This window comes from Poecilia mexicana, unplaced genomic scaffold (genome assembly GCF_051168715.1).
Source record: "Poecilia mexicana isolate PSO_F unplaced genomic scaffold, ASM5116871v1 scaffold_11, whole genome shotgun sequence".
In the NCBI taxonomy this organism is placed as follows: Eukaryota; Metazoa; Chordata; class Actinopteri; order Cyprinodontiformes; family Poeciliidae; genus Poecilia; species Poecilia mexicana.
Genome location: NW_028263380.1, coordinates 24525423 through 24667878, shown reverse-complemented (window position 1 = coordinate 24667878; position 142456 = coordinate 24525423). Strand labels below are relative to the sequence as shown.

The 142456-nt window shown below is 38.2% G+C and overlaps 5 protein-coding genes across 11 annotated transcripts; 3 read left to right on the top strand and 2 right to left on the bottom strand.

Moving 5' to 3' along the window:
- The first annotated feature begins 15909 nt into the window (after window positions 1-15909).
- Window positions 15910-30342, top strand: LOC148156566 (BOLA class I histocompatibility antigen, alpha chain BL3-7-like). 3 transcript variants are annotated; one of them, XM_088010477.1, is made up of 7 exons: window positions 15910-16139; window positions 20152-20409; window positions 22365-22646; window positions 22876-23178; window positions 24251-24364; window positions 27289-27368; window positions 28419-30342. In XM_088010477.1, exons 1-7 carry the CDS (start codon window positions 16067-16069, stop codon window positions 28428-28430), a joined length of 1122 nt encoding a protein of 373 aa, XP_087866603.1. In that variant the 5' UTR covers window positions 15910-16066; the 3' UTR covers window positions 28431-30342. The 3 variants fall into 3 exon arrangements, with proteins under 3 accessions (XP_087866603.1, XP_087866604.1, XP_087866605.1); XM_088010479.1 differs by lacking the exon at window positions 20152-20409 and having other exon boundaries at window positions 15914-16139; XM_088010478.1 differs by lacking the exons at window positions 24251-24364; window positions 27289-27368; window positions 28419-30342 and having other exon boundaries at window positions 15911-16139; window positions 22876-23186.
- Window positions 30343-47099: 16757 nt separating this feature from the next.
- On the top strand, window positions 47100-58643 carry brd2a (bromodomain containing 2a). Of its 2 annotated transcripts, none has more exons than XM_015014063.2 (12): window positions 47100-48991; window positions 51200-51503; window positions 51642-51779; window positions 52551-52701; window positions 52788-52981; window positions 53659-54171; window positions 54247-54375; window positions 55308-55502; window positions 55911-56170; window positions 56251-56570; window positions 56849-56977; window positions 57106-58643. In XM_015014063.2, the coding sequence occupies exons 1-12, from the start codon at window positions 48960-48962 to the stop codon at window positions 57231-57233; spliced, it is 2493 nt and encodes an 830-aa protein (XP_014869549.2). In that variant the 5' UTR covers window positions 47100-48959; the 3' UTR covers window positions 57234-58643. The 2 variants fall into 2 exon arrangements, with proteins under 2 accessions (XP_014869549.2, XP_014869548.2); XM_015014062.2 differs by having other exon boundaries at window positions 51170-51503.
- A 1155-nt stretch (window positions 58644-59798) lies between these two features.
- hsd17b8 (hydroxysteroid (17-beta) dehydrogenase 8) lies at window positions 59799-63467 on the top strand. Its single transcript, XM_015014057.2, has 9 exons — window positions 59799-59947; window positions 60893-61095; window positions 61750-61866; window positions 62132-62227; window positions 62349-62434; window positions 62504-62588; window positions 62922-62964; window positions 63126-63200; window positions 63290-63467. The coding sequence occupies exons 1-9, from the start codon at window positions 59902-59904 to the stop codon at window positions 63307-63309; spliced, it is 771 nt and encodes a 256-aa protein (XP_014869543.2). The 5' UTR covers window positions 59799-59901; the 3' UTR covers window positions 63310-63467.
- A 1039-nt stretch (window positions 63468-64506) lies between these two features.
- col11a2 (collagen, type XI, alpha 2) lies at window positions 64507-107405 on the bottom strand. The gene is made up of 65 exons (XM_015014065.2): window positions 106904-107405; window positions 95983-96144; window positions 94422-94632; window positions 93881-94043; window positions 93602-93724; window positions 89037-89984; window positions 87897-88016; window positions 86291-86506; window positions 85484-85537; window positions 85012-85053; window positions 84816-84878; window positions 84647-84721; window positions 84206-84292; window positions 83727-83783; window positions 83536-83589; window positions 83407-83460; window positions 83206-83259; window positions 83020-83073; window positions 82817-82870; window positions 82665-82709; window positions 82424-82477; window positions 82036-82080; window positions 81819-81872; window positions 80603-80647; window positions 80131-80184; window positions 80001-80045; window positions 79776-79829; window positions 79551-79595; window positions 79368-79421; window positions 79128-79235; window positions 77641-77694; window positions 77507-77560; window positions 77282-77326; window positions 76851-76904; window positions 76571-76615; window positions 76369-76422; window positions 76227-76280; window positions 75786-75839; window positions 75486-75683; window positions 74457-74510; window positions 74147-74254; window positions 73909-74016; window positions 73662-73715; window positions 73493-73546; window positions 73269-73376; window positions 73057-73110; window positions 72899-72952; window positions 72542-72595; window positions 72414-72467; window positions 71609-71716; window positions 71461-71514; window positions 71253-71306; window positions 71105-71158; window positions 70874-70927; window positions 70223-70330; window positions 70073-70126; window positions 69473-69634; window positions 69331-69384; window positions 69197-69232; window positions 69060-69113; window positions 68676-68961; window positions 68359-68468; window positions 68004-68072; window positions 67676-67912; window positions 64507-66731 (listed from the first exon to the last, which is right to left on the bottom strand). The coding sequence occupies exons 1-65, from the start codon at window positions 107223-107225 to the stop codon at window positions 66585-66587; spliced, it is 6471 nt and encodes a 2156-aa protein (XP_014869551.2). The 5' UTR covers window positions 107226-107405; the 3' UTR covers window positions 64507-66584.
- A 14055-nt stretch (window positions 107406-121460) lies between these two features.
- On the bottom strand, window positions 121461-140583 carry rxrba (retinoid x receptor, beta a). Of its 4 annotated transcripts, XM_015014058.2 has the most exons (13): window positions 140269-140583; window positions 139343-139491; window positions 137772-138004; window positions 137067-137220; window positions 136776-136955; window positions 134749-134769; window positions 132679-132839; window positions 132389-132518; window positions 131048-131180; window positions 129108-129143; window positions 127366-127457; window positions 127125-127230; window positions 121461-127005 (listed from the first exon to the last, which is right to left on the bottom strand). In XM_015014058.2, exons 1-13 carry the CDS (start codon window positions 140292-140294, stop codon window positions 126858-126860), a joined length of 1569 nt encoding a protein of 522 aa, XP_014869544.2. In that variant the 5' UTR covers window positions 140295-140583; the 3' UTR covers window positions 121461-126857. The 4 variants fall into 4 exon arrangements, with proteins under 4 accessions (XP_014869544.2, XP_014869546.2, XP_014869545.2 ...); XM_015014060.2 differs by lacking the exon at window positions 129108-129143 and having other exon boundaries at window positions 140269-140582; XM_015014059.2 differs by lacking the exon at window positions 134749-134769 and having other exon boundaries at window positions 140269-140578.
- Window positions 140584-142456: the final 1873 nt, after the last annotated feature.

Here is a 142456-nt window from a genome sequence, read left to right as displayed (position 1 = left end):
TATGTTCTTCATTAAACTCAGTCATCTCCATTTGTGATTGTTACTATATAAAGTTTGAACTATGTCAGTTTTTAAGAGTTTATGTTTACACAAGTATCTGTTACTTTTGATGAAGAAAGTTGCAGTAAAAAAAACCTGTATGTTCTATTCTGTGTACAGTTACTATATAAAATTCAGGATTTATTTTTTAAATGTAATATCCTTGATTTGAACAAAATGATATTGACCCCAAATTTTTCTTGGTTTAAGTTACTTTTATAAGTGGTTTCAGCCACAATGCAAGGACTGATTTCGATTGTGAGGATAAAAGTCTGTTTTTACATTAATATAAATTAATAAAATGTCCCAAGTCATCTAAAGAAACGTAATTGCTCTGACTTTAAAACACAGACGTTTCGATGAGCAGGTTCCTCTCAGGCTCAGTGACTCATTGTTTTTCTTGGCTGCTTCCCATCAGCAGCTTCTGCCACCTGCAGGTAAAAACGAGCAGAAAGGTAACCTGAACTAACGCTGCCTAACGCCGCCTGACGCCGCCTGACGCCGCCTGACAGCCGCCATCTCATGATGATGGTTTCAAATTTCAGTCACCGAATGGCCGACACTGAACGTACAGTAGTAGAGAGTCAACCTGTTTTAATTATACAATTTTACATTACAGGACCATAAAATGATTTTTACCAACTCTGCAGATACATATGTATAAAAATACATCAAATATCAAAAAAGTAAAGTGTTTGCAAAAGATTACACACATCCAGGTTGTTTCTACAAGATATTAGAGAACATTAGTTACCAAGAACTGGTGATCAGTTTAGAGACGTTAATGAAAGCAGGAGTTATGTGTTAGCACAATGCCAGTGTGAAGAGTCACACTTTATGTGAATAACAAAGGTGTTGCAATGGCCCAGTCAAAGTCCAGACATCAGTTGGAACAGTACAGGAAACTAAATAAAACCAAAATTCCTCCACAGTCAAACTAAAAACAATTACAAGTTATTTCTAGTTGAAATAGATTTAAATCCACAGAAATTTGGCCTTATTCAGTTAAATGAATAAAGACAGTTTGAAGCCTGTTGTATTTGGATTTAAATAATTTTGGAACCTGGTAAGAAACAACAACCAAAAAATATTATAATAAGGAAAACAACTGAAATCCACAAAGTACCATAACTGTATATTTCTTGTATTTTTAAGCTACTTGAATGCATTCAAACAACATGTGAAACTGAAAGTGTGAGGGTTTGATTTTTCTGTGTTTATTTTGGTTTCTGTGTCAATTGAGTCTCCGTGTTGTTCTGTCTACCCCTTGATTGCACCTGTTCCTTGTTTCCCTGATCGTCTCCATGTGTATTAAATCCACCTGTGTGCCTCGTTTCCTTGTCTTTGCTGCCGTCTTACGTCTTTTCTGCTGTCTAGCTGTCATTGTTTCATACCAGTGCTACCAGTTTTGCGTTCCTGGCCTTCAGCCTATCTGTGCTGCCTGGACTTTTGGATTATTTGTGTGCTACTGCAAATCATGATAGAAATTAGTTTGGTTGGCGAGCATCAGAATGCAGTTTTTATGAGTTGGGCTTTTTTGAGCCCAACGCATAACGGAGAGGGAGAGGCCGAGGCCATCATGACAGTTTTTATTTGGTTTAATCTGTGAAGTTTTATGGAAATCTCCTTTAATATTTGTTTTATAAATAACAATGCCCACAGTGATTATGCCAAAGCCTTTCCTCTTTTTATTGAAGATAAATCTCAGATTTGCTAACATTTGATCCTGTGACAAAAACATTGATATGAAATCGATCAGGACTTCCTTTAAACACAATGTTTCATCTCTTTGCTGTTTCTGATCAGCAGCTTGTGCCTCCTGTGGGTTAAAGCAAACACAAAGTTACCTAACAGCCGCCATTTTAGGATGGGATTTTACATATGAAACAAACACAAAATGGCCGATAATAAAGACATAAAATCAACAACATCTTCAAATAAACAATAATATAACTGGTTTGGTTTCCAGTCTTTATAAGAATTCAGGTTCTTGTTTTGTGGTCATCTTTAAAAATCTATGATGGTTCTTGTGTGTCTATTTTAAGTTGCCTTGCAGCATTTTGTTGCAGAACATGAAAGCAAAACTAATTTAATGTGCATCAGAATGTTGTAATTGTGGGTTGGGCTTTATAGGCCGATCCGACCTGGAAAGTCCCTGATATGCTTTTGTTTTATTGATGAATGAGGTTTGGAGAGTTTCCTGTTGGCATGTGGCATAAACACCGACGCCTGCAGTGGTTATGATGATCACCAACTCCCTCTATCGACAGATACCAGGCTCACCTTACAAAACATCTGACGCCATTTTGACTGAACAACCACAAAATGGAGACTAAAGTCACGTTTCTCAAAGTTTATAGATTTGGTCCTTTTGATTTTGCTGAGAAAATATTTTATTTATTCTGACAAACTTTACTTTAATTTTTATCTCTCTTAAATTGAAACATGACTAAACAAATCTGAACTTATAAATGTTAAACTACTCCTACATCATGCAAGGTTGAGGTTGGAGTCTGGTGCTTAACTTTGGTGATTAATGAACAATCTGGACAGATAATCAGATCATAACAGACTGGGAACATTCACTCACACCTAAATGCAACTTAGCTTTAAAATTAACCAGTTTATTTATGGGAAATGTTTGTTGTTGGATTCTGGGAGGAACATTTTTCTTACTTTATTTCATTATCTAACCAGTAATGAAATGGTTAATTTTTCCTCTGATGTAAAAATTTTGTTTTTATTTTTAATGCATATTTATTCCTCTGCATAAATCATTAAATCTTGCGATCCGACTGAATAAAGAACCTGTTACAAGTTAAAACATGGCATTTTGGAGGTATCAGGTCTGTTTCAGGCATTGACTCATCTTGGCTGCTTCCCATCAGAAACCCGGCGGTGAAAAGGCGGGAGGGAGCAGCGCTAACAGCCGCCATCTTATAGAGAGATAAAAGTTTCAAACACAAAATGGACGACACTGAACAGCCTGACAATAATAATGGCATCATAAAGACAATGTGTAACTGATTATTACTCTGTTTTTATAAATGTTTGGTAATAAGACTAATGTGCCTTTTCCATATTCACTGTGTAGCGTCTTTTTAAGCACCAGTTCCTCTGACTGTGTTCATGTTGTGGAGCTTTTCACCAAACCAGTTCTCCACCATACCAGAATGCCACAGCCAGGCTGGGAAGTCCCGACTCGTTTCTTTCACTTTCTGTCTTTATTGTTGTGTAATCATCACTGACTGCCAAACCGAGCCGAACCGCAGGCTCAGGTCAGGTCTTGTGACTGAACCCGCAATGTGTCAGACTTTGACTTTTAGGTGATTTCTTTTTTTTTTTTTATTAGTAAAGTTTGTTACGGGAAAATTCTGGATCTTTGTCACTTAGGAACAACAATGTGTCAGATATTGTGGTAAAATATGCCGATCTGAGCTGTAATGAAGCAGCTCAGGTCAGACAGGACCACTACCAGCCGTTTCTGCACTGCTTCTGTGACGCACTTCATATTTATAAACTTCAAATGATAATTTCTATGCAAAAGGTAGATAAATCTGTTGACTAAAAGGTAAAATGAGCTATTATGGAGAAGCGTGCAGTGACTGTCTGGAATCAGCAATTAACCAGATATTTATTTGATTTACATATGTATTCACTTTAGAACCAGCCATTAGCTTGAGCTCTGATGGGAAATCATAAGTACAACCAAATTTATCCATTACTGATAAATACACTAAATACTTTTAGTAATATAACTGAATAATATGAATGTGTCCATCACTAAATAGGTGCTTACATCTAATGTCAACAACTTTCTGCAACAATAATTTGAATATTGCTAATTTAAATAGCAATATCCTTTTTTGATTTACATTACAGTCATGGCGAAAAGTTTTGAGAATGACAAATATATTTTCACATGATCTGCTGCCCTCTGGTTTTCATGTGTGTATGTCAGATGTTTTTATAACATACAGAAATACAATTGCAATCATATCATGAGTAACAAAAGCTTTTATTGCAGCTAGAATGAGTTAATGCAGCAAGTCAATATTTGCAGTGTTGACCCCTCTTCTTCAGGACCTCTGCAATTCCCCCTGGCATGCTCTCAATCAACTTCTGGACCAAATCCTGACTGATAGCAGTCCATTCTTGCACAATCGATGCTTGCATTTTGTCAGAATTCCTAGCTTTTTGTTTGTCCACCCGTCTCTTGATGATTGACCACAAGTTTTCAATGGGATTAAGATCTGGGGAGTTTCCAAGCCATGGACCCAAAATCTCTATGTTTTGTTCCCTGAGCCAGTTAGTTATCACCTTTGCTTTATACCAAGGTGCTCCATCATGCTGGAAAAGGCATTGTTCATCACCAAACTGCTCTTGGACGGTTGGGAGAAGTTGCTCTAGGAGGACATTCTGGTACCATTCTTTATGTTTTTAGGCAAGACTGTGAGAGAGTCGACTCCCTTGGCTGAGAAGCAATCCCACACATGAATGGTTTCAGGATGCTTTACAGTTGGCATGAGACAAGACTGGTGGTAGCGCTCACCTCGTCTTCTCCGAACAAGCTGTTTTCCAGATGTCCCCAAAGGGGATCCATCAGAGAAAATTACTTTACCCCAGTCCTCAGCAGTCCACTCCCCAGAGCCGTGCAGAGACCACTAAAAGGGCAGGTGCTCAAAGAAATAAAAAAGGGCACATCTAACAGCATTGTAGGACAGAATATTAAAGCCACACAGTTTTCGGAGTTTAATAAACAATGATAAATAACAAAATTGTGAGACATACAATCAAAGCTAAGGAAAATCTCTATATAGAGCATACAACTATCCATATGTAAGATATTTTATTAGTAATTTCTTTCTGCAGGTCTATTTTGTTATAAGAAAGTATTGCCATATTCAAACCCGCAATTTAGCAAGATATGTAAATCAGAGCTGGTGGTTTAGCTCTGATTTACATATTTTGTCTTTACAGAATTACAATATTAAAAATATAAACAAGGGCACAATGCAAACTTTTAGTGGACTGTAATCTATAAAAAGAGCTGCCTGTTTGCTGCACTTGCAGTGGAGATGAAGATGGTCCATTCAGGAAAGCAGAGCTGCATCAAACTTTAATGTGGAACTGCAGAAAAACGAAAAAAACAAAAGCAAATATTGAATTGTTAATGCATGTCACCATGAGAAAAGCCTACTGAGTTTAGCTTAAAAATCACAACAAAAGATTTCTGATGTGTGCAAATAAAAGTTTGTTTGGCAATTAACTTTTTAAGTTCATGAGACAAAAAATTATTTAATTTAGAAAAAAGTTATTTAAACAAAACATTTTGTTTTTAAAAAAGAAATCATTACAATTCCAAAAGTTTTGATTATAATTTTATTTTACTTTACTTAGGTTGATTTTTTTTTCATTGAATTGGCAAAAAAATAAATAAATAACTTCATACTCTGTGAACCAGACCCTAAACTTAAAGTCTGGATTGAGTTTTGCCCCTTCATTAATGACTTATTACATACATTATAACTATCATGGTAATTCAGGATGAGTTATTTTTAATTCTAAATGAATATCCTTGTTGGTCTTTTATTTAAGTGCTATTCTCCTTCAAGATACATTTACCTAACGCCAGAATGAATGCAATGTACATTATGCAGCAAAGGAAATTAGAAGACATATGTCTATTATGGAGATGATCGGTTTTGGACGGGCGATGTGCCCCTATGGCATAAACAATACTGAAGAATGACTAATATCATTAACGATACAGGGAAGAAGCTTTTCAGTTATCTAGCTTTGCTAGCAAAGTCGTTAGCTAGCAGCTAGCTAATAGCACAACAGCAACCTAATGTCTGTATGATAGAAATACTGAACCGATAGATAAGAACAGTTTTTCCTCACCTGGCTGTCTCCTGCCGCTCAGTAGTTCTTCAGACAAAGAAAGACGCAGAGGCCTGTCAGTGTCTGTTGTATTTCATTACCTCTCTGCTTAAACCGCGACTCTGTGCTGAAGCAGAAACGATACTTCAACGTTTTCCGTCATCTGACAAGTAGCAGGTCTACTCCACTTTATTCACCAAAAACGGTTTTTTTAATTCACCAAAAACATTTTTTTAAATTCACCAAAAACTGTTCTGTAATCTGGAACGTTCGCTACTTGAGCTTTAGTTTGCGCCTTATCTCAGAGAGGGAACTGCGTCATGCGTCACGGGCAAAAGGTCAAAGGTAACAAGGTGACCGGAGGGCTTATTAAGTTGTTCAAAATAATAATAATAATAATAATAATAATAATAATAATAATAATAATTTTAGTACATGTTATGGGTCAGAAGAGGGCTTAGAAAATAATACCAAAAAAAATAAAAAAAAATAAAATTAAAAAAATTTGACCAAAAGGGCACTTGGGGGCTAGGAGCAAAAGGGGCAGGTGCTCAAGCACCTCCAGCACCCCCCCCCCCTGCACGTGCCTGCCACTCCCTGTACCTTTTGCAGAATATCAGTCTGTCCCTGATGTTTTTCCTGGAGAGAAGTGGCTTCTTTGCTGCCCTCTTTGAGGGCAGCAAAGAAGCTGCCCTCAAGGGCCTTGCTCCAAGAGTATCTGCCTCACAGTGAATGCAGATGCACTCACACTTGCCTGCTGCTATTCCTGAGCAAGCTCTGCACTGCTGGTAGCCCGATCCCGCAGATATCATTACCGCAGTGAAGTTAGTTTCAAGTTGGATATTCGATATTCGAGCTCCGAGAAGTAAGCGGCGAGGGAAGAAGCTTTTTTGTTATCTGGCTTTGCTAGATCACGGGCAAAAGGTCAAAGGTAACAAGGTGACCGGAGGGCTTATTATGTTGTACAAAAAAAAAATAATTTTAGTACATGTTATTACGGGTCAGAAGAGGGCTTAGAAAATAATACCAATACCGTCCCTTTTTAAAGAGACGGTTCTGGCGCTTGCTGGTCTTTCTTGGGTGCCCTGGAGCACCCAAGGCAACAATGGAACCTCTCTCCTTGAAGTTCTTGATGACGCGATAGATTGTTGACTGAGGTGCAATCTTTCTAGCTGCGATACTCTTCCATGTCAGGCCATTTTTGTGCAGTGCAATGATGACTGCACGTGTTTCTTTAGAGATAACCATGGTTCACAGAAGAGAAACAATGATGCCAAGCACCAGCCTCTTTTTAAAGTGTCCAGTAGTGTTATTCTTACTTAATCATGACAGATTGATCTCCAGCCCTGTCCTCATCAACACCCACACCTGTGTTAATGAAGCAATCACTGAAATGATGCTAGCTGGTCCTTTTAAAGCAGGGCTGCAATGAAGTTGAAATGTGTTTTTGGGAATAAAGTTCATTTTCTAGGCAAATATTGACTTTGCAATTAATTGCCGTTAAGTTGATCACTCTTTATAACATTCTGGAGTATATGCAAATTGCCATTATAAAAACTGAAGCAGTAGACTTTGTAAAAATTAACATTTGAATCATTCTCAAAACTTATGGCCATGACTGTACTTTTAAACATTATCACAACCCATGCTTGAACTATAACCTCTGCTTCTACTAATGAGACATGAAAACATAAAATCAGTTTCTTCTTAGATAAGACAGACTAGTGACGCAGGCAAGATTCTCACCTTTTATCCATTACAGGATTCATAGTTTTCATTGCTAAATTAATTTCAAGCTTGTTGCACTCGTTGACCTTTTGAGAGGTCATCCTCAGGTGGTAGCTATTTTCTCAAACTTTATTGTCATTAAACTTCCCCTATTTCTTTCTGCAACATCAGCATCTATATGTAAATAATATGAAATGTAAAAGTTTTTTCACATAACGTGTGAACTTTGCTTTACTGATTAACTCGTACTTCTCCTTACTACAATCATTTAGTGTTTCCCTGAAATACTCTATAAACTTTGAACTTTCCCTTATATGAACTTGCTTCAATTTTACTTGTATAATTAGAAACAAACAAACATGATGTATGAGTGTTTAGGTGTGCATGGCTGCTTATTCTGTGTGTTTTTGTGTTGACCTGTCCAGCGTGGATCCACCTCTGACCAATAGAGACAGGCACCAGTCCCTCTGTGAGCCATTCAAGGGTAAGCAGTTAGACAGTGGATGGATGATTCGTGATTTGTTGCTTTTTGAGATATTTTGGTCTTCTTCATGTTGTCTGAGAGCTTCTATTTAGGTTTTAGTAATAGGCCTGATAGTAAAACTGGATTCAGGTATTCAAACTAAAATGGTCAAGCATAGTTAATTGAGTGGTTGAGGATTACCTCTTCATATAGGGTGTCGAGAAAAGTTGAGATCATCCCACTTCCCCATGCTGGAGATTTTAGTTTAATAGTGACAATAAATAAAGTTATCTTTGAAATTAATTATACAGGTGACATCAAGACCCAACAGCAGAGTCAGACTGTAATAAAATTAATCTGGTTGTGTGTGCTGTTATTGTGTCCTGCATACTTTGCTTTAATTCTTCTTTTTTCTATATGATCATAAAAAATCATAGTCAGGCAGAAAGAGTTTTGTGAAAAAGGAAGTAAGCTTCCAGCAGGTTTCCTGAAGAAAGAGGAAGCTTCCAGACTTCAAAAATATAAGAATAGTTTAGACTATTCATTGTTTCAAAGGATTAAAGGTTTAGAGAATAAAATCTAAACATGTTGAGTAATTTGATAAGACCCAAAGTAAAATACTTATATTAATATTGGGTTATTTATAAGAATAAGAATACTTACACTTAAATTTACACTTGTGGAAATACTTACAAGTAAAACAAGTAACTGTAATTTTGGTATTAAATAATTAGAATAACAGAGTATTCTTGGTTTCTTTTCAGAACATCATCTGTAAAAACTAATTAAGATTATAATGAGAGTAACTAACTGAGTAGCTGAATAACTAACAGAGTGGGTTTAGGTATTATGGTTATCATAATATTATATATGAATGTTGAATCAAAAAGAGAAACAGGTTTTAAATCTGATTTTGACATTTGAACTTGAGATGGTGTAAAAGGTGTAACTGTAATTAAAGATCACCAATGTTGTGTCGGAGGTAGATGGTAGGTGAAAAGTTAGGGAAAAGCAGAACAGATAACAAGAGCCTGAGAGGAATGGGTGATCTTGTATTTTTGATTTCTCTTGATTGAAAGAATGATTCATTATAAGAGTAGTGTTAATCTGAAATAAAGGTAGTTAAATGTAGAAAGTCTTAATTATATATGCCGATTTATGTGATATGTGATCTGATTTCATCTAACATATATTTCATGTATTCCAGATTTTGGTTGACACATGTTATGGGTCTAAATACAGTGTCTATATTTCAGTGGAATGATTTTTAGTAATCAAATGTTAATTTTTGGGTATTGGAAATATAAATCAGATTAAAGTAAAAGAGGCTTTTTGGGTGAGACATGCTGACTGTTGAGAAGCAGAGTAAAAATATTAAAAAGAAGTATAAACCGATGTTCGCAGAGGAGCGGACGAAGACAGGAGAAGTGAAAGTGGGTAAATGTTAGGTGTTTTCCAAAGGCTAAGAGGTCACGTAGGAACCACCCATGTGGACGGTTGAGTTGTCACATATACCATTCACATACACACACGTAAACAAAAGATATATAAACTCTAAAAAGGGGAAGCAAAAGGTTCTTTGTTCCTGGTGTCGGAGTAGAGCTAACATGATGCAGAAGGATCAACAGCAGAGGACAACGCCCTGGAATCCACGGACAGGCTAAAGGCTCCTCACCACCTGTAAAAGAACAAGATCCGTGTACCCACCATTCCGGGATTCCTGATTTGACCGCTGCCCTGCTCTCTGCCCCAAAGACCCCAACTCTGCTGCAATGAACTTGGTGAATGGACAAAGGTCACCGATTGACTGGGATCTAAGAGTCTAAAGGATATAAAAGACTGGATCTGCTTTGTTCCATATTAAGGGGATTTTTGTCTCAACAAGACAGAATCCTGACCAAGAACGTCGAAATTTCTGTTGCCAAGGGACATTACATCTACTGGGTATGAGTCCAACTGTCTCCTAAAGCCTCTTAGAAAATCTAGTGATAGGATAAGAAAGGGATAGATAATGGGGTTGTAATCTGACATTTAAAAATTGTTGATCGTAATCGGTAAATTGTTTGAAATAAGTTGCTGTCGCTTAACTCAGCTAAAGCTACTAATAAAAATATATAAAATTTTGTTGACGATTGTGGACATTGAAATTAATTCTGAGTCCGGAATTACTAATATTTCTTCTGATCATTGTAAAGTCTATGTGCACGGTTCTAGGAAAATGGTGGCTCCATAGGTTTCTTTGGCAATGAGTAAATAATCACCCTGGGGTTCGAGCCGAGCCACTAAAAACTATCTAATCTGCAACAAGTGCTCGTTATTACAAGGGAGAGAGCTGCCGTTAATAAAAGTGATTGTTGGAACTTAGTAACCGTGAGAGCTACTGGGTTAATTGTTCGAATAATTGAAAAGGGTGATAACTTTTGGATTGAAGGCAGTCAGAGATTAGACAAGTCCTCCCGCCACCAGCTTAAACAGAATGTTTTCTAGACTGTCCGTGGAATAAAAGCCCTAGGAACTAGAAACTTTCTGGACCCTTTAACTGGAGAGCTGGTCAATAGTCTGTCTGTGAGATTTGAGAGGGTTTAGGTGGGGCTGGCTATTGCAAAATAACAAACAAGGGCCAGCTTGGTTTAGGGTATTTTTCTCCATTCATAAGTAAAGGGAGCTCTAGGACTGTATTTATTAATATTGTATAAATACTGTACTCTACAGGTGTGGTAAAATGGCAGAATAAAGCTGTAGCTTCATCTAAACCTCTGGTTTAGATAGTATTTTCAGTTCTTTATAAACTGAAAATACTATCAGTTTATAAACCTTACAAACCACACAGTAAGATTTGTGTTACCATCTTACTGTATTTTTTTTATCTTTAATGTAGTTATCATCCTCACTATTTGAAGGAATGCTGCTCTACAAATATATTTGCCTTCAAAGTATCATTTCTGCTTCTACATCCTGAAAAGCAGCTCATTTTTAGATTTGAATATTTCAGCAAAAGGTTTTAAAACAAAAAGTAATTCTCTTGTTTTTATCCTGACTGAAAACAGGACAGCTTATGAGACTGAAGCAGATCAATATTTGCTACAAACAGTTTCACTGCCAGATTACCACACTGCTTTATAAATAGAGGTCAAACTAAAAATGGCTGTTTAATAAAAAGTCAGGCGTGAAAAAATGAGGTTGGTGAAACAGCAGAAAACAAACACACAGATGAAAAGCAAACACAGCATAAGAAAGACTAGCAGCAAACCAAGCGGTTGTGTTTGGCATCTTCACAGTGATTCCAGTTAACCACGAGATTTTCTGTAAAGACTCATACGGAGCCCTCTGGGGGACATGCTTGTCCTTCTAAGTAAGTGTCCAATAAAATATCTAAAAATACAATTTAAATGATGCGATCGTTACTTATTAGAAAGTGACGCTGCAAACTCTGGCGTTGTTAGTTTTCACACCTCCTGTTTTTAGCTGTAGATTGTTGATTCACTTTTCTCCTCTTTTTTTGGTAAGTTTCTTAAAATTAACTCCCTTGTGACCAACTACCTTCGAAAGACGTAAATAATGTTTATCTTTCTGTCTAATAGAACGGCTGGAACAACCGTACAGGATACAGACTTTACATATTTTGATGCTGGATCAATAGAAATAAATGGGCTAAATTTACTTCTTGCCCTCCATATGCATTGGGTGACGTCAGTGCTAATCAAACAGCTGCAGCTGATCCAGAAGCTGCTGCTCGCGTTCTCACTAAAACCAGGAAGATAGAGCACATGACACCAGTTTTAAAGTCCCTGCACTGGCTCCCTGTAGCTCAGAGAATAGACTTTAAAATACTGTTGTTAGTTTATAAATCACTGAATGGTTTAGCACCACAATACATTAAAGATCTGTTATTGCTGTACCAACCGTCTAGACCCCTCAGATCTTCTGGTTCTGGTTCTGCTCTGCATCCAGAACCAGAACCAAACGAGGAGAAGCAGCATTCAGTTTCTATGCACCACAGATTTGGAACAAACTTCCAGAAAACTGTAAAACAGCTGAAACACTGGGTGCCTTTAAATCTCAACTTAAAACCCACCTGTTTAGAGTTGCTTATGGCTAAATTAGAATTAGAGTGTGGGTTTTTGATGTCTTTGATGTTTTTATGTTTTTAATGTTTTTAATTTCTTTTTATTTCTTTTCTCACTGTCTATGTTTTTAATGATGTATAGCCCCCCTAGAAAACGTCACAGTTAATCGACATTTAACTAAAGTCCTACCGGGAAAGGTTAGAGTCCTTGTCAAATGGCGGTTTGACTAAAGGCCGAAGGATTGGAGTCCCAGTTGACAGTGTTTCAACTAAAGTCTGAAAAACCTAGAGGTTGGAGTCCTTGTCAAATTGTGTTTTTGACTAAATTCCCAGAGGGTTAGAGTCCCAGTTAAATGGCGTTTAACTGAAGTCTTAAAAGGGGTGCGGGTTTTAATGTTTTTATCCTTTTTAATCTGTGTTTTCTTTTTTTAAAAATCTATCTTTCTCACTCTTCATTCAATGTTACATGCTGTTTTTACTTTAATTATGTAAAGCACTTTGAAATGCCTTGCTGCTGAAATGTGCTATGCAAATAAAATTTGATAGTTTGATTGATAAATCACCTGAAACCCAGCAATTTGTAATATATTTTTTAAATTTACAATTAAAATATACTTTCATACAAATACATGCAAATTGAATTTTTAAAATGATCATCCAAAGTATAACTTTAGTAATATATTTAATTAGAATTTAAAGTATATTCTAGAAAAAATATACTTTTAGAAAGTGGACCACTTATATGGAGAGCCATATTTAAAATATACATAAGTATACTAATGTATACTATTTTTTATTTTTACAAGGGATTACTCCATGTTAGATAAGGTTTGCTAACTATCTAGGCAACATGTCAAGCCAGTGAATTAGCAATCGGAAAACCACAGGATGCTGCGAGTAATTCTGACCCGACTGATATATTCTGCTGAAGAGATTGACTCACTGGATGAACATGGCCTTCCAGCCTCCACTTCAGAAATATTAGAAATCCTGAACCAAAAACAGGAGTCAGGAGCTGTTCAGAAAAATATTGTATACTTGTAAAATTTAATTAGCCTTTCTCTTCAAATTATTCTTCCCTTCTATCAGGAGCAATGCTATGTAAATACTGACATTTAAATTACTTTTTTAGCTATAGCTTTTTAGCTAATTTTAGCTTTTTCATAGATTTTTTTCACTCTGTAATGATTATGTTACTGTAGGTCAGAGGTCCCCAAACTGTGGGGCGCCCCCCCAACCGTGCCATTGCAGGAGGGGGCGTGGGAAGCTGTCTGGGTGAAAAAAAAACAAAACAAAAAAAAAAACACATGAACGCTGTATGCGCTCGGTTTTTACCTTAGAATGGCCAACTCTGTTATTCCTCTGTCTGAAACTGTTGAGCGAGGGTGAGGGGGGGCGGGGGGGAGGGGTTGTGCCGTGTTTGTCTTTTGATTTTTACCCAGGAAGCATTTCGGCTAAACCGTGAGTGAAACCACCATTGGGACTGACTAGTATACCATTGGGGAATGCAATTTTAACATTAAATACACCTTTCTCAACAGGCGAGGGTGCATTTTCTCTGTTTATAATCAGACATTTAAACGACTTGAAACCATTCCTTCCTCCTTAAAAAGGAATGGTTTAAGCAGAAATAGCTTGGAAACCACTGAGGGGGTACAGGAGAAAAAGTTTGGAAACCACTGCTGTAGGTCAACATGCTAGCCTAGATGCTATTATTAGTATTTTAGCTAGCTTTAACCTTATATCTAATTGTACCTTATAAACCACTGTGACCCTACAGCTTAGTTATGAAAGCACTGTTCTGTACCAATTTTGATGCTCTTTGGGTGGGATTTTTGCATTGTTCAAAAGTTTTTACTCCTCAACAGTTTTTCTGTAGGATTATACATGATTATGCTGTTGTGCTGCTTCTGTCTAAGTCCTCTGCAGTTGAATTCAAATCATTCTGCAATTTTCACCAAAAATACTCAGCATACAGCATTCACACAGCATTTTTGCAAGAAATACCAATTTTTCTAGTTATTATTCTTCTTCTAAACACCACTGACCAGGATTACTAAAATGTGTCTGAGGTCATCATGGGATATTAGAAGCAGATTTTAGTTTCATTTTCACTAACAACCCCAGCAGGCAAATTTCACCTGGATTTAAGTGATGCCTATGGTCAGGCTAATTTTTCATTGGTTCAGACTCATGTTGAGGCCTTCTTTTAGATTGTAGATGAACTAGATACAGTGGTTCTTAACCTTTTTTGAGGTACTGAACCCCCAGTTTCATATGTGCATTCACCAAACCTTTCTGTAGTGGGTTATGATCCACCCCCACCCCCCATTACTAATATAATTAGCGTATTATATTAGTAATACACTAATATAATGGGGTATTACCACCATTATATTAGTGGTAATACAACTAATATAATGTCATTATATTAGTTGTATTACCACCCCCACGCCACTAGAGGCAGTACCAACCCCAAAAAGATGCGACTAAGGAGCAGATTTAGACTATAGAATTTGGTAAAAACTGAGTTTTGCTGAAGTAATTAAACACACAAGTTCAAATCCATGCTGAGAGTGGATCTCCTTCAATCAGTGCTCCTCCGCAGCTCTGATTGGCTAAGGAATGTAACGTGATCCTCTACAGCAAGTGACGGTGTTACGTCAATCCGCGTTTCCCCATCAGATACGGTTCCCCCTATGTTAAAATCTCCCATCAGATAGCGTTCCCCCACTGTAAAACAGGGGGAACGGTATCTGATGGGAGAGTTATGTCCATCAGATAGCGTTCCCCCACTGTAAAACAGGGGGAACGCTATCTGATGGGAGATTTATGTCCATCAGATAGCGTTCCCCAACTGTAAAACAGGGGGAACGCTATCTGATGGGAGAGTTATGTCCATCAGATAGCGTTCCCCCACTGTAAAACAGGGGGAACGCTATCTGATGGGAGATTTATGTCCATCAGATAGCGTTCCCCCACTGTAAAACAGGGGGAACGGTATCTGATGGGTGATTTTAACATAGGGGGAACGGTATCTGATGGGTGAAATATGTCCATCAGATAGCGTTCCCCCACTGTAAAACAGGGGGAACGGTATCTGATGGGTGATTTTAACATAGGGGGAACGGTATCTGATGGGTGAAATATGTCCATCAGATAGCGTTCCCCCACTTTAAAACAGGGGAAACGGTATCTGATGGGTAATATTAAGCATTAAATTGCATTGCCCTGTTTTTAATTCACATAGCACTAGGCTATCTATCATTATAATTATAATATATATATATATATATATATATATATATATATATAACATATATTATGTATTTCAATTATATGTATAAAATATATATTATTTATTATAACATATATTATGTATTATAATTATATGTATAAAATATATATTATTTATTATAATTATAATATGTACAAAATATATATTTATTATATTTATTATAATTATTAGTATTATTACTATTAGTTTCCCGCAAAAACGTGAAGAAAGTGTGACAACTTTGCCGAAACATGTTGTTTGAGCTTTCACGGTGTCCGTAGTTCCTCAGACAGGCGCGCCGAACAAGCTCGTGCTTGCTACGCGCATGCTTTCTCAGTGCTCATCACGAGCACGCGCCTATTTTGCCGCGTGGGCGGGGCGGAGCGGCAAGAAGACGAAGGGGGAACCGTATCTGATGGGGAAACGCGGATTGACGTAACAACGGCAAAGCAGCGCGTCATTACACAAGTCTGTCTTTATCTCCACGGCAGAGGCTCCGCCGAACCCCTGAGACCGACTCATCGAACCCCAGGGGTTCGATCGAACCCAGGTTAAGAACCACTGGACTAGGACTTGAAGCTCCTTCTGTTAATTTGGATTACAAAACTGGATGACTGTACTAAAGGATAAAATGCCAAACTTTGTCTTTTTGCTTCTCTTGGGAATCCACAGCACTGCAGCTGGTAACTTAATATATTTTTATTTTTACTTTGTTTGATTTGAATACTGTGTCCGAATTCAGGGTCTGCATCCTTCGAAGGACCGTGACAGCGTGAAGCAGAGAGCGGAGAAGAAAAAAGAAAAACCCAACGGAGCCGAAGTTTGTTTTTCAGTCATGTATTACTGATTTCTATATTATTCTTCACCTTTTATAGTAAAGGATGTTCCACAGTAATAAAGGAAATCTCTTAGTTTGATTCTAAAATGTTCAAATGTGTAATGCACTTTCCTACAAGGAATACAGATGATTCATTTACAAATATAATACTCTCCACATCGCAGATAGGACATTACCGTTATTATGTTTGAAGGCTTAACTTTAATTAATCAATCAAACCGATGTGCTCTGCTTTGAAATACTTTATAAACCAAACATTTTTCAACCAGACCTGTCTGATTAATAACGGTGTTTAACTATCTCTCATTGGGGAAAGCTAGCGGGAGTTTTTATAACAGTGTGCCAGGAGTTAGGCGTTTTCTCTCAGTATATATGCCCAGAAACACATGCCTGCCCAAAAATGCATCCCCTGTCGCGGGAGCGCGCATCGCTCTAAGCTCTCGCATATTGACGAGAAAACGGACTGAAATAGGACCGAAGAGGAAATTTTAAAGATATTTGTAACATTATCACGTTTCTTAGCCACGTAATCCCTAAAACGGTGGGTTTTATTTTGCAAATTACTTGAAATAAATACGGTTTTTACACCTTTATTGACACATATGAGTCAAACTTTTTTCAGTCCATTGTAAACGTTCTCTGCAAATGGTTTGAAATTCTCTGCTTAGACTTTTGATACCATAATAGCTTAAAAGCATTACAAAACAGAGGCCCACTATGTAGAACATTTTATATCATGCTTAACTTTGTAGTCTGTTAATGTAGGAGGGAATGCATTTTAATTTATGAGCCTGAAAATATTTGCATCCGTCTTGTTGATATGAAACTTACAGCTTTAGCTCAGAGAACAAATGTCTTTACATAGAAAAGGTGAAATCCTTTCAGCTCTTTATTTCCCCCAATTAGCACAGAGATGCATATTTTGGCAATATGGATTTTGAGCCTGCCAAAATATGCATGCGCTCTCCCTCTCTATTCTCCTCAAATATTGTCTTACTGATTTAAAACTTAGACCAGCAGTTCATGGAACTATTCTGGTTATGTAGAAAAAGTTATTTTTCTACATAACCAGAATGTAGAAAAATAACATTTTTTCTATTCTGCGCTATCTTATTTCTCCAAGATAGCGCAGGGATGCACTGATATTGGGTTTTGTCAACATAAAGCTTAGTCTTAATCATCAATATTTGTTTGGTAGCTCATTTTTTGAGAAGGCGACATCATGTTCCTGACATGTAAGGAGGAAAAAATAACTAACTCTAGGACCATAAGCAACTGTGTGTGTGTGAGAGAGAGTGAGTGTGTTTGTATTTATAGGTGTGTGTGTATATATATATATATATATATATATATATATATATATATATATATATATATATATATATATATATATATATATATATATATAGCTCAAGCTCCCAGGCCTCTGGTAGAGGATGAAAGAGGGCTACTGGAATATATTTTTATATTTATATATTTGTGTGGGTTTGTTTGTATATATATAGTAGGATATACACACTTTATACATATTATCAATGTTTTTCCTTTCGTATTACAACAACTTTTAAACTTACTTAGCAATTTATAAGATTTTGTTAGTTCTAGGCTAAGTTCTAGCCTAGAACTTAACCGTAACCCTAACCCAACAGTCTGTTCTTCATTAATTATGATATTGACTCTTTCCTGGTCGGTTGCTTCCAGTAGGATCGGAGAATCGTTGACGACGTGCGACGGCCAGTGCATTTTCCTTTGACCTTCCGTTTAACCACTGAGTCGTTGGACCAGATGGGGAAGGTCATCGAGATAGCTTGAATCCTAACCCTAATCCATATTGCATATGCATCCCTTTGCTAATTTGAAGTATTAAAGAGTTAAGAGTGAAATAACTTTTTCTACAAAACCAGAATAGTTCCATGAACTGCTGGTCTAAGTTTTAAATCAGTAAGACAATATTTGAGGAGAATAGAGAGGGAGAGCGCATGCATATTTTGGCAGGCTCAAAATCCATATTGCCAAAATATGCATCTCTGTGCTAATTGGGGGAAATAAAGAGCTGAAAGGATTTCACCTTTTCTATGTAAAGACATTTGTTCTCTGAGCTAAAGCTGTAAGTTTCATATCAACAAGACGGATGCAAATATTTTCAGGCTCATAAATTAAAATGCATTCCCTCCTACATTAACAGACTACAAAGTTAAGCATGATATAAAATGTTCTACATACTGGGCCTCTGTTTTGTAATGCTTTTAAGCTATTATGGTATCAAAAGTCTAAGCAGAGAATTTCAAACCATTTGCAGAGAACGTTTACAATGGACTGAAAAAAGTTTGACTCATATGTGTCAATAAAGGTGTAAAAACCGTATTTATTTCAAGTAATTTGCAAAATAAAACCCACCGTTTTAGGGATTACATGGCTAAGAAACGTGATAATGTTACAAATATCTTTAAAATTTCCTCTTCGGTCCTATTTCAGTCCGTTTTCTCGTCAATATGCGAGAGCTTAGAGCGATGCGCGCTCCCGCGACAGGGGATGCATTTTTGGGCAGGCATGTGTTTCTGGGCATAACACCGCCCCTTTCTGTTTGCTGTAGCGAGTTGTACTTGTCAAAGGTGGGGAAAAGATGGACGCATTTGAAGGACGGATTTGAAGGAGTCTTTGAATTCGGATGCTATTCAGCCTACAAATCTGTCCTTCGAAGTATGCAGACCCTGAATTCGGTCACAGCTTATAAATTCATATTGAGAGAATGTTCAAATGTAAACATCTGACTGGCTTACTGAATAACCTGACAACCAACAAATTAGTTCAGTTTAAAACATTAACATTTTTCAACTTTCAAGCAGTTAATAAAAGAAAAATCTAATTTTCAGGAACTATTGTCTTTCTGTTATTTACTGTTTAATATGTACATATCTTTAGAAAGACTCAACTCAAACACTGTTAAAGTTAGAAAAGTCTGAAATATGGTAATGTGACGTGAAGAACAGTGGACCCTAGAAATATGCAAAATTTCCATAACTATAGATTATTTAATGTATTGTTTTACTAATGAATTCTGGGTATCATTGCACAATATTTTTTTATTTTTTATGTCAGCAATGACCAAGAATTTTCTCTTAAGTTCATTATGAACTAATTAACAAGAATCAACAAAAATCTATATTGAATGTGTCATATTGAATATGAAATTAATTTGTTTAGAAAATCTTTAGCCCAAAAGCCAAACTTCAGTTTATTACAGTTTGAGTTGCTTCCATTAAAAAGGAAAGGTTATACTGACAACATTTTTGATAGTTAGAAACTGTCAAAAACGATCAAATATAGAAACAGTCTCTTGCAGATTTTTGGTTTCACCCCAAAGTAAAATATATTATTTACTGTTTTTTCTGAACTTGTGTGGTTCAGAAAAAAAACAGAAGTATAGTTCTAAAAACAACCTATAATTGACTTTTGTGTAAAGGTGAAACTGTTTGAATTTGAATTCTTTTTCAAAAACAGAGACCAATGATGATGTTCAGATATTATAAAATATTAGTTGAAAACATGTCACATATCTTTTTATATGAATGAAGACAATTGCAAATATATATTTTTTTTAATTTGAAAAGTTTGCAAAATATAAACTACAATTTAAGAGAAGAACAATTGTGTAATAAATATTTGACTCACAATGTTTGATGTTTAGTGAATACACCCCTCAAAAATCCACATAATGATGAAAAGTTTCTGAAAGGTCTTCTATTGAATACGTCAGTTGTTATTGCTAATGTAGTTGCTGCTGTTTGGTTCGTTTAACTTGCAGAGATGTTAAGTTATTTTGGTTTTTTGTCTCAAAACACATTCTTTTTTCTCAGTGTCCCATTCTCTTAAGTATATTTTCACTGCGTCTTCTCGAGTCCCAAACTTCCCAGAGTTTGTCGCTGTTGGGTTTGTTGATGATGTTCAGATGATGGTCTATGACAGCAACACTGAGAAAGCAGTGCCAACACAGGACTGGAGTGAGAAGATAGGCCAGTGGTACTGGGACAGAGACACTGAAATAGGTCTGGCAGAACAGCATCGCCGTATCACTGACATTGAAATCTATAAGCAGCGCTTCAACCAAACTGGAGGTTTGTGTTAATTTCAATATTTATTGATCATTTTCGTTTTTGTTTATAGGAAGTAGGTCATGCTAAACACAAACACAAAGAACCTGATATGTACAGACTTTACTGAGCAGAGTATTTGTTAATATACATACTGTAGATCTACTGTTCAAAATAAATTAAGATTGATGCGACATTTCTTTTACTAACCAAATGAGTCACTTATTATCTTACCAAAGATATATTATTAAACATTGATAATTAACAAATCATAAATAAAATTCATTCTTAATTAACCACTGGAGATAGGCACCAGACCCCTTCACAACACTGCATGTTTAGTATTGAATAATGGTTGGATGGATGGAAATAAAATTAATTATTAAGACCCAAACTCAGAAATGCGGTTTAAACAACAGTTATATCACAATAGCTACCAGTGATGTTGAACATTGTATGAATTAAAAAAAGGGGCTTTATTTTATTAGTGCTAAAGAAAATATTTAAACCAACATTATCGAGTTTTAAAATAGTACAGATTTCCCTGTTGGGGGAAAAAAAACAGTTTGTGTTCTCAGGAACATCTCTAGGATTGATAGATAGTGGGGTTTTATGTACCAAGGCCGACGGAAGCTGTTGCTGTTGAATGTTGCATTTTCAGACAAAATGGCTCATCATTTGTTCAATATCAGTTGTAGAAAATGCATAACAACCTGATATCTGATTCAGTTTCCATTCTCTTCCTTTTCCTGGTAGATTCCTTAAACCTCTTCTCTCCTAAGTTGTTTAAATGTATATAGTCAAAACAACTTTTAGAGTACCATATTTTCCGCACTAAGGCGCACCGGATTATAAGGCGCACTGTCGGCTTTTGAGGAAATTGAAGGTTTTTAGGTGCGCCTTATAGTGTGGAAAATACAGTAGATGTAGTTTTATTTCATAACCTTTAAGGTGTGTCCATAAAGAAAATTGCTACTAAATAAAGTTGTGGTTAAAAGAAAGCATGTCTTTTTTCAAATAGCTTTTAGCAATAGAAAATAAACCTATTTCCTCTGTTGGAGGTTCTGACAAGAAAGAAATGTTCAGAAACTGATGCTGCAGTGAGACCATGTGCAGCAGAGAAATATAAGAGAAGGTTTGATGTTTCCTTCATTTAATTTAAATCGATAAAAGCAATAAACATACACACATACAAATACATACAGTAAAAAAATCTCAAAAGTAAAATAATTTTGAAACTTTTGGATTGTTTAAATCTTTATTGAATAAAAACATGGAGATGGTTTATGCTGAAGGCCTCACAACATTCTCAGCAACATGAATGAGAAACAGGGAATGCACTCTGAATAAGGAAGATCTGGGTCCAACCAGAACCAGAACCAATCAGATCAGTGGTTTTATCCTCTGTGGTTCCTCCAGGTAGATGATCTGGTTCCTCTCTGGTTCCTCCAGGCTTCATGTCTCTCCTCAGTCCATAGACTGAAGCTCTGCTGGACTCACACTGATCCAGACTGGGAGAGGAACTGGACCAGCTGGTTCAGTTACTAGTTTTTCTTCTCAGTTTGTGTTCTGGTTTCCTTCAGTGAAATGCCTTGAATAAAAATGTCCCCTGAACCTGTGGTCTATAATATCACATCACAACATTGTCATCAGGCTTGTCAACTTGCTGTCTGATGTCCCGTGGTCGATCTGTATAGCTAAATAAATTAGATTAAGCTGTTAAAAGACCACAATGGCTATGTACCTCTGAGTCATGTTTAGTTGTGCTTTATTTAATCAGAGCAGATAAACTCTGCAGTTTAATATACATTCTGTGGATCTACTGTCATCACAGCTGTATTTGATGACAGCTGCAAGGGATTATACTTAGAATTTCTGTTTCTAATATATCTGCAGTGACTGTTGTGTGGCAATTAATGAATTTGCTGTCAGAGTAATACATAATCTCAATTAAATTTTATGCCATCTCTGTCTTTCAGATGTTCACATTGTCCAGAGAATGTACGGCTGTGAGTGGGATGATGAGAGTCAGCAGGTTACTGGCGGCTTTGAACAGTACGGCTATGATGGGGAAGACTTGATAATATTGAACATGGAGGCAAGCACATATATTGCTGCAAAACAACAGGCTGTAATGACTAAAAACAAGTGGAACAATGACAGAGGAAGGAAGGAGCACATAAAGAACTATTTCAACCAATTGTGTCCAGGGTTCCTGAGACAGTTTGTTGGCCATGGAAGGAGCTTTCTGATGAGAACAGGTATAGTCAGATAACCTGGTTTTATTTGAATAAACTGATTATTTAAATTTTCTGTTTTACTAGGATTATCTAAAGCAAATTTTATAACTCTCACCTTGATAGCAATTTCTTCACTACATTTTGACTCCATGACTCAAGGCTGAGGATAATCTCCAGTTCTGATACATTTCTGTCTACTTTTCATATTATAAATTGTTTATATTTGACCTTTATGTGTCTCCATCTCTAGATCTTCCATTAGTTTACTTTCTCCAGAAGTCGTCCTCCTCTCAAATCAGCTGCCTTGCTACAGGTTTCTACCCCAACAGAGCAGAAATATTCTGGAGGAAAGATGGAGAGGAGATTCATGATGGTGTGGAGAAAGGAGAGATCGTCCCTAACAATGATGGGACCTTCCAGATGAGTGTTGACATTGATCTGTCATCTGTTGCACTTGAAGACTGGCCCAAGTACGAATGTGTGTTTCAGCTCTCTGGTGTCAGTGAAGACCTCGCCATTAGACTGGAGAAAACGGGAATCTTGACCAATGAATGCAAGTAATCATATAAAGTACTATGTTTATTTTAGGTGGGGTTTTAGATTTGCATTCAATTCTAGGGCTTAGGAAGCTAAAACAAATGTTTTGCTGCTAATACAATCTGCTCCAGCTTCTGTTTTGTTCTTTCTAAAACTTTGATTTATTAATGTTAAGGTTTCATGTTTTCTACATTTAAAGATATGCATTGTTGAATTAGCCATGCGTAGACCAGTGTTTCTCAATTCTGATTGTCAGGGACCACTGTACTGTATGTTTTAAACATTTACCTTCTCACACACACCTGATAAACGCGTGGATGAGTTTCTCTAGATCTCACTGAGACATTAGTCCTCTGATCCTGAAGATGTTCTTCAGGTGATAGAAGGCCAACTTTGTGACTGTCTTTATGTGGCTCTGAATGTTCAGGTCAGAGTCCATCACTACTCCCAGATTTTGGGCCTGACTGCTAGTCTTTAGATGTAATAACTGAAGCTGTGTGTTGATTCTAAATCATTCCTCTTTAGGTCCAAATTTAAAAAATTCTAAAATTCTGTTTAGCTGGAGAAAGTTGTAGAATGGCCTAGTCAAAGTCCAGATCTAAACTCAATCAAGAATCTGTGGCAAGATCTGAAAACTTCTGTTCACAAATGCCCTCCATCTAATCTGACTGAGCTTGTGCTGTTTTGCAAAGAAGAATGAGCAAAATTTTCAGTCACTAGATGTGCAAAGATGGTAGAGACAAACCCTAAAAGACTTGCAGCTGTAAATACAGCAAAAGGAGGTCCCACAAATTATTGACTCATTGGGACTGAATACTTTTAGACACCACACTCAGTATTTTACTTTTTAATGTTTTGTATCATGTATAATTTTCTTTCAAATTAAATTCCAATTAAATACATGTATGTGGTTGTAATGTGACAAATATGGAAAGGTTCATGGGGCATGAATATTTTTACAAGCCACTGTATGCAGGGCATTGGTCCCCGAGGAGTGGAATTGAGACACACTGGCTTTGACAAACTGGGATAAAATACATGAATAAACCTGGCACTCTATATGAGTATGACTTTGGTTTTCTCAACAGCAAATACCAACAATGCAAACATCCTCTTGGCTGCTTTGGCTGTTCTTGGTGTCTTTGGTTTCATTGGTCTCATTGGTGGGATTATTGCATTCATTCTTTACAAGAAGAATAAAGGTGAGAGATGGATATTTTATCTTCTTTTTGAATGTATTTTCATTGTTGATCTTTACTCAATGATATAGACCTGATTAAATATTAAAACTGCTATGGACAATGACACATTGATGTAGCCTTGTTTGTAGGCCTACAATTTTCACCTAGGTTTAAACCAGGAACAACTTCCTGATCATGCTTGGTTTAGTAAGGCAGGAAAAAAGAAAAAAATAATTCAGCATTTTTTTTTTTTTGCCAAGTTTAGATTTTGAATCATACAAAATTGGTAAATAATGGAAATATACAAGAGACCTGAAACTGGGCTCAAAACATTCACATTTGATTTAATATGAATGAATGTGGTCCTTTTTCCAGTTTTGATAAGGTAATTAAGTAGGGGTGTATAAAAGGAATCAGTATTCAGTGTTTGAGAACCAAACATGAAAAAACAGTGGTAAATATGAAATATTATTTGCATTTGTCCTTACTAGATGAAAGACAAATACATTTTAATCTAAAGCATCCTTAAACATTTGAGTTGTGCAGGGTACTGTTTGCTGGAATGCCTAGAAATGAAGTGATTTGCTTTAATTAAAGAAAAAAAATCAGTTAATTGTAATATTAAGAGTTAGATAGAACTTCATTCTTATACAGCAGCAGCTCCTCTGTGACTGAGTTTGTTTGTGGTACTGATTATTCAGTTCTCATGGAATATCTTTGAGGCAGATGAGAAACTGATAATTTCTAATTGTAAAAATTCTCCTCATTTGACCCATGATGGCAATGAAACCAGATTTTTGTCTTTTTATATGGCAGTGTTGTCTAAAGCAAATCCTAGGAGATTGATTTCACCTGGTCCTCACCACTAACAGAGGAGTGGCAGAAAAGTGCAACAGAGTGGTGTGACAGAGGGGAGTGACTACCTGGTCTATGAGGGCCAGAATTTTTGCTGACTGGCAGGTGTTCACATACTTATTTACAGTAGTAACACAGAAATAAATTATAAAAAATAATACATTGTAATTTCTGGATTTTATTTTTTAGATTATCTCTCTCACAGTGGACATGTACTTAACCCTTGTGCGTGTGAGGACTAAGGCAAATGATACAAGTGATACGGGTGTGGGGTCAGTTGGATCCCATTTGTAAACACAAGGGTTAAGATGACAATGTCAGACCCCTCCATGATTTCTAAGTGGGAGAACTTGCAAAGTCGCCGGGTATTCAAATACTTATTTTCCTCACTTTACATGTTGAGTCAATGTTAGATGGATCTCAATTTGGAACTATAACCGATAAACTATTGGTTATGGTTCCAATATAGATTCAGGTCAACATATACTTACCGGGCAGTACATCTTGCTAGTACTAGGTTGGACCCCCTTTTGCCTTCAGGACTACCTTAATCCTTCATGGCATAGATCCAACAAGGTACTGGAAACATTCCTCAGAGAGTCTGGTACATATTGACATGATACCATCACCCAGTTGTTGCAGATTTGTCAGCTGCACATCCATGATGTGAATCTCCCATTTCACCACACCCCAAAGGTGCTCTATTGGATTGAGACCTGGGGACTGTGGAGGCCATTTGAGTACAGTGAACTCATTGTCGTGTTCAGGAAATCAGTCTGAGATGATTTGCGCTTTATGACATGGCACGTTATCCTGCTGAAAGTAGCCATCGGAAGATGGGTACACTGTGGTCATAAAGATATGGACATGGTCAGCAACAATACTCAGGTAGGCTGTGGCATTGATACGGTGCTCAATTGGTACTAATGGGCCCTAAGTGTGCCAGGAAAACATCCCCCACACCATTTCACCACCATCACCAGCCTGAACCGTTGATACCAGGCAGGATGGATCCATGCTTTCATGTTGTCATGCCAAATTTTGATCCTATTATCTGAATGTCGCACCAGAAATTTAGACTAATCAGACCAGGCAACATTTTTCCAATCTTCTATTGTCCAATTTTCGTGAGCTTATGCGAACTCTAGCCTCATTTTCTTGTTTTTAGCTGACAGGAGTGACACCCAGTATGGACTTCTGCTGCTGTAGCTCATCCGCTTCAAGGTTTGATATGTTGTGCGTTCAGAGTTGCTCTTCTGAATACCTCGGTTGTAATGAGTGGTTATTTGAGTTACTGTTGCTGTTCTATCAGCTTGAACCAGTTTGGCCATTCTCCTTTGATCTCTGGCATCACTGGACATTTTCACTTTTTCAGACCATTCTCTGTAAACCCTAGAGAAAATCCCAGTAGGTCAGCAGTTTTTGAAATACTGAGACTAGCCTGTCTGGCACCAACAACCATGCTAAGTTCACTTCAAAATTACTTTAAATCACTTTTCTTCCCTGTTCTGATACTCTATTTTGAACTGCCTCAGATCCTCTTAACTATGTCTACATGCCTAAATCCATTGAGTTGCTAATTCAACATTTACGTTAATGAGCAGTTGGACAGGTGTACCTAATAAAGTGGATGGTGAGTGTATATTGCTTAAATTAGAACATGATGAACCCTTACCCAATAATAAAATGCTCTCATCCAGAGCTCAAAGAAGCAGAGGGGAGAGTAGGAGAAGAGTGTGACAAATGGCATACATTGATTAGATGTTGGCATTTTAATCATTACAATTCGACCACACATTGATTCAATGACAGCTTTTCAACAATAGTTAATTAAGTAGAATTGGATGATTGTTTGATGGTTGATGCACCATCAGTCATGAACCTTAACCAAAAATCAACCCTTTTGACAATAGTTTAACATTGAATATTTTGCTATCAGGGAAGACATTCACAATCTACTCTGTTTTTATCACTAGCTCTATACGTTCTGAAAGTACTTCTGTTTTATGATGTTGGAGACTGTTTCAGAATCCCTTCTGTACATTTTACACCAGTTTGTAGAACATGTATTCACATTTTTAATGTTACAGCTGTGGTGAACGGTCAGCCTCAAGAGGAAATGAAATGTCTTCAGAACCCTGAAATAGCACAAACAGATCACCACCAAGAAGTGAGTTGATGAATGTTTAAGAAACCTGTTTTTAATCTGTGTATAACATTTGACTGCAGAAGATGGAAGTTTGTTTGAAAAATGAAAAAACAGTTTGATTATTTTAAATAGGACATTTATTTTCATGTTAAATGTTTTTAAAAGTGATCATTTCATAAATTCTACTCTAAAATCTGTACTTTTGGAAGATTGTTATTCAGTTTACTTTTTGTATTTTATGGGTCTTATGAAATAGCTCTATATTTAAAAAAAAGAAAAACTAAGAGATTGATCCGTAATTTGCATTTCCAAAAGAAAATCATGGAGAAGTCAAATAGAAAATTAGCCTGCAGTGAATAAAGGGAGCATCTAGATCCAACACTCTTATTTGGTTAAATACCTGGAAAAAGAACCCAACTAAAAGTCCATTGGTTGAAAAAATTGTGAGGATTCCAAAACTGCTCTAAGAATCTAATCTTAACATGGTGTATCAAACTATGTTGCTAATGTCAACATAAAGTTTTCAGAAGAAAAACATCAAAAAGAGAAGACGTCGGTGTGTCAACACAGAAAACTCAAATCAATTTTCTTACAACAGAAAATGCTAAAGAAAAGAAAAAATGAACAGAAACAGAAGTAAGTTTAAATTTTAGACAGTTCTGTTTTTTAATTGATCTTTGAAACATTGAGAATTTTTCTTAGACAAGTTGATGTGGATACAGCACAAACGGATGCAGTGACTGAGCATTGAATTTAGAACAGGAGGCAAACAGGTTAGTCACTGGACAAATTGTTCTAGTTTTTTCACAAGACCTGAAGGTGTTACTGCTTAGTGTCTCACAACAATCTGATGATGTGTTGGAGGAAGATCTTTCCTTATATGGCAGCATCTAGAGACCAGGGTGGTGAAGATCAGGAACAAGTGATCACAGCTCAGCAGCAGCTGTGGTCACAAGTAATGATTTTGTCACAACTATTAGATTTTGTAGGACATAATTTAGTTTGTTGAATTAAATGTATGAATTTTCATCTCTAATTTTTTTAACTATGTCTATCTTTTTGTCTCTGTAGGTTCATCAATAATGTATGAAGGGAAGCTAAAATAGAACAAACATGATTTTTTAATCTTCATCAGAACTCTTGCTGCAGTGTTTTGGATCAACTGAAGACTTTTATTTACATTTTGTAAATTTTCTGATAGTAAATAATTATAGTACTCTAGCCTTGAAGTAACAAATCCATGAATTAGTTTTCAGCATCACTCCTGGATACAATATTTATAATTTTGGCAGTGTTCTGGAGGTGAAAGAAAGAAATTGTAGATTTAAAATCAGTACTTCGTTACTGTACTTAAGTGCAATTTTCGTGTATCAGTATTTTACTTAAGTAGATTTAATAATGGATACTTTCTACTTTTACTTCACTACATTTTACAGTAAGTATCTGTACTTTCTACTTCACTACATTTCTACAAAACTGTCGCGTTACTCGTTACATCCAAGTCTCGTTGCTCTTTTTTCCGTTAAAATGTGAAGTTCAGGGACTTAAGGTGGCGCCGTAAAATCCGAACAATAACGTGACTTAAGTGTCTGCTGTCACCCATCGCCTCCCCCTTTACTCGCACACAGAGCTCCAGACATGCGCAGTGATTTCCTCTGAGCGGGAGATGATGTCTGTCTGATCGTCAGCAATATAATAGCGCCGCATAAAGATATGGCGACATGTAAAATAAGCAGCGCTTCGCTTTCACTGACGGTGGGGATTTAATCCAACTTTTAGCGTCACTTGGAAGGAAAGCTTAAAGAAAGGTAAGATCTGTGGACGTGATGCTAGCAAAGCTAGCTGTACAGAGACACATGTTGCATTAGCGATGAAAAAAAGTTGTCAATTATTGTGTGGAGGTGTTGACTGAGGTGTCGCATATATGGGACAACGCTGTGACCAAAGTCTGCATTGATATGACATTCAGGAACGATCCGATTCTTCTGGACGGATCTTTACTGATTAAATTTATTTCAGCTCTAAGTATTTAATATCTAGGTGTTTTATGGGACTGTGGATCTTTCAGATCAATTTGAGAAGCAATTTTGATAGGAAAAACTTAATTTTTTTGTGTCACGTAGCTGGTCTTGGGTAGGTGGTCTTGACTTGGTCTTGGGTAGGTGGTATTGACTACAACTCTGCTACGGCTGCTTGGTTCAATGTCCTCCCCTGTCCACCCTTTCTTTTGGATTTCTTTCAAAATAAAAGCCACTAGTGGGAAAAAAAGGTGAAGTTCATGCTATGTTAGGACAGGAGACAAGATGTTTCCATCCCTGAAATTATGATGCATAGAATCACATATCTAAATCTAAAATATGTTACAGTGTAAACATAATAAAAACATGCTTTATCTGTGGCATTGTTCATTAAATGGCACATTTCTAATGTATTAAAATTAAATATGATCGGTTCACTTAATGATATTAGCGGTTAAGTAATGCATTCAGCAAGTACTTTTACTTTTAATACTTAAGTATTTTCAAAAGCCAGTACTTTTTAACTTTTACTTAAGTACAAATGTTAATGTGGTAGTTTTACTTTTACTTGAGTACATTTTTATCTGTGTATTTGTACTTTTACTTAAGTAAATTTTTTGAGTACTTTCTCAAACCACTGTTTAAAATGGATATAACATGGTTTTAAATCCTTCCTTTTAACATGTAAATCATTCAGTTAAGCCATTTTTGTATGGAGGACCAAAACTAACATAATTAAAAATAAAAGCAAAAATATATATTGTCTTTTCTTCACATGTGCTTTTTCAACAAGAAATGTATATTTTGTTTTTCCTTTACATTTACACGTGTTATATGTTAGATTGAAATTACTTTTTGAAATTAACCTTTAAGCAGGTATTATGTTTCATTGATGATTCTAATGTTAAATGCTATGTTTTCAATAGCTGTAACCAAGAAGAAATTGTAATTAATACAAATAAAATATTTAAAACATTCGTCTGTGTAATTAATCTAAAAGGTTTATTTATGAGCTGAGTTACTGAAATATATATTATTTCATTTCATTTTATTTATTTATTTATTTTGAACATGACAGAAGTATGAAATCACACACATAAACAAGGAATGCAAAAGACACATTTTTGTACCACAATAATCTTATGCTTGAAAAGGAGTAGGGAGAAGTAAGCAACTTATAAACTTCTACCCTATAAACTCGCACCATATTTTCAGATAGACCCTCACTATTAAATCAAATAAAAAAATAAACAGGTTAATTAATTTTCCATTTTATCTGGGTTTACATTTGTCTAAATATATACATCTATACCCACACACTCATATGCATTAGCCTCAATTTATATATGCACATTTGTGCTAACTCTCATACATATTTCAATATCTTGTGAAAATGACCTCATTATCTTTCCTTTTAAATTATATTACATTCTGACTTTGTTTTAATTCATCACGGACCGGTACATGACGGACCGGTACAGTGCCCGCTTCACTGCAGAAGTTGGGCCAGCCACTTGTCAATCTCCCACTCCCTTCCTTCCTCATTCGTGAACAAGATCACCAGATACTTAAACTCCTCCACTTGGGGTATGACACACACCACCGACCCAGAGAAGGCACTCTACCGTTTTCCGGCTCATGGCCTTGGATTTGGAGGCACTGATCCTCATCCCGACCTCCCCACACTCGGCTGCAAACCGCTCCAGCAAAAGCTGTAGACTATGCCAACAGGACCACATCATCCGCAAAAAGCAGAGATGCGATCCTAAGGCCACCAAAACAGATGCCCTCAACACCTCGGCTGTGTCTAGAAATTCTGTCCATGAAAGTAATGAACAGAATCGGTGACAAAGGGCAGCCCTGGTGGAGTCCAACTCTCACCAGAAACGAGCCTGACTTACTGCCGGCAATGCAAACCAGACTCTGACACCGGTCATAGAGGGACCTATCAGTCCGTATCAAAGGACCTGGTACACCATACTCCCAGAGAACCCTCCACAGGATTCCCTGAAGAACACAGTTTAATGCCTCCTCAAAGTCTACAAAACACATGTAGACTGGCTGGGCGAACTCCCATGCACCCTCCAAGACTCTGCTGAGGGTGTAGAGCTGGTCCAGTGTTCCACAACCAGGACAAAAACCACACTGCTCTTCCTGAATCCAAGGTTTGACTATCTTATGGAACCTCCTCTCCAGGACCCCTGAATAGACCTTACCAGGGAGGTGTGACCCCCTCTGTAATTGGAGCACACCCTCAGGTCCCCCTTTTTGAACAGGAGACCACCAACCCAGTCTGCCAATCCAGGTGGACTTCCCCCGATGTCCATGCAATATTGCAGACTTGTGTCAGCCAACACAACCCTACAACATCCAGAGCCTTAAGGAACTCCAGACAAATCTCATCCATCCCCAGGACATTGCCACCAATGAGCTCTTTAACCATCTCAGCAACATCATCCCCAGAGATTGGGGAGCCCGACCTAGAGTCTCCAGTCTCCACTTCCTCAATGGAAGGCATGTTGGTGAGATTGAGGAGGTCTTTGAAGTATTCTGCCCACCAGCCCACAATGGAACCGTCACTGAGTATGATATTTACATCTTGTGCAGTCGCCATCTATAATGGCCACATACCAAAACAAACTTTTTCTGGTGTTTTCATTGTGTTACTGAACGCAGCGAAGTTGTTTTCAAGTTGGAAAACTTGAAAACAACACCAACAAAGTTATTCACACAGAGCGTGACAGGCTCACAGACCCTCCAATGATGTTACCACCTGAACTTCAATCTAATGCCGCCTGCAACAAGTTTTTAAGTTTTGGGTGTGCTGTGGTGGCGCAGTGGTTAAGCACGGCCCACATATGGAGGTCTTGGTCCTTTACGTGGCCGTCGCCGGTTTGATTCCTGGTCAGGTGACCTTTGCCGCATGTCTTCCCCTTCTTTCAATACCCACTTTCCTGTCAATTAACTATCAAATAAAGGCCACTAGAGCCAATAAAACCTTTAAAAAAAGTTCTCCAGTTTCTTTTCAGAGAAAATTAAAAAAATCAGAGGATCTGCACATCCACTCCAAAGCCAGTACCAATGCTGTGCCCAAACAAAACAAATGCAGGAACAATAACCCAATTTCAACTACTTCATTATAAAACCCTAGAAGAAATTATAAGTCAATTAAGGTCCAGTTCCTGCTGTTTGGATGTCCTACCAACACATTTCTTTAAGAAAGTCCTGCCTATCATTGCTAATGATTTGATCCAAATAGTAAACTCATCACTCTCTTCAGGTGTTTTCCCCCAGACTTTGAAAACAGCAGTTATCAAACCACTGATAAAAAAAGAACAATCTAGACAAATCACTACTGCAGAATTACAGGCCGACCTCCAACCTCCCATTCATCAGCAAAATTATTGAAAAAACTGTTTTTAAGCAATTAAATAACTTCCTAACAATAACGAATCGGTTTGACTCCTTCCAGTCTGGTTTCCGGTCTCACCACAGCACGGAGACGATGACATCCATATAAATACAGACTGTGGGAGAACCACAGTGCTGGTTCTGTTGGATCTCAGTGCAGCTTTCAACACTGTTGACCATGACATTTTACTGAATCGACTGGAGAGTTGGGTCGGACTCTCCGGTCCAGTGCTCAACTGGTTTGAATCTTACATAAAGAACAGAGATTTCTTTGTTTCAATCGGAAACTTCTCATTAGGGGGGTCAAAGGTCATATGTGGGGTACCCCAAGGCTCAATCCTAGGACCCCTTCTTTTCAATATTTATATGCTCCCACTGGCTCAGGTTATAACAGGAAATAAGATTAGCTACCATAACTACGCGGATGATACACAGCTCTACATCACAATGTCACCAGGTGACCTTTGACCCCATCCAATCACTGAATAGATGCTTAGAACAGCATCCAATCACTGAATAGATGCTTAGACCAGATCAATGTGTGGATGTGCCAAAACTTTCTCCAGCTGAACAGAAACAAAACTGAAGTTATTATCTTTGGACCTAAAGAGGAGCGAACTAGAGTCAATGCACAGCTTCAGTTATTACAACTAAAAACCAGCAATCAGCCCGAAACCTGGGAGTAGTGATGGACTCTGACCTGAACCTTCAGAGCCACATTAAGACAGTCACAAAGTCGGCCTTCTATCACCTGAAGAACATCTCCAGGATTAGAGGTCTAATGTCTCAGCACGATCTAGAGAAACTCATCCATGCGTTTATCTTTAGCCGCACTGATTACTGCAACAGCGTCTTCACAGGTCTGACTAATAAATAAATCTAACAGCTGCATCTGATCCAGAATGCTGCTGCTCGCGTTCTCACTAAAACCAGGAAGATGGAGCACATAACACCAGTTTTAAAGTCCCTACACTGGCTCCCTGTAGCTCAGAGAATAGACTTTAAAATACTGTTGTTAGTTTATAAATCACTAAACGGTTTAGCACCACAATACCTTAAAGATCTGTTATCGCTGTACCAACCGTCTAGACCCCTCAGATCTTCTGGTTCTGGTCTGCTCTGCATCCCCAGAACCAGAACCAAACGAGAAAAAGCAGCATTCAGTTTCTATGCACCACAGATTTGGAACAAACTTCCAGAAAACTGTAAAACAGCTGAACCCACCTGTTTAGAGTTGCTTATGGCTAAATTAGGGTTAGCGAGCATGACAACAAAATGTCTTTGATATCTTCGATGTTTTTTTAATGTTTTTATCTTTACTTTTCATCTATTTATGTAAAAGTGGCGAATGATTGAGGGTCATTGCGCGCACAGAAAAACCCTGTAAATTGTAGACTAACAGGTAAAAATAGTGCCCAAAAATCCATGTAGGACAGCGAAGTCCTAGCGCAAAAATTCACGTGATAGGTGGACGGAGCCTGGTGCTACAAGGTTGGAGACCTTGTCCTGTTAGGCGACGGGGCCTGGATAATACCCTGTTAAACAGACGGAAGAGTCCGGCGACGACAGGCGCTTTCATTTTGTAACAAAAGTAATTTCTTTATCTTTTTTAATCTTTTTCTTTTTTTTCAAAGTCTCTTTCTCTTTCTTACTGTTTATTCAATGTCACATGCTGTTTTTTTATTTTGTTTTTTAATTATGTAAAGCACCTTGAAATGCTTGCTGAAGCTGAAATGTGCTATACAAATAAAATTTGATTGATTGATTGAAGTCACGTGTCTTAAAGTTTATAGATTTGGTCCTTTGTGATTTTGCTGAGAAAATGTTTTATTTATTCTGACAAACTTACTTTAATTTTTATCTCTCTTAAATTGAAACATGACTAAACAAATCTGAACTTATAAATGTTAAACTACTCCTACATCATGCAAGGTTGAGGTTGGAGTCTGGTGCTTCAGTGATTAATGAACAATCTGGATAGATAAACAGATCATAATATGTTGGGAACATTCATTCACTCCTAGATGCAATTTAGCTTTAATAATGTATCAATTTATTTATGGAAAATGTTTGTTTTTGGATTCTGGCAGGAACATTTTTCTTACTTTAAATTTATTTATTTCATTATCTAACCAGTATTGAAATGGTAAAAATTTTCCTATGAGGTAAAAATTTAGTTTTTATTTTCAATGCATATTTACTCCTCTGCATAAATCATTAAATCTTGCGATCCGACTGAATAAAGAACCTGTTACAAGTTAAAACATGGCATTTTGGAGGTATCAGGTCTATTTCAGGCATTGACTCATCTTGGCTGCTTCCCATCAGAAACCCAGCGGTGAAAAGGCGGGAGGGAGCAGCGCCAACAGCCGCCATCTTATAGAGAGATAAAAGTTTCAAACACAAAATGGACGACACTGAAAAAGGCCATGTGTGACTGATTTTTACTGAGTTTTTATAAAAGGTTGATAATAAGACTAAAGTGCATTTTCTATATTCATTGTTTAGCGTCTTTTTAAGCACCAGTTCCTCTGACTGTGTGTTCACGTTGTGGAGCTTTTCACCAAACCAGTTCTCCACCATACCGGTGCGCCACAGCCAGGCTGGGAAGTCCCGACTCGTTTCTTTCACTTTCTGTCTTTATTGTTGTGTAATCATCGCTGACTGCCAAACCAAGCCGAACCGCAGGCTCAGGTCAGGTCTTGTGACTGAACCCACGATGTGTCAGACTTTGACTTTTAGGTGATTTCTTCTTTTTTTTTTTTTTTTTATCAGTAAAGTTTGTCGGGAAAATTCTGGATCTCAGCCACTTAAGAACAAAAATGTGTCAGACATTTCTGGTAAAATATGCCGATCTGAGCTGTAATGAAGCACCTCATGTCAGATAGGACCCCTACCCGGCCATCTTTCTACACTGTGACGCACTTCATATTTAAAAACTTCAAATTACCTCTTCATATAGGGCCAGTTTAGTTTGGGGTTTCTAGGAACGTATTTATTAATATTTTATAAATGCTGTACTCTACAGGCATGGTAAAATGGCAGAGTAAAGCTGCAGCTTTAGATTGTATTTTCAGTTCTTTTTAACTTCTCCAGCTGAACAGAGGAATCGCTGTCCTGCTGAGTAATCTTTGAAAAGAAGAAGCCTAAAAGTCACTGGATAAAATGGCTTCTGTGTAACATGACACTTGCTTCTTTGTGCCTGTTTAAATCGAAAGTAATAAAGGAACCGATGCAGCACCAAACACAACAGAAACGACACCAATGTAGCACGATTTCTGCACCTCAGCTGCTTTTATTTGACTAATGACTGAAATATGAGGTTTGCTCAACTAAAGGGACGTGTGGAAAAAAGGCCTAATTAAGTTTAAATAGATAATCTTTATTATTTCTGGTAAACCACATGATAACACTTTGATTGGGGAATATTAACCCTGTTTATCCGTATTTTATATAACTTTATTGAGAGGTAAACTCCCACAGTATATTTGTGAATCCCCTAAAGTCCCCTGGGAAGTTTGAGAACAATCAGGTTTACAGCAGCAGAAGTCAATAAAATTACAGTTGGTCAAAGGTTTCCTTATTTGGTACAATTAAAAAAAGCATCCAATCAAATGCCAGAGTCATGCCCAACTATGGGACGTCTCTGTCAGAGAACAAAGGTCGTCAGATAAAGAACAACACTGGCAAAACAGAAAGCAAACCTCTACCATCCACCCTCCTCTGTGTTTAGGTGGAGTTGTAGCGCCAGCGCTGGCTGGATTTTTATTTTTTCTACCAAGATCATGTGATTTCTTGGAAACAGAAACTTAGGCGGCTGGTGAATTCTAGGGGATTCTCTAAGGACTCAGAGCAGGTTGAAAATGTGGCTCTTGACTGACATCTAGTGACACAGAAACAGATTTGGATCTCCTTTAGAAGTGGGTCTGGTGTGTAAAATGTTTTCAGTCCTTTGAAGATCACAGGGTTTGTGTTGGAAACCAAAATCACTCAAGTTCACAGAACTGAGAGTAACAGATGAAGCCTCAAGGCCACATGCAGATAAACCAGAACCACTGAAACTGAAGGGAGGAATCAAAAACATCCGGGCTGAATTCAACACAGTTTATGTCATAGTTACATTTTAATGTTACCATCTTACTGTATTTTTATCTTTAATGTAGTTATCATCCTCACTGTTTGAAAGAATGCTGCTCTACAAATATCTTCGCCTTCAAAGTATAATTTCTTCCTCCGCATTCTGAAAAGCAGCTCATTTTTAGATTTGAATATTTCAGCAAAAGGTTTTAAAACAGAAAGTAATTCTCTTGTTTTTATCCTGACTGAAAACAGGAAAGCTTATGAGACTAAAGCAGATCATAATTTGGTACAAACAGAGTCTAACTGCCAGATTACCACACTGCTTTATAAATAGACGGCTTCACAGAGGTCAGAGGGTTAGACTAAAAATGGCTGTTTAATGAAAAACAGGCGTGAAAGAATGAGGTCGGTGAAACAGCAGAAAACAAACACAGCAAACAGAAAGTCAACAGCAAACCAAGCGGCTGTGTTTGGCATCTTCATGGTGAATCCGGTTAACCACGTGATTTCCTGTAAATACTCAACACTGCAAATCAGCAGCTGAATGCAGCTTTTTTCTCTCTCAGCAAAAGATTTAAATGACAGATCTCGAGTGCCCCCAAGTGGAATAAAATAAAAACTAAAATGAGGTGATGATGCAATGTGACATGATCTTGTTTCTCTTGCAGATTTTAGCCATTAATTTCTAAAAACTCTTTAATATGTTGATCAAACTGACCTCTGGGTTGATTAGTGTTGTTTACTTAACATCTTACTGCTGTTTGGGCTTCTGGCAGCTTTAACTAAAAATAAAACCCACATACAGAGCAATGAGGAGGTCTATGACTTTAAAGAAGGAGCAGCTTAATTTGACTTTGAGAATCTGAATGTGGAGTTTTTGTGTTTTGAAAGTTAAATTTGTTAAATAGTCTGTTGATACAAATAGTGAGTGAGAACTGAGACACCTGAACTGAGCTTCTTAATGGGGAAGGAAGAAGATTTAAGAGACTTTGAATAGGACATGGTTGTTGGGTTCACAAACAAGCTTCTCTCAGATTTACAGAGAACGTTCTGGAAAGAGAAAATATCCAGTGAATGACATTTGTATAAAAAAATGCATTGTATATGTCAGAGTAGATTCGGAAGACCTGAGAGAAATAATAGAAAAACAACAATATCTCAAAACCCACTCAATCAAAATATGCAGAATATCATCTCTGAATGCACAGAGCTGATATTCTTAACGCCTGCAGCAGCAGAACATGACAGCTGGTGCCACAACCTGTTGGCTCAGAACAACAAACAACATGAAAACATGGATCCATCCTGTTTTCCCTCATCGGTTTAGGCAGGTGGTTCGAGTTATATGGTATTTTTTGGTGTATTTTTGCCCCTGTTGTCAGATGAGCGTTATTTAAGTGTCCAGGTCACAGTGAACTGATCTTCTAACAGTCGGTGCCAACAGGCCAACACAACATGTAAGAAAGTTCAGATCGGCTCAGACTGGATTTCTGGACATGACAGTGAGTTCAGTGAGATCCATCCCCTCCTCAGTCTCACATCTAAATGGAACAGCAGATTTGCATTAAACAAATCAGCAGCACAGTGATGCTATCATGAGGGAGCAGCAGTGTGGAGCTGTCCTGATCTTGGGTTATTTGAGGTTTTGCTTTTGTTTCTGTGTTTTCATGTTTGATAATTTCCCTGTTACTGTGTTTCTGATGCATGTCTTTTCTAAGTTCAGTGTTTCCCGTTGGTTTTGTTTATTTCCTCCTCAACTCTCTTCTTGATCATTTTTATCTCCTTTCCTAAGCAGTTTTCAAAAGGACTGATCAAACAGAGAAAGACTGAAACAAATTAAATATGTGACTACTTTATTTCAGAAAACAATGTAGATGAGATAAAAATAGAATAAAGAAAAATGTTTTTCACCTAGATGTTGATCCCATGTGGCTCCTGGATTTTGGAAAAGTGCCTCAGATGTTTCCTCCCTCTCAAAACCAAGACAATTATTACTGAAAGGACGGTGAAATTTGCCTTTCGTTAATCACCAAATTAATAAAAGTCAGGATTTTTTTCTTTTTAAGTATATTGTTGCTTTTGTAAATATTGAAATATTCCTGTGAAATTGTTCGTGCCTTTCTCTCCATTATATCCAGTGGAGCTCAAGGTGATAAGATGCAGAGGCACTTAGTTTTCTGATTGTGTATCAGTGTGAATGAATGTGTGTTATCATGATGACACACTGTGTTAGACCCTTTTAGCTTCATCTTACTGAAATGGAACATGAAGTTTGGATAGAGACAAGTATTTTATGAAGATTGTCAGAATTAGAAGAATAAATGATACATCGCTTTATTTTATGGAAATAATTCTTAGGCATTTATGTTATTTTGTATGTGACAGAACAGCTGCCATTTCCCACCCATGGTGGTTGATGATTGATGAAGTTTGACCTCATGGACCTTTTTCATCTACTTGTGAACTGATCCAGGCAGAATCACAGGCTGAATGGTGGACTGGTGGTTCTTGTCTCACAGCCAGAAGGTCCAAACCGGGTTTCCAGCTGCAGGTTACTTTCAGGCCCTGGTTCTTTTGGATCTATAAGCAGAATTTACAGAGTAGAAATTAAATAATTAATACTCAGTTCCATTAAGCACTTTAGAGTTTAAGAAAATATAGGAACAGATGACCAGCAATAATCGTGTACAGTTCTGGGGAAAAATTTCCTCACTTTTCTTTATATAACTGTTCAATTTCAGTCATATTACAGAGATTTCCAGTACAAATGGCTTGGTCATGTCACAACATCTCAGTCAGATTTAATGCTGAACTTTGACTAGGCCACCCCAAAACCTTTATGTCATTAGCCAGTCAGAGTTGCTGCTCCATAACCCAAATAAGCTCAAATTTAATGTTAAACACTGACAGCCATGCAGATTTATAGGTTTTACCTGTAAATCCTTCAGGATTATTTAAAAATATTAAAAACTCAGCGTCCACCTAGCAGCTGAAGCTCACCTTCCTAAATCCTGAGCATGATCATGCAAAAAGACCAGATCCCAACAGTACTGAAATCACTAGGTTGGGTCTCTTTTTGCAAAATTTAATATTTTAAAGTCTTGCTCATGATTATACAGTTACATTTCAGCTATAGAACCAGTTTCCCAAAGACCAGAACTAAAAAAAATGCATTTGGTTTTTATGCTGTTAAGCTATTCAGTCAACTACCTTGTTATGTGCTTTGGGCACATTAGTAATTATTTTTGTCTATTTTTCCTTGATAGTTTTTTATAGACTTTAGTTGAATGACCTTTTGTTAATATATTTTGGAGTTTGAATAATTTCTTATTTTTGGTAATTAATTTGATTACGTTAATTTGTGGCGCTGTTGGTCCGCCTATAAATAGACTAAATAGGCTGTTGTTTCGACATGTTAGAGATCCGCCCTTCCGCTCGCTCCACCGCCACCGCGGGGACGCGTCTTGACGCGGTGCGCGCACGTCCAGTCGCTGTAGGCCGCAGCTGACGTCTCCAGGCTGCCATCCGGTATTTTTGTTAGTCTTTGTTTGTTCGTTTTTTCGTTGTGATTTTGGCCTGGTGGGACCGGTTGTCCTGGTTTTGATGTTTGTTTTACATTAGGTTCTTTTTTGCTTTAGTCCGGTACTAGTAGGGGCTTCGACGGCTCTGTACATGGTTGAACCCCTGCTGTACCGTTTTGTTCTGTTTGATCGGCTCACCAGATCCAACTTTCTGTAAATACTTTGGGGGTTTTGTTTTTTTCTCTCTTTTTGGGACACGGAAAAACTGAGGGCAGTTAACTCTCTTTTTCTTCACAGAAAATCAAAAGCAGCTGAACCAAAAACCAAAGTTCAAGATAGTTTAAGAATAAAATATATATATTTTGGACCCTCATTCTTGTCTCATGTCCTCCAAACATGTTGTGCACTTGGTGGACGTAACATACCTACAAATCTGAGATGCAGCATCTCCTTGTTCCTTTAAATCAAGATGACACAGGGTTGGTGGAAGAAAAGAATCCTGACATGCAGCACAGATGCAGGTTGCAGGATTCAAAGTTACTTTTATAAATTATTAAAAACCTCCAACAGAACAAAAAGCAAAAAGAGAAACATTAATATGATAAATACAACTTAAAACCATGACTTTAGTTACACTAAAAATAAGTTTCAGGTGGGTTATTTTCAAACATTGTAACAGGAAAGGAAATAAACTAAATAGCAAAAGGAAAACTATCAAAATAAAGCAGGAAATTACGTTTTACTGAAGTTTTACAGTAAACCCAGACATAATGCAAACATGGTTTACAGCACTTAAATTTAGCCGTTTATATTTACTTAAATATTTTAGAAGCTTTTCAGTTTGCTTTAAATCTATTTCTCAATGTTTTGTTCTGCAGTACTATAAAAATAAACTTGCCTTTTCTCTGACTCAGCGGCCATTTGACGATCATCGCTGCTTCACAGACGACAAAACGAGGAAAATAAGCAAACACGTTTTCCAGTCTGACCCGCTGGCTTTGGTTTTTTAGAGAAAACTATCGTATAATTTTAAGAGTTAAAAAAGTACGGGAATTCAACCTTAAGCTTCATGCTTTCTGTGTTCATAAAGTTGTTCAGTAATGCAGGTTTGGAAATAAACATCCTTTGATTCCAACTTCTGCAACTCTTTGTATTTGTTTTGCAACAACTAACCTGACTCGCCATAGATTGGTTTTAATATCTTTGATAACGCGAAAAGTAAAAATAGTTTCCCTCAAACCATCTGTAACCATTTATTACTTTGAACAACAGGTGGCAGATTTTCAATGCAGGGTCACTTTGGCACGTTCTTCTGTAGTTTATGTCAGACGCCACAAGATGGCAGTGTGACATAACTCTTAACAGTAAAACGCATTGACCCAATGCGGTCAGTAGATGGCAGCATGGATTACATGATTTAGCTTCGTGCCACTCAACACGGTTTACCTTGTATTGTCAGTAAACAAAATAAAACCTAACTTTTCTTGCAGGAACTTTCTTCATCACAAATTAGGGGTAGAGATAAAAATTGTCTAAGAAGTAGTCTAGCAAACAATTTAATTCTAAAATAAATTTTTCTCCCTTATGAAGCAGAGCTTAACGCTGACTTTTTATACTAATCAGAGCAGGTGGTTCTTTCAGATTCAGTCAAGCCAACAACATATTAGATTCACATTCTGTTATTTAAATCTTTTGTTTGATTAGTGCCAATGCAGACAAATATTTCAGTTAAATTTAAACTCCAAAGCCTTCATCTGTGCTGTATTTCTGAAAACCCAAACTAGAGACTTATTTAATTAAAAGGTGATCATAAAATCTAAAAGTTATATTGATTTTAGACTTGAGGTCATAAAGTGCAGTCATAGATGTTTTTTATGTGAAACTGAAGAAAATGTACATAAGAGTCACTGATTGATACGAAAAGTGAAAGTGAATTAAATGTAACAGAAAGTAAATGAACTTTATGTTTCATTTTGCAGACTTTGCTGACTGACTGAAGTATTTTACACTTGAATCTACATTAATCCCTTTTTAACTCACATATAATTAACTGGTAAGTTTTCCTTCATAAATGTTCCAGGTTTTGTCAGATTATTATAACCTCAAACATCAATGTGTTTCATCTTCAGCTTATTTGTTATTCAGGTGTTAAATGAAAATGTCATTTTGATTTTAAATATTTTTAAACATTAAAATCAGAAAATCTAGCAACACATTTGTATTCATAGAGATGACTTTGGCTGAAATTGAAGCTGCAAGTTTTTCAGGGACTGTTTCTACAGCTTTGCTCATCTATAGAGAAACTGACGTTTTTCCTCATTATTCTTCATGAAACACTCGAGTTCAATCAGATTAGACGGAGATCGTCTAAACAACATTTTTCAAATCTTGCCAGGAATTTTAAATTAGATTTAGTTATGGACTTTTACTAGGCCGCCATAACACAAAAATATACTTTGATTATAATTAAAGTTTTAATAAAGGTAAAATGACAAATGCATAATTTATTACTTTTTAAAAATTTTTAATGAATAATCACACTCAAGTTTTACTACAGCATGTTACCGAAAGTACCAGTAAATTTTTTTTATAACTTTTTTGTCCTACATTTGAAAACTCTGTGCTGTTTGTCTTCATCATTTTCACAAATTTCAACATCTCATCAAAGAAATTGTATTCACCAGTTTTTTTTATTTTTTTTGTTTTGTTTTTTGCAAAAGCGGTACATTTTTCATTATTTCAAAACCTAAAACTAGAAGTAAAATAGTGGTTCTTTAAAATTACATTTCCTATTGTAGAAATTCATCAAAAATGATGTTATCATTTTACAAAATACCATGTGGCTTTAGCAGCTTTAAATTAGTTTATTTTAGCTGGACTGAGGGCAAAAATGACTCTTTGGATTGTGAAGGCTGTGGACCCCGGATCTAAACCTTCATTAGAGGCTCTGGCTGAAAGTTTGGGGCCGACGACCTGCTGGAAGGTGAAACTCCTCCTCATTTTGAAGCCTGTTATAGGTTTTATTGCAGTGCTGTTCTGCAATTTGCTCCATCAATCTTTTCTACAAGTCTGACCAGCCTCCCCATCCTCGCTAAGGAGATGCATCCCCGCAGCATAATGCTGCCACCACCATGTTTCACTGAGGATGTGATTAAACTGTTGGTTTTCTGTCTCATGTTGTGTTTTACATGTTGTTCCAAAGTTAAAATTTTGTTCTCGTCTGACCAGATCCTTCTAGAACATGTTTACTGTGGCTCCTACATGGGTTGAATATTATTATCTGGTCATCTTTAAATCTCTTGTGGATTTCTTCAAAAACTGCTTATTGCTATTCCATGAAGGCCAGAATTGTGAAGTGTACAACTAATATTTATTTGAACTGCAGGTTTTAATCTTGAGCTGTGGATCTCTGCAGCACTTAAAAAGTTAACATGTTTTTAAGGCATGCCAAACTGTTGCAATTTATTTTTAATATTACAAAAACTGAAAAAGAAAATTAATGTATCATTTTCTGCCACTTTTCAATATGTGCTACTTCATGTTAGATTATAAAAATAAAATCTCAATAAATTTATTAGAATTTTACATTTGTAATGTGAACATCTCAAGGAGTATTAATATTTTTTCAAACACATCTTAAATGCTAATCCTGAAAGGTAAGGTGGAAAAACTAAATTCAAACTTATGTCTTGCAGGAACTATTAAACCATCTAGTTTTCTGAAAGTCTTGCATCAGAGGGTTAATAGGCAGAGTGGGCGAGGAGGAGGGTAAAACAGACTTTCACAAAGTATTGTGTGACTCTTATCTGACAACAGTTTAAGTTAATTCATTATGTTTGAGTCATCCTGATTATGTTTAGAACTGAAATAGTAAATGACACCATCACTACAGCCTTCAGAGACATATGCTGCAAAACAGATTTACTTTTATAGGATTAGAAAGCATGTTAATCTTAATCCCATTTCTCGTCAGTGATCATCTTCTTGATTCTATCTGTGCCAGCACTCAGCTTTTACTGGTCAGCTTTGTGAAGCTCACAGATGGCGTCTAAATCCAAAATCACTCCTGTTTTTAATTAACCTAATATATATATTTTAACTCTGGTCACTTTAAACCTATTTAACTTGGCCTCAGTAACCTTCAGAGAGAGAAAGTCTGTTCTTATTCAGATGGAAATTAAACAAGTCTCAGTTTCAGTTGCTTCTTTTCAGAGTTTAATGAAGCGTCCATTTTCAGCTCGTTGAGCATTTCTGTATAATCAGGCTGCAGTAGTGTTTGAGTGAATGTTACCTACATGTGCAGCAGAAGTGTTATCTGCAAGTTTTGGAGACTTTTTTCATTTTGCTTTTTATTCAGCCTGGTTAATTGGTGTCGTTTAAAAGAATATACCCAGTTGTTCCTTAAAAAAGGCATAATGTCACATATTTTGAATTATTGCAAACATCACACATAAATCACTGCAGCAATTACAAGCAAGTCTGATTTTTTGGAGGTTTGTTTGCAAAATGAAAGACTAAAAGCTAAAAGCAATAAATATCATATCTAGGCAGCAATAGGTTTAAATTGTGTAACATATGGATTCAAGAGACAGTTTTCAGTTTTCAGACAGAATGATCCCAAAGAAACAACAGAACAAAGTGATGAATGGGAGATCTCAGATGCACAGTGTCCTTCTGTGTCCACACACTGCTGCCTGCATCAGCTATCAAAGGAACTGTTGTTGCTAAGGAAGACTTTCACAACATTAATGAAGGAAAGTGAAAGCACTGGAGCAGAGTTACACAAACACAACCACACCAATTCACTGAGAAAATGTTGGTTTTGCTGCAGTCAGTATAAACTAAGCAGCATTAGAAAGCCTATGATGGTGGATTCCTTACTGACTCAGTTTACTGTGGATGTGTAAACACATGACTCAGGACTGAGGTGTTGTGAAGGAGGGAACTTCCTTGTCAACCATTTCTGGACTGATTGGTCACCATGTGATCGGGTGATGATGAATCTGGACACTGAGGAAAAACACAGAGAGGGAGACAGAGCTGGGGGTGTAAGAAGGAGGTGGAGAGAGAAAGAGAAAAAAGAGAGAGCGAGAGAGAGCAAGAGAGAGAGAGAGAGAGAGAGAGAGAGAGAGAGAGAGAGAGAGAGAGAGAGAGAGAGAGAGCGGTACTGATGAGTCAGAAGAGGCAGATTCTGATGTAATCCTGCAGCTCCTCCCTTCATCAGTTCCTCTGCCTGCAGGGCTGCTTCTCAGTGTCCAACAAACTGCCAGTTTACTGTTGTACACGTTCTCAATAAAATACAGGAACTTTGTTGCAAACATTTATATTCAGCTGAACCAAACGCTTAGAGAATATTGCATTTATAATACTAATTTTTAATAATTAAAAAAAATCTTAATTGTCAGAATAACAAAATAAAAGTTACAAGTATAGAAAGTGATTTGTAAGTGCTTGGCATGTGAGATAAAACTTTTAATTAAGAATGTACAAAGTATAAAAAAGCTCTTTCAGAGAGTATTAACTTGTGAAATTTGATATACACATGCAATCCTTCCTAGAAAAACTGAAACATTTGAGATAATCAAAGTTTTACTTTCACTAATCTGTTCATGTTACATGTATATTCACTGTTATTTTCTCAGGAACAACTCACATCACTTTTAGTATTAATGCATAAAGTGCTTTCACTTTTAGGTATCCTCTGTTTCATTTTCAGAATGAGCTGTCTGGAAATAATAGAAAAACAGGCCTGAAGCCAACTCACTGTACTTTAGACAACCAACAAGGAGAAAACCAAAAAGGTTTTGTTTTGGTGAGACGGAATATAAAGAAAATTTATTTCTCCCAAAGAATTAATGAAGTTCATTGTTACACAAAGGCTTGAATTTAGATGTGACATCGAGTCAAAATCTAGAATAGTTTTAAATTCTTCTTACCCCTGGGCTGAGTAGTTTATTGCAGTATTTTATTTTTCTGCCTGGAATAATTTTTATTTTTTAGCTATATTGGAGATTACTAGATCTCCAATATAGGAATATTGAAGATATAGCAATATCTCCAATTTTGCTATAATGGAAATGTCCAACCATACTCCCAGATTAAATTACTTATTCCAAACTGGTACTTATTTTTATTTGATTTGTTATTGTTTTTGAAGCTGTCTTAAAAATGTCTTTGTCATTTGCCATTGTAAACAATTTTACAAATGAATAAAAATAATCTGAATGTAAATCTCCTAGGTCTATTAATTATTATTAATAAACAGATTATTTAAGATTAGTTTTTATTTCAGAAAAAAAAGGAATTCTCCATGCATTTCTGGAAAAAACAACTTCAGCAAAAAGATAACATCATTAAATTAGATGTAATTTTTTATGGACTATGTAATGACCTATAGGAGTCTAAATTGGAATATACTCAGATACATGTTGTTGTGTATTTTAATGTTACACAGACTCAGCTGCCCTGAAGGTGAATCCTAACTAAATTTAATTCATTTTTCCCTTGCAGTGTTCCTCTTCTGGGCAAACGCATGCGCAGAAGAGGAGTGGTTCATGTTGCAAAATTGACTATGTTTGACAGCAGTATTTCTCTGGGATTGTTTTTTCTGACATTTTTACACGATCTAAAAATAAATTTGAAAATTGGAAGGATGGAATATTATATTTGGAGAGAACGAAACCTAAAAATACGGAAATCACAAATAATTGTCCGTGTCACATGATCAAACCTGACTAATCAGAGCGAGCCAAGTCCAACGGAAAAGTACGTTCATTGTTTGGATGTTTTGCCAATTTTACCTTTTATATCTGATAAAGATACGATCAAAACGCCGCGGGAAATGGATGTAGCCTTGAAGCTCTGGGAGAACAGACGGAGTGTGGATACGTTTTATCGTGGTTTTGATGAAACGCCACGTGTTCAGGTTTGATGAAGTGTGCAGATCCGAATCGTTTCATCACATGACTCCCCTCCCCCACCCAGCCCGGGGAACGGGGGAAGAAGGCGGACATGTTTGAGGGGAAATGTGCTGGTTAAAAAGTATCCAAGTGGAAGACAAAGAAGATTATTGGAAGAAAGGTTTCGCTCTTTTTTGGGGATTTATCAGTCCACATCTGTTTTTGCTTTTATCCGGAGACTTTAAATAGACTTTTTGAATTTTTTTTCGTATATATAACTGTCACTTCAGGGAGTACTTAGTTTTATTTGTAACCCTGACAAAGTAACAATACTAATTGTCTATTACTGCATGAACTGTAAGGAATCTTTCTGTCGGTTATTTGAGTGACATTGTAGGGACTCTGTAACCTTGGTATGGGGGATGGGCCCGAATGGTTAGGTAACGTCCTGTGTGCCTTGAATTAGTTTTATTTTAATGAATCTAGGAAGATAAATATTTATTTTTTCAGTGGTAACAACCTGGTTTTGTTAAGAGTTCAAAGTTATTTTCCCGTCCTGCTTTTTCCAGTCTTAGTATGGTTGGGCACAGTAAACCTGTATATAGATTTTAGGTTTTTTATTACTACGACACATTACCACATATTTAATGGATGCAATGTATTAGTTTCGATTGATTGTTGTTTTTGGTTTGGGCTGGACTCAATTTGAAAAATTGCTGTGTCATTCTGTGGGTTGTTGCTGCTATGACCTTGTCAGGGTAGTATTTTATTTCAATTTGATAATTTGAGTTGTTTTACCCGAGGGATATATGATAACTGTCTGAATCTGAACTGAAGAGCTAATTTGTCTTTAGTACTTCACTACTTCTAATGTATGTAAGCCACATGGAGGCCTTGTTTGATGGCATTTTTCAGTAAGCTCGTCTGATGCGTTTGCTTTTACTGAAGACAAACTATTATCGTGTTTATAACACTGTGGAGATGTTTTATGTATTCTTTTTCATAGTAAAGCGTCTATCTAGTTGGGATCATTATAACATACTTTGTGTTTCACTGCTCAAAGATGGCGCCCGCCTACATGTTCTAGAACAAACTGATGATTTCACGAGGGAGAGGCTCTCTTCGGGCGGTACTCGTGACTGCTTCGGTGAACCAATAGGAGTGTTGGTCTTCAGACTACAAGCCCGCGTTACGGCCCTTTTAACCAATCACCGTCGTCGTTGTGAACACGTTGACGTAATACAATATGTTAAAGAACAGGGAGGCCCTGTTGCTCTCGTTTTCCGTGAAAGATTGCGTTCGTGAGCCAGTCACAGACGACGCATCAGCAGGACAGGGCGGACTGGACCAATGGTGCTGGGTAATATCCTTGAAGGACAGGGGAAACATGCGAATAGGTTGGTCCTAAACGTTGCTTGCGGATCGCCGACAACCTGTGGGTGTGGTAATTTTAACAGACATCGTGAGTAGCGAATAAGGAGTCGGTGGGCGGAGAAACACAGAGGCGGTTTATCCAATGAGGTGAATGGTTGGTCTATAAAAGCCCGGGTGTAGTCCATCTCGTCGCCATTTCAACGAAGCGGTTCGGAAGGATTTCGTCGTGGCGGGCAGCAAAGAAAACTGACGAGCCGAGACGGATCCTGCTTTTGAGTGTTTCCCAAAACAGAATCCGGATCCATCCTGATGGATATGGCTGTTAACCCGCCCCTTGACAGGTATCTATCGGTAGAACTGGCTCTCGTCTTACCATGAAAAGGATTATTTTAACAGATTTTCCCCCCTTTTTTAAATATATCTGTACTGGCTCCCCGTGTGTATTGTTAAACGCTCAGGGGTGAGAGATGGACACTGGACAAAGCACCGGAATGAGTTAATTGACACTTTGAAACAATTATTTATAAATATAAAATATATACTGGAAAATATACAACTTCGCCGGCGCCATCTTCGGGTCTTTGCGGCCGTTGGCTGCTCTCTCCCGCATCTCAGCAGTTGGTGTTAGCATAGCTAGTAGCATTAGCAGGTTCACGGACTAAACTCGTGTTTTATTTATACGTGCTCGGCCAAATACGGTTATAATGGAAGAGCGAAATGTGTAACCGAATGTAGGTTGTTCGATAGGAAGACCGCTGCGGAGTACGTGTTTTTTTTTTTTTTTTTGTTAGACGTATTATATAAATATCGGCTGGTTATTCCGTGGTGAAACAGTTTCACTGCATATGCCATAACTGAAGCGCTGCTACATCCAAACAATCTGTAGGGCTTCGCCGGCTTGTTGTGGTAGCCATGTGGTCAGATTGTTGTGATGGACAGTGCTGGGTTGTGGGGTTCGACCTAAAAGATGCCAGATATGTAACTTATTCAAACTATTATTAAAACAAATAATTTAGATTGTTCATAGGAATAATTAAAATAAGTCCTGGGTCTGTGTCCTGGGGTGGTTTGTGTTTCTGTCCGTTGCCAGGTTACAGAGCTCGGTGTCACTCAGATCACTAAGTGGCGCCATATTTAGTTTACTTAAACTGTCTTTTTTCTGTAATGGTTTCATTTTTGTTTTAGTTCAGTTTTAAATGGCAAATTTTTAAATACATTTTTTCAGTAATTTTTTTCAGTAATGTTGCTCTTGTGTAAATGATTCATTCCTTTGCTTTTTTTAAATAAAGTACACTAACTGTCAAATGAGTTTCCAGACGTTTATTTGAGATTTCTATATTGCCTCAAATGGGTAACGGTATGTTTTTGATGGCCCTTTTCTAAAGGTTATCTCTGAAATTAACGAGCTGAAATTAAATGCCCTAATGTATCTTATGCCCTGGTTTTGCTTGGGGTGTAAACAAACTCCTTGTGAAGAAAAGATTGATTATTGTGACTTCTATAAGATGGTATCAAGACATGTATGAGTCAGGTCAAATGTTTTCCAGAAGATGACCCCCAATTTGATGGAGTGTTGACTGCACAAGAAGCCACGTGCATTCAGAAGTAAAATGCAAAACGGTGTGATGCCAGTTACATTCATCAGAAAAGACAGGATGACATCTGAAAATATGGTTCATGCAAAACGATCAAGGCTGAGATTAAAACAAAGTTCTTGACTTTGCTAATCTTTTCTTGGCTCTTTGTTTTGACAGTCATCTCTTAAGAGAAACCGGCTTTTATTTTCAATTTAAATCTGCTAAATATATCAAATACCGCAAGTGATATCAAATTTCCTTGCATTTTCTGAGGATTATTACCATACATTACTAAGTCATTCACTCTAAACAACAAATTAGGGCTTTGTTAATCTTTAGAAGAAAAAAAAGTTATCAGAAACCAAAACCAGGTTGACGTTGCACTTTTTTTTTTAATAAGTATCTGCTCTGGAAATAAAACATTACTAAACGGGACGATAAAAGAAATTCATGAAAGATTGGAAGTCTATTGTTGGCATGTATTGCTGTGAAATCTTATTGTGGAACACCAACTGCTGCAGCATGCTAATAACCCCGCCCACCCTGTTCTGAGGTTTTGTTTTTTTCCCCACACAGAAGTGAGTGGGTGGGTGGAGTTAGTCAGTGTTATTGACAGGGAAGTGGGTGCAGACTAGGAAGTGGTGTTCTCATGGTGCCGGTTGGCTGATTTAACGCTTGTATGCTCTGTCAGAATGATGGATGTCTTCATGACATGGAGACTTGCTGTTCTGTAAAATTGTTGGCGCTATGGAGTGGTTGAAGGGGAGTAACGAGAACTTACACAATAGCATGCAGTATAAGCTATAAGGGAAAATACTTTAATGTTGATCAATTAAAAAATTTTGTTTGATGTCTAAACATTGCAGAATTTGACTAAAGGTTGGTTTTAAGTTTCTATTTTTACTTCTCGTTTCTATTTTTTCTTAATTTCATCCTCCATAGAGTTCACCGGCTCTTGCTTCCTCTTTACAGCACTCATTCTGGGGTTGACCCTGGTTTTACTGGAGTGACAATGGATCAGAGCACTGGTACAGCTGGAAAACGCATCCGGAAGCCCTCACAGCTCTACGAAGGCTTTGAGAGTCCTGGGATGCCCCCCATCAGTCAGCTGACCCCTTTGGGACCGCCCCAGCCCACAGTGAAAGACCCCAGCAGGCAGGGCAGGATGACCAACCAACTCCAGTTCCTTCAGAAAGTCGTCCTCAAGTCCCTGTGGAGGCATCACTTTGCCTGGCCGTTTCATGAACCAGTGGATGCAGTCAAGCTCGGCCTGCCTGTAAGTGCAACCGGGACCCTTATTTACAGTCAGTGTAGTTTAAGTAATTTCTCCAAGAGTAGTTTCACTGGTGTAGAAATATTTATTTATAGCTTGAAAGGTGACCATTTTGATTAAAAGCATGTTTTTCATTCCCAGGATTATCATAAGATCATAAAGAATCCGATGGACATGGGCAGCATCAAGAAGAGATTAGAGAACAATTACTACCGCAGTGCCAGCGAGTGCATGCAGGACTTCAACACCATGTTTACAAACTGCTACATTTACAACAAGGTAAGAACGTCTGATGGGATGACTCGCATTTCAAAAATGGATCTGTAAGAATGTGTAGCAGAAGTCTGCACAGATTAAAAATGATTACTTGATTTTAATATTGTGAGCCAATTTTTCAAAACCTGACACCACACACGATGATTGAAAAGTCTTGGGTATAATAGGTCTGGTCGTACAGTTTGTGGTGTTGAGCCACATGAACCGATTTTTACTCTCCAACATTTAGATGTCAGGTAGAAAATCTTGTGAAATTTCTTGAGATTAAATGTGAGTTCAGATTAAACAGATATGACTGACAAGGAAGAAGCACTGTTGATATTTTGTGGTGAAGGTTTAACAGAAAAGAAACAATAGAGTCTTTTTGTCTTCTGTGTATTTTGGATTTCCCTCCATGTTTCTGTCACCTTGCTTTCTGATTGGCTACATGTCACATTCAACAGGTTGTTTGTTTGTTCACATGGTAACAAGATCTGAATTTCTAAATTATACATACTAGCACAGATTCATTAACCTTGGACTAAAATGAGTCGAGACCTTTTCATCACTGTCTGGAGTGAACTCTTATAGTGCAAACATACAATTAATATTATGCATCATAGGAAGCATAGTAAACCAAATATAAAATGAGACAAATGCAAAGAAATGCTCACTATATGCCCATTTTCTCTATTATGAATATGTTTCAAACAGTGTCAACTGGCATTGTGTAGTTTTTATGGATCATTGAAGTATTTTTAATTGAGTTAAGTTTTGTTTCCATCTTTTTTCCAGCCAACAGATGACATTGTGCTGATGGCCCAGTCTCTGGAGAAAGCCTTCCTGCAGAAAGTGGCCCAGATGCCCCAAGAGGAGATAGAACTGGCCCCTCCACCTCCACGCAGCAAATCTGCAAAATCATCCAAAAAAGCCAGAAACAATCCAGGTGAGGATGGAAACTGCAGTTAAAACATTCAGGCTTCATGAATCTGAGGGTCTGGATGAAGTTTAATAACTTCCTGTATCTTCCAGTTCCAGGTGGAGTGACGACAGCCCATCAAGTTCCAGCCGTCTCCCAGTCTGCGTATTCTCCTCCCACTCCAGAAACGCCTGACTCCATCCTGTCCACCCCCCCACAGACTATTTTATCCAAGAGCATTACCTTCCCCTCTGAGCACAGCATCCCCTCCATCACCAGCATGCCCCCCACACAGCCCACTGCAAAGGTAATGCTAGCTGCATCTTTAGCTCCATTTCTATAAGAAATGTGCACAAATCTTGGTCTATATTCTGCTAATGTCTAAATAACACAATTTTGTAATTGCAGTGTTTCCATTAAGTAAAAAATTAAATTAAAATTGCACATAAGCTTGTTGACACGATAAGTCATTAAAAATCATGGCAGGAGATATTAACGTTTTATTCAGGTGTTAGTGATGGGTCCCTTATACTTGGGAGCGGCTACGTTTGTGCCATTTTGCAGAAATTGTAGTTGCTGATTTAGCAGAAGAGCTACGGATTCAACACATCTTGTTATGAACTGTGCGAAGCTGTGAGAGCTCTGGAGGAACCAGCTGCACACTGTCCAAAAAAGACAAACCACTGTCTTCCTACCACTTCCTGTCATATTTTTCGTCCTTTTGCCTGCAGTGACCTCCAGCTGTTGATCATGTGACTCTTGTAATGTAAAAAAAAGTGTTTTGATGAGGTTGAGAATATCATTCCCGTGCAAAAACATTTGTTTTTTTCGAAGTTGGAGTGTTTCCATTAAGCAAATTTCTTTACTTATTTACAATTTGCACATTTTTTGCGGTTCATGGAAACACAGCTACTGTGTGTTTACATCACAAAGCTCGGGGGCGGAGCTCTGACCCAAACTGTCGCCATCTTCTCTCCGCTATAGAAAAAAGGTGTGAAGAGGAAAGCGGACACGACCACTCCGACCACGATGGCTATGCCCATCATGAGCACCATGGGCGTCAGCGGGATCGGCCTGGGGATGGGCGGCGGCCTGGACTCGCCGCTGACCCTCACCTCTCTGGGCATGGAGCACAGCGGCGGTCTGGGCATGACCCCAGGCCTGGGTCTGGGCCAGGGCATGGTGATGAGCATGGAGATGGCTCATGGGGGAATGATGATGGGGAACAAAGGCACAGCGGCGAGCAGGAGAGGCGTGAGCGGCCGGCCCATCAAGCCTCCCAAGAAGGACTTACCGGACTCCATCCTGCCGACGCCGGTGCGCCGCAGCAAGCTGACGCCGCAGCTGCGCTACTGCAGCAACGTCCTGAAGGAGCTGCTGTCCAAGAAGCACGCCGCGTACGCCTGGCCGTTCTACAAGCCCGTCGACGCCATGTCGCTGGGTCTCCATGACTACCACGACATCATCAAGCAGCCCATGGACCTGAGCACCATCAAGGTACGGCGGTTCCCCCTACAGCCGACTGTGTTTCTATCAGACAGGAAGTGGAGCTGAACCTGTTTGTTTCTGCAGAGGAAGATGGACAGCAGGGAGTACAGAGACGCCCAGCAGTTCTCCGCCGACGTCCGACTCATGTTCTCCAACTGCTACAAGTACAACCCTCCAGACCACGACGTGGTCGCCATGGCCAGAAAACTCCAGGTGACATCACTCAGTTTGCTTTAGATACGAGTAAAACAAAGTTCAAGATATAAGAGCAGTAAAAACAGTGACACGTTGAAAACAAAAGAAATTATGTCTTGAAGATCTGATAAAAATCATATGAGATAAAATAATAAAAACTATTGCAGTCTTAAATGAGGTAAAGGAATTACTAAACAGAAAGGCCTAATATGTTTCATGTAAATCACTGATTATTCCATATCTGACATATTGTGATTGACATCGGCTGTAAAACGCATAGATTAGATTTTTCTTCTACAGAAGAGAGCAGTTAGTCATTAGCAGAAGTTGATACAGAGATAAAAAATATCAATATTTATACAGTTACGCTTATTGAAACTTAATGAATTTATTAGTACAATATTTTACAATTTATGTACAAAGTGCATTTTTTTGTTACCAAATTATATACAAAACACATTTGTAAAATGAGACGGCAAATAAACAAATAGTTTCAGAACAGCTACGATATAAGCTGTTCTGAAACAGCCCATCATGAGCACCATGGGCGTCGGTGGGATCTTTTCTGCATTTAAAATCCAAAAATCATTATGATGAAATAATAAGGCATTGAATAAGCAGATTTTTTTTTCTTTTAATGTGTATTTGAAATGCATCTCATAGTTTTATGAGTTGAATAACTAGTTTTCTCTTTATGCTAAGAGGAGGCAGATAGGATGAGTTTATACTTCTTTCTGCTCCTATTCATACATTTTTTTAGTTGTTGCATAAACTTCATATTTAATGAGTAAATGAAATAAAAAAAATGAAATAAAACATCTGCTTTTGGCTGCAGGTAGATTTGTTTTGAAAAGGCATAACTTCCCTCTAACATAGCTAAGCTGGCAGCTAAAAAATTAGGTTTTTTCTTATTAAAACATTGACTAATCGGTTTTTATTCCGTCTTCCAGGACGTGTTTGAGTTCTGCTTCGCTAAGATGCCCGACGAGCCTCCAGCACCTCCCACATCCTCGTCTTCCTCCACTTCCTGCTCGTCTTCCTCATCCGAGAGCGATTTCAGCAGCGACAGCGAGGAGAGCGACAGCAGCCTGAGCTCCGACTCTGAGGAGGAGCGGGCCAACCGGCTGGCCGAGCTGCAGGAGCAGGTTGGTTCTGGTCCAGAAGGTTCTGCATATACAACCATAACAAAACCTATGAAGGAGACGGATGTGTTGTTGCCATACTAATGTTAAAATAAATTTGGTTAATTACAGATTTGATGCATTAGCTCCTTCCATCTACTTTACATTAATGTAATTTAGAGCGCGATACTAGCAGCATTTATTCCATTACTTTTAGTTCTGGCTGGAGATCGCTGCTTTTCTTGCTCTGATAAAACGGCAAGGCTGAGACCTTGACTCTGCTTCTGGGATGTTTTTAAATGTTCATATCTTATGTTTAATGTGAATAAAGTTGTTTTTGGATGTCATGACGTCTTAAATTTGAGTAAAACCCTTTCACTGAGTAATTAAAATCTGTTCCTGGCCCTGACGTTAAATTATTTTGTTTTCCAGCTGAAGGCTGTACACGAGCAGCTCACCGCTCTCTCTCAGGGTCCCATCGTCAAACCCAAGAAGAAGAAGGAAAAGAAGGACAAGAAAAAGAAGAAGAAAGTAGAGAAACATCGGAGGATGGATGAGGAGATCGTCTCTGTGAAACCGCCCAAAACCCCCAAGATGTCCAAGTCTTCAAAGACGACAAAGAGCAACAAAGGCATCAGCTGTCCTGTCATACCAGTGAAGAAGACTCAGAGCAAGAAAACCAACAAGAGCAAGTGAGTACTGCCCCCTGGTGGACAGTTTAAACTGAATGCTGTATTGTTACAAACCTCCGTCTGTCCTTCTGCTCCATCAGATCCAAAAAGACCAACATGATGTTCAGCGTGTCCCAGCCAATGCACGACCCTCTGGTCAGCCATTTTGACTCTGATGAGGAGGAGGACACGGTTCCCATGTCGTACGACGAGAAGCGCCAGCTGAGCCTGGACATCAACAAGCTGCCGGGCGAGAAGCTGGGCCGTGTCGTTTACATCATCCAGTCCAGAGAGCCGTCGCTGAGGGACACCAACCCCGAGGAGATCGAGATCGACTTCGAGACGCTGAAGCCGTCGACGCTCAGGGAGCTGGAGCGATACGTCATGACGTGTCTGAGGAAGAAACCTCGCAAGCCGTACGGTGAGCGGAAACACGGACAGTCTGACACCGACATTTTGATCTAGCTGTGAATTCTAAGCACTTGAATTTCTCACAACACATTTAAAGATAAAAGTTTTTGCATTTTAAATACAAAATATATATATTTTTACAGTTAAGTCTTAGTTACGGTTCTGAATGTTTGTTCAGCAAAAGGCCTGTTTCAGAATTGGTGTACTCCAGCAGCAAACGATTAATTGATTACTAAATTGATTTCGGTTTCAGCCGTAATGTTTCTAATATTTCTCGTCTTTGTGCAGCGAGTAAAAAGAACAGCGCCGGAAAGACGCGGGAGGAGCTGGCGATGGAGAAGCAGATGGAGCTGGAGAGACGACTGATGGACGTCAGCGGTCAGCTCAACTCCGGGAAGAAACCGTCTAAGACCAAAAGTAAGTTGAACTTCGTTTATCGTTTTGTCTCTGGAAATAAGATTTCTGAAAATTCTGACTCCATGTCGCCCGCTCTTACTTGAAACAGACCATTTCATCTGTTAAACTTTGATATGTTTTTCCTCCAGATGATAAACCTGCGTCAGACGTTCACGCTCAGCCGTCTCGCCTCAGCGCCAGCAGCTCCTCCTCGGACTCCTCTTCTTCCTCCTCCTCTTCGTCATCCTCTGACACAAGCGAATCGGATTCCGGTTGAATCCGAGTCGCTCAGACTGTTTCCAAACCAAAAGGGTCTGGTGACGGCGCCCTGGTGTCCTCCTCCCCTCCAAGCGGGCTGATGGAGGACGGGTCAAGGCCGGCCCACCGGGTCCGGACAGAGATGGGCTCTCCCTGCGCTCGGCTCCGTCCGGCAGCCCTGAACATTTCCCGGCAGATGAATGTGAGCGGAGGAGAGCGACTGGAGCGACCTGCTGGCTCCGGGCGGAGCGACAGGAAGCTCCATCTCCTGCTGATGAAGATTGATGCATACGTTGGAGGGATTAGGGTGCTACAGCCAGAATATCTGCATTTTCTGGATTTTTTTTCCCTTCTTACCATGCTCCATGTCTTTATGCTGTATAGAGAACATGTACAGATGTATAAATATCTATTTTCTTTTATAAAGAAGCCTTTTATGGAGCTTATTTATTCCCTCATTCTGGGAAAAGATTAAACTGGCGTGAACAGAGCTGTGTGTTTAGATTTTTTTTTTTGAGTGATAAGAGGGGAGTTAGGTTTTTGTATGAATGTATGATGTGTGTGTTTGCATGTGTGTGTGTGAGAGATCTGGCACCACAAGTGCATCCTGGTGAAGTTCCTCATAGTTTAGAAGCAGACGCTGCGCTCGCTCTGCACGCAGAAGCACCTTGGTTCAGTAGAAAACAGCCTGCATGCAGGAGCTGACGGCCTCGCTGCGTCTCCAGCCGGTCGCTGTACAGAAACTAAACGTGTCATAGTTTCAATATTTCTGTTCCCATGTCGACTGTTTGTTTTCTCCATGTATTACAAGTTCTCTGTAAACATGTTGCTTTTTCATTCTTTGTGACCAATCTGCTAATAAATTGTGAGGACGTGTCTTGTCGACTCACCTGTGCCCAAATAACTTCTGGATCCTTCTCATTTCTTCACCTCAGTTACAGATTTAATCTGATCTCTTACAGGTTTGTTGTCAGTAGAATCTAAAATCTGTTGTCTTGCAGCTGAATCTTGTTTACTTTGTGTGATAAAATCAGTTACTGGAATCAGGAAGTATTAATGTAAAGATGCATTGTTTATGTTGACAGTTCCACAAAGCATTTTATTATGCATTGCATCTTGGTTTTCTGTTTGGTTTCAGATTGAAATAGTGTCTAAGTTATTTAGAATAAATATGGATATTATTGAAAGGGTTTAGTCTACTGAAATATGCACATTCAGAGTAATAAAGGTGTACATATTTTACAGAATCAAAACCTTGGAGTGTGGTTTGCCTTTATGGTCTGATTTTTTTATTTGCTACTGTTTGGCTCCAGTTGTGACATTTAAAACTCTACATGTCAGTCTTGCTCTGAAGTTTGTCAGAAATCTTAATGCCTCTGCTTGTTCTGAACATTTGTACATAAATAAATGCATCATTTCACTGTTTGGATCATTATGTCTTATTTAACTACTTCAGGTTAAAATATTTCATTTTGTCTTGATTTGAAAATTCGCTACACCTGTATTTTTAATGAATACATAAACATGAATTTTATAAACTGAAAAGAACTCTTACGCAATTAGTTTGACGCCATCTAGTGGATAAAATACGAAATGTAATCAATTTTGGTTGGTCGTTATACTTAAAACTTCAATGTGTCCTGATTCACATTATTCGGTAGATTTTTGGATGTTTTTAGTCCTAAGAGCAAAGATTAACACAGACAGAAAATATTTTATTTTGAACAAACAAAAGGTAAATACAGAAAAAAAAATCAAATTATGCCAATTGACATGCAATTTTACATAATTTGCTCGAAAACGAGCAAGTAGAAGACATTAGATCTTATGATTTCCTGCCCCTCTCTTACATATTTCCCAATAAGAGTTTAAACAGTTTTTAAGATGCTTTATATTTGTACTTTGTTTAAGTTCGTCATTTAGAATCCATTCCATAAATCTACACAAACTGATACACAGAAAGTCTTTTTACTTCTTCTGATACATAGTTTTTTTTATTTGAGATTTAATATGTAATAGTTTGAAACTTGTCTAATATTAAAATAGGACGTTTTGTTGGATTTTTAAAATATTGTACAGTTGAAATGTGAAATTTTCCAGAAAAAATAAAAGTTCACCGCTCCCTTGTGGTCACATAGAGGAATTGCAACATATATGTTTTCAACATATATTTTAGCTGTGTCCGAATTCAGGGTCTGCATCCTTCGAAGGACTGGTCTACGTAGGACGGGTCCTTCGAAGGCCGGGAATAAACTAATAATTGTAGAATTTCATGGATTGGAATCCGGGGTTTTGGTCTTACTTCCTGTTTGCTGCTTCAAAATAAAACACGGGGGTGACGTCGTTCAACGGTATTTCCTTTATTTAAAAACTAGCAAGCAAAGATTTCGCATTAGATTTGTGTTTACACTCTATGCTGCGTCTTATCAGACGAAGAGGGTTTAAGAAACTATACGATTTTTGAAAAATTTGATTTAAATAAATCACTGGACATTGATTATCTGTGAAATATATTTTTATAACTGCAAGTGAAAACCTGATAGTTTACTTAGCCTCTGAAAGCTTACTGTGGCCTTATATAAATAAAGATGACAAAAATAGAAATAGGATAAAAGTCACAACCTCGGACGGGTATTTTTCGCCCACTGACGGACAAACGGAAAACTACAATAACACAGAAAACCGTCATGGCGGCGCCCATGAGGCTCATATCAAGGTTGACTCTGGTCACTGGTTAGTCTACATTTGGTCTACATTTGGTCTACATTTAGTAACTCCGCTGCTACATTAAATACCCAGTCATATTCCGGGTTGTTTTATGTAATTTCTTAAATAAAATGTTGTGTATATTTTAATATTTTAGCATCTACTAAAGCCAAACATGAACTCCGAACTCGGTGAAAGTTTGGAGCACTAAAAACATTTTGTAACGATTAAAAAACTTATTAGATGCCGTCTGTGAGTTCAGTTTAAATTCAATGTTATTTTACTGTACAAAATTTCCATCGCAGTCAGGAATGTTTACCTCTAGAGATTTGAGCTATAAATAAAAAACTCATCTACTCTTAAGTTGAAGTTGGAGATTTAAGCAATGATCGCTCGTTTTTTGCTCGAGTACGAATAACTCAATTGGTGACGTAATCAGCTCTGAATAAATTAAGCATCATTTTCTGTCCTTTTGTTTTAACTTTTCTTTTTCCAGTTTGCAGAAAATGCAAAGTCAAAGTAAAAAAATAACTTCCTTTAAAAAAGTTGTTGAATGTGGATTTATACAGCGGAATATGATATGAATTGTTAAAGAGAGACGGAAAATGACTTAAATTGAACTTTTAGCCCAGTTTAATGTGTATATGAAAAAGAAAATATTAATTGAATATCTAAAAAATGAGTGGATTAAAAAACATGAAAGAATCTGATACTCCAATCAGAAATAAAAATAAAAACATCACTAGGTTATGTGAATACAACTGATGCACATTAAACAGCAGTAATCTCATTTTCTGTTTGGGTAGGAATCAAAGAAGGGGATTGTGCAGTTTGACCCTAAAAGTAGAAATGATGTGACACTCTGGGAGCAGAGTAACTAAATCAGCTCCTCTCTGAGGTCCCTCGTCTCTCTCAGGTTTACATCCGTCTGTTCTGCTCAGATTCCTCTCTGACCTTCCCCTCTGTTCCCAGGTGGAGGCAGCGGGATCGGCCGCGCCGTGTCTCAGCGCCTGGCCTCTGAAGGCGCCTCAGTGGTGGTCGCTGACATCAGCGAGGATTCAGCCAATGAGACGGTGGGACGCCTGCAGAGTGACCTCAAAGGTCAGAGTCACATGGCAGCTGCAGTGGACGTGTCGTCAAAGGAGAGCGTGAAGAAGCTGCTGACGAGAATCCAGGTGTGAGAATCAGATGGAGCTCTTCTCTATGGAGCAAGATTAGTGGCAAAGTTGGAGGTTCTCTATATTATCAAGATAGTTTCTTCTGTTTTTAATTTTTTATTACAAATTTCAGTGTATAAACAAATTCCCATGCTAGACTTGAGGAAAAAAGAAAGTAATTTTCAGATATTTATTTAATTTAAGAAAAACGCTAAACAAACCAACCTGGTCCTGGATGCAAAGGTAATTGCTCCCTTACTAAATTATTAAATAACTGTGAATAATCACATTCTGATTTTGAATTCAGTTCCTCAAGTCACACAGGCCTGATTTCTGTCATATGTTTAAAATCAAGAAATCCCTCATATAGAGCCCATCTGACATCATGAAGTAAGTTTATAGAATATTAACACATCATGACTCCATCTGAAGGAAATCAAGTAGAAATTAATACAAAACTCAATGAAATCTATCATATTGGAAATATTTTAATGGAGAAAACATGGAACAGATTTGTAGGACAGGTATAAATCTAAATAGTCGGGGTTAATTAAGTCAGATCTCTCAAAGAAAACCTGGTTATGGTGATGCTGCTTCATGATGCTGGTCGTTGGTTCCTGCAGGGAGTTTTGTGCATTTTCATCTCTTTTTTCATAAATAATCTTTCTGCAGACTCGGTACTTCCAGCCTCCCTCGGTGTGTGTGAACTCTGCAGGCATCACTCAGGACGACTTCCTGCTCAACATGGAGGAGGAGAAGTTCGACAGAGTCATCCAGGTCAACCTGAAGGTAACACACCTGTCAGACTGCAAACTAAACAACAACAAAGATGGAACACATAAAAACATGTTTGGATGGTTTTAACGATACAATAAAATGAGAATAAAGTAAAATGTCCACAGATGTTTACACATAATGAACAACATATCTGTATCATTTATTTTAATAGTTTAAAAATGTAGAGACTAAACTGCTACAAAAACCTAAATTAGTTTATAGTAGGTTATTGAATATGTATTGAATGATTGATTAAATGTTTTTCTGTCTTTTCCAGGGGTCGTTCTTGGTGACTCAGGCTGTGGCTCAGGCTCTGGTTGCCTGTGGATCTCCTAAAGGATCCATCATTACTCTGGGCAGCATCATAGGAAAAGTCAGACTCCATCTTTTATTTTTAGTCTCATCTCTGTTGTTTTTTAAGCATCTAAATAAAAACATAAAAACTAGACCCAAATCTGAGCTCTGATTTAAAATGTGATTTCCTGATGTTGCAGGTGGGAAACCTGGGCCAGGCGAACTACGCTGCATCTAAAGCCGGAGTTGAAGGTTTGACCAGGACGGCTGCTAAAGAGCTGAGCAGGTCAGAGGATCTGCTGCTGCTGCAGGAACAACCAGAGATAAAAACACTGACATGTTTCATCTCCTCCAGGTTTGGGATTCGTTGTAACTGCGTGTTGCCTGGTTTCATAACCACTCCCATGACGGACGAAGTGCCAGAGAAGGTCCTAGTCAAGGTAAAGAAGCACAGACACTTACAGTCGGTCTGAAACAGAAAACAAGAGTTTCAGCTGATATGACTGAATTATTATCCTATTAATACTTGTTACACTTTATAAGCATCACTTGAATTGCTGCTGACTTCTGATATGATGAATTTTACATCTCTAGCTCCGTTATAAATATATTTACAACAACTTATCTCTCATTGACTCCACTAGACTGTTTCCAGGTTTTATTTACTCATATTTCATTCTTTTTTTCCTGCAGTAAAACTAGTTAAAATTTTAAGTCCACTGTGAGAAACTCCCCTACTTCTATAAAATGATATTTGTTGTTTTGTGTTTCAGATGAAGTCCCTGGTGCCTCTGGGTAGAATGGGTGACCCTGCAGGTCGGTTTAAATGCTTCACATCACTGAACATAATTTTAATCATCGGCAGGATTTATGCATCTGTTTTCTTCCTGCTAGTTTTAACCACTGATATGTTAAAATGTGACGGTTTTGGATGAAGCTTTGAGGCAGAATGTGTTGTGGCTTGTTTTGTCCTCTAGAGGTCGCCGATGTTTGTGCCTTTCTGGCTTCAGATGATTCTCGTTACATCACAGGAACCAGCATCGAGGTCACAGGTAGGAGTGGGTCTCTGCAGGATTTAAAATAAATCAAAATATTTCACTTCGAACAGACGGAAGGTAAAATGTGTGTTTTTGTTTTGTAGGTGGACTTTTCATGGGTTAAAACACAACAACCTGTTAATGAAGCCCGAAGAGAAGCCATTTCCTCCCTAAAACAGTTAATTCATGTAATTTACTCAGTGATTATTTAAATATGATTGTATAGGACAATATTTGTAATTATGAACCTACTTTTTGTATGAATAAACACCTGAATACCGAGTTGAAGCATTTTTTCATTAAATATGTTATTTAAAACCTGAAAACGTGCAAAAGAAATAAGTCAGAATATCAAAGGTTACAAAGCAGTTTTACTTCTTCAGAGTCAGTAAAGTGCTTTAAATTAGCATTTTTCCCCAAAAAGTTAACAAATTTGTCATTTTAGTACGTAAGAAAACATTTCTTTATTACATCAAATAATTTTAGTGGTTTCATTTTGTTTCCCTAATGTGTCACTAAATAATTTAGATAATATAGTTTGATCATTTTAATTTGTTTTAAATCTTTGAACAGCTCCAACAAACTAAACTCAGAAAAGCAGGAGCTTGGGATGACCACTAGATGGCGCTGTTACACCGTGAAGTAAAGTTAGCGTGCAGCTTTAACTCGGTGAAAACAAAGAAGTCAATCATTATTCAAAACAAATCAGTATAAATAAAGTTAGAAATCTCATATTTTAAAACTAAATTATCACTCTATATTGATAAATATTTATCAATAAGTAGGTTTAGGCCCATGGGAAAGGAACCAGTTCAAACTTCAATAGTTCACAACAGAAATTTACTGAAAACAAAGTAAAAAAATATTGCAAAATCTTATTCTTGATCACAATATCTCCAGGCTTTCTAATGGTCTTATGTAACAATTTTCTCACACTTTTGTTGCTTTTTCACTTACTTTGCTCTTGTTCTGGTCTCATCATTCTGCACAGTGGTGCTTAAAGAAGAAAAAAAGTTAATTATGTTTGCTAGTTTTCATAGATTCAGCTGATGAAATTGGACCAAATTCTGTACGTTGGTTTCAGCAGATTTTTTTGTCCAATTAAGTTCTGGATTGGAACAAGAAAATTTATTGAGAAGCCAAAACAATTTAGAAAAATCCTTCTAAATCCCGTTAGCCTAGGTAAAAACTAAAAAAAAAAAAATATCTAGAAGAAAAATATCAAGAAATTATGGATTCCACCTTTGACACCTGGTGGTCATTTGCAGCAATTGCAGCTGCATCTATAACCTTTAGTTGAAAGAAAAACAAAGACTCAAACTTCTCCTTTTAAAAAGATTATATATTAACCAAACCAACTTTTTAAAAAATTACTTACAGACATTATAAAATAAAACTTTTCAGCACCATATTTTTTGTCTTCAACACAACAAAAACAAATATTTCAGGTCGTTCTCAAAGGAGAAGGACAGATTGTTTTGGTTTCAGCTTTCGGCTGTCCCTCCCCGCTTTACTTCTATATTTAAAAAAAAAACATCAACAAAAAATAAACAAACCAAACCAGAACTCCAGTCAGAAATCACTCCATCAAATGTTTATCCACTCCCACCACCGCCTCTCTCCCCCTCCTTGTGGTCTCATGCAGAAATTGATCGTTTTTAGTGTTTTTATATTGCAGGAGCTGCAGGAACCGACTCTATAAACTTTATTGCTAGCAAGGAAACAGGAATGTGACAGAACTGGAGAGTCACCATTTAATCAATATAGTGGAAGCAACATTTAAAGGCACAGTACAGCTGATAAAAACATCATAAAAGGGATATTACAACAAGTCGCAGCCACAGATTCTTTGGTTGTACAACAGACGTTTGTAGAGGGACAGAAGCATCGCAGCTCCAGTTTAACATGCAAATCAATCGCTTCAGTTGAGCCGCTTTAAAATAAATACAACTGAAACACACATCTGTCTGAAATAATCGTTCTTATTTTATTCTCAAAGCACCCTGTTTTAAATAAATACAATAAAATATTGCTATTTCTGTACAAATGTACTGTAATGCACATTTCCCTCCTAAAACGCTTTGTGAAATAGAAAAGAGACTAAAAAAATGGAGATTTGTATAATTAGCACCTGGCCATACAGTTTAATTCAGTAAATCTTTCCTACAAATGAAAAGGGAGCGTTTACGTACAGACAGTTACTGCACATGTATGTGGAGGCCATTTTGGATTGTTTTTCTTTACAAAGGCACCAGAAATATTCATGTTCAGCACAGCTTATAAAAATGGTTTAACTTCACTGATGGAGGCATCAGCTCTTCTTTCATGTCTGCAGCAGTTTGTCCAATGAACAAACATGCTGCGTGTAAAAGCACCTTAAGTTTAATAATCATTTTGAGCAGGGAATCATGTTAGACAATAAAAGGTAAAACCTCAGGGCGTCGATGATGTTTTACATAAAGTTCACTTTATAGAAGCTCAGGGTGAAGATAATAAAGATCAGATAAGATGTGGTGAGGCCCCTGTTTTTATCTGGTGACATCAACTCTTTGGTTCCTCCTGATGTGAAACAGGATGAGGTTACATGCAAGCAACATGATTAACATGAAGAAACTAAACGAGTCAACGCCCAGAAATAACCCAAAGTTTAGATGTGCAACAGTGTTTGTTTCTGGTTCAAATCTGAGTTTTGTTTCCACCGTTTCAGCCTGAATTCAGATTTTAATCATGAGGTAAAACACGGCACTTCAAAATCGTCAAGAACTTTTATTCAAGTTGTTGTGTAACCATAGAGCTGAAAACCAAAGTAAATGAAACATTTTACTGGAAGACAGGTGCTACTCTTCCTTTGTTAAAGTGACTGTTAATCATGTTGCTTTGCACGATAAACCTGGAGATGAAGTTTGCATGTGACTCTGTTTTCAGGAGGAGTGGGGGAGGTAGAGCAGGAGATCTGGGTGGAGAAAGGAGGAGGTGGGATGGGGGAGGAATGAGGTGGGACTGGAGACCAGGGAGCTGCAGGCCTCGTGCCGCCGGCTCCATCTTCCATCTCAGGCCGGAAACCTTCCTGCTGCTCGTAAAAATAACGTTTTATTCCAAGGAATGTTCTCTCCTGGTTTTTTCCTCCTTCTATGCCGTCAGGCTCCCAGTCGTCGTTCTCCTCTTCACAAGTTTTATTTCACTTCTCTTGTGTTTTTAAGTCCGTTAGCCGCTGGGGAAATGTTTCCCGAGGCGCATAAGTGAGAGTGAGTGTGTCTGTGTGGGCTTTATGTATTTAATATCATTTACAAGTTAATTTACAAATTACCGGGCATGTATGTTGATCGCGTGTGCATGTTTAAGTGCGTGTGTGTGTGTGGGAGTGTTGGTGTGTGTTCTGCGTGGTGTGTGTTTGTGTGTTCAGCCCTGGAAACAGACAGGTCCCACTTCAAAGCCAAACTGCTGGTTGCTCTCCCCAAAGTCTGTCACCTGGATGTCCAGCAGAGGGAGATGCTCCAGCTGCGGCGTGTTGATCTCCAGGACTGTCCTGTCGAAGCCTTTACGGTACTGCAGGACGAGACACAGTCCAACTTTAGAGACATTTTATCAGCTTAAGTGAGTTTAACTGTTAATACTGCATGTCTGAGCTGATCCACGTAGAGGAGAATAAAAGAAAATGATTTCTGCAACTAACGATTAATTTAGTAATTTACTATTTTATTCACATAAAAACATTGCCACATTGTGAAAATTTTGCATTTAACCACTTCACCTTATTTTATACAATATTAAGAATACAAATGCAAATAAACAAATACATTTTTTAGATAAGAAAATTAAAATGTTCTCTCCTAAAATGCAATAAAAGAATTCGCTTAGTGAACATTTGATAATTTGGGGCAAAGGATGAATCTGCAGCTAAAAAATATTTCTAACATCAAAATGTGAAAAGCTCAGTGGTTTCTGCTTTACTTTACATCGATCTGATTGGGTGATTAATGTTGGATTAACTGATTAATAATTGGATGCAAAAGGTGGAAAAAGGGAAGTTCTGGGTAGAAACGATTTACAGATGAAGGTTTTTATGTCTTAAATGTAAAAAGTATATTTTTTAAACAGTTTTGGTTAATTGCAGCTCTGACTATGTTGTTCTTTCATCAAATTGCATGTTTTAAAGTTAATATTCTGTACATTCCAGTTAATAACTAATCAATTATTAAATTAATTGAATTATTTCCATAATCAACTCATAAGGATTAATCTAATTAATAATTTCAGCTCTTGTCTGAACACTTCAGATGGAGGTTAGGTTGCTGAATGTTTCTGTAATTTTATAGAAAACAGAGTTTGATACAAGCCACATAGTTAAAGCATGTCACAGATTTGGTCATAGTGACTAAGTGGAGATGGTTCTGGTTGTGAACCCAAACTTGGATCAGTTCCCTCATGATCACCCAGAGCACGTTTCATCATTTTCTCCACATCAGGACCAGAACCAGCTGTGGACTCACAGAGCAGCCGTCGATCAACGCTTTGATGTAAGGGTTGGTCTCGTAGCTCAGCTCCTCGTCGTTGGCGCCTCTGAAGTGCAGCGCCCTCTTGTGGTTGTTCTTGGCACTTCGGTCGGCCCAGGCCACGGAGCGGTGGCAGTGGTATGTTAGGTTCTGACGGGCCTGGACGCTCAGGAGACGCAAGAAGCCCAGCTGGACGACGCCTACGGGCGCGCCGTTGGAGTCCACATAGGAGAACTGAGCGGATGAGGAGTAAAGAAATGTTGAAACTCAGCTCAGTCATGTGGAAAAGTAAAATGAAAAGTTAAAGACTTTACGGGTCACTGACCTTACTGCCAGAGGAAAACTGACTGTACCAAGAGCCTGGAGTCTCTGTGGTCCAGCTGCTCATCTTCACCTGCAGTCAGAAACGAGAGGCGGAGCATTAATTTAGTTAAACAGGTCTGGGCTGAGCTTTTCATGGAGCATGAAAGGCAACCTGGTAAGAGAAATCAACACCAGTTTCTCAAAACCTAAAAATAAAAACAGCAGGGCTATCAGTGTTAAAAAGCTCAAAGGGCTAATATAACATGATGCTGATTAATCGCACTGCCTCATGGAAATTTAAATCAGTTTTCAAAGTTTTTTCCAACTGGAAATATAATCTGACTGCTGAAAAGCTTTCATAATGTTTGCAGACTGACCGAGTCGATGCCTGTCCTGGGCTGCAGACACGTTTCTCCACTAGTGAAATTACAGAGGACCTTGAAGGAATCTCTGGAGCAGCCCTGGTTGGGATCGATCCAGTATTCTCCTGCAGAACGAACAGAAATTAGAGACAAATATGTTCATTTTTCTTTTAGTCAATAATATCATCATGTGTTAAAGTTTACGGATAAAATTGAGTTTATACATTAGTAATTTAACATTCTAAGCATTGTTAAGCAACATGAACGTCAATCGTGACTCAGATCTGCTGGAAAATGAGGCGGCAGGTAAATATTTAGACTTTGTTCTGTACCATCCTTGAGTTCTGGCTGGCTGAGGTGAAGGTCCTGGCAGGTGCGGGCCGGGCTGTCCTGCGTGCCCAGAGGGAAGCGCATTGTCTCGATCTCCTGCCGCAGCGAATTCAGAGAGCCGAAGATCTCCTCCATGCCCTCGCTGCCCATCAGGAACTCTGCGCCGGCCGTGTCCGATGCCGGCATGTCCGGGTCGAACTCCGGCAGCAGCTGACTGGCATCAATGGAGCGTTTGGACTTGGGACTCCTCTGGATGGGCATCGGCTGAATGACGTCGCCTGGTGGGCCCTGGATTAAGATTTACACTTTAGTCCACTAACTGACCAGGAAACAGCTGATTTCCATATTATATTAGTTTATTAAAGAAAACAGGAAGTAGAACTCACAGGAGGCCCAGGAGGTCCCTGTACACCCTTTTCTCCTTTTGGACCAGATCCTCCCTGAAATTGGTTAATATCAGATATATTCTCTATGTATTCACATTTACTTATTTTAAATTATTTTGGAAATATCTTTAACTTACTGTTGCACCCTTCGCTCCTTTGACACCTTGAGGTCCCTGAAAATATCACAAATCTTATTTTTTTATTAAAAGTTACATACAATCTAAATGAGACAAAAAAAGTATTGATGGGTTGTCGCTGTGTTGAAACTCACAGGAAGTCCAGGAGGACCAGCAGGGCCGAGAGGTCCGGTGCCTCCAGCCATACCCTGCCATTAAACAGGAAGTGGCTAAAATTATTAAAGGTTTTTCACTTATTTTCACATGAGCAGCATTATGTGTAGATGATGAACTTACCGGCTCTCCTTTGGGTCCAGAGGATCCCTGCGGCCCAGGCAGACCTCGGTCTCCCTTCTCTCCCTGCTCGCCTGGAGGTCCAATCAGACCAATCAGACCCTGGTGGCCCTTCTCTCCCTTCGCTCCGGGTTCTCCACGCAGACCAGGCAGACCCGGAGGTCCCTGCAGGAGGAAATGACGGAACAGACGATCAAAGAAGGACGACAAAATGAAGGATAAACGGAGAAGACACCAGAGGGAACTTAAGGCTGGACACAACAAAAGAGGATTGCAAGCAGTGTTTCCATTGTGCAAATTGGAATTACAAAAATAAACAGACCAATTAATAAAGAAAATTATAAAAAGCTTTTGTGTTAGAATACAGAGGTTTTTCGGAAGTATTGAAATTTATGTGATTAACAACCGGATGTTACTACTGGCAGAAATGATGAAGGAGTCAACAGGAAGTGGCAGGAGGAAGATTTACATGCGATTTTAATTTAGTTTCTTATTCAATCGAAACACCACAACTGCAAAATTGTGTGGGTTTTTTTTTTAGATTAGTGGGATATTGGCAAAGTTTTCAACACATTTGTAACGTAAACTCAGCTGCTGTCCTACCATCGGTCCAGGCGGTCCTTTCTGTCCAGCAGCTCCTGGAGCTCCTTGCTCTCCCTGAAACACAAACAGATTCAGCGACGGCATCAAATAATCAATAAAATGTTGCGTCGTTGCTGCTTTCCCAGACGTATAGAATAAAACCCAACTGACCACTGATCCTGGCAGACCTCTCAGACCTTCTGTTCCTGGTTTTCCTGGTTGACCCTGAGGACCAACAGGTCCAGTTTTTCCAGGAGGTCCAACGGCACCGGGGTCTCCCTGCGAAGAACCACAATTATCATCATCATTTTGCTGAGTTACTCCATAGATAGAAGGTTATGGTTTCCTTAAAACTGTGACCTAGAGTGGAGATTATTGCACGACTGACTTCAGAGAAATGTGACAATAGAGCAGTTTGTGATATTACAGTGTGAATCGACTCTTGATTTAGAAGAATATTTTAAGTGTTTCTATCAGTAGGTGTCGCATTTTATGATATTTATGCTTAATGTACTAGAGTTGAGATAAAACAAAAAACATGTGATTATCATCATTATCGACTATCTGACAGAAGGCCTTTTATACCCTTCGTTTCTCCGACTTTGTTTGGTTAGAAGTAAAATATAATTTAATGATGAATTTCATCATCTTTCTCTCTGGTGTGATGAGGATCAGAGACGTAATCAAAGTCTGAATTGTCCAAAGTGTCTCCTGTTTATTTTTTCCCAAGTAGAACCAAATATTTATGGATTATCTAGAATTGGAAATGGCCGTAAAGTCAAACAGTGATCCTGTATAAACAGACATCATGATTACACTCACTTTGGTTCCTTTCTCTCCTTGTCGTCCTTCTGCTCCTCTTGTTCCAGCAGGACCCTGACAGGCGAAACACAAAGAAATGAAACTAAATGTTTCGTGTTTCAACGTGAAGAGATCCTTTCATAAACTGTTCATCAAATGCAGAGCAGAGATGAATTTTAGCTGCTTCTCTGCAGACCTGATAGATCAGCTCATCAGCAGCAGTGAACCATAAAACACTGAAGATGTTCTTACCCTCTTTCCTGGCGGGCCAGGAGGTCCATTCTCTCCAGGAGGTCCCGGGGAGCCCTGTGACATAGAGAAGCACAGCGATAACGTTCAAGAGACGAAAAGATTGAAATGTTTCATCCTAAGATCTGAACTGTTTCATATTTTTACTGACCGACTCTCCCTGTTCTCCGTCCTCTCCTCTCTCACCTTTGGCCCCATCTTGACCCTGGAAACAAAGTCAGAATTAAATTTTATGCTTCTTTAGCAAAACATTTAAGCCAGTATAGAGCAGCTGTGCTAATCTGGGTTATCAGCTATGAAAGTAGATCTGAAATAAAAACAAAACAAAAGATGCATGAAGAACCCTAAAAGACACTCACTCTGGGTCCGACCTCACCAGGGGGGCCGGGGTCGCCAGGGAAACCAACAGGACCCTGAAATTGGTTGGAAACACAAACGTAGGTTTAGGATTAAAATGTTTTAATTCATTCACCTGGGTGTGTGTGTGTGTGTGTGTGTGTGTCCTACTGGGTTTCCTTTGGGTCCGTCGTCTCCGGGTCGTCCTCTTCCTCCTGCAGGTCCAGCTGTTCCAGGTTGTCCAGCCTCTCCCTTCTCTCCACGCTCTCCACGAGGTCCCTGTCAACGACAACACGACTCTTTATTTACCTACAGACACGGCTGATCGATCAGAGACCACAGTGACTGCTGATTACCGCACCAAGGGCCTGATCTTAAAGGGGCAGTATGATGTGTTTTCCAATTACAACCAAGTAATTATGTTACTTTTACTTCTTATAAAAATGCTAAATTTGACTTTATAATTTAACATCTTAAATTGGGCTTCTGTCTCTTTAAAAACTCCTGCTCTTTGTGAAACTTCACCTTGTCATCACGACATCACTCCTCTATTAACAATTTAACAATGTTATTACGTTGAAGTAACTCATACAATGAGTTCAGCAGAGGCGCAGCTCCACCAGGTGTTTGCTAATTGCTGCTGGCTAGTCTGAAGGAGCTGAGTGGGAGAGACATGGGGAGGGTGGCTCTGTGAGGCGGAAGCTCTGAAGCTTGGAAACTGCAGCTCAGAGGAGGAGCTGCGTCTTGAAGGCGGGGCTAGGTCCGCCCAGGCGTTTGGCAGAGCTGAATGGCTGCCATGAAGATTAAAGGGTTTCTCAAACTTGCATGAAAGAAATCAAGGCACATGTTCTGCTCATTTGCTGATGCAATCCTGGTTGCACCTGCTTCGTAGATCAGGGTTGCGCGTGCTATCAAGTTTGCACCTGTTTTTAAACATGCAGACTTTTTAAAGATCTAGTTGGAAGCAGGTTCTCACCTTCTTTCCAGGCTCTCCTCCAACGCCAGGCGGTCCAGCTTCACCAGGTTCTCCCTGTGGAGCAAACAGGGAACATTTTAAACTGTTCCTTTATTAAAATTAGAATTTTTTTTCCAAAAACACTGCACCTTCTCTCCGAGAGGTCCAGGGTTACCCAAACCACCAGGAGGACCTTGAGGACCCTGAAACACAAACAAAAATGTATTTGATTACACAGAGGAAATCTTATGATGATACATCTACATATTAATAATAGAAAAAACTAAAAGATAATTTTGTTTTACTGAGCAAACTGACAGTAAATCATTATATGAACATTAACTTTATGGAAAGTAATTTAATTATTTTTTAGAAATCTTCTGCAGCCTGAGCTGTTTGATACTGTTGTTGTGTTTGTTCTTTTATTTGTTTTAGTTTCTCTTAAATGTTCCTACAAATTGAACATTTTTAGCGATGTAAATGAAAGAGACGCTCTGAAGACTCACGTCGGCTCCGTTGGGACCAGCAGGGCCGCGAGGTCCAGGAGGTCCTGGTGGCCCCTGGAACAGGAAGAGGCTTTGTTTTTATTTTTGAATATCATTTTATTTTACAGAATAAATCACATCACATGTTTTTACAGTAATTAGGATTTAGTGAAACTCACCATAGGTCCAACATCGCCTGTTTCTCCCTTCTCACCAGGGGGTCCAGGAAGTCCCTGCAGGACAGAACATAATGTTAAATAAAAACTCTTTAGCTACGCAGCTCAACTGAAAGACTTCAGCAACACGTAGCTGTAGCACAGATCACTTCTAAAAATATGTTAAATTCTGGGATAAGGAGCCAAGAAAATCAACCTTTTAACTTTGTTTTTACCTGCAGTCCGATTGGTCCTGGAGCCCCTGGGAATCCTCGAGTCCCATCATCACCTTTAGCGCCAAATGGCCCCTGCTGGCCCCTGGGTCCCAGCTCTCCATCTGCACCCTGCAGCACAAAGAAAGACGTGGAGATAAGAATACATTGATGAACTCAAACAACAATCAAATGCAGAGACACCAGGTTTAAAAATCTGGAAGTAATAAATCAAACTTTGAACTCACAGCAGGACCAGGCTGACCGACTGGACCCATTGGGCCAGGTGGACCAGGAGGACCCTAAAAACAACAATATATAAAAATGAAACAACAGAGAAAGAAGATTCCTTTGAAACATGTTACTCTGAACATTACCACTAAGATGAAATATGGAAGTTTTACTGAAGTTTCTCACATGCTCTCCTTTGGCTCCCTTGCCTCCTTTCTGACCATGTTCTCCAACTTCACCCTGAAACAAAACCACATCATTTTATTTCATTATGGGATGCAAACACCCAATATTTCACTCACACCTTTGCAATTTGGCCTATTTTCTGTTTCAAGAGTTGTTTTTATTATTCTGTTTCAACTAAGTATAAACCAATCCCAGAACTTAGTAAGCCTGTGTAGGAATGCCAATCTTAAATAAAACATATTCAGACCTTATCACCGTCCTCTCCAGGTACTCCAGGGGATCCAGCAGGGCCTGGCAGACCCACCGGTCCTTGAACTCCGTCTCGACCCGCCGGGCCGATAGGTCCTTTTTCTCCCTTAACATAAGTGAAGACAAAAAAACAATAAGTTTGGGTCAGTTTTTCTACAGCTGCACAGTGGAATTACCTGAGCTTTTATTCCCACTGACAATTACTGCAGATAAGAAAAAATGCCTATATGACTCACTGGGACTCCTTTCTCTCCAGCTGGTCCAGGAGGCCCCTGAGGACCGGGTCGGCCCGGAGGCCCCACAGGTCCGGCAGTTCCAGCTGGGCCCCTCTCACCAGGAGAACCCTAGAGAAGTACAAGAAAACAGATTAAATCACCTGCTGTCATTGCTGCAATGTTTAGTTGCGTTGCCAAATTCAAACACCGAAAAAGATTTATGCTAAAATTAGACTTGATCTAAATCCACAGCTGAAAAACTTAAACATGAAATATGAGATCATATTTTTAAAAATAATAATATAAATATCTCAGATGGTTAAAAACATACAGCAGGTCCAGGAGGTCCAGCAGGTCCTTCTCCTCCTTTCAGTCCTCCTCCACCCTGGAAGGAAACATCAGGAGGAAGAAATCAGTTTTTAACTAAACACTTTCTTTAAAAAAGGAAATCTCATTTCTGGTAATCAAATTATTTTAATTAGAGCAGATCCTTTCAAACCCAACATTAGGTCAAACCCAACTTTGTGTTTTTCTCACTAAGCGAACCCTGTTTGAAAACAGCTAAACTTCAGCACTTAACTTTGCACAACTTGCTATAAATTAGCTATCAAAACAGATTTTTCTACATTGCAACAGGTATAGCATGAACCTTTCCCTACAAGCAGGGCAAAAGCAGCATTTCATTGATAAACTAATTAGTAGGGCTGCACAATTTAAAAAAAACATTATTCCAGAATATTGTGATGATGATTAAGATTAATATATATTCTCCAAACTCTTCTTTCTTTTACATCCCTCCATTTCCTGTGAGCATCACAACAATCTAACGCACTAATGTGGTGTTGCTGTCTGGGGGAGTCAGAGTCCATCCAACTGGCCAAATGCAGATTTAATGCATGAATCATGAGTTGAAACTTAAAATAGCATCCATTTATAGTTCACTGAATTAACAGTCAACAATGAGATGTTGACTGGGAGTTGATATACAGAACTGTGCAGCTTTAAATGGAATAATAAATACTTTTGTACAAACTTTGAGTAAAAATGAGCAACAACGTGCTGTACGTGTTCACATTTGGGACATGTTGCATATCCACCATGTCTAATTCAAACAATGAGAATTAAGATTCACCAACAGCTCAGGCTCAACTGAAAGACACAAAGCCTGTGACTGAGACCACAAACCCATTTGGAAAACAGGCTGCAGGTGGTTTGAGTGGCGTATGTTTGGTTGTCTGCATGTGGCTGGGATGTGGAGACTGTGCCCCAGTCCGTCTTTTACTAAAGGTACATTTCAAACACATCTAGTTAGATACTTGATTTGGGAACACCTGTTTTCTGCATTTCTATCTATACTTACAGGGGTTCCAGGAAGTCCTCTCTCTCCAGGGAAACCTCTCAGGCCTGGGGGCCCGTCTTTTCCAGGACCCCCTGGAGGCCCGGGGTCACCCTTAGTGCCCTCTTTTCCTGACTGACCAGGAAGCCCCTGCTCTCCAGGTGGACCAGGGGGGCCAGGATGGCCACGCTCACCCATGGGGCCAGTTTCTCCTGATGGACCCTAAAAGATGGAGGTGGAAAGATCAGAAGGAAAAGAGTATTAAAGAAAAATGACGTAACAAAAACAGTGATAAAAGTTAAACAAGATGAAACCTCAGCTCACCTGAGGTCCAACAACTCCAGGAGGCCCCGGAGGGCCCATTTTACCTTGGAAACCCTGCAGAAGAGAAACTGAATGAACAGATAATCTCAGCAGCACCGTACTGCTGAGAAGCATCAAGTGGCTTGATGAAGGTACAGACGCAAATCCTATTTTAATCTGTGGATTTAATACAATAACATAGTAATCTACTTTAAAAGAATGTTGAAACATTTAAAGCTAATTTAGATTTCAATAAGATAGGATCTCTAAACAATGTTCGCTAAGATTAAGATGAACTGAAGCAAACTCAACACTGGTGGTTTAATCCAACACTACCTCAAAATCTATTTCAATCAAATTGTTTATAAAGAATAAAATCATTGCTGATTGAGTTTCTAACAGTCAGAAGATCCTCAAACATCACTTCACACATCTGGAAATGTTTTAATATATAAAACTTACAACTTCTCCTCTCTGCCCAGGATGTCCAGGCAGTCCATCTTTTCCTGGTGGTCCCTGTAATATTATTATTATTAATAATAAGTAATAAAATAATGAATTTCAATATAAGCTACAAAACCATTTAATTAAAACATTTTCTTACAGGAGGTCCTTTGGGCCCGGGGAAGCCGTTGGCTCCCTGAGGTCCAGGCAATCCCTGGTGGGAACACAGGATAAGATAATTGGTAAGAAGAGACACGAAGAGAGAGACTGAATGTGTTATACATGTTTGTGTTGGCAGATATACGAGTCAACAATCAGAAGATGCTTTTCTGTGGTGAATGGAAATCATAATTAACACTCACTCTCTCTCCGAGAGGACCAGGAGGGCCGTCGCTTCCAGATGTTCCCTGATTAAAACACAGGAAATTAAACAAACACACTCCAAATAGCAAAGTATTTTTATTTTTTACAATTAGTTTCAGTCTGATGTTGCACCAAATGGTTTAGAGCACAATTCTAAATAAATAACTTTAGCCAAATGTTATGGTTTGGGCTGGGTATTTAATTTAATGATATTAATCAACAGGACCTTTAAATAAAGTTCATCTCAACAGTTTGGATGAAATCATTGTTTAGACAAACCTTTGCTCCTGGTTTCCCAGTCGCTCCCCTCGGCCCCCTTTGGCCTCTGGGGCCCTGAATGGGATAAACAACAATTATTAAACAAGTTTCAATAAAAAACAAACAAACAAACAAAAACAAAGAATTATGATCTAAATATAAAAATGTTATAAGGATAAATGATAAAATGATACACCAGACATTCTGGTATAAATAAACCATACATGATATTCATATTGCTACAAGACTAATAATAGACACCCTACAGAAACATATTTTCTTTGCTGACCCCTGGAGGTTAAACGTTTAACTGCAGCATCTTCTATCAAAGGAGATCAAAGGTAAAACAATTACAAAGTTATTGTTTTGGTCTCAGTTCAGGTAAAGTTTTGCTGACAAAATGACAGACATGCAGCTTTTATAAACTTGATAACTAAATAAATAAAAATTACCGTTGGTCCTCTTTGTCCTCTTGGTCCTTGTTTTCCACTAACTCCCTGATTTAACAAACAACAAACTTGAATTAGATACTTAAAGTGCATGAAACACAATCTGCAGAGCAATAAAGGGATTTGTGCAGTTTAACTATGCTTAGAATCACAATATTACTTTAGCAGCAAATAACATCTGATATTGTCTGACATTAAAGGAAATCTTTCACAGGACTAAAAACTTACCCTCGTTCCCTTCTCTCCATTTGATCCTGGGAATCCAGGGAATCCAAGAGATCCCTAATAAAAGGAACAAATATCTCAATATTGGCAGTGATATGAAAAAACAATAATTCTTAAGCTGCACTTTTTTCTTTTACCTTGATTCCTTGTCTTCCAGGATATCCAGGAAGTCCAGGCACACCAAGTTTACCCTGAAGGGAAAAATACTCACAGTCAATCCATCAATTTTCTATAGTTATTTCTATTACATTGTTAATTTCTATTACATTTGCTGAAATTATTTAACAAAGGAACTGGTTGTTATGGTTAATATTTTATCTGTACATAACCTTAAGTTGCAGATATTTCTCATTGAGATTAAAAATCTCCTTTTAAAGAGACCTGAACAAAAACACTAGACAGAATTATACTCCATGAGAAGTAATGGGTAACATTTCCACATAGTTTTGTTTCTCATTTAAACACAATAAAAGAAACTGATTGTCTTGACTATTGTGACACAACCACAGGAGGGCAGAAAAACATTATTGACTAAAACATACAGTTCAGTCCAACATTATTCTGCCCTGGTAGTTTTAGACTTAACACTATTTTTATTCAACCCAGTTTGTTTCTGACCAGCAGCGCAGGAGTGCAGCTTTTGGGAAATCTCTACCTGTCATTGGGAATCCTGAGACTTACATCCCTCAAAAATAATAAAAAATGTAAAAGGAGTATCAAGTTTCCAATTGTTGACCAGAAAAAATTCTAAACTCTTGCTGGGTTGCATCAATTCAACAATATTACACTGAGAACAAAACAGTTGGTAAAATTAAAGGGTAACTTTAAACTCAGCGTTTCATCAACACAAACAAAATAGCTTGGTACATTAAAAAAAGAAAATCTTCAGTATGAACAAAGAATTTAGAAAATTTATGAAAAATGTGATTTTAAAAGTTTACAATTAAGAACTGATTGGAGACTTGTTTGGATTTTTTTCAGTTAGTAAAGAATAAACATGTGTTGCCAGAGCCTAGATATGAAGATTACACAACAAGAAAACCACTTGAAAACTGTGCACACTATTAGTGTTCAGACTTGTATGAACTGTACCGATATTTAAGAATAAAAATGGTTTAAGTCACTGGAGTAGTTTTGATACATGAACTGTCCAGTGTACCAGCTGACCCTGAATGCACCTTTAACGTGCAGCTTTTGTGAAATCCCTAGATGTCAGAGAAAATCCTGCAGGTTTTCTGCTGTGCAGCATTTTGGACTGGCTGAATGCTGCAAGCAGCAGGATTTGGACCTTGGCTGAAATTTCTCCAGTACCAGCAGTGGCTACGTTTGAAGCTGTTTAAGGTGAGGAATTAAGTAAAGGGCTGAAAAATGTTGACATAAATCTTTGGTTTGGTTTCTCTGTCACAGCAGCTGACAGAGAAACCTTCAGGTTCCCAAATAAGAGACTTCAGTGAAGTTAGAGAGTCTGCTACGTTTTTCTGTTGCTTTTTAAAGTTGCCTGATGGACTGTAGTGTTATGCACTTAGTTCTCAAGATAAACATTGTGCATGTGCTCTGGTTTAAAAATAACACTGGATGCCACTTTAAATAGATACAAAATGAAAGATAAATTAAAGGTTCATACCTTCTCCCCAGCAAGGCCAAGTGGTCCAAGCTCACCAGGGGGTCCAACACGACCCTTGGGCCCCTCAGGACCGTCCTCTCCTCTGGGTCCAGGTACTCCAATCTCACCCTACCAACAGGATACAAAACAACACCTTCGGTATATAAAGAAAGCAACAATAAACCATAAAACTGATCAGGCTTTAAATAGTTAATTTATTAAACATTAATCCAGCCGTCTATGATGTATAATTTATTTTACCCGCTCTCCTTTGACGCCAAAATCTCCCTTAATTCCTGGGAATCCATCTTCACCCTGAGAATAAAAGCAGATGAAAATATAGCACAGGTCTTTGTTTTGTATTATTGTTAGTCATCTATGGATTAATATGTCATAAAGTTTCTGTGATAAGTTACTGCATTAAACCATTAATCGAGGACAAACCTTCTCTCCTTTGTGACCCTTTAGACCCCGGATTCCTTGAGCTCCCTGCAACCAAAGCATCACATTATCAGTGCACTGAGATGGAAAATAACTGGAAAGTCAGTTTACTTTACACTGCATGTCCACTTTGATATGCAACACATGGGTACAAACTTAGCAATCATTCAATGAGAAAACGTAAATTTTAATGAACACCTTGATAAATTAAGAATAAAATGTACTGACCTTAATGCCACGAGGTCCAGGATAACCAATAGCTCCCTGAGGGCCGTTGGGACCCTGAAGACAAGACAGAACCATGAGTTGAAAGCATGTAAAACATTTACGTAAATATATTTGTTATTTTCAAAAACACTATTATTGTAACTCTATGAACTTTAAAATGCATTTAATGAAAATATGTTCAGAACCCTGGTAGAGTCAGAGAAACTGAAGGCCTGTGACACCAACCTGATTTCCTTTAGTGCCAGATGGCCCCTCCTTTCCTGGGTGACCCTGAGAATAAATGAAAAAGAGCCTCAGCCTTAGTGTGGTTATTTATTTAATCTAAAAATATAATAATTAATCAAAACGAACTTACAGGAGGGCCGTCAGCTCCTGGCATTCCTGGCAAACCTGGTTTTCCAGTGGGACCCTAGAGAGAAAGTAAAGATGGTAAAAATCTAAAATTATAAGTAAAAGCCACCAAACCATCAATCTTTTTAATATAGACACATTATCCTTTTCAGGGTTGAAGGTGGGATGGTGTTTATTGTCTGCAGCCAATGGATGAGGACTCAGGAAAGGTTGCATTTCAAAAGTATTTCATATATCAATAATAGAACATTTTTATAAAATCTAGAACCCAATTAGATGAAGAGATTATAAAACATGACAGGATTATTCTCAGTTCTTTTGAAATGTACTTTAACCAAGTAGTTACATCTGGAAAATGAAGGTTTTATGATCCTATCCATCCATTTTCTATACTAAAATAGTGGCCAAATCTGGTTAAAGATGTGTCATAACTTCTGAAAAAGATTTAAAAAACTGTGACGCTTCTGGCTTCTTACTTTCTCTCCTGGTGGTCCGATCGCCCCCTGAGGTCCTGGCATTCCCTGCAAAGAAAAACAGAGTTAATTTTGCTAAAATTATAAAAACATTTTGTAGATGCACACTCCAAGAATATCTATAAATAAAACAAATCCAGGACTTATACTACTGAGATGCAGACATGAGGAATTCAGCATCTAAGCAGCAAAAACCTGATCGAGTTTGTTTCAAAACTGTGCAACACGATTGATGACTGGTGACATAAAAACAACTATTACACATTAAGGCTGCACAATATTTAACTACTGTACAATTCAGAGGTTCTTATGATATGTAGCTTCAATTCTTTGTGGATATTTCACAACTACAACTCTATTACATCTTTTTACATCTTAAGAAATTTTTACTGTTTCTTCCTTGTAAAAAAATCAATCAGATTGGATTAAGTTTCTGTGAACATCAATTTTCAAGTTTTGCCAAACATTGTCACTGTGACTAGACGTCCATCATGTCTTAGTGGGCTCGCAGTTGTGCCACATTCTTTCCGTTTTCAGATAATAAATTGAACAGAGATCAAAGTTCATCGCTGTTTTATCAAATAATCCCGTTTTAGACTTTTTCAGAGGTTCCTTCCTGACTTCTCAGCTGTGCTTCTGGTCTTCATGAAGCTGTTTGAACAATAATGTTCTCTAACAGGTCCTTCACAGAAGATCTGCATTTTTATTGACAGACACACAGCTGGTCTCTGTTTGCTAATATGGTGATTTTTTAAGTCAAAGAAGTGAAGGGTTAAAAATTCCTATGCATGCAGCACTTTTCAAACATTCATGTGGAAAAGAATGGAAAAAACATCTCCCATTTGTCCGTCATAAAAATTTAATAAAAATATGTTAAAATTCGCGGTTGTTCCATTGCAGAAAGTGAAAAGGTTTAAGTGTTTCTGTATTCAGACCAGCCCAGGAAAAGGTATTAATGAGATCCTTTACATAGTCTTTTCTCTTTAGCCTTGAATGGCTCTTGTGTTTTTATGTGACCATAATACTGGCACAAATAGAAAAAAACAAAACCAATAATACATCTTCATAAACATAAAACAATGTGGCATCCTCACATTTATTGAGAATGAAGGAATTAAAATGTATGGAGCTTTAAACGCATCTCAGGCTGGAGGATAAAAACTTCAGCACATAATTATTTCAGTAAGTTGACACACAGAGACAGCTGATGGTTTCTCACCTGAGTTCCTGGAGTTCCCTGCTGACCAGGAGGTCCTGGCTCACCTTGGGGACCCTTAAAGACACAGAGAGAGGACAAACGATGACTCAGAGATGCATAATGAAGAAGAGAGATTGATCATTCATTTTAGAGAGTTTCTTTATTTTGCAACAACCATAGGAGTCAAAAATGCATGCACAGATTACTACAAAATATAACTGATTATACGGATACTGACCAGGTTTCCTTTGGGACCATGAGGTCCATCATTTCCTCTTACACCCTAAAAAGAGATTATACAATGTCATTCAATCATGGACACCAACTGAACATTTGAAACATATTTCATTTGAAAATATTAGCAAATAAAGCTGGCATAACTATTATGTTATTTTAAAAACACAAATCTCAAACTGTAACATATGCAGAAAAAAATCAAGTGGGTTTCTACCTGATTCTAACAGTTGTGATTTTTCCATAACTATCACAAATTACAGTGATAAACATATTGAGGATTAATTTAGTAATTTCCTTTCTAAGGACATGAGGTTGCTGTGGTCAGACATTAATAAGTTAATGGTGTTAAAATAAGACAGAGAAGCGTAGTTTAAACTGATTTTACTCACAGGAGGTCCAGGGATTCCTGGAGGACCTTTAGGGCCAAGCAAACCACGAGGTCCCTGCAGAAGGACGAAGAAGAACCAATAAGAATCCATCACTAACATCTAAAGACTTTCACGCTACAAGAACAAGTTTCATCTTGTTGCAACTTGTTTCATCTAAAACCATCTTCCATTCAACATGCACAACACAAAATCTCAAAATACAGAGATGTTAAATCTCCTTGGTTGTCATGGAAACACTCACGGGTTCACCTGGGAGACCCCTAGGTCCAACGTCTCCATCGTCTCCCTACAAAAACAGACATGTCAGTGAGTAGGTGATAACTAAAAGATGTGAAGTGACAATATGTAAAAAGTACTTTTTAATAAATGTTATGTTTTCTTTTTATTACCCACCCTCTCTCCATCCTCCCCAGGAGATCCTTGTAGTCCCATTGGACCTGTGTCACCCTAAATAGAGGATATTTCAGATGAAGACTTTGGATATTCTACAGCTGTTTATAAAATTATAAGCAATGAAAGCTTCAAATCAGAACAGAATCTTACATTAATGTTAAAATAATGGCAAAAATGTATATTATTCCTAAAGTTTAACTTACTCTGTGTCCTTTATCGCCAGGCAAACCAGGAAGACCATCAAAACCACGATCGCCCTGAAACAAAAACAAACATTTTTAGGAAACTTATATTATTTCAAAACATAAAGCTGAGACTATTCTGCAAGTTTTGGGAGTTCTGGAAAATTGTGTTAAACTTGATTAATTATTCCAAATGAATGACTTTACCTTGGTTCCAGGCTCTCCAGGCATTCCCCTAGCACCATCAGCACCAGCACGGCCCTGTTGACAGGATACGGAAAACACGGTTTTATGATGTGTATCTGTAGCTCTGGAGGGTGATACTCATACAAACATAAATGAAATAGAGTCAAATGGATGTGGATAAAATATTTTATATTTCTTTAAAAAACCAGTAATTTTACTCACTCTTCTTCCAGATTTGCCTGGAGGACCCATCAAACCCTGGGGACCCCTGGGGCCCTAAACAAAAAATGCCAGTGATGTTTTACATCCATGTACGCTGAACTCACCAGTCTGGTGAAACGACTGATTTACCTGAGAACCAGGATCTCCGCTCTCGCCTTTCAAACCTGGACTTCCTGGATTTCCCTGAGGAAAAACAAGATCAGAGCAAACTTTTTTGTAATTCCTCAGGCATTAATGATGGTACAGTTTGATGTAAAAAAAGGCTTATGAGATAACAGATATAAAATGAACAGATCTGTAGCTGGTTGCTGTTAACCCACCAGGGGTCCTGGGCGTCCTGTGAATCCCATCGGTCCAGGCGGGCCCTTCAGAGCCATCTACAGAAAGCAAAAAAATTAAATCTTAACCTCAGTAATGATAGGGACACATGGCTATTTATTATGGTTTTGTTTAAATCAAAGAAAGTGTCTTTCTGCAACAACTTTACATTTTTTCTCCATTGATATTTGATTTTGTCAAAAAAAAAAAAACTGTAAATTTGTTACTTAAAACCCCTTATGTATTAGTTTATTTTGAAAATATTTAGCTGTCTTTCCATTTCCTAATTTAATTTGTCATCTCTTTCCAGGTGCACTGGACTAATTTACATAAATACCATCTCATGTCAACCAATAAGAAAGAACATAGCAATAACAGCAACACAGGCAACAATGGACCTAAATGGATAACTGCAAATCATCACTAATTATTAAAACAACTGTTTGCATTGTGGAAAAATAGAATGAGAATCAGAACTAACCCTGGCCTGAGACAAGATGGCTGCTGCCTGGGCTTCCTGTACAGAAACAACGGGACCCTTGTCTCCTCCACTCTGTCCAAAGCGGAACTGCAACAAGAAAATAAAAAGTTTGGTTAAAACTGAAAGTCAGGTCTGTTTGCTGAACCACCGACAGTAACTACATAATTATAACACAAAACAAAACTGGCAGTGAACATTAACTTCAGCAAAGAGCAGAAACATTCCCAGTGGTGAGAATACAGAATAAATCTAAAGGTTTGTATTTAATTAGTTGTTGTTGTGATATCAGAAATAAAAACATCCGTGACCTTCGATAAAGGTAGCCTAAACATGTTAAGAATACAAAACTATACCTACTGGGGAGTAGAAACACTGTAACACCTTAAACATTATTCGAAATAGAAATCATGTCTAAAGTATTAATAAGTAAATATATTTTACAGGCAGCATGACTGAGGTTCCAGGAGGTCCAGGAACTCCATCGGCCCCAGGCAGACCCGCCCTGCCAGGAGGACCCTGCAGGACAAAACAGAGAATTAAACAAAGATAATAGGGAAGAAACACTAAAACTATTTTCATCACTTATTAAACACATTAAAAACAATCTCACCCTCTCACCAGGGTCACCCACTGAGCCAGGAGGTCCAGAAGGACCAGAAGGTCCTGGAAGCCCCTGAAAAACAGAGAAAAAAATCACTTTAATAAACTGAGTATAGTAAATCAATACCTAAATTTTCAAATCAAGAAATATAATAATGCAATCTAATCAATTAGACAACCAAAACAGCAGACAATGTAGTACTTACAGCAGGTCCTTCAGGCCCGGGAGGACCTTCAATCAGCATTCCCTGAAAAAACAATTAAATAAAACATTTTATTACAGCAGGTCAGTAAAAACTGAAGACAAAAGGATGTCACAGCACTATAAAGAAATCTGTATTCTTCTAATTAGGATATACCGGAGTCAGAAAAAACCTTTTGTAACTAAATTATAGTTACAATAAAAATGTGTGTATCATTTTTAATATTTAGTACCTTAACTGATGTACAAGAACTTTATTCCAAATTGTTGAGACTTTAATTAAGCAAAGAAGATTCAGAATTTATTATTGAAGTGGTTGGAAATTAATCAACCATTTTAATCAATTAAAAAATGACATTTTACTTTTACTAATATGGGAAGTTGCAGTTCTTTAGTATGAAGATGACATATTTAAAACCCCTGTCATAATTCTGAGCTCAGCCACTGTGGTAACACCAAACACAACAACGACTCACAGGCTCCAAAACAGCTGGTTCTCCCTTTTCTCCTTTCTGGCCGCTGATGCCGGTCTGAGGAAAACACACAGGTATCCAGGAACACAACACAGTCATTATGGAGATACTACCACATGTAAACAACAACAAAAACATCAACAGATAGCCAACAATTTCCCACATCATCTTACAGCATTGAAATAATACAATGAAAATGTATTTTGCTTGTGTGAAACTGTTAAGATTTTCTTCAGTTACCGACGTGGATCTCCATAGTCTTGGTCCATAACTGTATCAAACATTTTGAATGAAAGAGGAAGAAGCTTACCACCACTAAGCAAAAACCATACACTGAAAAGACACTGAAATCGAATAACCATTCAGATGGTAGTTTTCAGTGTATGTGATGCTTCAGGTTACTGATTATGTTTAACAGCCTCTACATCAGTACTAGCCATAGCATTGTTTTTACTGCTTAAAAAATAAAAGCCTTTTCAACCAACAGTGTAACTTCAAGGTCTTGAATTGCATTCAACATATTTCTCTTTGGTTGACTGAGTTTTGCCTGGATATCTTTGAAATATTTTAAATAACTTTTTCTAATTTAGTGACATCACCATGTCAACACGGAGTTTTTTCAGAGAAAAAAGACTTTAACCGCACGTTTGAATTACCAACAGTGGATAAGAAATTTATCTGGACTGTATTAAAAAAGACACATGGCAAACCCAAACAAGTTACCGAGAAGACATTGAATACAATTTGTCAAAGACTAGAACTTCCTGATTGGTTAAAGCAATTCTTTGCTTCAAAAGCAAAAATACTCACGCCTCCCTCATCGGTCACAGCGGACAAGGCAGGCCCCATGTAGCCATCAGCCTCTCTGGTCTCTGGTACTGGGTCACTGTAGTCTTTGTAGGAATAATCATATTCCTTCATGCCCAAGTCTCCAGTCACATACTCCTCAGTGAAGACTTCTTCTCCCACACCGCCTGTCTTTGTGGCGTCTAACTCCTCTCCTTCCAGGGATGGTTCTACCTGAGGCTGTGAAGCGTTTTTACAGCCCCACAAGGGTGGATGGAAAAACAGGAAAGAAAGAACCAAGAGAAAATAAAAGTACAAGAAAGGGAAGGAAAGTAGTGAGATGGGAGATGTGTAGAACGGAAAATGTAAGTGTAGCAGAAAAAAAGAGGGTTGAAATAAGGAGGTGTACCAGAAAAGGGAACAGTTCAAATATAACTTACCTTGTGCAACTGTCATAAGTTTGAGTTAAAATAAAACAATGCGGCATTTCCTAGAAACTTGATCCGTCTTTGATTCAGTTTGATTTTATCCTGCCACTCTAAATCTTCTGTTTTACTTTCGTCAATAGGTTTTCAGCAGAGCATCTCATTACCAGCTTGTGTTTGATGATTTGTACATTTTGTTTTGTTTGTAAGAGTTTGGTAGAAAAAGAAGGGCAGTCATGCTGCAGACCTTCATTTTTACCTTTCTGAACACAAACCGATAATGACAAACTTTGTGAAAACAAGCTTCTGCTACGTGCTACTCTATGCAAAGCAAAAATGTTACTTACCAACTGTGTTTTTAATCCAGTGGGAAAACAGAAATATTTGCTTGTAATGCATACAAATGAAAACACAGATGAAAGCCTCTATAGTGTTTCAAACAGCATTCCTTACCATACTAAAGGGTTCTTCAAAGTTGCAACAGATTTCAGCACAAAATTTGGACAAAGTCAATAAAATCATAGAACACAAATAAGTAAAAAATTAACTTTGATTTTCTACTTGAATACATGAGAACTAAAAAAAACACTCTTTTACAGATTCTGACAAAATACACAAAAGCGCCATTAAGGAACCCTGAGTGTACTAAGGTCAAGTTAGCCTTTTCTTTCATATAGGAATGCATTTTATCCATCTCCTTGTGTCACTGTGGTCAAACCACGTATCAAACATTCTTATGTGGAGCTTTTTTCACAAGATTTTTGTTCTTATTTCAGGATGACTTGGATATCAAAGTAGGTATCTTGACATGAGAACAACATACGAATCTTGCTGTTAAGGAGAAAGTCACATAAACATGTTTGATGGGAAAGGAGATGAATGTGGGACATTCTGCTTTAAAAGGAGCTTGTTTTCTCTCACATGTTGCTTTGTGGCATCAGAGCCAACAGCACAGTAATGAGCGGTTAGAAATATGTAAAGAGGAACAAAGAGCTTATAGTATGATATTAAACTACAAGGACTGGGCTCACCAACATACAGGTACTAAACCAGTTTTATTCTGATACAAATTAAACATATTTACTTCTCAGATGTTGGATTTTGTCTATCCAGTTGAATTTAATCTACAGATATTGAAAACAAATTCATAATGGAAGATCTATGGTTTTATTTGACATGTGTCAATAAGAGTCATTTTCTTTTACCTGAACAGGTATCTCTTCTTGTCCAATCACCTCACCGTCTGGCTGTGGAACCATCTCCTCATAGTAATAATCGGGGTCTGTAGGGGTGTGGCCAGCCTCAGAATATTCAGTGTCTACATCCTGATTGGTCAGGTTGACAGGAAGTTGAGCAGAGAGGAAGTAAGCAGAATTGATTGGGAGAGCAGGGTTAGTTCAGTCTGCTTTAGCCAGAAACTGGAACGCATCGTAAAACTGTGGTCCCCAGTGTCTTCACTGGCAACACACATTTTTAATCTTACAAAGATCCATAATAGAAAAGAAGTTTCAGGTAGCTTTAAAATATCAATGACTAAACATTTTTCACAGTTTGCAGTGTCATTGAGATTTTACTGAAACTTCTTTTCATGCAATTCTTGAACTGGTTTTGCTTTATAAAGCTCACAAGACAAGGTTAAAAAAGTGTGAAGTTTGCTCTTATTGGAAGCAAAACTGAGAGCATCTGCCCATCCCATGAGATGGGAATACCATAGCTTGATGCTTCAGTAAGTAGTTTCAACCAAGATAAGAAATATTAGACAAAGTGACTTAACAGCCTTACAGAGCTGGACTTTTGTCATGCGTTCTGTGAAGCTGTTTTACTTATATATCATATAAAGTCAACAAAAGACAAAGAGATAGATATCAGAAAGACAGGCTGCTAAAAAAATTGCCATACAGTGACAAAGCGACAGCTGGAGGTTTGCTCTGCTGCAAGTGTAGTAATAAATGTTGGTTTCCACTTTCTGTACCATGACTTGACTCTTGCTTTAACTGCTTCCATGGAAAATGAGGTCTGGGGCTTAGGATTCTGTCTCAGCATGAAGTAAAGAACAGATAAACTGTTTGTAGCCATGCTTCAATGTGCGCCGCAGGATCATATCATATGGAGAGGTTGCAAAGATTGTGAGGAACATATGATATGTGCAAATACAAGAAGGCAGTATGTTCTTATGAACTAACTTCCATTCAGACAGCTAGCTTGAGGATTTACATCAAAATCTGCAATGACGTCTGCAATTTTGCTGTAGGTCCCAGTAGATGGAAAATGCTAGCAAAGAGAATGAAAGAGCGGAGCAAAAATCTGTGGACATTTCAAGCCAAACATGAACCCTCATGTTGTACCTGTTGAAAACCGATGGTAACTTTCTTAACTTCAGATCCACTCAGCGCAGCCTTGTCAAACGGTGGGAAAGGCCTATGTTGGGATTTGACATCGTTGTCTGTCGTCTTGGGTTTTGTAGGTTTAGGCGAAGTGGGTCGGATGGCTGGAGATGGAGATGTTGCTTTTGTTGGATTGGAAACCTTCTGAGGTTTGCCAATAGTCGGTTTGACCAGAGGAACCTTGTTGACCACATCTTTACTCTTTCCTACTGAACCTTTGGTGGCAGCAGGTTTTGCCATTTTTGTTGGAGCTGGTTTGGTGGGTTTGGGTGCTTTAGTAGTTTTTGGCTTGGATGTTACAGTAGCTGCACTGGCCACAGTCTTTGGTTTGTTAGTGGTTTTAACTTTTGTAGCCTCTTTACTTGACTCTTTGGTTTTGCCGTTTGCCTTAGCTGCATCGTTCACTTTATTCCCAGCATTGCCATTAGCTTTGACTTCAGCAGTAGCTTTGCCATTTCCAACAGCTTTCTTCTCTGTTGTAGCTTTGCCATTTGCATTCACCTTAGATACAACGGAGGCCTTTCCGTTCCCTTTGTCATTTCCACTACTATGGGTTTGAGTTTTGCCGTTACCATTAGATTTCTCCGCAGAAGTCTTTCCATTACCATTGGCTTTAGCGCCAGTATTTGGTTTCTTCTGAGCAGTTGGTTTGCCATTTCCATTCTTAGCAGGAGCAGATGTGGGTTTAGATTTACTTGCTGTAGTTGGCTTGATCTTAGACAAGAGGATCTCTGCTGCAGTAGGTTTTGCTTTAGGTGATTTAGCTGCAGAAGATTTAGAAGCTTTGGTGGGCATAGGTGGCTTTACAACCACTTTGTATGGTCCAGTCTTGGCTGCCTTAGGTGGAGTGGGTTTAGTTTTTACAAGAAGGGGTTTAGATGGAGCTGCTTTTCCATCGAGTGCTTTCTTCTAATATCCAGTAAAATTGTTTGTAGAAGAGTATTTATAATGCAGAAGTGCAAATTGACAAAGAAAGGGAGGGTAGAAGATGACACAGATAACAGAGGGGTTGGGAGGAAAATGAAAAGCACAAACAAAGGATTGACAGAAAGAGACAAAAAGACAAGAGTGGGTGTTTTGACAAACAGTGACATAAAGATGGCTAAGGTCTGGATGATTTACTGAGACTGTGCAGGCATTACTGGATACAGCGGAAGTCTAGATCTAACATAACATTACTAAAAGCAGCTAGCAGTGAATTCACAAGAGGCATTTAAGAGATGTTGGTTCTTTGAGCCCAAATTGTATGATTTAATTTTGCTGTTTTCTCCAGTAATGCCATTCCCAATATCAAATGACAAAGCAGCATCTTTGCTCTCTAAGGAACTGGAGGTTGTGGTTTAGTAGAGGCACTGAGGGTGTGAACGGTCAGCTAAAGCCAGCTGTTTTAACTCACACACATTGTGGAAACAATCCCACAAACACACACACAAACATACTCGTCACTAATGCACTAACCTTTTGCAGAGCTGCACTAATGTACTATGAGGTCCAACTGGAAAATCAGGTAATTTCCAGCTGTTAAGCCATGCAAAGGACAGCAGCTTAATGTTAACTGGGCATGCAAAAACATGTCAGTTAAATTAAATCCCCAAAAATAAAAAAGTACCATACATAGATAAACTCTTATCTCACAAGTACTACAGGTAATTGCATGCAAATGATAGTTTATTCTAGAAAAAAATAACAGTAAAATGGTACATGAGAAGACACAGACCTTCAGGGGTAATAAATTAATCTGAACACATTTTGATACAGACTGTGGCATCCATGCATGGATTTTATGAATATAATGCAAACGTCAACTGTATTACCATGCAGTAAAATAATTGTAGGTACTGACAAAAACATATTGACACATATTACAAAAGACAGCAACATGCAACAATCTTAACTTTCAGAAAAATTAAGTGACCATGCAAGTGTTAAAACAATGAAAAGATTAAATAACACACTAGTGGAGTTCCTCTTAAAAGACCATGAAAGGGAGGTCATCAAACTAAAAACTGAATTTTAAGATTAAACTTTAAGCACTTCTTTCTATGTGACAACTACCATAAATCATATCAGCATTACAAAAAATAGATGAAATTACTTAGACATTTTTTCTATCTTAATCATATTTGCATAAACTATCTTAATCATATTTGCATAAACTCAGTACAATGCAATTAATTTAGTACCATCAACAGATCCAGAAGTTTTAATAAGAAATGTTTAAATGACTTATTAATCTAATTTGTTTTTGTAGATTCTGCTGTTTTGCTATGTTTATGCTAAAAGTTATCCAACTTAATGTAAAATAGATTTAAAAAAATTACATGTGTGTATGCCAAAACAAGCATACCTACACTTCCTCAGTGCCGCCACTTGGCCACATGTGGACATACATACATACATAAATGACAACATTTTAATGACTTGAGACAAAATCTGACAGGAAGCAAACATAACTCTGTGTAAGACAAATGGCAGATATGAAGTGGGTGTTTAGGAGGTAAATCTAATAAGAAAGGAAAATGTGAAGTAAAATAAAGGAGGCACAGCGTGATAACAGATAAAAGACCCCTGACTTACTACAGAATAAAACACAAAAACTTCATACAGTTTGAAGAATAAATTTAAATTATATTCAAATATTTAACAAGTCCTTGTAAATCATGGATTGCAATATTATTGTATTAACATGTCACACTCCCTTTTTCATTCCATTACGTTTGTTTTCCCTCTTTCTTGCTCCCAATTTACCTGTTGATTGGGGTCCCCAGGCAGGGAAGAGGGGGATGCAGAGGAGGAGGGAAAGCCTGTTTTTCCTCATAATAATAGGGGTATTCATGGTCATCCTGCTCCTCATCAAAGTACTGAGAAAGGTGGAGGGATTGAAGGATTGGAAGAAAGATAGAAGGGATGAGATGGAATGGGACAGGAAGATACATGAAAGCAAGAGAAATTCATCAAGAGGGGAAGTATAGATTTTCACAGGGAAATAAGGAGGAGTTATGGAGGCCAAAGAACAGCAAAAGGCCAAAAGTACAATGTTGAAAGACTGCAATAGATAGCAAGGGGGTATTGACAAAATGCAAAGCTTTCATTTCTCAGTTCATCTGAGTCAGAGTGCTAAAAGGTGCCAATATTATAAATGTCAAGAAATAACCAACCCAGATGAATGAGACAAATATAAGCAGTGATGAAGTCAAATGAATGTAACCATAGTGAGTTATATTCATTCAATAAGCAGTCATCCCAACAACATCAACATGACAAGTTTAGAGCTCTGTGCAGCAGCTAATAATTCACACTGAGTAAGATCAGGCATGCAAGCTCATAGATTTGGTACTTTGGATGGATGCATGCAGGTGTAACGTATTTGATTTATTAAATCTGTGCTGGTGTTGAAGGAATGTCAACTCCCAAACACTGCAAAACGGCTAAGCTTACAATGTATTGTGCACAACCAGTCTCAGTAAGCAAACAGGTTCCACCCTAAGCCGACCTTTAGCCACAATCCTATGTCACAATTTAACCACAGAACCAATCAGAATTAAATTATCATGTTCTGCTGATGTTCTCTTTATTTCAATCCATAAGAAAAAAACATGGGAAGACATTGATGTTTTCCTGTATCATCCTCTTACCCCTACCTTTCTGTGTTCCATTGCAGTAGAGCAGAAAACAGTAAAGTATGTATCATGATTAAAAAGGAGTAAATGTTTAGAGGAGCGGATTTGAGAGGAAAATAAAATCCCTCAGGTTTTCTAAATACTCCTGGGACACACAGATTGTGGAGGTGAGGGAGAAGTCGGATAGATACAAACAGTTGTTGATGACAAGGATGCATGAGGAAGACAGAAAGATGGAGCAGAACTTTGATGGTTTTATCAGATGACCCAATCTGAACCTGCGGACTTAGATTTCAGAGAACTGAGGCTGTTGAATTTACTATGTGACCATATTTGCATATGCTCTGGTATTCCTAATTCACATATATAATCATAAACTACATGCTGAAAGAAAGATAGATTTTAAAAATGTATTGTGAAAGGAAATGCGTCACACATTAAAAAGTGACTGAACTTCTGTGCCAGAGCCAAAACTATCAGTAAAAAAATATCTGTTAAGATAAACATGATATAATTTTAGCAAAAAAAAAATCAAACTAGTTTTCTTTTTGTTTACTGAAGCCCCAATTTGCAGCAAATATTTCAAGAAATGCACAACTTCATTATTGTTATTACTACTACCATTATTATTAACATTAATTAGCAGCTCATGTTTAGTTAAATATAAGGCTCACCAAAGATTTTTCTACAAATGGTAGAACAAAAAAAATCCAGTCCACAGATTCTGACTGGGCCAGATTACCTGGAGCTACAGATGTGTTTCTCACTTGTGGTGCTAATTCCTAATCTTCTAAGTTAAAATTATTATAATGTGTGACTTTAAGACGTGAGGGAATGTGTGTGTGTAAGTTTAACAAAGGTTAGGTATTGTACCCTCCTATGTACCAGTTCTGCGGTGTTACTCACGTATGTGTTGGGGTCCTGAGCTTGGGTTTTGGGCAGAGGGGAGTCACAGTCAGGGCTGTAGTGTTCACAAAAGTCATATGCTGCCTGGGGGTTGGAGGCAATTAACAGCTGCTGGATGTCTCCCTGTGGGTAAAAAGCAGACATAAGTAGTGATATAATAATTTCATACGACCCAATTCAAAGCCATTTCAAAGAATTTAATTTGTGTGATGAAACGTAGTACAGACATGCTGTAATCATAGAGAGTACAATCATTTCCCTAATACTTTATACCCAGACCTGGAAAACTTCCTCATCAAGTAGACGAGCTCCAAACACGGTGATGCCGTTGGTGTCAACCTCAGCATTGTTGCCTCGGGCCAGGGGACGGGTCATCTTCTTCTTACAGTCCAGCAGCAGTGTCACATTTTTCTTTGAAACAGAGAAAGCGATCCGGTGCCACCTACAGACGAGCAGGAGGAATAGCAACACACATGACCAAAGACATAATTATATACTGCTCAAAAAAATAAAGGGAACATTTCACTTTAATTTTGTGTGTGGCTCCAAATCCAGGCCTCCATTGGTTAATAAATTTGATTTCCATTGATGATTTTTGTGTGATTTTGTTGTCAGCACATTCAACTTTGTACAGAACAAAGTATTCAATGAGAATATTTCATTCATTCAGATCTAGGATGTGTTATTTGAGTGTTCCCTTTATTTTTTTGAGCAGTGTATATTAAACTAAGACATCAACAAAGATACTATTTCTAACCTCACAGATAGGTAAGTAACATAATTTCAACTAGTCACAAACTGGTTGCTGCTGGTTACTGACTTGCCATCAGCCAGGTTGATGCCTCTGAAGAGCGGGTAGTCCTCAGGAGCTGGTTTGCCATGCTGGTCCTCATAAAGGAAAACAGGTGAGCGACCCAGTTCAATGCCCAACTGCTGGATCCCCTGCTCACTGTAGATGGAGAGGAGGAAGGCCTGCAGACCAGCCTGGGGCTTGATCAGAGTCATGATGGAGAAATTCTCCGGGAAACGACCTTAAACGGAAAAAGATGCACAAAAACTAAGAGAAATGCAAAAAACAGAAGCAGACCAAGTTGACATGAATCTTAAAATTAAAGTCAGGGGAGAGGTACCTCAAGATCAACACAGATCAGAAAGTGAAGCTGGCATCAAGATATGAGCTCATAATAACAGGCGGCGACAGCCAGAGAAAGAATGCTAAGCAGAACCAAAGCTAAAAATCAGCTTCAGGGATTTCTTCATATAACCACATAAGTGGCACTTTCTGTTTTCATACGTTGCTCCATAGTGTCAGGCAAAAATCTTAAAGTAACGTGTTGAAATCTTTCCACAAAACTGACTTAACTCCAACACAATAACACATAATTATACTAGAAGTAATTCAGCACAAAGGACACACAGCAGCTCCTGTAAAACTAAGAATGTGAGTTTGAGGCGCAGCAAACTGTAATGAACGATAGGAATACGTTCACATAAAATTTATAAAATTAAAAACTATATTATTGTACAGGAAATTACTTTACAAAACATAACGTTTACTTATCTGGTTTAAAAAAAATACAAAAGCAACTATACGCGACGCTTTCTCAAGTGGAAAAAAAGTTAGCTTGTTTTTCCATAGTTAGCTTTCCACTGCGTTAGCAAATAATTAGCGACCAATATCATCACTGGTTAGCCAAAAGAACGACTTAAAAAATAATAAAAATGTTGCTAACATTTGCTATATTAGTACACATACAGACAAACTGAACAAAACCCCCAAATCCGTCAATTATTGAAGAGCTTAACTCAAGCTAATTGAGAGTGAAAGTTAGCATGGCTTGAAATTGCCGACTGTCGGCGTGAAGATGGTTGTTAAAATGTGGAGAATAAAATCATAAAATCAGTTGGGCTATTCCCTATTTTGTCCCAAACAATTAAAAATAATGCATTTACTGACGTTTCAATATCAACTGAAAATGAGTTTAGCTGACATTGATTAAAAAAAGTGGGAAAAAGTGTGTTTTACTTTCTGTACTTGGTTATATTTTCATTTTATTTTATTTTTCTTATTATTTTTTTCAAAATATATGACCAGGATAATGTAGGTATATCAGTGACTCAATGTTTCTGACAAAACAGTGACAGATTACCAATAAATCAATAATTAATGTGTTAGCATCAGAGGTATCCCTGTGATAGTTTTTTCTCCTTTGTTTATTACTGCAGCTCTGATGTGCCTTTTTTCCTGCTACATTAAAAATGTGTAAAACATTAAGAGTGTCTCTGAATATTTACATTTTGATTATTTATAGGGTTGTGGGGAAATCATTACAGTGGTTCCTTGTTTAGAAAATTACAAATCTGGTCAACCCAAAGCTTACCTGAGAAGAGCTGCTTGGTGGGGGCAGAGATCTGGGCCTTCTTGGTGATACGGTAAGCATGATCAGGGCTGCTGGAGCGACGGGATGTGCAGAAGCCTGGGACTTTCTTCACACCCTCAGGGAGAGAGGGAACCTGCAGAGCACGCAACACATCCACTGGATCTGAGGAGGACGAGAAATAAAGAAAGACATTCAATTCATTGCTTTGGGATGTAAGAGATTTCTTTAAGCAGCAGAAATATAGTTATAGTCAGGGAGAGCAGTGTGATTATTAAAATGATACTGCAAGTTGTTTATCAAGTCACTAAGTGTACCTCTAATAATAATCTAAAACAGATTAGTTTTGTAGTTCTCCTGATTTAGGTTTGAGTCAAACTGATCTTGAAAGTGATCTTAAATCTTCCTGCAGCCCAATTATGATATAAGATAAAGTTGAGAATGCCCTTAAAGTGTCTACTACTGCACATACACTGTATTTAAATTGTAAAAATAAAGCGCTGCTCTGTTGGAGCAGATGGGCAGGAGTCCAAGCCGTATATATGAACCAGAGCAGGGTGGGTTACCAAAACTCAGTTACAGATGAACCAGACAGTGCTCTATATTCTGCTCACATTCTTCAAGCAACTGGAACAAGAGGCTGCTGATGTGATGCTGCTGCAGAGTCAACTGAATATTCATCCGACACTGGCATATAACAGTTTTACCTTACTTATGCACCTAGTAGAGAGATTCATGCACATTCAAAATAAGCAGAAAACATTTTAATTTGACATATTCATTTATATATAAGAAACAGAGTGAACAGCCAATCTAACATCCTGTCCTCACTTTCAGACACATAGCTCAGCCTGCCGGTTTCTCCACACTTTGGTTTATTTTGTTGACTTTGTCATATTGCTCAAAAGCATTATGACATAATGCAAAACTGAGATTAGAAGAAAAAAACACATTCCAAAAACATGACATTCAGATATAAAACTCCTTAAGTTGTCCTTAGATATGAGTTTGTGGTGCGTGACTGGATGATCCTGTGTGTAGATTATGTTGCATGTTGAAAATCATGAGTAGTTTTTTTTTTGTTCATTCAAAATAGTATTTACTCTAAATTTCTTTAACAATGCAAGCATGCAGACCAATGTTTTTTTTTTTTTTTTTGCTGTGGTTCTAAAACAAAACAAAAACCTCAAACATGCCTAAAATTAAAAAAGAAGTCATTTGTTGACAAGTTCTTTGGTGATGCAGCTATGCAGCTGGAACCTCTGCTCACATTTTCCCAGATTTAGTCATCAGGCTCCCTCAGCTTGTGTTCCAGTGACCAGTGAGTCAGTTTCATTGTTCACAGACAATAAAAAATAATTTATAGGAGGCTATAATTTAGTGTTTTCCATAATAAACTTGTAAAGTCAGTGAACCATGCTCTGGTAAAATTTAAAAAGCAAAAATATTTATAGTTAAATCATGCAATAGTACTCCTCTCACCAATGCTTAATACATAGAGCAAAGTCAAACTGCAGAGAAGCCACATTTAAAATGCCTTGTGTGCCAGTCAGGTGCAAACTTTTATTTTGTTGTATTTGGTGAAAAGTAAATGAACAAACCCAAATAAAGAACTTTTCTAAACTAAAAGTAAAACATGTTCAGTTCAGTAAATTCTTCTGGTAATCACAGTCTGAAAGTTCCAACTATGAATAACAGATGACTTTTCAGAAAACATGTAAAACTGGCACAAATTCAATGACCTTTAAACAAAATGGATCTTCAAGCACATCAGTAACAGAAATAAATACTAGGTTAAAAATACTTTTTAAGAGTGTGTTAATGCACTTTCAAAACAATCCCTTGGTACCAAATGTGACACTTTGTTGTTTTTGTTGCTAGCAGTGGTAACACCCAGAGTTAACAGTTTGTCATATAATCCCACAGACGGTCATGTTTATTCAGACTGGCCAAATGGTGCATTCATATTACCTCTGGGTGTCCAAACCACAGCCTATTAATGTCACTGTGCATCAGAGAGAGAAGGGAAATGGAGGAGAGTAACAGGAAGCAACAGGGAGGAGGAGCAGGTGAAGGTAAGAGGTACTGGACTACAGATAAGGCTGTCCCATCCAGAAACCTTCTCAGAAAATCAGTTTGGAAGTAAATTTTAGCAGAAGGGAGTTAAGAGAAGGTGCAAACAGGATAATAGAGACCATTGCAAGGAGAGAAGGAAAAGACATTGAATTTAATTAAATAAACTTTCTTCTTGGATTTCTGATAATAATAATAATAATAATAATAATAATAATAATAACGCCTAAATAGAAAATTAAGCTTGAGTCCATTTAGCCACAATTTATTCTCAAACTTTAAAGATGGAAAAAAAAAATCATTATCATCAGGGAACACTGTTGAAATAAAAGTAGGGAAAGCAATAAGAGGAAGCGGTTGGGAAGGAAAGCTCATGCCAGGTTAGAGTGAGTGTGTGTTTTGGGGGGGTCAGTCAGTGACAGTAGACAGTGTGGTTCTGTGATGGCAGGATACTGGATCAGATTGCACCCTGAGCTCCCCCAGTACGTCCAGTACAATGCGCCGCTCTGTTCCCCCGTTCCCAGCCCAGCTTAAGTCTGCAGCCGGGGGCCCTTCCTGCCTGAAGGACCACAATCACGACAAAAACACACCCTGAAAAAAGAATAACACACAGAGCAGCAGAGGTACTCACAGCGCAGGCGGCAAACCGCGCACTTATACACACCTCACGACACGAGGGGTGGCACAAACGAAACTAGACAAGCTGGGAAAACACCACAAACTTTCCTTCACCACATTCTGCTTCCTCAGTGTCTTTTAGCATGAAGACTCACAGATGGCTTCAACCATTTGATGCAGGTGTGGCCCAATTACACTGCTGTCATTAAGACAGGAAACAGGGCTCTGAGGCATGAGAACAGTCATAACCAGAGCTGGATGTAAAGATTACAGTAGCTTGTATGAACACCAACCGACAAGGGATTTGGCTGAGGTTTCACAGAAGCAACTATTTTTGTCAAGAAAATTACAAAACAGGACACCTGAATCACACTGTTCTCATTTAACGCTAACCCCTTGACACTAAAAGCACTTTCAGATTACAAAGCGCTGCTTTCACACATCATTATTTAGTTTTAAAACATTTGCAGGGCTTTCTTGTCTGGTACACACCCAGCAATTCACATATCAGTGTAAATGTCAGCTTAAGCTTGTTTTCCCAAGGCAAAGTAAAATGTGGAAAATCCAGGATTTAAAAATACGCATTCAGTTGGAGAAGAAATGCCTATTCCATAAATTTAATTATTCTTTAAGTTGACCTTTAAGAGGTTTCCAGGTGGGATCTAAAAGCAATTCAGAACCATCAACCTGGAAGACCAGGGTGTCCCTTCTAGCTTGGACTTTTCCCCTCATCCTTTTTGGCAAGTTGAACACACAAGGTCCCACACAGCAGAGTTCAGAGGAACATAAATCACAAAACCTCTGAGGAGCAAATGGCCTCCTCAGAGGTCTTGTGGACATAACTACCAACACACTTAAAGTGAAATAAACTCGTAGCACGTGTACAGTAGAACCCTGTGTTATAGGGTGGTTCAGTCTTTCAACATGTGACTGAAACAGTCCTGTCTCTTTAACACTGTAATCCTGTAAGTGACGCAGAACCTGAAACAACTCAACACTCAGAGCCCAAATTAAGCTCAATTACAACCAACATGAGAAGCACGTATACTCTAAAACGAGGTGGTGCTTTAAGATCCTGACGTTCAGAGAGCTGTAGTTACTGCTAACGGCCACTAGATGGAGCTGAAATAAATATAACTAACAGAGTAGACAATTAGAGAGGACAATCAAAGCCTGTGGAAACTGAGCATAATGCTGCAATTACTCATACAAAGTGTTTACATATTCAGACTGTGAAAGCAGCTGACTGCAGTGACAAATAATCAGCACTAAAGCAAAAGAATTAGAAACTATTGGGACATGTTCAGTAGTTTAGAAAACATAAAGCTCTTATTTTGTGCTGTGCACAGATTTGATCTTGTATGTACATAATGTCAAAGAGCTTCATTTCTGAAAGAAAGCTACACAATTGGACTTGCCCTTGTGAAACACACATAAGATCCTCAACAACATCAGAGATTAGAAACTGACATGGTGAATGTGTCGCTTCCAGCTGAACAGATCTAATAGAACAAAACTAGCTAACCCAAAGGGACGACATCTTCACCCCCCGATGGGACTGGGATGCTCTGCGCTGCAGGTTTTATGTGTGATCATTGTGTACTAGCATACCTCTCTACTTGTGTATTCTGTTTGTCTGTGTGTGTGTGTGTGTGTGTGTGTGTGTGTGTGTGTGTGTGTGTGTGTGTGTGTGTGTGTGTGTGTGCGTGTGTGTGTTCTCTTTCCTTTTCTTGCACAGCTTTGACAAATACCAGACACACACTCCAGCCGACACACTGACCCCTAACCTCTCACCTTTACACAACAACCGCTTTGTTAGACACCCTGAGCAAGTGAAATGTGTTATATTTACAAGACATCAACACACAAGCAAGCAAATTTATCTTTGCTCTCTGTCTCAGTACTTCTCAGCCTCACAGACACTCATATGAGAAAAGGAAATTAAAGCAGATTGAAAAGTTAAAAAGCAGGCATAAAGACTTTCATATTGAAAACAAAATTTAAGAAATAATTTTAAATTTAATTCCACTTGTTCCTCAGGCACCAGCTGCTCCTCCGTCCACCCAGAAAACCACATCGCTAGAAAATATGCAGTGCTCAAACTGCAGGTTATAATTTTCAACATGAAACTCTATAGTTATGATTTATTTATAATGTCTTGAGTACCAAGACAGTAACATGTATAATGAGTTTCCATGCAAGACAAAGAGAAAGCTTTTAAAATTTAGGTTATTGGTTTAAAGTCGAGGTTTGGGTTTGTCGGTGTGGGTTTGCTGACTTTCAGCAATGTTTTCTGCAGTATGGGAAGAGAAAAACATTCAAACAGAAAAAAACCCTAAGGAAATCCACACAAAAAAAAACTAATGTATTTTGGATTTGTGTAAAAGTGATGTGGTTCTGATCAAAAAAAGGAAAGAAATTAAGGAAAATGTGCAAACCAGAGAGCAGATGAATGACATTAGCTGTTAAAGAACAACTGAAACCAAACTCAGCTGTAAAGACCAACTAAAAGAAACTTCAGCTGCATGTTAAAAGCAATGTAGTTGCCTTTTTTATGTGTTTATTACATATATATATGTGAAAATGTTTCTTCTAAAATGGACAAATTAAAAAGAAACACCGAAGCATCCATGACATCTAAAATTTGCCTGTCACATTTTCCATGTTTCAACCCAAATTCATATTTAGGCTTTATCTTTTGCTGTTTATTCTATGTTTTTAAGCTCTTGTCTCTACCTAATATATTAAATGATGCATCTGTCCCTGAAGAGCCAATTTATACTGTACTGCGCTTCTCTGGCAGCCTTTATGTGGCTTTTGCCAGTGTGCATTTGCTCCACTGATGATGCCATGCCGGACTGTTGTGTGGTTTCTGGACTGCAGGCCGCAGGCTCAGTTTGGATCTGAGGGAGGATCCTGACACCACAATGCCAGCATGGGACCAGGGTCCCCCGACCAGGGAGAGAATGAGTGCTTCCCTGCTCTATACCATCATATGGACCGCATATTTAGCAAAGACACAAATTAGAAACTACACTGATGATGGTGATTATGATAAATGATAAGCAGAAAAAGCAGCTCAGTTATGTCTGCATTTACTGCAAATACGGGAAACTCTAAGTCTCAAACACTATAAAGCTCTTTATGATGGCATGGTGAAAGGTTGAACTATTTCACATTAGAAGAAGTTAGAAAACAAAGACACAAGTTTTTATTTAAAAAATCTGACAAAAATCTGTATCTGATGAAAAGTCCAAAAAGAAGAAAAAATATTTTTCCAATCAAAGCAGAAACTAAAAGTTCCCAAAGTTTGGAACCAATTAATACTTAAAGGTCTTATTCTCACCCATCTACTGAAAATTCACCAGTCAAGCAACTGATATCTTCTTTAAGACGAATCCTGACTTTCATGAAATGCAATTAGAATACATGAAAAGGCTTCACTTTCTGGTAGTCATGCTCACAGTGAGATGTTTTAGTGTGGAAATCCCCACATCAGCAGTACTGTGAGATTTCTGAGATGTTATTGGTGCAGCTTAGCTGCAACAAGAGACCTGAGCCTGAGCTGGGCTTGAGTAGTTGGACACTTTGTGTTCTGGTAAATAATAACATTAACATGATGATGCACCTGTTTGCTTGTGGACATTATTTCTGAATAATTTAATCTAAAACAACGACATATGGAGTAAAAATGTAATATGTAAATTGTGTACCAAACAGGAAAACACATTTACGGAAAGCCATACATACTTTCTGTTTCATTCCAAGGATCTTGTTCCGACATAAACAAAATATCATCAGAATTTATGTCTAAATTTTAAAGTTAAAAAGAAATAACACAAGTTAGTCCTAATATAAAGCCCTTCCTTGACTTTAAGTTTATTTTAAACAAGTTTGAACCAGCTGCAGATACACGGTGTTCGTTTCTCACACAGTTCCTACTGAGCAAACTGAGATCAACACATAATCCTTATAAAAACTATCAGCTTTCAAGAGAAACTCAGAGGAATGTTGTTTCCTCTAAATGTTAGTTTATACTTAAAGGTTTCTGCATCACCAGAAGTAGGTAATTAATTTCAAGTGCTTCCCTGCAGCTCTGCACCGTGAAGAGCAGCTCTTTCTGTGGAAGTCTGAACACACAGCAGACTGAAGTGATGTCTGGAAAAACGATGTACATTAAGATTTAATGTAAAAATGCAGCTGGGCTCTGCGCCCTCCTACATTGACTTCCTTGAAACAGAAAATAGCAGCGACTGGGAATAGCAACTTATGCAGACAGTCTGTCATTATAAAGCTGGCACGCTCGCCTGCCGTCGTTGTACATCTTCTGCTGAAACACAAAGTCTTGGAGGAATCCAGTCAGACAAACCACCAAATCATCACCTATAAAACCAAAGGAAAACAGAACAGCGATCTTCCGCTCCCTGTCTTCCTTCAAGTCTGCATTTTTAATGCGGTTTTGTCTGAAAGATGCCTTTAAAAGTTTACATTTTGAGGCGATGTCATGGTTTACAGCTGAGGCCTGAGAGGTGTTAAATCATATCTCTGCTTTGACTTCTGTGTGATTTAGCTACAGCTACCATCTGAGTCTGCTGAATTATTGAGAAAATGATGGAGAGCAAAGTCTTGGTTCCTTAAGCAAAATGATGCCTAAAGAGTGCAAAAATTAAGAAACTCTTATTGAAAATAAATCCTTGTGACAAATGAAGTTAGCCAGAGTTCAGACATGCAAGCAATTACATGCTCTATTTTTATAAAGTGTGTGGACTCGTTGACACTAATTAGCACATTAAGACAGGCTGTTTGCCATGAACTTCCAACCACCCTGTTTTCACAGATGTAACCCCACAACCAAAAATAATACCTTTATAGCAAATTTATAGCTGAGATAAAGTGGACGTTTTTCATTCCTGATGAAATCTGAAGAAAAGAAATAATTCACTCAGTGCCTGGAAGACTAAATCCAGGGCAAAGCGTTTTAGTAAAATCTGGTTTGGAAAAGGTTTTAGAAATGGGCTGTTCTTAAAACAGGAAAAACAGACTTGTTTGTGCTTCATGTAGGCTACAGATGTTGGTTCATAACATTTTTTGAACAATGTAACCAAATTTAGCTGCCCACTGTTGCCACATACTTGCTCTGTTGAAAGATTTCTGCAAGGTACTAGACACAATCCTCTGGGCTCTGTGAATTAAATCACACTTTATCATTTGGCATTAAAGAAACAACTGGTTTTCATTGCACTGTGCATTATTACAATTTCTGTATAAAAATAATATCCATTGTAAATATTTGTTGAGGATAAGTATGTGATTGGCTAGGATTATAAAAGAAAAACCCTTTAATCCTAATTAAGTTTATGTTGCAAACAGTCAGATTTTTATTGGGTCTAGCAAGGGTTTAGATTAAACCTTTGGGAATGCATGGATCCCTTCTGACTGCCAGATGAAGTGCCACATTGCCAAAAGTTCAGAAAACGTGACTCAGGGCACAAAATTAGGGCCTGCAAATTGGAACAAGTCAGCTAACAGGCAGGTCATGGTTGAGGAAATTGAAGGATGGACTGATGTGAATCATGAAAGGAGCAGGAATCCTTGGGAAAATGATGATGAAGCAGTGGAAAATGAAAGGGACAAGGTTAAAAATGTCAGGTTTGGTCACATGTCACCAGGAGAAGCTTTGAATACCACACACTTCCACACAGTCACAGGAATGAGCTGTCAAAGCCCCGCTCTGCCTCCAGATATAGTAGCTCCATTCATCAGCAGCAGCTCAGAGAATACGAAGGAGAGGAGGGCTGTGTTGTTATGTTTAGTCAGACTGAGACAGGCTGCCCTTTGAGGAGCCTTCTGCTTTGAAATGAGGCTGAGGAACATCCATGTCAAGCAAATATTGCCCTCTGAATTTCTCCTCTTTAGAACAAAACCCGGCTTTCATAGCTGTCTGGTTCCGCTGCTCTCTGGATGATGGTTGTAACTTGTCCATCCCTCCTCTTTTCCTGCTTTCTCCCAGAGAAGAATGAATAAACATGTGAGATTCTGACCACTTTTTTCTCTATAAAGGGCTTTCACTGCCTGGGTGGGGCGCTGTCATAATTTACACCCACATCTGCTGCTGCGCCACAATGAGCTCACACAACACGTGAGCTTTTGTCCAGGATCAAAAACGCTCTTACAGGTAGCAGGAAGGTTTAAATACCTTAAATACTCCTTTATTCCTTCCCTTCTATAAGGAGCCTTTAAGCTGAAAAACGCAGCCAGCCTGACTCGGAGGCACACAGAGGCACATTCACTCATGAAGCATACATTTCCACACCCTGAGCTGCGAGAAAACATCCATAGCTTACATATGCACAAACAGAACTGTACAAAGCACACATAGACCTGCAGACACTATAAGCTTTCAGTCTCAAACCCCTGCCACTGAGGTGCTCCGCAGCATAGCAAGCTATTCATAAAAAGTAAAAATGTCTCAGGCTTCTGCCTCCAAAATACACATGGGAGACCAGAAGGGCCAATCTGGTGATCTCTGACTGAAAACCAGGCCAAAGAAAGCAGGTTTAAAAAAACTGTCCAAGCTACAGCATCTGATTCTCCAAACTACCTGAACAATAAGAAAACCTATTTAACCACTGAATCTGAGCTTTCAAAAAATAGCAAGAGATGAGAACAAACCCCACTTTGATGTTTAAAAATCTACTTTTTGTACAAAATAGATTCAGCCAAATGATCATTTTAATCCATGTCTTGGATTAAAATGAGCACTTAGAGTTGCTCATTTTAGACTCAGGTGAATAAATGGGCTCTCTGTCTAAAAAAGAACCCAAAGACGACTAGCGGTGCATCAGGGAACTGCTCTGCATACAGATCATTCCAGGGCCAACTAATCTGTAATCTATGGGAGAGAAGAGACAGGAGGGAATCTGAAATCTGCACAAAAATTAGCACACAATGTAAAATCCTAAACTGGAAACTTCTAATGGATCCAGCTAGTTTGTATAAAAAATACATAGTTTCGATACTGATCAAATATTTACTGATAAACCATCTGAGCATGTAGGAATGAAATCCCTCCTCCTTAAACAACCACAGGCCGTAATGGACGGACTGGTGAACAGGCTGAACTGGCAACATCCAGCCAACTAGGCAGGGTCCAGTTGGCAGCTTCCATGATGCAGAATCAACATATTTACTTGCATTACAAAAATAATTTAAGAACATGAAGTTCAGGAAGCAAACATCTAAAGAGGCAATAAAAACAGATGTTAGCACTATTCTTCCCGAAGCTCCTTTCTGGAAGACGTGCAACAGTGTAAATTTCTCCATGTAAAAAAATAATGCTTCCAGATAATCATGTAACGCAATGAGAAGCTAAAATAGTGAAATAAATCCAGATAAAAAAGTTCAAAATATTTAAAAATCTTGCTTGGGAGAGATTTGAGCAAAGTGTCTGCAGGATTCAGTGGGACAACACCTGCAGGCTGCAGACTCTCTGAGTGAGAAACCATGTCAGGAATAATTAAACAGTTTTATTAACATATATGAATTTTATATTATCTGATTTTCAATCAAATATTCCAGGTAATAGTCATTTCCTAAACTTTATTAATAATATTTACTTGTATAATAACTGTTCAACGACTTAAAGCTGGCATCTTTGGTATAAAAAACTTTGCAGATTAATCAGAAAACAGCATTTATATTTCTTGTTTTTTTTTCAATATTTTAAATTTCACATAAAATTTATCCTGAAAACTGACTAATTTTACGAGATTCGTTCATAAAACTATTAAATTTAACAAATAAACGAGAGTTTGGTCCAATCATGAGCTCAGGAACAGAGCAGGAATCTCCCTGGGAGGATTTGGGAATTTGACCTGTTGGTGCACAAAGCATAAACTTCACGACTTAAACCTGTCGGACTCTGCGCAACAAATACCAAAGAGGTTTACATGTTTGGATACTGTGGGGCCCACCGTAACGGGGTATTGTTTACCACATTCTTTAGGGGGTCCTGACATGCTGACACCGGCGCACCTGACATGCTGACAGAGCAGCATGTCAGGTGCGCCGATAATGGATGAAGCGGGTTTTCATTACGCAGTTAATCCAGTGAGATATGACAAGAATGAAGTTTAGGGATTAAAATGTAGATATATGTGACTGAGGAGTGTGCTCGGGTTTTGATAAAAAGCGCAACATACAGCACCAAGAATATTAAGAGTCTCTGTCTTACCTGCCCGAGCCACGGTGGTCTGGCACAGGATGAGCGCCACAGTCACCAAGGCGAAGGACGGGAAGCCGATGCACCACGGTCTCCGCTTCTTCCGGAAGGGACAGTCTCGAATATCCATAGCGTTGCGGAGGTTTGGCGGCCTGACTGAGCTGGAAGTGCAGGATAAGGTGGATGTTATCCTGTCACAGAAAGCCAGCCGTGGAGCGGAGAACCGACTGAACCTTCCGTGAGGCAGCAGACAAAAAGGCACGCCTCTGGAGACGTCTTCACCTTTCTCCTGGAGACGTTCCTGGATGAGATACCAATGTTTAAGTTGATGCATAAAAAAAAACCTAAACACAGAACGGGGTTTGGGGTTAATAAATATAATTGTAACGTTTAACCCCTTGGTGCTAAAACCCCATTGAGTCAGATTGGGTACGAGTACCCAAAGTGGAGAGTAGAAGAGAGAGACCTGGAATCACTCTCTCTCTCCCCTTCTTTACTTCCTCACAAGAAGAGTGAAAGTGCGTGTGTGTGTGTGTGTGTGTGCAAATGGAATGGGAGAGAGAGAATGGTACAGAGGCAGAGGTGAGAGAGGGCGTGCGTAATTGCGCGCAGGGCGCATGTAGATATAAGAGAGTATCACTGAGACATACAAATATTCATCTGACAAGCACAATTATGCTGCATTTCTTATGCGGTTTCGAAGGTTGATGAGTTACCGCTGACAGTGAAAGAACTTTATGTTTTCGTCTGTGATTCTGCTAAAAATCACAATTTACCGAAAAAGTGTTGTGAAGTTTATTTTAATTCTCTCTACCTTCGTTTATTCCCAGCTAAAACCAACAAGGTAAGCTGCAGCTGCCAGCTGGAGCGACACGAGGAGCAGATTTGACTGAGTGTTGAGCCAACCAATCAGAAGTCTGTCCGCATAATTAGCCACGCCCCTTTCATCACATCAACGAGACGTCTGCAGTAACTGTAATAAAATAACAGCTCAGGTTCAGGGATGTAAAAATGAGGAGAACGCTTAAAAATCATAGTCACAGTCTTGATATTTTATAGATTTTTATAAATTAATTTTATGACATAAACAACGTTGTTATCTTGGTGACATGGTTTATTTAGATTTTAATAAAAATGTTTATGGTAACAGAGGACATTTCATTGACTGTGAGGATTTATATATAATTCTGGGTTACCTTTCTTTTTTCCACCTCAAATATTGTTTTTAAGTTTTATTTTAAGTTGTTTTCTAATGTTCTTTTTGTTATTATTATTATTATAAGACCATTTAAACAAATGCGTAATAATAATACAAACAATAGTAATTATTAGTAGTAAAAGGACTTACTTACTTAGAGTGCTTTAGGAAAATTAATCTAAAGTTTTTGCACTGGATCTGATGAGCTCTCATGTCGACAATATTCCCTCTGGTCTCTGTGTGCAGAACGTCTATTACATGGAAATAAATTGAAAGATAAATGAGCAGAAATAACAAGCTGTCAAGTAACTGATTGTTATAAGAATCAGACTATTGCGATGTAAACTTCAATCTAAAGACGCATTCCTTTAAAAGTGGCTTTCAAATCTATACCTGCTGTAAACACTTTAAAGAACCATGTATGTTCAAAGTCCCAGTATGTGCCCTGATGTCTGGCTTTTAAACGGCTCTGCCTCCACAAAGCCCATGGTTAGTCACTTTCTTTGACTGCAGACTTCACATCCAGAAAGCCGTAATTAACCATAATTATGCCTTGATGCTCTATACCACTCACTCCTTCTCACCACCTTCTCATTTCTTTCCCCATTTGTGTTTTATTTTCTGAGGGGTGTGTTTGCAATCTGTGGTACTTTCCAAGATAACTCCCTGACTATAATTCAGTCTGGGGGCTTAGCAACAATAGAAAAACTGTAAAGACCAAAACAGAAAAAAGTATAACTGGACTTTACAGTGGGAGAGTAAGAATGGCATGTAAACAAAATCAGAAAATCTTCTCTGCAGAAGCATTATTCTGGTGACATTATAATATAAAACAAGATGATATTTCTGCTAATGGAAGAGACCTAAATGAGTGTTGCTTTGTTTTTATGAGGGCAGGGCAGCTGAACTCATGATTCTTGGATTTGTAGAAAGTGTTTGATGTCGTTTGTTAAATATTTGGTCATAGATCACTGCATTTAATGATTCTGGTTCTGCTGCAGATCTCTTCCTGTTAACAGGGAGTTTTCATCATCCGGTGCCTCCTCCTTGCACAAAAGGCAGACCTGAAATAAATAGAAAGAAATAGTAGAAAATTTGTCACAATTTTGCATTTTTTAGATGTTGGTGCGCCAAACTGGCTTGAATTTGAGCAAATAAACAGAAATGTGGACTAAGCTAAAGTTCTCAGAGGTTATTTCTGCTGTTATCCAAATATTTGTGGACTTAACAAAAATGTGTGCAAATAAAAATTACATACTCAAAAGCGCCTGTTAGCATTGTTCTAGAGGTAAGAGTTATTTTTCTTTCACAAACAGGGAATCTTTATTCAGATGCTATTTTCTTCTTAACAGTATTTACATGAAATCAGAAGAAGTAGAGTCTCTCCCCCTCCATGTGTCAGCTTTATTTTTTTGGTTTTCTGGACACACTGGACTGAGTGTTTCTTTTTGAGGACAGCCTGTTTGGTTCTAGCCTCAATTTGCTCTGAAAGAAGACACCACAGGCTGCAAAAGGAGACACCCCAGGGGACATCTGCGGTTTATGTTTGTTCTGGATTTCGCATGTTAAGCGTGTGTGTGCAGTTTCTGGCAGTAAATTCGCCATCAAAGCTGTATTTTAGTTTAGCTGTAGTTTAACCGAGAACATGACAGAAACCTTGTTTATTGACCAGGAAGTCAAGAATCAACGACTAGTGGAGATTTTAAATTCCTCTCTGCTTTTCAGACAGTAAATTAATGCACCATTGATTGAAGAGATATCACTAAAAATATCATATTTGATTAAATTGTGCTGCCGATTGAGTAGGAATACTTTGGGGGAAAACAGAAAGCAAAATGTGGCAGGAAATAAAGATTTCTTCTGATTTTATTCTTCCAGTAAATTTCTTACTCCGACAAACTATGTTAGAAGGAAATTTACCATTAGCCAAGTGCATGTGGTGCCATATTCCAACTTGTATATTGTTGCTTTACTTATCTTAATGGTAGAAAGTCTTAGATCTGGCTCTAAAAATCAAGGAACACACAATTTTCTGTGATGTCAGTTCACAAAAGCTGTAATTTCAAGAACCTTTACAAGGCAAACTGGTCCGGGTCATCTCCAGTAACTCAAAAAAATCCAGTTAATTCCAGTGTAATCCAGTCAAATCACAGACTTGGGTATAAAAGTAGTGAATAATGAACGTCATCGTCTATAAAATCACACGGCTACTGGCAAATGTTGCCGACAGGTTGTTGCTTCAGACTCTGGCTAGTAATAAAACATCTTTTGATTGGTCTTTTTATAAGATTATTTGATGAATTCATTTACATCAATTTAATATTTCAGTATTAGAGTTTTATTGCTGTCACAGTCAGCAGAATAAAAACAATTAGACTTAAAAGCTTTGTCAGTTCGGATTCAGTCTATTTCCTCCAACATGTCCCCACCATTAACCATATCCTGCACAAAGCAGGATGCCATTCGCAACAGTAGAGCGTCTGCATAAAACTGCTGGGCACCATCATTATGGAACCATCATAAACTCCAGAAAACGAGGAAAACACGTTTATCTCCACTGGCATGACTTCATCTGAAAACAGACGTGTGGCATGTTTTAAAACCTGGAGCTGTTTGGTTTCAAAATACAGGTACTCTCATTTGTTAAATCTGCCCCAAAATCTGGGATGCAGATTCAGGCCTCAGCTGTAAAATTAAGTTTCAATGTCAGCTGGGTGCAAATTAATAAAACCTTTTAATTAGTCAGGATGATATTTAAAGGCTTGGAGAACCCAGAGACCACAGTTTCCTTGAAGAAAACCTGCACCAGACGAAACCTCCCATTAAAATGAATTCTCACAGTCATCCAGACCGACCTGATGCATCACACACTGTAATATCAAAGGGTGATTAGTGTGCAGCTGGCAGAGCGCCCTGGTGGGGCAACATTTGGGTCACTGGGAGCAGGAAACTCCTCAAGGATGGACGAGAGCGAGAGGAGAGTGTCTGCAGAGAGATGGCATCAGCTCGGCGAGATGGACCCAGCAAGTGCTTGTGGGCAGCTCTCTCTCTGTGTGCTATTTCCAAAAGAAGAACCTTATAATTACAATAAAGCAACCATATTATACAGCTGACTTCCTTGAAAAGTCTGTATTTTACAGGGCAGGGCCACAAACGCACACACACCCTGCTAGCCACAACACACTGAAATAGATCAGAGTCGGGGCTCGCCTGGGAGGAAACGGAGCGAAAAGGGAGTGGACTGATACAGTCGGTGCAGACAGAGAGGCCAAAGAGCGTGCATGTCCCCGTGTGATGAATACACACAGCGCTCGGAGTGGGAAAGATGCAGAAGGTGTGCTGAGGGGGATAAAAACGGGAATCTAGGCAGAGAAAGGGTCAGTGATTTTAAAACTGAGCTGCGCACACACCCTGCTAACCACATACCTCGAAATAGACAGGAGGAGGGAGGAGAGGGGGTGACAACTGGCAGAGGGAGGTAGGGCAAGTGGGTGTGTTTTTCTGAGTGGGGTGAGTCTGTCAGCTGCACAAGAAAATGTGTGAGGAAGAAAGAATTGGCTTTATATATACATATATATATATATATATACAGGTGCTGGTCATAAAATTAGAATATTGTGATAAAGTTCATTATTTTCCATAATGTCATGATAAAAATTAAATTGTCATATATTTTAGATTCATTGCACACCAACTGAAATATTTCAGGTCTTTTATTGTTTTAATTTTGATGATTTTGGCAAACAGCTCATGAAAACCCAAAATCCCTGTCTCAAAAAATTAGAATATTATGAAAAGGTTCTCTGAACGAGCAATAAAAATAATCATCCGAATCAACAAAGTAACTCTAAACACCTGAAAAAGATTCCTGAGGCCTTTAAAAACTCCCAGCCTGGTTCATTACTCAAAACCGCAGTCATGGGTCAGATTGCTGACCTGACTGCTGTCCAGAAGGCCATCACTGACATCCTCAAGCAAGAGGGTGAGAAACAGAAAGAAATTTCTGAACGAATCGGCTGTTTGCAGAGTGTTATATCAAGGCACCTCAGTGGGAAGTCAGTAGGAAGGAAAAAGTGTGGCAGAAAACGCTACACAACGAGAAGAGGTGACCGGACCCTGAGGAAGATTGTGGAGAAGGGCCGATTCCAGACCTTGGGGGAAGCAGTGGACTGAGTCTGGAGTAGAAACATCCAGAGCCACTGTGCACAGGCGTGTGCAGGAAATGGGCTACAGGTGCCGCATTCCCCAGGTCAAAGGTCAAGCCACTTTTGAACCAGAAACAGCGGCAGAAGCGCCTGACCTGGGCTACAGAGAAGCAGCACTTTGGACCACTGTTGTTCAGTGGTCCAAAGTACTTTTTTCGGATGAAAGCAAACTTTGCATGTCATTCGGAAATCAAAGTGCCAGACTCTGGAGGAAGACTGGGGAGAAGGAAATGCCAAAATGCCAGAAGTCCAGTGTCAAGTACCCACAGTCAGTGATGGTCTGGGTGCCATGTCAGCTGCTGGTGTTGGTCCACTGGGTTTTATCAAGGGCAGGATCAATGCAGCCGCTATCAGAAGATTTTGGAGCACTTCATGCTTCCATCTGCTGAAAAGTTTTATGGAGATGAAAATTTAATTTGGTCTGGAATCGGCCTTTCTCCACAATCTTCCTCAGGGTCCGGTCACCTCTTCTCGTTGTGTAGCGTTTTCTGCCACACTTTTTCCTTCCTACTGACTTCCCACTGAGGTGCCTTGATATAACACTCTGCAAACAGCCGATTCGTTCAGAAATTTCTTTCTGTTTCTCACCCTCTTGCTTGAGGATGTCAGTGATGGCCTTCTGGACAACAGTCAGGTCAGCAGTCTGACCCATGATTGCGGTTTTGAGTAATGAACCAGGCTGGGAGTTTTTAAAGGCCTCAGGAATCTTTTTCAGGTGTTTAGAGTTACTTTGTTGATTCGGATGATTATTTTTATTGCTCGTTCAGAGAACCTTTTCATAATATTCTAATTTTTTGAGACAGGGATTTTGGGTTTTCAAGAGCTGTTTGCCAAAATCATCAAAATTAAAACAATAAAAGACCTGAAATATTTCAGTTGGTGTGCAATGAATCTAAAATATATGACAATTTAATTTTTATCATGACATTATGGAAAATAATGAACTTTATCACAATATTCTAATTTTATGACCAGCACCTGTATATGCATGAGGACAACGCATATTTTGTTTAAGTAAACCAGCAGTTTTAATGTTTGACGCCCTGAATGCCATCTGTGTCCCTCACACATCTTTTATTTGATCTCTGGCTTTCTACATAAATGCTGTTCTTTTCCTGGAGTTCAGGCAGCTTCCTTCACCTTAAATATAGCAATAGGTGAACTCCAAGATTCGCTCAATTTACCACAATTACCCAGTTCTAGAAGGTAATTTACCCAGATGGCTTATAATAGTGGCTGGGATAATAAAAGGCAGTTAGAAGGACTTAAGGCTGCACAGAGCCAGAGAGGGAACTGTTCCAGCACATACAGCAGGACTGGGTTTCACCTGAAGCATTAGACATAAAAGATGAAAACAAGGAACTGACAGATTCCTCTTTTTTCTTGATGTCAATTTTGTCAGAGATGTTGGAACCACCCAGATATCTGCATCTGAACAATCAAATCTCTAAAAAGAAGCAAGATGGAGGAGAGATAGGACTCACATGGGGAAACTGCAGCCTGGGAGGGGGGGGAAGGGAGGGGGGACTTCCAGGGCTGTGGAAAGGTACAGGCAGGAAAAATCACAGGAATGAATAGAGAGACGGGGTGGAAGGAGGGGGGCAGGGAGTTGGTGGTGGGGGGCCACGCAGGCATGCAGAGGGTGAGAGGGAATGAATGAGGGCCATTGATGAAGAAGGAGAGCTGGGACTGAAGCAAAGGGCTGAAGGGAGCTGGAAGGATGGGGGAGGGGCCAAAAGGTATTTACACATCGAGATTCCAGAATAAAACAGAGGTGTGGGGCAGAAGATGGATGGATGGATGGATGGATGGATGACCTACTAACTAAAACACAAGGTGGATCCCGTTGACTTGGTGACTCCACAGTATTCCTGAATTCAGCATAAACGTCACATAAAAGGAATAAAAACTGGAGAATCAAAGTGTTTCACCTTTTCTAGAGCATCTCAACTCAACATGTGCACTGCAAAAATCTAACCAAGTATTTCTTTTAGTCTCTAGTGCAAATATCTTAGTGCACTTGAAATAATATAAAACTAACTTTGAAGTAAATATTAAGTAAGATATAGGAGCTTGATTTAAGTCAATACTTCCTTAATATTGATTTTAAAAAAAGTTCAGCTGGCAGATTTTTTTTTTTCCACTTATAATAAGACGTTTTTCCCTTAATATAGGTGAAAATATGTTTCATGGTTTGTTTGGCAAGTTAATCATTGGTTATAGTATAAGCTAATTTTTAGTAATTAGGTTTGTGTTGGAGGTGAATAAAAGTTTTACTGATCTGAAAAGAAAATCCAGTGTTAGAAAAGCAGAACATGCTAATGAGACATAATCTTAATTTAATCAGACTAAGATCTTAATCCATGGTGCTACCAAAGTTCAGGACTTGTTCCTTTTTCAAATGAAACGAAAATGTTGCACAATAAGTTTAGTTTAGTTTATTTAACAGGGACAATTTGCAAAAAAACATTAATAAAAGGTTGCTTACATCAGATTTAGCTTAAACTAGTTTTTGTCTGTAGTTCCTGAGCAGGTTAGTCGATAATCCAGTCTAAATTCATACATTCAAAGTCCACATACCCTTCATACAATCATTGTACAAAGTTATATAAAATTATCACCATAAGAACAGGTCTAAAGGGAATTTACTGGAGTTTTAGTCTGAACACAAGCTGTGCAGGAATAAAAGTGAGACAGATTTCACTAAACTACAAGCACATCTAATAAAGGACTTGACTCAGAATGAGAATCAAGCTTTTTTTTTAGTGGTTTCATAATTGTAAGGGATGAAACAGGAGACACACCAAGAATGTGAAGCATCACAAGTATTTGGTTGGTTGAACGATGAAGGAACAAAGGGCAGCGAAGGCCGGCTGTAACCCAGACTCGTTAGCAGACACTGTGGGGTCGAGGTGAAGGTCAGGTGAGTCAGTTTGGTGTTGAAGTGACACATCAGTGAACCTGATGATTACATAGAAACCGTGGAGGAAGCAAAGCAGGGCAGCGAAGTCTGAGATGCCTTCCTGATGCCAGCTGCTGCTCTGAGCTCCAGGCAAACATTCAGCAAATATTTTTACTATAAAATGTCTAAATAATTACAGATAAATATTAAATATTGGGGAAACAATAAAGAGGTTATGTTATTGTCTACAACTAATCGTCACAAACTTCTGCTGTAAATCAAAATCTATTAAATTTAGTCAAAATTATTCAATAAAATCTGTCATAGTGGAAAAAAACTGTAAAAACAGAATCACACATACTGAACCAGTTCTTTTCAGATCTTTGGATATATATTCATATCTGAAAGAAGAGAAAAAACAACAAATCTTAAAGGCAAAACCAACACAAAAATTAACATAAAACACAAAAACTTGGAAATAGGTCTCTGAGATGCTCAGTTTTGTTAATTTCTGGATAAATCTCTGTTTTTTGGGGGAAAAGGATAAAATGAAACTATGAAAAACACCGTTGGGTGGTCGCTGCTTTCACTGACTGTTAATTTACACGTCTGTGAATGCACCACTGATTATGAACCATAACTGGAGCTTTTGAGCAACACACGCGGCCTCTCAGTGTGATAACATCTTTTTTGAGGAGGGTTTGCATATTTCAGAAACACAAGTCGCGTCCTGTACGCATGAAAAAGCATCACTGCAGAGTAAACGAAGGTGACCCACCTGAACGTCCACACCTGGTTCCCACACCTGGAGCATTACAGGAAATCATGACCAGCGGAGACCCAAACTGGTACATCAAAAATGTTAGATTAGGAATATGCTTGGTTCACAGCAGAAAAACTGTAAATATGAAAGTGTTGGAAGCTGTTGCAAACATTGTTTGAGCAAAACTGAGATTTATGTTTTTCAGCCTGAGTAACCTAAAGAATCACAACTATATTTCTGCATACAATTTTAATTAAACCTTCCAGGTGGAACCACGTTACCATTTACCAAATGTTGGGGATTAGTAAAGGTGCAGGCATGAAAATGTGCCATGGAATAACTCCTTACATCTATTTAAATAATAAATGATTAAATGTTCTGAATATAATCCTTCGTTAAGCAGTTGAGTCACATCTAGAGATGTGAAGTCTAAAATGGTCAGAAAACATGTCAACTTATTTGTCAGGTTCACTAGAAGAGCGGCTCCAAAGTCACGGAGCCGGCTGACAGAGGGACTCCTGACGAGGGCAAAGGCAGTAAGGAATGCACCGGTGGAGAGGGAGGGAATGTACCACTGGGGTGTTGAGGAAGGGGGCAGGGAGGCAGCAGAGGAAACACAGAGGGGGGAAACAGTAGAGCCTTTTGTGAGACAGGAAGCTGCAGAGAGCAGGTCCTCTGTCTGGGTACAGTAGAGAGGACAGAAATCTGTGAAATTAAGGAAGATGAGACAGAGGGAGGAGAACTACAAGAGCAAACAATGAGAAAGTCAATAATAATATAAGAAAATGATGCACCAATCAATCAGCTATGGGTTGAAACCTGCAAATGTCCAATTCCACTTTGCTTTGAGTCAAAACAAAACAGATAAAGATTAGGGAAATAAACATTGATGCCTAATTGGGATAATCTAAAAATGTCTTCCTTTTCTGTTGGAGTCAAACTGTATCCTCTGTCAATGAACCTGCAGCATATTTTGATCTATAATCAATGTTTGTTATGTCAAGTTCTTATAGCAAAATTTAACTCATTAAGAAAACCAGAAGTTTGTTTCAGCCTGGAAATGTTTTCTGCATCTTTAGTAGAAAGAGGATCAGAAAACATTAAGGCCCTTCTGACTACACATCTGAATATTTTTCAGAACCTCTGTAGTAATAACTTTGATGTAATATTTCTCTTGATTGCAGCTCTGCAGCATCAGCAGCTCAGCATGGTAGAGAGGCTGGAGAATCCCTGTGAACTCTGGTACCTGGTAGGGTGAGGTCCATGGTGGTCTGGGGTCAGATTAAGAGAGATTCAGCAATCTTGATGAACAAATACCTCCTCTGTGGGCAAATGTTACCCCAGTTAACCCGTCACCCTACAGGCCTCCTGGGGTTATGGAGGCAACCATGGAGGGCATCTGTTTAGAGGTGGTTCCAGCTTCTCATCTGGATTCCTCCTGCCTGCCTCATTTTGAAGGTTTTCCAAAGAAAGACACATTGGAAAAACACCCAGAAGCAGACCGACAACCCAATGGTGGGACTTTATGCCCTTCTGGGTTAGGAACGTCTTGGATCACTGAGCATGATGTGGAAAATATCACTGGGAAGTTTTACTATCTGGGTTCTCCTTCTGGATCTGCGACCTCTGGACCTTACAATCACATAATGCATGGTGTTGGTCTAGTTACAGGTTCTAGCCTATTTAAAACTAGAATGAGTAACAAATATGAACCAGAATTAGGACCATGTGTGGAGAAGGACTCAAAACAAGTTAAAGGAAAGAAATACTAGTTTTTAATAATTTCCAAAGGAAAAAAAGGAACACAGAAAAATTATTTGTTCTCAGGCTCTGCAGCCGCTTAATGAGGTCAGGGAAAACCAGCAATAAAAACAATCCAACTGTTTAGGTTTTTAGCTATTTCCAGTCTTTCAGACCTTTGAAGTAAAAAGAGCTTTTCATCTCTGCCTTCAGTTCAGTTCATCCGGGCTGCTGCTGCACCAACAAAGCATGCACAAGCCAAGGCGGCATCATTAATACGCGGCATTGCAGAATGCAAATACTACCCTCCCCCTTCCTTTTTTTGTCTTCATCTTTTCATCACCATCTTCCTTTCTAAATTTCCCTCTGTGGAATCCTGGTAAACAGGCAAAAGCTCATTAATGGTCCCAAACACACGACCCAGTTTTTCTCCATTAAGGGGAAGTTAGGAGGCCTGGTGGATAAATGTTAGACTATTTACTCATCTGAGAAAAGGTTTTAACAGAAGATAATTTCAAATGTGACCACAATCACCGAAATAAACAGCATTAATGAATCAAAAAACAACAAAAAAACAACTACATCAATTTACATCATACAAATAAAGAAGCCAAGAATAAGCCTCAGCTTCAGCCTATTCCTGTTTTTGGGAAATCATTTGTTTGTAAAATATTGTTTATCGTTTCCCTTTTCTGTAATGTTGTAAATTTATGTGAATAAGTTAAGAGTTATACATCCCTTACTTCATTTTCACATGAGACTCTCCTCAAAGTTCAGGTTCTTCTAAACGCCATTGAGAGGTGCTGAAAATGTCTGAAGCCATCCTTGAGCTGCTCTATTTCAAGAAAGTATTTATTGCAATGCTATTAAGTCTTAAAATGTAAGACTTAATAGCATTAGCAGACATTTTTAACAAGGTTATTTATGGCGTGAGTTGCTTCTGTTTATTAGTAGCTCAACAAGAAGAAAAGAATGAATTCTTCAACTTACCTCAAATTTACTTACCCAGATTCATGCTGGAAAGTTGGTGATGGATGCAAAAGGTTTGGCTTTGGTGCAACTTGGGAGGTGGAGGATCATTGTATGCTTAACGGTGAGTCTACGAGTTTATTTCTGTTCTTCAATGGAAAAAGATCATTAAATGATCATCAAAAAGATCATTGGCGTTTTAAATTTTGTAGTCAATTATCCTGGAAATTAATGGTTCAAATACATCAATAAAGCCCTAATTAGAGCTTCATGCAAATTTATGACTTTAACTATATAATGTAATACTAAAACTCACATTAGAAAGGGTAGACATAGGCAGCTACAAACAAAAGCTGACTTTAAATCCTGATTACACTTTTAAATTTTCTACAAAAAATAGTTTGCAGCGTTCTTCGTCTTTTAACATCCTTATAATGACTAAGCACCAATAGCTGCAACCAGAACGGCCTCCCTTCAAATTCAGGCCTTTTTTGATGCTTTTAAGACTCTCTTTAAGTATCTCAGTCTGTCTGTTTCCTTGATTACAAAGATCATCTGTCCTCAAATGTAAAATTATATTTTGTTGTGCTTCACCCACATTTAGATCTCAGTCATCTAAGTGTACCTTGGCTCTGATTTAGTCTGTGTATGCCCAAAAAACCGAGCATATGATTACAGTAGAAGGAACATGGGGACGGAGGCTGACCAGTAATTTGGTTTGGCTAAATGCTGTCACTGGTCGTTCCTGAGGATTTTTCCTCCATTCATCATCTGAATCTTCAAGATCCAAGACGCTCGGAAATTTGTTCAAGCTTTAAGAAGTATAGATTTGTTACTATGATCCCTAAAAGTGAAATTTTTAGGCCTTCTAGGAGAAGCCAGATTTGATAAGATTCAAAAATATGCATAATTTGGTTAATTCTAACCAAATCTGCAAATAATAAGTCACATATAAAACTGCAACAGATCAGCAAATGTGCAAAAACATCAACTTCTGAGTTCAAACAGCCATTAAACTGATATTTTAGTGCGTTGGTCCACTAGACTGAACACAAAATAACAGCGAGCAGCAAACCCAGCTGACATGTTGCCTCCTCTCAAGAATGCACTGCATCAAATAAGCTCTGTTTTCTGCAGGTGTGTGTTTTAATGGCAGTGCGTGTGGGGTTCCTCTACCACACAGGATCCAGCAAATCGCTGGTGCCAAGTGACTTCAAACACGGCTCATTTATCCAGAGTACAGCAATAACATTCACCTGGTGAAAAGTGACATTTCTGTAGCTGAAATTAAGAGGAATTTGACCCCGGGCATAAAGGTGTCTTTCTATAGAGCGAAGCCTCACATACCACAGCGGAGGGGAGGGAGGAGAGGGAGAAACAGGAGAGGAAGATACCGAGAGAGGAACTGGCAGAAGAGGCAGGGAGAGTGATTAGAAAGAGGTGGATGGAGAGAATAGGAAGATAATTGAAGCGAAGGAAGAGAGAAACAAAGACAGGATGAGTAGATACAGCGGGAAACAACCAGAGGGAGCACCAACAGTTTAATTCAGGAAGCAGTAAACTATAAATAAGTTTCGACTTTAGAAGGTGAAAATATAGCATCATACTTAATTTGGACACATTTATTAGGTGGAAATTATGTTTAATATTTATGTTCAGAAACTAAAGAAACTCAGCAGCTACCTTCGTACTGCAGACGTGTAACTTACAAGGTTACGAGCTGATAGCGCCTTTTCTAAATCTGCTGCTGCTGACTTGGCTGAAAATGTCTTGTGGTTCTCAACAGAGGCCATTGTGCTAACTCCCTCTACTGGCAGCAGCCGGTACTACAGGAACCTCTTTCACACAGGCAGGTCGGCCCTGAAATCTGCAACATGGATAAAAACACTCCTAAATAGCTCTAATGATTTTCTATTAGAGAAAAGGAAATTACTGATTAGTTTATTATTTATAGCCCATATACTGCAACTGCCAAGAAAAATCCCAAATTAAGTCTAATTGTGTTTCCAGGTAGCATACAAAAATACCACTAAGGTTAAAAGGGATTTATTACAAGAAACTATAAATCAACTTTCAAAAATAAGATGTGCAGTAGGTTTAGGTTATGTTGATTAAATTGTCAGAGATGGGGGAAAAGAAATCGTACTTCATATTTGTGTGTTTTAATGAGTGGCAGAGGGGATAGAGGCACCACTGTTGGATGAAATTTCCCTGGAAAGACTCCAATTTCAGCTGAGCTGCTTCCTTATAGGTGAGGTTGAGTCAAACAGGTGCTGCTAAGGAGAAACAAGGGAGGAGATAAGTGGAGGTGGAGCAGAGTTAGCAGACCACCGATGGTGGAAGTTAATCAGGATAAAAGGTCAGTGCTCCCTCTAGAGGTCAATCGGTGGGATTGCAGTGGTCAGCTGAGGCCCTGGGGTCCTGCTGGACTGAGCAGCGCATCGTTTTTCCTGGACACTCTAGCATCAAAATGAAGGTTTTTATAATGTAGAAAAACCTTCATTTGGTTCTGAAATAACTGAGCTGTAAATTCTTTCATAGTTGTGGTTTTGCTGTATTTTCTATTATGGTAATATTGGATCAGCTAGTATAAATACATAAGTATAACAGAGTATTGAGCCCATTAAATTAAAAATAAATTACGAGAAAAAAGTAATAAAATTACAAAAACAAAGTCATTCTGAATTTTCCCTCACAATATTATTTTCATTTTCTTAGTATATCCCTAAGACTCTGTTGTAAATAAGTTACAAGTGTGTTTTATCTGAATAATAAGCAAAAAACACTTCATATACAGTATTAAAACTTTTACTCAGACATGATACAACAAACAGAAACAAGATTCAGAATTAATGACTGAACAAAAAAAATATTATTCATATTTTTTTTTTCTTCTTTCAATCCCCAAAGCACACAATAGTCAATCAGCTCCATGAGAAAAATGGAGAAAATACAAACAGGACAGAGAACAGACACAAGAGAGAGAAACAGACAAATCAAACAGAAGAGTGACAAATTCAGTTCTGATTTTTTTTTTGTCAGTTCTTGCATTTGTTTAATACTTTGTAATAAAGAAACGGTGGAGAGCATAGTCAGAGTAGATGGAGACGAGAAACAAGACAAAAACATCGGGTGAAAGTTTTTAAGATGGAGAGTAAACGATTAAGGAAGATCCTAGATCTACTGGAAAATAGTTTTTTTCTCTCAATCAATAACTGAACACTTGATTCAAGTTATTTAAGTCCTTGCCCTGTTTTCTCCCTCTGTTTCTGATCAGAGCTTCATAAATCCAAGCCGTAAACACCCTCATCCTCCAGGAGAGCTGCTATGTTCAATCAGTCCTTCCTGTTAGGTTCCTTCACTAGAAACATCGTGGTCGGGGGTTTCTCTCTGTTCCTCTGACAGGCTATAGTTCCCAACAATATTCACAACACCAACCTATCAGAGAAGACCAGGTCCAGGGTTAGTCTCGCCCTGTCTAATCGTTTCTTTTTGTATTTCACTCATATATGTGTTGTCAGGTTGTAGGACCCTATAAAAAGCACCAAATGATCAGCTTGAGCACCCAGAGGGGTCCACACCCTGCCCTACGTCTCTGCCCAGGTCCGCCCTCTCCACACAAGCTGCTATTTCCATTCCTATCAGGGCCTCTGTTCAGAAACGCACTACTTAGGCTAACGTTAGCGCACCGTCTTCACTGTGCTGCTCAAGAATCACGATTTACACACACGACAAGGACTTAGTGGCCCTACATTAAAAGATGGCTGCAAACAGCTTGGCAGTGATTGAAAACTGTGAGGGTGGTGAGTTTGAAGGCTGCATAGCACATACTGAACCTCTCTGATTAAACCAGCGCGAGCCTCGGCTCCAGAAGACGTGCAACAACGCCACCCTCGTGTCCAATCAACGCAGTTTCAGTCAGATCATGCCATCCGTTTAAAAAGAAAAAGCATTTCATTAAAATCTTTACTCATAAAAACACAAGAAGTTTCAAAATGTAACAAAGATGGCGACAGCAATGCTGCTACACAGCCTAAAAAAGGTGGCAGCATGCGCCTGCCTTGAGTGCACACTTGCAATGACAAACATTTGTGGGCGGGGCGCTGCGGTGCGATTCGGCGGTCTCTCGCGCTGATCGCGGATCGTCGCAGCTCTGCCGTCAAGTAACGCAAGCAAAGAGGGACACGCAGCTCTGAATCCTCTTCTCTACACCTTACCGTCAAAGAAAAAGCTTCACGTCCTCAAGCAGTCCAACAACCAGAGGTTTAAGCTGCAAGTCTACTTATTCCCAAGCGAAGTCGAAGCGGGTGAGTGAAAATGTTAGGTTCTAGCTACGGCAGCTGAGATGGGGCAAAACGACTCCAGGAGGCCGGGTTGTTGTAATAAAGCTTCAGGTCAACATACTGGCGAAAAAATTCAAATATTCTTCCAACAACCCGGTATTTCACTCAACACCGCTCAGCACGCCACAGCCAAAGTTACAGTTTCTGCCAGTTAAAACATGTAGCTGCAGATTAATGAACAAATGCATAAAAACATGGACACGCATTGTTTTATAAACGCTCAACCACCAGCTCTGCTAAAGAGTTTTCCTGCTCAGCAAAGCTGGAAGTAACTCAGCTTAAGAACCTGCACTGAGTCTGTAGCTTTTGTCACTGTATGATTATAATCACTCAAAGCTAAGCTCTCAGTTAGATAACAAAAATACAGAAAGCAAAACAAACACGTCGTATGGAGGGATGAGAAATGTAAATTACTCCTAATTAATATGTAACAGACAGAAACATAATACAGAATAACTGTTTAATCATCTGAGTCATTTTAATAGTTTGCCTTCAGCTGTTTTCATCCCTGGTTACGAACGCTGTGCAGTAGCAGAAGGCTCAAACATTCGAGAGAGGAAGCTCCAAACGGAAAAGTTTCAAACGGTCAGAGGAGAGAACTCATGCAAGCAGGTTTCCAACAGTCAGCTTCACCACTGAGGTACAAGGAGAGGAGAAATAAAGAGACGCTCGTTTTGGGTTCCTCGGGTTCTGTCCTCGGTACGACTGTTTCTAATCTAGATCCCAGATCTGAAAGCTCAGCAGCTACAGAATCAGTCTCACTCAAAACCTGCATCAGCTCATATTCTCACACCACTAAAGCACTGATTCTATACTACACAGTAAAAAAGGCTGGCAGACACCAGAAGGTCACCTAAATCATAAGTTCACCTTCATCTCGCTTTCCTTTTGCCAACAGTCCGAGTCAGCAACGTTGCATAAAAAGCTGACTTTTTCCGCAAATAATAGAAACGCTACTAATTTGACCAAACGTATGCGGAGATGGAAGGAGACTGAAACAAGGCTAAAGTTACGCCAACTTTCTCCCATGATTTTAATAAATCACCTGTCTCACAGGTCAGCCGCAGCATCACGCCGACGTGGGGGCCGAACCCCCTCTCTGAGGAACACCATCTGCTGGGCTGGACGCTCACAGCGTCTCCAGATGGAAAAACCCTGCAGCTTCCTACGCTTGTCTCTAAAACCAGGTCTGACTCTGACGGGCAGAGCCCAACTCTACTAGAACGTAGCTGGAAATCATTTTCCACAACTTAAAATCTACAACAAAGCCGATGGAGATCAGAATAAATCTAACAGAGCGGGAGGATGGTTGATTTGTCTGTGTTCTTGCATACTGTATTTGCATTGATGTGAATGTGCAGGTCTTTAAAAGACCATAGATGATTTAGCACCTGGAAGAAGACAGCTGTACCTCTTCACTAGAATGACACAGCAAAATGTTCTCATTTCTATTAAATGTTGGCTAAGGAGGCAGCTAAATATACTTTAGAATATCAACACTTTTTTTATTTAAATACATGACTGCCAGAGAAGGAAGTAAATCTGTGTTTCCCAGTATTTCTCACATTCAAGGGTGTGTGGAGGGTTTTCTTCTAAACACTTTTAGCTGCATTTGACTTTTTCACCGATTCGGTTCTTCACAAATTTCAATCACAGTAGACGTCAAGAGCTAATGTCAACAAAAAAGATTAAAATAAAAAGAGTCCAGCCAATCAGTTACTGGGAACGACAGGAATAAACTGGCAGAAGCTGGTGCAAAAAAGCAGCAATGAGGTGTGGTTTTGGCCCTGGTCAGTTTCATGTTTCGTGATTTCAAGAGATAAAAACGTCATGTTTCATAAACAGCAAAAAATAGAGCTTTAAATTTCTTGAAGCCACGTATTTCACAAGTGTGAGCAGGTCATTGTTTCTGCATGACTTCTCTGTTTGTTTTTTGGTATTATTTACAGCTATGGTACAAAAAGATTCAAGCCAACACGCAGCAAAACGTCCAAATCCACCGGTAGTAGGTGCAGGATTTCCATTATACTGTCGAGCAGGAAGGGATTTCATTATTGCAACACAACTCAAGAGATCCTATGTAATTCATTCACTGTTTGTGTGCCACATTTAAACCGTTGGTTCTTCCAGGACCTGCAGACGCGCCGCAGTCGATATCACCTATCAGGTGAGATTAAATCAACTTTTTCCACTGTCACATCATTTCAGCTTCTGCTATCATTTTCCAACTCTACTGATGCTTCGTTGTAACGATTTCAGCACCTTGTTTCCACAAAAGAACAGAGAAGAGAGGAGTCACGTCAATTCAATTCAAACATCCTAAGTGTGCAGACCAAGGTCACTTCAACAGTCAAACTTCAGACACATTTATTTCCTCACTGACTTGCTGACCAGAAGGCCACACACTCAGATTCAAGCTGTCCAAAATGATTACTTTCAGAGCACAGAGGATGATTTCCTCTTTTGTGGCCACTGGATAAAATCTGTGCTGGTCGTTAGGAGAGACTCTCATCATGATTGCTGGACAAAATGTTGAACCACAAGACTGCTTCACTAACATCTGCACCGAAACTCAGCAATCATTCACCAGGTTAAACATATCAGTATGCAATAATGAGAAAACCCTACACTTAGTACCTTCAAGTTCATCTTAGGTGTTTGGGAAGAGATGGTCATTTTTAGGGAACAGGAACATTTACACAGTTACAACTGACAAAAGTGCATAAATGACCACCAGAGAAGAGAAGAGAAGAGAAGAGAAGAGAAGAGAAGAGAAGAGAAGAGAAGAGAAGAGAAGAGAAGAGAAGAGAAGACTGGTTCAGGGAACAGAAGATAAAAGAGAAAACAATACTTTTATCTTTGCGTGAAGCTTTACTTCCTGTAGACTTCAAGCGTCTTAAAATGCCAAACATCTGGCGGAGTAGAGATAAAATCTCAACTTAAAAATAAAAGAAACAAATTATTCAAGTCATTCTTCTTTTCTTACAAAGCCCGCTGTGCGCATCAGGGTTGGAGGGGCTTCGCTTGTTAAACAAAGCACACCCAGCCCCCTTTTCCTGGATTTCAATGCCTTAAAAAGCGCTCATTTCATGAGTACAGTACTTCAAAATGGAAACTCAAACAAGTTTCAGCATGACTATTTAAAAAAAAAACAATATTTCTATGTTTACCCGATTGAATAAAATCGCTTTGATGATGTGTTTGCAAGTCCTTAAAAGGAGGTTTTGTTTTGACGCTGGACAGTTGATTCAAATGCTTTGCACCTGATCTTCAGCTAAAATCATACAAATAACTAACCAGCTAGTTATGAATATAAGAGCCAGAGGTGCAGCGAGCAGCAACTGTAAGTAACCAAAGTGAAAAGAAAAGGAAATCACCAGCTATGCAGAAGCAAAATCCCACTGTGAGACGAAGATGTGAAAACTAACGTCTAATTTAAATTAAGACATTTTTTCTTGTACGTGTGGGATCATTTCTTGAGTCGACACTCCTGTAGAAGAAAACTGAGGATGGGAAACAATAGTGAAAATCCATGCGCGTGCGTGCGTGCGTGCGTGTGTGTGTGTGTGAGCATTAGCAATTATAAACTTCAAGCTCTTTCTGTGTATTTGTTAGATTTGTTTTCAGTTCAATTATCCAGTTTTGGAGAACTGCAGGCGTGACTGTATGTCCGTGAACACATAATGAAGCGTACGGTGATGGGAAACGTGTGTGTGTGTTTGGGTGTAAGAGCTGGCGGGTGCTGCAGTTTAGCGAGGCCCAGCAGGGGGAGCCAGCGAGCAGACGCTGGAGGCCGTGTTGGTAATCCTGGTGTGTCGGATCCTGACCGGTCTGAACGCGGCTCCCTTAAGTCAGCTGGTGAGGCGCCTCTAGCATCTCCATCAGAAAGGTGTCAATGGGCGTGTCACCGATCAGTTTAAAGAAGAACAGATGCTCCAGGCACTTCAGACCGATGGAGCGCAGTGCTGGGAGTCGGAGGAGGAGCTTGGCAAACCTGGATGGAGAGCAAATGGGTTAATGAAAAATCAGATGCTCGGAAAACTGAATTTACTGAACAATGAATAACCGTAAAAATGTCCTGTTTGTCTAAAAATGTTTAAAGTTTTACTGCACCTGCCCTGCTGGTCAGGGTATTTCTGTTTGCAGTACGCTTCAAGAGACGCATAAACTCTCTCTCGCAGAAGCTCCACCTCGCTGGAGTTGGACAAACCCTTGGCATCTTTCAACAAGAAAGGAAAAATATACAATCAGTACAAAGTATTTAATTCATTTTAGATGCCTGTCAATGTAAAATAACCTGAATATCTGCCTTGGACTGTTTTGACGAGGTTTTTGAAATAGCAACAGTCTTTACCTGGGTTAAAGAGAATGATCGCTCGAAGGCAGCCCAGCTCTGTCTTGTCCATCTGCATATCTCTCATTTTGCTTACAAGCTCTGTCAGAACCCTGAAGAGAAAAGAGATATGCAGTAGGACGATTCATACAGGAGGGATGCCACAAAGGTGGAATTCATTAAGAGAGCAGAAGTAGAGGAGATAATGAAAGAAAAAGAGCAGAATATTAAAAAAGAGACAGGCAGGAAATGACTTCTAAGAAAAACAGTCTCCATAGGCCCACATGGTTATTCATAACTGCTTCTCAATAGGTATCACATTAGGTATGGCATGGCTGAACTGCTGGTTCTGCACAAGAAAATAAAGGAGGGGGAAAAAAAGTTTTAAACCAGAGTGGCAAACCTAACGGCTGACTGAGAGCTGGTCTGCTTAAATACAGATCTACTAGAAAATGTGTGAAGTTTGATAATGTAGACGTTAAAAGATGAAACTGACCACAACTGCTGAGGAAACAGTAACACAAATCCATTATAAATACATACCTATTCAGATTTAGCAAATTTTATTTTAACTCAAGTTTTTATCCAAAGATCAACATTTTTAACTGCAGCCGGTTTTCTACAGTTTGAGCTTTCAGCACTTCTGTTTGTTATTATGTTGATTGGTAACATCTAAATACACATATTATTTTTAACTCTTTATAAGTATGGAAGCTCAAATGAAACCTTCTGCTTTTCTACTCACAATTTGCTTTGTGTTTTCCTTATGTGGATATTTAACTTTGGCTAATAAGTCAATTTAGGAATCTGGGTATTTTCCACTCCTGACATCTGAATCCATAAAAACCAAGATGTTCAAAAACATGCCTGAAACACCTGACTCATCTTCGTAACATTTCAACACGATCTTGTTTATCAGCATGTATAAACAAAATAAAGTTAGCATGCTTTGTGAGAAACGTAAGAATTTATTAACAGCATCTCACGGAAATATAACCTGTAATAAAAATACAAAGAAACCATCACAAAGGATTCAGAAAAACAAAGTCATGCAAATTAGGTTCTGCTTACTTACTGATGGATCATCTAAGATCCAGATGGAGGTTTACTGTTTAATGTGTTTTCACAGGCATCACCCAACCACAGTAACCAGTACAACACCATATGAGTGGTTTGTATTCACTCTGACAGTGTAGATTAATTTGGTTTGAAAGTTAGTGGATATAAAAGAAGGACAGGAGTTTTATCACAACATATGAAAAACACATGCTACTGATGTGATGAAATGGGTGTGTCCAATCACAGGTGGTGTTTACTGACGCAGGCCAACACGATTTCCATAAACCTCCACGGTGAAGTGGCGTAAATACAAGAACTGAGGACTGGTGGAATATCATTTTCATCCAAACACAAATCTTCTGACTCCACTACTGTGTTGGAAACAACAGCTTAAAAAATCCAATTCACTCATTTTCGTTTTGCTGTTTTTGTCTCAGAAAGCATCTGATGTCAAAGGTGATGGGCAGAACATTCCTCTAATGTTCAAATGCAATAAAAGCCACAAAAAGAAAAAAAGTCAAGCTAGCTATATGACAAGGCTGAGCCATTTTCAGTCGTTTCTGTTCATTTTTATGTTGTACCAAGGAATCGTAAAACTTGCTACGATCTAGAAAGAGCTTTAAAGCCTCAGCTTCTCTATTTATTTTCACATCGAGTCAAAGAGGAGGGGTTCAAGAGAAGTGTTTGTGTAGTGGCGTAATTACCTGTCAAATAGGGCCCCAACCTCAGCATTGTTCGCCCTGTGTATTCAATCACAATGTGTTATTACAATGTCATTACACAGATGGTCATTACAGTATTGTGCCTGTGTGCTGAGCTCTTCACCTCTACATGTAGTCCATGCTTAGACATGACTTCACCACTTTAAAACTGAACTCATTTGAAATCTACTGTCTGGATTTTCTGCTATGTTGGACCTGAACCAGAAAACTGTTTGGGGTCAAATGGTTTATAAAATAATTAAAAAGTAAACATAAGAAAATCGGGATGTTCATATATCTTTTAGAAAGGAGGAGGAGATTATGATAAATATCATATTTCAAATCAACAATACCAGAATATTACAGATGAATCCACTGACTAGTGAAAATGTTTCAAATGTTTCACTGTCACTGATTTGCTTAATAATAAATTAAAAATGTTTAATATGATGTAGCTCTGTGCTTTATTATAAATTAGTAAGAAAGAAAATAATTTTTGACATTAATTTAATTGTACTTCTTTTTTTCTTTTATTGCACTTAATAGTGTGTCATCAGGCATTAAATGGCCTTAATTACTTTAATAACAATTCACAGATATGACGCTTTGATGCAACCTGGGTGTGTTTACGAAACGTCAAAAGACTCAAAGTAGCGTTTTGTTTATAATATGGTGGATCAGACTTGAGAGCGTAGATGATGATAACACTGGTCTTCAGGTCAAATGTCTAAATAAAACTTTAGATGCATCTCTGTTCCAACAGACCTGAATCACATGGCTAACTCGCTGCAGACGTTATGAATGCAGAGTTAAAAGTTAACATTAAATCGATAAATGCATAATTAATTAAATCTACTGTAACAAATAGAAAATAATCTATCTGCAGGAGGAGATCTGAGCTTTGAGGTAATTATCAGCAGGAAATGAATGAGTTGCAGTGAACCAGATTTACATTAAACCATTAAAATCTACAGCAAAGCTAACTATAATTAAAGAATGAGTGTAATTGACAGTGGATTAACACGTTGTGATCAGACTTTAATTTTTTTAGGAAGTTCGGACATCTGCAGCAATACATTTCAATCAAGGCAGATAAGAATCTATTACATGGATGGAAGCAGGTAACAGATAAAAGCTTCTTAAGACTTTAAATGAGACAGCTGTACTTTACCTAAGCCTTGCTTTATAGCTGTAATTATCATAAAATTACCTACTGTACATATATGTTTTTATCACATTAGAAAATGTCTTCAAATTAAGATAAAATACCAAAAACAAAAAAACTTAAAAACACACACATGCTTTATAACATTCACAATAACAGGATGCACGCTTAACATCAAAATTAAATCATTTTAAGGAAACTGCTATGAAATCTTCATTTGTTAGTATTTTTCCATTCTCCAGCCATCATTATAGGATTAATACATTCTACAGTCGGTGCTACGCCACTAACTCGGGGTGGGTGTGCATGCATGTTCATGGGTAAGCATTAACCACCAGCCTCCCTCGCCTTGCATGCACTAAAGTCGGACAGCCAGAACAAAAACAAAAATAATAAAACAAAACCAAGCAGAATCTTTCAGCCAATGCAGAACACAGCAGTTGCAGCCAACCAAAGATGAGAAGATACTATCCTAACAACTTAGCCCAGTCAATAATTAATAACCTAAATTAGCATTAAACACTAAACAAGAGTATAAAACCATTCAGACAAATGACTGTTAAATTACAAGGTTAAATTAAATTAAATTTTACCTTGTAAAAAATTTAATAAAATTAAATTTTATCTCTTAGTATGGGATAACAATATTGTGAATAAAAATATACTTATGCCAAATCCCTCCAGTTAGCAGTATTTTTATATATATATCTGCAGAATCATGAGGAAAACTTTTAAATGTGGCATATTTTTTTCTTCTATACATGCATATGTAAATTACCTGTCAAATATGGCTCCGACCCCTGCGCTGTGGGCGCTGTTCCTGTGGACGTGGAGGCCAGTGGCCAGCAAAATGCCGTCCTTCACCGAGATGGAGCGATGGGAGAAGGATGCAATCAGCAGCTCATTCCAGCCTGTTGGAGAGGCGGCGGCTCAGTGTCTGAACTGGGTCTTAAAGACTCCTTTACTTTCTGTCTCCAGTCATTTCTAGAGCTGTTTAACCCTAATAATGCATAGCTATGTCTTATTTTTAAACAAAAGTAGCTTAATCGTTTAAGGTTAAAAGCAGCAAAGTCTTATGAAATGCTTTAAATTCTACAATTTAGTTTATTATAGTTGATAATAAACAAAACAATCTTGGCTTTCTAGTAGGTTTGCCAGAAAGAATTTATCTTTTTGGAATTTATGAATTATTTGCAAGTATATTAATAATGTTTTAATATGTCCAGATGGCCTTCAAAGATTCTTAAAAATAAACACCAAACACCAAATAAACACCTATTTCTCTGGTCTCCATGAAGGCAGGTTGCTGTTTTCACTTAGCAACAGTGTTTGTGAGCACAGGTTGGTGATTTTATGAAAATGATTTTACATGAAAAGAGGAAATAAAATCTTCTAAATAAAGTCTGAACACACTGGAGACGGTTTCATCCACACTCAAAGAGATTGAGAGAGTGAAATAACAATGTGCCTTTTAAGTGACTGCATGGAAAAGACTTTAAAGTTCAACCACTATTAAATAAATTTGTTTGAAAATGATTATTTAGTTTATCAGGATGCTTTTGTATTGGATTTACACGATTCATCTTCTTATATGATACAAGAACAAACAAAAACCACCAACTCAGTGTCAGGAAGCAACATATGAAACATGTTGCATTTAAAAAAAACTAATAACTGGTTCATAACACATCAGGTTTATCAACATTTTGAATAATAAGTACCAGCTCCAAATCCCACCATGTGAGTTTAATTCTTCATCTAGATGAAGAATTAAATTAGCTTTAATGATTTCTTATACTTTTTATAATAATTGTGTTGTAGCTTCCTTTGTTTTATACTGGCTGTTTGCACTGATTGTATTTGCTATTAACAAAATTTGTGTAGTTATGTCATTTTAACCTTTGTTTGGTTTTATCATGACAGATTACATTTTGTCCAGGGGCAACAGATGAAAAACAGCCTTTTTGCTGATTCTGGTGCATTTAGAGAAATTTTAATCAATGTGCTGGCCCGGCCATGTAAATTGTTATATTTTAAGACCAGGACACAGGTTTAAGCTACAGAGGATAAAATCCTCATAATATCAAGTTATGACACTACAGTAGTGGCTAAAACTAACCTGCGCGCAGCAGGATGACCTGGTCATCCAGAGGAAGCTCAGAGAAGTGAGGGATCCTCTTGGCCCACTCCACCAGAGTGAAGAGCTGCTTGTCTGCTGCCTGACAGATGTTGGTAACCGGATCGTTGGGCTGAAGCGCATAGAGACGGAGAATTAGAGGCGATTTATTTTAATACTCACAGGAACATTCTCCTAGGAATATTTAATTAGACTTGAAATTAATATTGTTTAAATATCTTTAAACTTTAAAATTCATTCAGGATTTAGTTTCTACCATGGTAGTTACTCACTGAGCTGCCGCCTGAACTTCCATCTGCATGAAGCTCCGTCTTCTGCTCTACAGCCATCTCAGCTTCCAAAATCTTCTCCACCGGCATCTCCTCGTTCACTGCGCTGGTCGACTCCACCTCGCCTTCGCGCTCCTTGTTTCTCTGTCGCTCCTCCTGGACAGCTGCAGATCAAGGGATCGGAGCGGGAAAGGAGGAGCACGGGATCAACAATATTGGAGAAAAGGGTGAGAAAAGTAGAGAAAGTGTGATGAGGATGAGGAGATTAGGCGAATGAAGGCAGGACAGAATACATGAAGGACATAAAAGATTAATGAAAGCAGCAGAAAGAAGGGCATCGGTTTCAAAGATGGACAAAATGTGTGGATGAGAAGAAGAAAAAATGAAGAACAGCGTCAGAAAAAGAAGCAGAAAGAAAAGCAGAGAAATGAAAGAGAGATCAGGATGAAAACATGCAAAAGTCAGTCAAACATTAAACATTTCTGTTCTTTTACTTTTCTGTATTTTGGGAGCATATTAATTCAAATGACCCACTGGAACTGCAGCGGAGACAATTAAACATCAAAATCATGAATTATTTGGTTGCAAAATAATGAAAATATTGTCCAAGAAAAAACATTAAACACAACTGAACATGAGTTTATATTTACAATCAAGGAATTGCTCCGCTTCACCAATGTCCTCCTCATTATGTCACATAACAGCCAAATAACTTCAGTATCAATAAATCCATCACACAAAAATATGACATTTAATCAGGTCAGTCAATTATTACTATTCCTTAATAAACACTTTCATAGAAATCAGTAATAACCGTTTAAACCAGCTGTTCACAATTTTTACCACTGACAAAAATATTGGTAGTTTATCTTATTTAATCCCTAAAATAGTCCAAATATTTGAATCCTCCAAAACATAATGAGGCAAATTATTTATTGTGAATGTATTACTGGATGATAAAATGACCTGAAATCTGTTCATTTGGCCTCATTAACATAAAAGTAGTTCATGGTTTGAATTTCCCCAGTGCAACAATTATTCAGTAAAAATGGCAATAAAACATTAATTTAATTTAAATTATGACTGTTGTTGATGCAGAAACACGCTCATTAAATTAATATTCTTATCCTCCAGACTCTCCCTGTTGCTGCCAATATAAAATTTTAAATCTTTTTCCTCCAGTTTATAAATAATGTTTGATTTAGGACGTTGCATCTGCTCGTTAGTCTCAGGGTAAATCCCAACTTACGTCCCCAAGGAATGCTGTTTCAATAAAAAAGTTCCTTAAACAGTGATTACAACAAGTTTTATGTATTATTGAAAACAATTAATACTCCATGAAAACCCTTAGATTTAGATCAGTTAAATGTCTAAAAGTAATATTTGATATTGATTAATGTGATAAGTTTTTATTGCGAAACAGCAATCCTTTGCTCCCCTGAGCTCTCTAGCGCCACCCAGGCTGGAAATCGCAGCCTTAACACTTCCAATAGGAGAAAAAAAAACAACATCACTTTATTTACTGTTGGAAACAATCAAGTTAAACGTGCTCTACTCAGGCAAGCGCTTTAAAAAAACGATTTGCTTTCACAACAATCTGCTCTCATCAACTTGGGAAATAGAGAGAGAAAATTAAATGTTGTGCAACTAAACCACAAACGAAGAAAATGAGAGCCAAATAGAAGAAAAAAGTGCAGGAAATTAAACATTTATACTTCCTGCCCCACAAGCATCAAAGTCTCATTTAGCCTCTGAACAAATGTGGAACGGCTCTGTGGTTGACGGCAGGAAATATGCCCTAATTGTGCAGCAATCAGATGGGAGGAGAATAGCTTTTTAAAGAATGGGGATGATTAAAGAAGAGTTTGTATATTTGGCTGTGCGTCCACAAAGGGTGCAAACACCAATGGAAGTCATTCAAGGCTTGCTCTGGTCTGCCTCAGAGGCCTGGCATTAAGCTACGGAAAAATATTTTAAATGAGGTCCTTCTAAGCGACGGCAAGCGTAAAATGCCTCTATGCCTTGATCGCTCATACAGACAGCCACACCCCCCTCCCTCTCTCTTCTCCTTACATCTGTCGTTCATCTTGGCCACTACAGAAGGAGGGAGGGGGGGAGAGAGAACGAGAGGAAACACAAAAGAGGAAGAGAGGGGGCAAGGGGTTAGTGTTTATAGGACTCATCACCCCACATCCCCCTCTCGTTCTTCCCATCCTCTACTGTAAACACGTCACCCCCCCTCCCTTCAGATTATCATCGACTCTGTTCATCTCGCTGCTCATTCAGCAGGCAAATAGACGTCACCTCATTTGTCCAGTTAGATGCACTAAAACGGACACCGAATATCCAAACCCGAACAGAAAAAAAAAGTTACAGATTATGTAAGCGATGCCTGGGTCGTTCTAAACTGCCAGATTATTTTGTAATCTGTAAGAATTGAGAGCAGCGCTATAGAGACAGACCAGTCAGTGTTTTCCACAAGCTGACCAGATATTACACCAGACCATTCAAAAGTTATTCAGCTGCTGTGGCTGCAAGGACAATTACAGCAGAAATGCTGTTTCTCTAAACTGTGATAGTCTCTAGTCTTTCAGTAGCACAGAATGAGATAAAGATGAATTATAATCTGATCTGATGCATTTTATTTTTAAATAACTGCAACAGCTGGGAGGGCTATTTTAGATCAAGTTATTGTCATTTTAAAACATACAGAGAGATAAAATCTGAATTATAAATAATAACTGTGAGAAAAATGATATGGAAAGATCTGCATTCCTGACAGAGATGATACTAAACATTGACCAGGTCTGTCAGAGATGGAAATAAAAAAGAATCTATACTTTCAATATTGATGCAATATTAGGCTATTATGGCCACACACTGTGTCACAAGTTTTATCACAAAGAGGCTGGACAGCAACAGAGTTAGCCAAGACACTTCTTGTTTCAGGCAGAATAAAATGTTTTAAATGGCAAAAAGGTGATAAATTAACAACCAAAATTGTTTCAATACTAAAACCAAAAGGCACCAGACAAAAGAAATTTTCTCCAAAAAAAGAAGAAATGTTATAACATGTTTTCTTAATAATTTGAAGCCCTAATTGTTTTTTATTAGTATCACATATTGTCAAATATGACAACTAATGAGGAGAAAAAGTTGAGTAAAATATCCAAGAACCTCCTACAGAGACCAGCAGCCTTGAATGTTAACTCTGTACATTTTCACTTTACGTCGCTAAAGTATCATTAATTTAGGTCAAATAAAGCTACATGAAATATCAAATGGTACCTTAGTGTGAAATCCTAGCATAACACCAAGATAATAAAAACACACCAGCAATCTGGTTGGTTCTTAAACCTCTAAACTTTAAGAGAACTTCGATCAGACGACCTCAGGTGGACTGGCTTATGAAAGGCCCTGGAATGATTTGCAGGGAAAACCCGAATGATGTTGTAAATCATTCAGTCTGTTCCACATCTGAACGTTTATGGTTCACTTTGAAAATTTAAATAGTGAAATAGACTCACTAACAAGTAATTCCACAGTAAGAGTTTTATATAGAACAGAGTCTTTAATTTAAGCAGAATGGTTATGTGCTATACTCATTCAAAGAGCTAGTCAGGGCTGTTCAAGTTTAACTGCTGCAGTTTTAGGTTTTTCTGTTTGCACAACTTATCTGATGTATTCAAAAAATGAGCGTTAGTGTTTGTTACTCCAAAACCGACCAGTCAGCAGCTTCCTGACTCTCCTCACGCCAAAGATTATTTACTTTGGTTTTAGTTAAAAATATTGAACTAAATAAGATAAAAAAATAATTTCAGGACAGAAAAAACTTTGCCTGTGTTAAAGGCTGAAGATTTTAAAGGGTTTTTGGGTGGAAGACATTCACAGAATGTGTTCTTCTATTGAACTGCAAGTTAAAGAAAAACAAACCAAAAAAACTGAAGAGGATCTGAAAGAACATTCCAACCCAGAGTGTTTAAGAGAGAGCGAATGATCTCTCTGAAATCTGCCCCTTTCTGTTGCTTTTTTTCTTATGAAACAGAACATCTATCTTTGGAATAAATGGAAGTCTCTGGATCTTTTTGATGCTTTCTCACCTTCTCTCTTCATTCCCATCGCCAGGCATTTCTGATAGCGGCAGTACTGGCAGCGGTTCCTCTGTCTTTTATCAACTGTGCAGTCTTTATTGTCCCGACAGGTGTAGGTTAGGTCTTTTCGCACTGTTCTCTTGAAGAAGCCTTTACAGCCCTCGCAGCTGTAGACGCCATAGTGCTTACCTGAAAAGCAAACGGTGAAGTAGAGAGAGAAAGTCAGTCAAACAACTCCAAATTTCTTAAATGTTTCAAACACGTTTCACTAAAACAGTGGAGCTGAAGAGGCCTACAGACCAGAGGATCTGTCTCCACAGATGGAACAAAGGCGTTTCTGGGAAAGCATCGGCCCTGGGCTGTGGGAAGACAGCTGCTTCAAGCCAAGAGGAGGTTTCACATCATCGGAGCTGCTCACTGCATGGAGCCCTGACATGGTCACTGTTGAGTTGATCTAACAGAACAGACAAAAAACAAAAGAAAAACTGAGTTTGTTAAACAAAATCAATCCTTCACCTATTCTTACCCCCTTTTAAAACCTTGCATATCCCATTTTGTCCCAACCTATTTTCATATCATACAGTAAAACAAAGTCAGATCATGAACATTCATCTAACCAAAACAACAAAAGTAGCAAATAGGCGTATTAACTAGGCCCCAAATAAAAGCAATGTTTACATATTTTCCTTCTTTCAAAGTTTCTCCATCCCTTTAGGTTCCACCTCTGTGATGTCACTCTAAAAACCTGACAATAAACAATAAGAAAAGGTTAAACCTAAAATATAGGTGTCGTATATCTGTTTCAAGATAAATTTAGAAGGGAAAAAATAAATTAGTAATAATTTAATGGGTGTGAAATCAATACTGAAAAAAGGGAATGGCAAACACACAGAAATATAACTGTCAAAAATTGTTCAAAAATCCAATTTTGCACATTTTGGAATGTCTTATAGATTTTCATTAGATTAGTGGACATACATCTTTTTTCTTGACAGCCTAGCTTACCTGGGGGCTGCTAATTGGGCCATATCCCACTGACGGTGTGCCAGGTAGGCAGGGTGAGTCCAGTGATGAGCTAATAACAGAAAACGGTGAACCAATGCTACTGATGGGGCTGTTGACCCCTGTGGTGGTGATGGGTGGCAGTGAAGTCATGGAAGCTGCAGAGGGAACCAGCGGCGGGGAGCGCTGGCCCGAGGGAGGGGAAGACACAGACGAACTGTCTGGACTGCGAGAATCTGATGAGAAAAAATAACAGAGAGAGAATGTAAAAGAGTTTCATGCAGATGTGCAGCGTAAAAAGACAACAGTAACCTGTTGTCAGCTGAACGGTTTTTAAACAAAATGCACAGTGTGGAAAATCACTGAGGGTTTAACTGTTTTATTTTGATATCAAATCATGAACTGAAGCTTTAAAGTATAAAGAAAAACATTTCTTTATTCAACTGATTTGGACTAAAGAAGTCATCCTTCAGAGGATTTACTGAAGTCTATAAATTACACCGTTTTAGATAAAAACTGCAAAACAGCATTTAAGATCAAACTGACACATCAATTTTCCATGCAGTTCTGAAACAAACATGCATTTATTAAACATCAGACAAAAAATGTAACAGCACATGGCAACATTATAATTACTTGGCAACTGTTGGGATTAGAGTGGACAACAAAATTCAATATGTAACAAAAAGTTTTATTTCAACAAATTTAATTTATTCGTTTTTTGTTTTATTTTACACAGCCAGAGGTCAGACTGACTTTGGATGCTGTGTTAAAGAAAATGTCTGTTTTTTTAGGTCAGTTTTCTTACAAACACTGACAGACTTGACAATGACAAATTCAACCACTGTGTTTGTTATGATCACTTCAAAAAGTTGACACTATCATCTGACGCTGTCTAGACTGCACTGTCACTGCTCTAACTATCTAGCTACCATGTCACTGTCACTGTCATATGCTGGTTTTTGCCTCATCTGTTTATTTTAGATAAGGCAGATCAGCTGACGAGACCAGTCCTTATAACACTGCTCTCACTCACAAACAAGTAAAACACTCTCAAATAAATGTTATTTATTTCTCAAACTGAAATAAATAACATTTGTAAGCTGACTATTATAGTTTTATCATTTTACTCATAATACACCAATAAAGATTCACAGTTCTTAGATATGTTAGATGACAGTTAATAAACTCTAAAGTTAACACTGCTATAAAACAACTCCTCTTAAAGAAATAAAACCTAATATTTTTTAAAAATATATCTTTGGACCCAAACATAGAGCTTTTGGTATGTTACTTACATTGTAACATTTAGGCAAACGAAATAACCTCATGAGACAAATTTTATTGCTAAAAATAAAACATGTTACAACCTGCTTTGCTATTTTAGGACGATAATTTGGAGAAGTGAGCAAGTGTTGCCAGGGTGTCTTATTATAACCATGGATTTATTAATGCTGATTTTATTACATGTGCTAATATGTATGCAAGCATAAACATTTAATAATTAATACAAATCTTGTTTCTTGTGAACAAACCACTAGAAATAAATAGATCTGTGTCGTTTTTTTGCTCACCTCTGCTGTCTCCCATGATGGTGGTTGGGGCGCAGGGGCTGCTTGGCAGCGTCAAGCCGGCGTTCTTTCGTCTCCAACAGCCCGCTCTCAAACTCGAGACCGCGGACTGAGGCCCGGGCCGGAGTTGGTTTGGGAAACCAAAAACGGGTCTGAAATTCCAACACAAGGAAGAGCAAGAAATAAAAATAAGCATATGAGGCTGATATCCCAGTGACTGCAATCAGAATCAAACAGTTGCGCAAATGGTTGCGATTACTTAATCTGCTGCTGCCAGAAGACATAAAAGCGAATCTGTTGATTTTTTTTCCCTGGTCATTTTGTGTAACGTTACAGTTTGGCTTTGAAAAGCAGCCAGCTGCTCAGCTGGTGCCAAGAACGTTCTGTCCGGATATATTACAGGGTTGTAATAGTTCAATATTAATCCAATAGCGTGTTACTGACATAACACATTGTGCGTTTATCGCAGTGATTAAAACATCTCACGGCAACATAGCCCAGACGGAGCCCTGACAGATGGCAACAAACCACTGTGTTCTAAGACAGCTAGTTGGTAGGGCTCGTAAACTAGCCAAGCTAACATCACAAGAAAACTTAAAATATCAGACTGTGCCGTACAAGTAACTTGTTTTACTTATTTTTCAATGTGAAATCAAACGCAAAGCACTCGGCACACAGTTTAAAGAAAGTTGATATTTCTTGTCACGTTTAGAAACCATATATTAGAGTCTGTTTTAAGTTGGCTAGCTATGTTTAGCCACCTACCCCAGCAAGCTAACTATATAGCTAAAGTAAATCAGAGGAAAACAGGACAGACAAGAACAAACCGGATTATCCCTGGCAGTCCCGCCTCTGTCTCATTCTCTCATATATATACTAGCTAAATTATTTAAATGCATATTTATAGCAAATAAAAACGTATTACTGACGGTTTAACGGCGCAGCTTCTTCGCATGAAAAGATGTGGCGACTAGGCCCCGTGTGTGTCTATCTCTCCCCCCACTTTGCCTCGCAGTCAGCCCTCCCTCCCTGCCTCCCCCTGCGCCGATGAAAACATGATGATGGTGGAGGATTTGGCTTAGTGCTCCGTTACAGATGAACATTGGCCCCGAAAAATCACTGCAACAGCAACAGAGCACCCTGGTTTCGGAGAGTGTGGTCATGATGCGCCTCACGTCTCTGAGAGAGGGAGACACATCCAGTGCAAGAGGTCAGGAGGTCAAGACAAGTTCAGCTTTGCATTTCAGTAGCTCCAAAGGTTATTGTCGGACATCGTTGAGTTCATCAGTTTCGTTATTGCTTGAACCAGTGTGTACTCTTCTTATGCAATACTCAGAGTTTTATTGCACCGATATTCCTCATAATCACTGCTGAGTAAACACATAAATGACCTGATTTAATCCATACTGGTTACTTTTGTTTGGAGTCTAATATTTAAATATTAATAAAAAAATAAATAGACGTATTTAATTTGACCAAATAGTAACCAAAACAGATCAACACAGCATCTCTACTTAAAAACCTGAAAAACTATAAATTGCACTGTTTTGCTGAATATTTGTATGTGCTATTAGTCATAAGGTGCTGCAATAACAACGCTGAATGATAGTTTTACTACAAAAATGACTTAACTGTTTATTGTGTAATTAACATTATGTGGGACCAAATAAAATCACGTTTGGGTACATTTGTAGGGTATTTTTCCCATTTCCATTAGCTCAACAACATGTGTTTAGAGTCTTCACTTTCTGCTTTTAAATTAGATTTTTTTGGTTTTTATAGGGATTGCAGCTATTCTCTTTGGAACAAGTTTTGCACTGGATATTTCCTCTTCACAGTGCAAATACTGGCCTATTTTTTTCAAACATATACCAAACAAATTAACTGTATATAGAAGAGCATATAAGACAAGTCTGTTTTTTGTGTAATTTCATTTAAAAGTGGGCATTTTGAAAATATGACACTAATATAGAATTCATGCAAATAAAGTTTTTAAAATAAAAATGAAAAAATGTATTAATAATTTATTAATCTTATTTAATAATATTATTCATTAAAAAATCTCTCACAAAATACATGCTTATGTCAAGCAGTTAAGTTCATTATTAAATCAAATTTTGTATTTATTTACTTCTTCTCCTTCTGTTAATACACATGTCTAATAACACAGCTCACGTCTTTTCTTGGATGTGTTTTTCTTCATAACTTTTTTGTTCTTTAGCAGGATATTCCTATTCTTGATGAAAATTGGTTTCTTTCAATAGAGATTTGAAATACATTATCACCCCCAAGTGGCCTGACATGGTACTACAATTACATAAAACGGACAAGCTTACAGTTCCTGGGATAAATAAAGTCTAAACGCAATTTTATTTTATTTAGTAAACTTACTGCAATTCCGGCGATACAGTAGTGGACTTACTTGTTCCCCCTAATTTCATAAAGAAATATGAAGGAAGTGCTTGGAATCCTATAAAGATTAATGCAAAACTTTATTTTTGGAAAAAATAATTGTGGATAAATTTATGCCATAACACTATTTATAAGAAATGTTTAACTTCCTTCTCAGAATTTATTACACCATGTTTTTAACAGATAAGCAAACTCAATTACTAGACCTTTTGCAGATGTATGCTAAATGTTGGTCTCAGGTACTTTTTAAAGGCTTTAAATTCAGATACATAAATAATGCCATTGTTCTTTGTCATTCTCCTCCATAAAGTCAGAAAAGGGTTTAACAGTTTTTATTGTTTTTTTTTAAGTCAACAGAGATAGACAGAGAGCAAAAACCCAGAACAAATCTTGACATGTTGTTTTTAATCATTTTATTTTGAAAACATGTAATAGTACAAAAATATCAGATTTTAAAACAAAGTACATAAAATAATATTTTAAAGCAAATAAAAGCTACTGAAGTCCAAATTCAAGGACAAAGAATAGCTTTATCTTCATGTTTTACATTGTTTTGAATTTTAATAATTATCATATTAGCTTTACACATTTATTCAGGGTTTAACAGAAGATGGCATTTTTACATCTATGCTAGACTAAAATGTTTCTTTTGTGTTGATGCTTCTTAAGCTTTTTGTATTCAGTCACATCTAGAACAAGGAAAAC

Bases quoted from the DNA above. Each gene is read 5' to 3' on its own strand.
- col11a2 (XM_015014065.2), bottom strand. From the start codon at position 107,225: ATGCATCAACTTAAACATTGGTATCTCATCCAGGAACGTCTCCAGGAG. The intron at 94,633-95,982 runs GTAAGCTTTGGG...TTTCCGTTTAAG, and splicing joins CACCAAGCAGCTCTTCTCAG to GTCGTTTCCCGGAGAATTTC. The intron at 72,468-72,541 runs GTGCAGTGTTTT...TTTGCTCCACAG, and splicing joins CTGGACCTCTCGGAGAGAAG to GGAGAACCTGGTGAAGCTGG.
- brd2a (XM_015014062.2), top strand. From the start codon at position 48,960: ATGGATATGGCTGTTAACCCGCCCCTTGACAG. The intron at 48,992-51,169 runs GTATCTATCGGT...CATCCTCCATAG, and splicing joins GTTAACCCGCCCCTTGACAG to AGTTCACCGGCTCTTGCTTC. The intron at 54,172-54,246 runs GTACGGCGGTTC...TTGTTTCTGCAG, and splicing joins TGGACCTGAGCACCATCAAG to AGGAAGATGGACAGCAGGGA.
- rxrba (XM_015014058.2), bottom strand. From the start codon at position 140,294: ATGCGAAGAAGCTGCGCCGTTAAACC. The intron at 134,770-136,775 runs GTGAGAAAGCAT...CTCCTTCTGTAG, and splicing joins GATGGGAATGAAGAGAGAAG to TGGCCAAGATGAACGACAGA. The intron at 132,519-132,678 runs GTGAGTAACTAC...TATGCGCTTCAG, and splicing joins GAAGTTCAGGCGGCAGCTCA to CCCAACGATCCGGTTACCAA.
- hsd17b8 (XM_015014057.2), top strand. From the start codon at position 59,902: ATGGCGGCGCCCATGAGGCTCATATCAAGGTTGACTCTGGTCACTG. The intron at 59,948-60,892 runs GTTAGTCTACAT...CTCTGTTCCCAG, and splicing joins AAGGTTGACTCTGGTCACTG to GTGGAGGCAGCGGGATCGGC. The intron at 62,228-62,348 runs GTCAGACTCCAT...CTGATGTTGCAG, and splicing joins TGGGCAGCATCATAGGAAAA to GTGGGAAACCTGGGCCAGGC.
- LOC148156566 (XM_088010477.1), top strand. From the start codon at position 16,067: ATGACTGTACTAAAGGATAAAATGCCAAACTTTGTCTTTTTGCTTCTC. The intron at 22,647-22,875 runs GTATAGTCAGAT...CTCCATCTCTAG, and splicing joins GAGCTTTCTGATGAGAACAG to ATCTTCCATTAGTTTACTTT. The intron at 23,179-24,250 runs GCAAGTAATCAT...TTTTCTCAACAG, and splicing joins GGGAATCTTGACCAATGAAT to CAAATACCAACAATGCAAAC.